At 38.1% G+C, this 103846-nt stretch overlaps 14 protein-coding genes and 1 long non-coding RNA gene across 27 annotated transcripts; 7 read left to right on the top strand and 8 right to left on the bottom strand.

Moving 5' to 3' along the window:
- Positions 1 to 8131: 8131 nt before the first annotated feature.
- On the bottom strand, positions 8132 to 12038 carry LOC135652585 (putative RNA methyltransferase At5g10620). Of its 5 annotated transcripts, none has more exons than XR_010502153.1 (8): positions 11879 to 12035; positions 11754 to 11785; positions 11473 to 11615; positions 11144 to 11210; positions 10741 to 10818; positions 9415 to 9560; positions 8695 to 8824; positions 8132 to 8519 (listed from the first exon to the last, which is right to left on the bottom strand). XR_010502153.1 is itself a non-coding variant. In XM_065173618.1 (8 exons), exons 1-7 carry the CDS (start codon positions 11952 to 11954, stop codon positions 8785 to 8787), a joined length of 582 nt encoding a protein of 193 aa, XP_065029690.1. In that variant the 5' UTR covers positions 11955 to 12035; the 3' UTR covers positions 8132 to 8519; positions 8745 to 8784. The 5 variants fall into 5 exon arrangements, 4 of the variants coding, with proteins under 4 accessions (XP_065029690.1, XP_065029691.1, XP_065029688.1 ...); XM_065173618.1 differs by having other exon boundaries at positions 8745 to 8824; XM_065173619.1 differs by lacking the exon at positions 8695 to 8824 and having other exon boundaries at positions 11527 to 11615; positions 11879 to 12038.
- Positions 12039 to 12883: 845 nt separating this feature from the next.
- LOC135652420 (glycosyltransferase BC10-like) lies at positions 12884 to 21931 on the bottom strand. 2 transcript variants are annotated; one of them, XM_065173336.1, is made up of 12 exons: positions 21546 to 21930; positions 20421 to 20762; positions 20154 to 20337; positions 17744 to 17842; positions 16014 to 16114; positions 15872 to 15943; positions 15558 to 15648; positions 14852 to 14932; positions 14009 to 14068; positions 13786 to 13908; positions 13659 to 13697; positions 12884 to 13543 (listed from the first exon to the last, which is right to left on the bottom strand). In XM_065173336.1, the coding sequence occupies exons 3-12, from the start codon at positions 20247 to 20249 to the stop codon at positions 13415 to 13417; spliced, it is 891 nt and encodes a 296-aa protein (XP_065029408.1). In that variant the 5' UTR covers positions 20250 to 20337; positions 20421 to 20762; positions 21546 to 21930; the 3' UTR covers positions 12884 to 13414. The 2 variants fall into 2 exon arrangements, with proteins under 2 accessions (XP_065029408.1, XP_065029406.1); XM_065173334.1 differs by having other exon boundaries at positions 20154 to 20762; positions 21546 to 21931.
- A 972-nt stretch (positions 21932 to 22903) lies between these two features.
- On the bottom strand, positions 22904 to 32018 carry LOC103970680 (V-type proton ATPase catalytic subunit A). The gene is made up of 20 exons (XM_009384558.3): positions 31785 to 32018; positions 29871 to 29997; positions 29693 to 29748; positions 29537 to 29593; positions 29027 to 29138; positions 28868 to 28905; positions 28654 to 28755; positions 28490 to 28546; positions 28328 to 28399; positions 28086 to 28187; positions 27947 to 28009; positions 27745 to 27877; positions 26077 to 26183; positions 25454 to 25648; positions 25276 to 25362; positions 24566 to 24670; positions 24084 to 24181; positions 23902 to 23980; positions 23388 to 23476; positions 22904 to 23269 (listed from the first exon to the last, which is right to left on the bottom strand). The coding sequence occupies exons 1-20, from the start codon at positions 31854 to 31856 to the stop codon at positions 23155 to 23157; spliced, it is 1866 nt and encodes a 621-aa protein (XP_009382833.1). The 5' UTR covers positions 31857 to 32018; the 3' UTR covers positions 22904 to 23154.
- Positions 32019 to 34513: 2495 nt separating this feature from the next.
- LOC135652953 (reticulon-like protein B23) lies at positions 34514 to 37900 on the top strand. 4 transcript variants are annotated; one of them, XR_010502269.1, is made up of 5 exons: positions 34515 to 34790; positions 35543 to 35684; positions 36905 to 36974; positions 37198 to 37387; positions 37556 to 37900. XR_010502269.1 is itself a non-coding variant. In XM_065174323.1 (4 exons), exons 1-4 carry the CDS (start codon positions 34564 to 34566, stop codon positions 37299 to 37301), a joined length of 522 nt encoding a protein of 173 aa, XP_065030395.1. In that variant the 5' UTR covers positions 34514 to 34563; the 3' UTR covers positions 37302 to 37900. The 4 variants fall into 4 exon arrangements, 3 of the variants coding, with proteins under 3 accessions (XP_065030395.1, XP_065030393.1, XP_065030394.1); XM_065174323.1 differs by having other exon boundaries at positions 34514 to 34790; positions 36905 to 36953; positions 37198 to 37900; XM_065174322.1 differs by having other exon boundaries at positions 37198 to 37900.
- An 81-nt stretch (positions 37901 to 37981) lies between these two features.
- Positions 37982 to 38845, top strand: LOC135652954 (uncharacterized). Its single transcript, XR_010502270.1, has 2 exons — positions 37982 to 38227; positions 38505 to 38845. It is a non-coding gene; the product is annotated as an uncharacterized LOC135652954 (long non-coding RNA).
- Positions 38589 to 50261, bottom strand: LOC135582373 (protein DAY-LENGTH-DEPENDENT DELAYED-GREENING 1, chloroplastic-like). Of its 2 annotated transcripts, XM_065174319.1 has the most exons (9): positions 49280 to 50261; positions 48481 to 48566; positions 47696 to 47869; positions 44798 to 44836; positions 44606 to 44720; positions 41257 to 41354; positions 40685 to 40820; positions 39821 to 39922; positions 38589 to 38889 (listed from the first exon to the last, which is right to left on the bottom strand). In XM_065174319.1, exons 1-8 carry the CDS (start codon positions 49907 to 49909, stop codon positions 39854 to 39856), a joined length of 1347 nt encoding a protein of 448 aa, XP_065030391.1. In that variant the 5' UTR covers positions 49910 to 50261; the 3' UTR covers positions 38589 to 38889; positions 39821 to 39853. The 2 variants fall into 2 exon arrangements, with proteins under 2 accessions (XP_065030391.1, XP_065030392.1); XM_065174320.1 differs by lacking the exon at positions 44798 to 44836 and having other exon boundaries at positions 49280 to 50259.
- Positions 50262 to 50983: 722 nt separating this feature from the next.
- Positions 50984 to 55260, bottom strand: LOC103970678 (chromo domain-containing protein LHP1). Of its 2 annotated transcripts, XM_009384554.3 has the most exons (5): positions 54892 to 55257; positions 54712 to 54798; positions 53869 to 54591; positions 51424 to 51484; positions 50984 to 51337 (listed from the first exon to the last, which is right to left on the bottom strand). In XM_009384554.3, the coding sequence occupies exons 1-5, from the start codon at positions 55125 to 55127 to the stop codon at positions 51290 to 51292; spliced, it is 1155 nt and encodes a 384-aa protein (XP_009382829.2). In that variant the 5' UTR covers positions 55128 to 55257; the 3' UTR covers positions 50984 to 51289. The 2 variants fall into 2 exon arrangements, with proteins under 2 accessions (XP_009382829.2, XP_018676499.2); XM_018820954.2 differs by having other exon boundaries at positions 53869 to 54798; positions 54892 to 55260.
- An 833-nt stretch (positions 55261 to 56093) lies between these two features.
- Positions 56094 to 61388, bottom strand: LOC135653358 (RNA polymerase sigma factor sigA-like). Its single transcript, XM_065175254.1, has 10 exons — positions 61255 to 61388; positions 60433 to 61080; positions 59282 to 59480; positions 59088 to 59180; positions 58640 to 58768; positions 58148 to 58201; positions 57970 to 58047; positions 57818 to 57880; positions 57572 to 57684; positions 56094 to 56445 (listed from the first exon to the last, which is right to left on the bottom strand). The coding sequence occupies exons 2-10, from the start codon at positions 61068 to 61070 to the stop codon at positions 56337 to 56339; spliced, it is 1476 nt and encodes a 491-aa protein (XP_065031326.1). The 5' UTR covers positions 61071 to 61080; positions 61255 to 61388; the 3' UTR covers positions 56094 to 56336.
- Positions 61389 to 63715: 2327 nt separating this feature from the next.
- LOC135652265 (uncharacterized) lies at positions 63716 to 66371 on the top strand. The gene is made up of 5 exons (XM_065173090.1): positions 63716 to 63914; positions 63996 to 65171; positions 65311 to 65484; positions 65675 to 65839; positions 66057 to 66371. The coding sequence occupies exons 1-2, from the start codon at positions 63716 to 63718 to the stop codon at positions 64220 to 64222; spliced, it is 426 nt and encodes a 141-aa protein (XP_065029162.1). The 3' UTR covers positions 64223 to 65171; positions 65311 to 65484; positions 65675 to 65839; positions 66057 to 66371.
- Positions 66372 to 68646: 2275 nt separating this feature from the next.
- On the bottom strand, positions 68647 to 70608 carry LOC103970675 (F-box/kelch-repeat protein SKIP25-like). Its single transcript, XM_009384551.3, has one exon. The coding sequence runs from the start codon at positions 70191 to 70193 to the stop codon at positions 68868 to 68870; it is 1326 nt and encodes a 441-aa protein (XP_009382826.3). The 5' UTR covers positions 70194 to 70608; the 3' UTR covers positions 68647 to 68867.
- A 4410-nt stretch (positions 70609 to 75018) lies between these two features.
- LOC135652607 (protein CDI-like) lies at positions 75019 to 76101 on the bottom strand. Its single transcript, XM_065173660.1, has one exon. It carries the CDS (start codon positions 76033 to 76035, stop codon positions 75262 to 75264), a length of 774 nt encoding a protein of 257 aa, XP_065029732.1. The 5' UTR covers positions 76036 to 76101; the 3' UTR covers positions 75019 to 75261.
- Positions 76102 to 79074: 2973 nt separating this feature from the next.
- On the top strand, positions 79075 to 84706 carry LOC135652655 (syntaxin-43-like). 2 transcript variants are annotated; one of them, XM_065173752.1, is made up of 8 exons: positions 79075 to 79989; positions 81590 to 81866; positions 82159 to 82248; positions 82343 to 82417; positions 82690 to 82767; positions 83011 to 83076; positions 83157 to 83237; positions 84250 to 84704. In XM_065173752.1, the coding sequence occupies exons 1-8, from the start codon at positions 79787 to 79789 to the stop codon at positions 84355 to 84357; spliced, it is 978 nt and encodes a 325-aa protein (XP_065029824.1). In that variant the 5' UTR covers positions 79075 to 79786; the 3' UTR covers positions 84358 to 84704. The 2 variants fall into 2 exon arrangements, with proteins under 2 accessions (XP_065029824.1, XP_065029825.1); XM_065173753.1 differs by having other exon boundaries at positions 79854 to 79989; positions 81595 to 81866; positions 84250 to 84706.
- Positions 84707 to 87037: 2331 nt separating this feature from the next.
- LOC135582362 (large ribosomal subunit protein eL13z-like) lies at positions 87038 to 89920 on the top strand. Its single transcript, XM_065173590.1, has 5 exons — positions 87038 to 87165; positions 87409 to 87529; positions 87687 to 87820; positions 89271 to 89429; positions 89524 to 89920. The coding sequence occupies exons 2-5, from the start codon at positions 87421 to 87423 to the stop codon at positions 89743 to 89745; spliced, it is 624 nt and encodes a 207-aa protein (XP_065029662.1). The 5' UTR covers positions 87038 to 87165; positions 87409 to 87420; the 3' UTR covers positions 89746 to 89920.
- Positions 89921 to 90515: 595 nt separating this feature from the next.
- Positions 90516 to 96151, top strand: LOC135652795 (protein VASCULATURE COMPLEXITY AND CONNECTIVITY-like). Its single transcript, XM_065174033.1, has 3 exons — positions 90516 to 90671; positions 92784 to 92986; positions 95172 to 96151. Exons 1-3 carry the CDS (start codon positions 90576 to 90578, stop codon positions 95491 to 95493), a joined length of 621 nt encoding a protein of 206 aa, XP_065030105.1. The 5' UTR covers positions 90516 to 90575; the 3' UTR covers positions 95494 to 96151.
- Positions 96152 to 96821: 670 nt separating this feature from the next.
- On the top strand, positions 96822 to 100237 carry LOC135652145 (E3 ubiquitin-protein ligase SINAT2-like). Of its 2 annotated transcripts, none has more exons than XM_065172890.1 (4): positions 96822 to 96980; positions 97587 to 97886; positions 98981 to 99367; positions 99761 to 100237. In XM_065172890.1, the coding sequence occupies exons 2-4, from the start codon at positions 97698 to 97700 to the stop codon at positions 100079 to 100081; spliced, it is 897 nt and encodes a 298-aa protein (XP_065028962.1). In that variant the 5' UTR covers positions 96822 to 96980; positions 97587 to 97697; the 3' UTR covers positions 100082 to 100237. The 2 variants fall into 2 exon arrangements, with proteins under 2 accessions (XP_065028962.1, XP_065028964.1); XM_065172892.1 differs by lacking the exon at positions 96822 to 96980 and adding an exon at positions 97011 to 97496.
- Positions 100238 to 103846: the final 3609 nt, after the last annotated feature.

Genomic DNA, 103846 nt, shown 5'->3' with positions numbered 1-103846 from the left:
CAGTAATTTCAGTAAACACTTGATAGACAATATAAATTATAAATATATATTTCGTAAGTTTTGAACGGTTATGCGATAAAATGTCCAAGGTAGTTCGTCGTGACCAAAAGTCCTATAAGTGTAATATTGTTGTGGAATAAGGTAAAGAACCAGCCTTAGACATTATCCCAAAGGCTCATCTAATCATGTGTCATCTAGGTAGCTCTTGTTGATTGATACTTCGCACCATTTTATGGAGCTAGATACCCCCAAAGCGACTTCCTAAATAGCTTGTATCTATGTATTTTTACCTCTACAAGACGATTGTACACAACTTGTGTTTACAAGCCTCAAAACGATCATAAAAGCCAAACCAAAATAGGATTGTCAAACCTACAATAAATCCTCTACATGTTGTGCAAGATATGAACAAAACTGAAAGATACAGACATATATGAGCATTACATTAAATACCATGTTTATAGCTTTGTCTATGATATTCTCCCCCTTTGATGTCCTTGTCAAAGCTTTTGCGGACGTTGTATTTTCTCGCCTTTATTGAATCTTCAATCTTCTGCTCTAGTCGCAATACGCCTCTTGGCTCCAAACTGCTCTTCAGTTAAGTAGTCAAACTTTGATTCATCATGCTACTTTAACTCGTCAATTATTCTAACTCTAGTATAGGGTCGGTTGGGTTATGTTGATCCTTGTTGGTTCTTACGGATCCTTCAGATGAAGGAATATATCTTCATTTTTATGCGTTAGTCACTTCAACTTTTGATTGATATTCTATTGGGAAATGAAGCAGGCAGTTTACTCTTGATAGCACTGATCACCATTTGTGAGGATTTGACACATATTGTCTTTCACATTTTTTTAAAGGTCTTTAAACATGTGTAGAGCTCATCTGTTAGATAAATAAGAGAACTTGCTAGTCATAGATACCCTGCAAGCCAATCATATGAGTGATAACACGTGTGACATGCTGCACAATCTTTATTATTATTATCATTATTATTGATATTTTCTCACTTTATATTGCATGTTGCATATATTATGATGTCCATGAATCTGTGCAATGAGAATCAGATTGTGATGAGATTATGATAATGAGACCAATTCACCTTTAAATATAGACCCTAAATAATCTCGGTCATATGTTACTCGAAAGGGACATCGAGATAATCAGATAGACTGATGTGCTATATACCCATCGGTATGATGGAGGCGACTGATCTTATAGCTGCTCGTGTGAAGACACTAAGGGTACAATGCAAGTGCTTATTCGAGAATGAGTTCACTTATTGACCTACTCACGGAATACTCGATGGTTAATGATACATCATTATCAGACAGCGATTCCGTGGTCCTAATTATATGTCTGGTCCTTAGACTTGAGACACTAAAATGCCCTGTATGAGTACTTCACTCTTTAATACCAGACTTATAGATTTGGAAGTTCAAGATCTAGCACAACCAATCATCGGGAGTGGTAGCCAGCCTTACGAGGGCAATTGAGTATTGACAAATGATCATTCACTCTTGATGTAATGAGAGGAATATCCTATGTGTTTTTGCTTAGGCAAATCCCTAACCAGAGTCATTCGGATTGAGAAAGAAGGAGTTCTTCGGAAGAATCCGATTAGAGCGAGACTCGAGTAGATTCCATATAGGCCTGATAGCATCATGCCTAATATACGGTCTTTGGAATATTAGATGGATGAGGGAATATAGATACATAGTAACTGAGGACAGACAAGTCCAATGGATTGGATTCGTTCGGATATGAGATTTTCGCTGGAGCCATATCTTATTGGATATCTAATAAGCCCCTAAATTATTGGATCTTTTGAGTGAGACCCAATAAGACTAAATAGAAATTATTGGATAGAGATCCACTAATCCAAGAGGCTCACGTAATTGGATAGAGATCTAATACCCAATAGAGCATGATCCATCAAGGTCAAGTGGCAAAAACCTCTATAAATAAGAGAGGCCAAAAGCTAACATAGGCTAGTCATCTCTTAGCTGCCCCTTCTATACTCTTCCCTCTCCTCTCCCCCTCAGCAGACAACCCCAATTTGGGGCATGTGGACAGCAAGAAGGGTCGTCCCCTTCTTGATCACGTGGTGTGTGGAGAGGAAGATCGTGCAGCGATTTTAGGAGCGTTTTCACTGCATCTATCATGTGGATCATCACAAGAGAGGACAATTGACCTCCTTCATCTACTCTAATAGATATGAGATTTTTTAGGGATATACGATCTCCCTGAGTAACAAATCTCTCTTGATATATATGGTTTTTGGTTTTGCAATTTTGTTTTATACACTAATCATCATATGACGATAAGACATTTTTTAGGAAATCCGGGCTTTTATGTTTTTTGTTCTTCCACTACGTATGTGATGCTCTGATCAGATTTCCCAATAGAATTGAGGTACTCAATTTTACCCTTTTTTTAAGAGTTGAAAAGATAAATATTACTTGACTTTGCTTGCCTCCTCGAGTGTTGTACTGAACATATTGAATTGGTTGCTAACTTTTGTCTACACTTTGTTCATACTTTCGAAGCACCCAAAGTGTTTACACTCCTTGTATTGAGTTAGCTACTGCAATTTATTTTTTTACCATTATCAAACTTTTGGAATGCAAAAAGTTTTGCTCGAAAAGAGCAAAAGTTTATCCCAACTTAGAGTAAGTTTAATAGTTTTGGTTGCCTATGAGATTATACTATCTTCTCCATCATTTTTGTCACATACTCCTTTAAGCAGAAAAGGTACAACACCATATATTGCCTACTTCGTTCCTTAGTTAAGCACTCCCGCATCAATTAAAGTCTCTTACTTTTAGATATTTTGATAAGAAACCTATTGACATCGGTCTTATAAAGTTCTCTAACTTTTACCCTTCAACTTTATCTAGGTACTTGGAGTTTGCCTCTATATTCTCCACCACCTCGGCCTATTTCACGATCAAGCATTCTCCTTCATAAAAGCAAGGGATGGATGACTCCACGGAAGACCCACCTTTGTGATATCATGATGCTGCTATGCCCATCGTCATACTATCTGTCACCTTGCATTTGTGTCTCTTTTTTCGTGATCGGTAGATCTACCTCTATGGCACCGTGACACTCCTATGAGTCTACCTACATTTTAATCTATGCTTAGTTTTAGATAGATAAGTCCTTATGGACCTGTCATCGCTTCCTTGCCTCTTTCAACCATCTGCTTTAATACTTTTGTGTTCTCTGAGCTATTCCTCTTGATCGATGGAAAGACAAACTATAATTTTCATACATGGCCTTCGCCATCATGTTGTAGAGCTCATGCTGATTCTATTATCCTTTGCTTCGTTAGTAGCAATATTTGTTTACTCGGTATTGTCCTCTGATTTGATGGGATCTTTTAAGGGAATATGAGTTCTATAATAGGCTAACTCTCCAACCGCTCCTATCATACCTCTGTATGATCAAGACCCCTCCCTCCCCCCATGGGACTCATTATTACTTGCACTTTGAATTCTCACTCGGTGGTACATAGTCTCAATATGCTAATAACCAAGGTTTTCATTTGATGCAAAATTCGATATACGCATGGAAGACCCACCTCTATAATACCATGATTTTCACTCTTTGAATCTATAGTCTTTCTTGTCATTATGTTGTTCACCAAAGTGGAGCTCCCAATAGCTCTTGATCATACCTCCGTATGATCAAGTCCCTCGTGGGACCTCTCCCGTGTGTGTCGCATTGCTTAGAACTATTCTATAATGATCCATTGCACCATGTTGTCTTACAGTGATATCTTTATTGCATTATTATCTTTGTGGGATGAATTCGGACTGTAATCTCTCTATATGTGGCATTTGGTAGCATAGGGCTTTTGTCACTTCCAATTATATTCGCTCATTTGATAATCAACCCGTTGGAAAATCTAGGGCGACATCACATGCATAGCAGAAGAATAAAAACAAAAATTTTAAATTTTCACAGAAAAAATAAACTCTTCTTGTCATGCAAAGATTACTGCGCAAAAACTCGTAAAATAAAAAATTACATATGCAAGAATATTGTGTTACCTAAGAAGATTGTATATCCCTGAATTTCTACAGATCTGTGAGAGAAAATAAAGGAGGTCAACTGTCCTCCTCTCTAGCGATGATCCACACAATAGAGGCTACGAAGATGCTTCTCAAATCTCCTCGCTGCATGCACCACGCAATCTAGAAGGGGGCGACCCTTCTTGCTGTCCACATGCCCTAAATAGGGGCTACAAGTTGAGAAGGAGAGAGAGAGAGAGAGAGAGAGAGAGAGAGAGATAGAGGAGAATAAGCGGTGATAGCCAAAAGGGGTCTAGCCTATAGCTCTTTGGTTCTCTCATATTTATAGAGGCCCAATGTCAACTTAACCCTAATGGATCCTACCATATTATGTATTGGATCTCCATCCAACTATCGAAGCCTCTTAGATTAGTAAGTTTCTACCAAATAATCTCTCATTGGCTCTTATTGGATCTCATCCATATGATTCAATATTCAATGACTTATTGAATATCCAATAAAATAGAGACTCCAATGGATATCTCATATCTGAACCTATATTCATCGTAATACCTACCATATGTGTGTGACCCTCTAGGCCCAATATCGAGCTGGCCGTGAATCATACTTGTCAAAACTCCTTCAGACTTAGTGAATTATTATCTCCATAATAATTCACTTGACTCATCGATTGCGGACGTATTAGGCCACTATGTCGTAATCCCTAAACGATATAGGGAAATCTAATCTATTTGACCTGTCTATCCTTAGTTACCATGTATTTATAGTCCCTTATCCATCTAATACCCAGAGACCGAATTTCGGGCATGTGTTATAAGGCCCATACAATTTTTATTCGAATCTTGCTCTAATCGGATTATCTCGGAGAACTCTTTTTCTCTCAATCCAAATGACCTTGGCTAGAGATTTTCTTGAGCAATTGTGCTAGATTTGAAGCTTTCGGGTCTATAAGTCCGGTATTAGAGATCATATAAGACATCCTTGGTGTCTCAAGTCTAAGGACTATATACATTATTGTGATGATGAAATCACTGTTTGACAATGAGATATCATCAACCATCCAGCATTTCATGAGTGGATCAATTAGTGAACTCATTCTTTAATGAGCACCTTGCGCGATATCTCTAGTGTCCCCATATGAGCAGCTATAAGAGCAGTCGCCTCCATCATATGGACGGGTATACAACATACCAATCTATCCGGTCATCTCGATATCCCTCTCGAGTGACCTATGACCATGATTATTTAGGGTCTATGTTTAAAGATGAATCAGTCTTATTATTATGATCTCATCACGATCTAATTCCTATTACACAGATCCATAAATATCATAATATATGCAGCATGCAAGATAAATTAATAAAATACTAAATAATATAATAAGTAAAAAGAGTGCATATCATGTCATACGTGTCATCACTCACGTGATTGGCTTGTAGGGCACCTATAACTAGCACGACCTGTATCCACCTATTCTTGGATCACACCTAGATGAAGAACATCTCTAAGATAGTCCATCACCTAGTAACTTTCAAAGTCCATTAACTTCGTTGAAATTGGTGTCATTGTTTGGATCCTAGGCTTCTACCCCCTAACATAATCCCCACTGCACATTGCTTCCTTCGCGACAACTCGAATGACAGTACTATGACATATTATTTAAGAGTACTCGCCTTTATGTCCTCTCGTCACGTGCTAAATCCTTTTGATCTCAACTTTGCCTCTGTAATTTGAGTCACCTTAGTTCTTCTATCAACTACTTTGTCGAGATAAGGTGCATATGCCTCAAAAACTCACTTCAACTTTGCCACCAGTAGGTTGAGTCTACCCCATCAGATTAAGGGACATATGGAATGACATGATCTCGCTCTTGCCTTTGCAAGAGTTTATGTCCTTGACTTTCATTCAAGGAAAGCTTCTTGCCTACACTATATGTTTCGTCTTCTATGTTGACTCTATTCATGTGGTTTGAGCACTTCACCAAATTTCACCCAAGTTGTTCCATTTCTTAGTTTGCATTAAGTTGATGGTGGCCTTCACGCATACCATTCCATAGGTCAGCTTTCTATTGAATCAGATCTCCACATCGTCACTAAGTGTATCTTCATTTGGTATTGCCTTGGATTACTCTCCCACTTGATCTCGTAACACATCCACTAATGCATTACATCACGTGAGATCATACAATGACTTCTTGTCACTTACTTAGTCTATTAAGCTTTGTGGAGTTATTGTCTTGAGATACCCCTCCTTAACATATGCAGTTTGTTACACATGATTCTCCCTTTAGAGAATCAAAATGTATCCCTCCTAGATATCTATCATGTTAAAGCAGCTTTTCTCTTTGTATCCTTCCCTCTGAAAGTTTCAAAGACCATCATCCTTTTGGACTATTCTGTCTTGCTAAATAAACTATGCACTGTTCCACCCACGTGAATGCACTTGCTAAATTGTGAATCTTCACCAATACAGCCTCTGTTGCATCCCTCAAGGCCTAGCAGCATGTTAAATTTGTTGTATATTGTAGCCTCATACAAATGTTACCTTCTCATGCTTAAGAGAAAGTTTCAATGCTCAATGACATCGAGTTTTGATCATCTTGGGATTGCTATAGATAATCCATTATCTGCATATAAGCTCTTGCATGAGTATTAAATTTTTTGAGTTAGCAATTATCCTTACCTTTGTGAGCTTTACACAACTCTTTCGGTCATTATGCAACCTATCTCATCTTACACGGTCTCATCCTTTGCTAAGCGCCTTGCTTGCCTTGAGCACTATTAAGTTTAGTTGTTAACATCGAGCCGTAGCTCGAACTCAGCTATTCCAACTTTTATGCACTATGTGTTCTTCTCAACTAGCTTGTTCTTATGGTACCTCTCGCATAAAAAGTTAACTATTCTTCTAAATGTCAATCTTAGATTCTCGCTCTTCTAAGCGACTCTTTTCCTTATGCCTATATGCTTATTTCTTTCAAACAATCATATGTGTTGGCTACCCTCAACGTGGCCTTGCTGGGTTTCTCATATTTGCATGCTTAAGTATTTGTAAGTGTGTTTGTTCCACTGTAATACCATTTATCACAGACTTAGTTGATTTTGCCTAAGTCATGTGACACCCTTACTTGTCCATTCGCAAAGGGTTAATCTCGCTGAAACCTTTTATAGTCCCTTAAGGACATACATAAGAGAATACGAGCTAGAGAAAGCATTTAACTTGAGATCCACATGTAGCCATTTTAGTAAATATTTGATAGACAATGCAAATTACAAACATAGACTTCGCAAACTCTGAGCGATTACACGGCAAAGAGTCCAAAGTAGTTCGTTATGATCAAAAGTCCCACAAATACTCACATGATACTACTACGGAACAAAATAGTGAACCAACTCTATACACTACCCCAAAGGCCCATCCAATCATGTGACACTCGAGTAGCTCCTATGTGTTGTATTGTTTGACCACACCACTTTGCAAAGCTAAGAAACCTCCAAAATGGCTGTCTAGATGATTTATTTCTAGGTAGTCTTGTCTCTACATGATGACTACACATAAACTGCCTTTATAAGCCTGAAATGACTATAAAATCCAATAAAAATAGAACTGTCAAATCTATTGTAAATCTTCTATATGTTGTGTAAAGCATAAACCAAACTAAAATATAAAAACATACTAATGGTATGATCTAATATCAATCTATTGACAAATCAACTAATGGTATGATCTATATCAATCTATACTAACACATGGTACAATTAATCGTATGGATAAATCGATATGTACCACTATAGTATAACAAACCTTGCTCCAGGTTTCGTGTAACAAAGTCAGCGTTGTGTATCAATGGTTCTATGATCTTGCAGTGATGCAATGAATCAGTCCGTTTCTTACCAGATGATTGGTTTGCAGAACAAGGTCGAGTACAACCTATTATAAGTTCTCTCTCATTATTTATAGAGAATGATCAGCGTTAAGTGGTCACAGAAGGATTATAAAGGATCAAATTGATATAAGAAAATACTCAAAGACTGCAGACTGAGCACTGCCATAAGCTCCGACTTGTTACTTTTTAACAGAACGATTAGTGACAGCCTCACAAGTAGTATAGATTAGAGTAACCTAATGAGCATTTTGTTCGCTTTACATCAAAACAAATACCTCCACATGTATATAACACAATCAGGAAGCAACGAGATGACCTACAAAAACCAATTCTTCAGATACAATTTAACAGGTCCATGCTACAAGGATGGCACGACCGTGATAGGAAAATAATCCCATGTCTGTGATTGTTGCAGAGCAACTCATCCTGTCCTGTGTGAACTCCATGATCAGTCTGGGATTTGCAGGTGGAAGTGGTGGCATCATCATCGAGTCCTCTGAATTACTACACATCTCATCTTGGGTCGATGCTTTATGGACAGCTTTTTTTCTGGATAATTAAAATGCCAGCTTCAACAGGTCGATTGATGCTCACTCTGCAAAGAAATAGATGAGCTCGAGGAGATTACACTCGTTTTTATATGCCTGATTGCAGGCTGCACCAAATGCAGAAGTTTGAATCAAATATGAAACATTAAAGGTTTGGAAACTTGAGGTTGTAGATACAACAGGGAAACATGGGCAAGAATAAAATGGACTAACATATCTCACCTATAAAGTCAACAAGCAAAACTTGTAATCTTAGCATACTGCAACATTACCAGGAAATTGCCACGAAATCGAGAAGACTGATAAGTCATCCTAATGATGGTACTTCTGGCCTTTGATGATTGTCCATGATCTGAAAATCCAGTGCAGTTTTACTCACCAATTTAATGGGGAACAATTAGATAGTTAGTCAATGGAAACTCTAGAATGCAGAATATAATTAGGCATCAGGTTAAAGGCTTCATATCTTCAAAGAAAGCAAAGCATGGGGTCAAAGGTACTACTTTTCCTACTATCCTCATTTTCACAAGTGATCATTTTTCCTCCTTTCTCTATCATTCTCTTAATATATTCATTCTCTTTACAAAATCCAAGACATTTATTGCTGTAGCACAATGTAAATGGGATTCCATGTCAGTTTTAGATGATCATGTGAACAGCCTTCCACAAAATTTTCAGATATTCTTCTCCTCACCTGGGGTCCCAGATTTCAACAACATTAGAGCAAATCAACAAAGATGGAAGACGATATATATGAAGTTGTATTTGTGCTACTACAGTTGTTAAGGTATTAGAGAATTCCATATTTATTATTTATTCCCATAAATACTTCAAATGATTTATGATGTAATGCAGAGCATACTTTTTATGACTACAATATCATCCAAGTTCAAATTCAAAGAAAGAGATGAAGCAAAAGGAACTCAAATGTGGCAGTCTTACCTATAAAGTTGCTCCAACAACACAATTAAAGCAATCTGGTGATTCAACACCATTGAAGATAATCGAATCGTTACATCAGCACGATTCCGCAACTGTGGTCCATGACCATATGGGCCGCCAATGCAAAAGGCAAGTCTTGTTGAACCCTACAAGAAAATACAAGAAGAAACTGTTTCTTCGGAAAAAAAAGGAAATGACTTGAATATGTAACTCCATATTGTCTCTTCTCTGCAGAAAGCATTACAAACTTGAATACGTAACTCCACAGGATTGGGAAAAGTTCAGATGTGCATTGTTGTACATTCAACCCTATACTGTTTCTTCATATAAATCTTCTACAAATAAAGGTTCAACTAAGTGTATCATATTTGAGGTTCATTCAGAGGGATCAACTTACTAAAAGTCTAAAGCCATTTGATATTGCACATATCAGAAAAAAACAACATATGACTTGAACATATGGACATTTCCATTAATTTAAAACTATATGGCTGAAATTCAAGCAACTAGTCCACTAAAGCCAATTACAACTGAGTCAACTAAGTCTTGAACTACAATAATGACAAAAGAGGGTCTAATATAGAGATTATTTTGATTAAATCTGGTTCTTACAAGCCGGTTCACCTCCCACTACATCCTTCATGCTTGACATGACCATGACTTTATAGGAGAAAGTTGCTGCATAGACAATTCCAACAGAGATCAACCAGTGGGAAGTAGAGATACTTTTTATGGCTTCAACCACGTAGGCCATGCATTATTAGTTATGGTTGGCAAGGGAAGGAATAGAGGTGAAGTTAAGCTTGACTGACAAGTCCCCTAGTACATTAAAATGTGAATCATCTTAAAGATCTGCAATGCTGCTATAAAACAATGTAGAAAATCTAGTTTTCATACTTTTTTATCATAATTACCGTAGAGAATTTAGAGGTAAGAAAAATATAGCAAAACTCTTCCACTGCCGTTGTTGCTGCCTGAAACTATTGGAGGCTTCAAAGAAGCTCATCATCCCTTCCATGGAAGATGTTTGCTAGGAATGGCTTTCCTTTGAAGGAAACGGAGTGACAAGAATCACTAAAAGTTACTAGCCTCTGCTTTACACTAATGTCTAACAAATGAGAGTGTCTCCCTGAAGTATGTCTAAGTATATTGGTAGTCAATGTTACCTCTGGACTGAAAAAGAACTGAAGATAATTGAAAAAGGATGCTAGACTACTGTCATGCCCACTCATTTTCATGAAACATAATCCTTTTGTAAAGTTGAAAAAATTTCAGATACTCTGCTGCATTTTCAAGGATCATCTAAGGTAAAGGTAAAGTACATACTGTTCTTCCTGCATCACCCAATAAATCAGCTAACTGCTCAGATCCGACATCTAGTCCATGCTCATCCAACACAACAACCTAATTCAACAGGAGCAAATAAAACAAGAACAAGTTAAAGAATTCTTTAACACAAGTACATGAAAACTATAGAAAATAAATGATGGAACTGACAAATGACGGGTAATCATAACTAGTTACATTTTTCTTCTTTAGATTTTCTCTACGTTCTTTGTTAGTTGGATATCAGAGATAAAATACTCTTTGTGATACAGTAGTTGGATAACCAGCAGCTGTTCACAAGAATGGGATCAAGCAGTTACCCTCTAACTCTTCCACTCGAGGTTTCCTCCAATAGAAGTTATGGCACAGTGAAGGACAATAGACAATGTAATTAAGACCATACCCAATCTTCATGTCTGATCTGTTGCATAATGACCATGTCTTCTGCATCAATCTGAGCTTTCACATTGCTGCTTAGAGTATCAGAAGCATAAACTTACAGTAGTAAGTTTAGAAGTTTGGTAATTATACATAAATAAGACTTCCAAAAGAAAAAGCACAAAAAAGTTGACACCTTTCCAATTTTCTAAAATTTAGGTATACATAAATTTTGAGGCATCGACACTCCTCCAAGACGTTAATTTGCACAAGCCTTGCATATTTACATTAATTTTTAAGAAAAGGCCTAATATCTTTAGTCTCCATGAAGAAGAAGATAATAGCATAGAATACCTGCTACTTTTTGGATTAGACTTTACATGGACATCCTCGACGCTGCAATAGTACCTGAGCTTCTCCATGTACTCCTCGACCAAAAGCTGCACCCCTGGAGACCTCCTCTTGCCCACCGTCAATATTCGAATCGGAATTGCTCTCTTGAAGCAAAAAATAATACGAATCAAATAAAAAGAAAAAAAAAAACTTGATGCTTAAGATTCGACAAAAAAGACTCAATCTTCCGCATCGAAATCATTAAAATTCCGAAGAAGAACCCGTAAATGGAGTGTGCTTACAATTGATTGGCCAGAGTATTTGGATTTCTTGGCTGCGGAAGGTAACAAATCCCTTAAAAGAACGACTTTCGAGCGGGAAAGGCAAGTAGAAATTGGAGAAAGAGGCAGCAAAAGGACACGCTAACCTAGCAAGGGAGCAGAGGTGTTCTTCTTCATCTGGGAGAAGACGGCGTAGCATTGGCTCCACCGAGAGACTTCCATTCGGCAACAGAGAAGAGGAGAGTAAGAGGGGGAACGGAGAAGTATGAGGAGGTTTGGATGGCCCAAAATAATAAGGATAAAAATACTTGTCCACAGTTTTGCTCTAAAAGCAAAAGTAACGACAATAGCAAGAAAGTTTGGCTTTTCCCTTTACCCTATATATATATATATATATATATATATATATATATATATATATATATATATATATATATATATATATATATATATATACACACACATATATATATTTATATATTTATTTATATATTTATATACACACATATATATATATATATATATACATATATATATATATATATATACATATATATAGTTCAAATAATTTGTACCGATAATATAAGATAAGTTTAAATATTTAATTTTTAGCAAATTTCTTAAATTGAATAATATTCACAAATAGACTTGAGTTTATTGGATGGATGTTAATACGAGTGTTCAAATATTTGAATGCATGTAAATGCAAAATCTAAAAATTTTCATGCATAACGACATACATGCATCATTAAAAAATTTCATGTTTTGACATGAAAAGAGCACAGAATCTAATTATTTTGGGGGCTCTAAATTTTTCTTGAACTTCATCAATCAAATATAAATACAACCATAGGCTCTACAATCAAACTCTGTTTACATGGCCATCTTGGCATACATGTGTGGCAGGAAAAGATCATTAATATGTACAGCTTGCAAATAGATGAGAGGATAAAATTATAATCTTTTTCATGGCTAAATCAATGAGGGAAGAACATGTTTTCAAGAAAACCTAAGCCTGTTGTAACTGATATAGACCGATTCTAACTTGCCCCAATCTGTAGAGTTGCATTCAGTCATGAATAAAGCTACATGCTTCACCATATGAAGAAAAAACAGGTGTAATTGTAATCTATAAAAAGAGAAAAAAAGAATAAGGCAAATAAATATATGATTAACAAATTTTGCTGTCCATAGTTACAATCACAAACAAAATGGAAAAGGGAAGGGTTAAGCAAAGCCAACTGCAGGGCATGGTTATAACATATAAATAACAGCCACCATAACCCTACTCGGAGAGACTCAGACTTGCAAAACATCCCAATTGGCTCCAGCAATCTTCCACACCATTTACAGGCCATAACATATAATAGCAACCGCCATAACCCTACTCGAGAGACTCGAGAAGACATTCCAATTGGCCCCAACAATCTTCCACACCATTTACAGGCCCAAACAAGTCGACTACAGGGCATCGTAACATATAATAGCAGCCACCATAACCCTACTCAAAAGACTCCTCCATTGGCCTCAACAATTATTCCACACCATTTACAGGCCCAGATTGGTACCGAAAGAAATGGAATTTCACAAATTTACGACCATTCTTACAGCATAAATGACTTTGCACAAGCATGGGAAGGTCTGGTGCAGACATCGCAAAAGAATGGAATAGGGAAGATAACTTAAATGACTCTGTAGATGGAGAACAGCTGCATCAAATTGTCAAGGGTTTCAGGCAAAAATTTCCTGGCAAACAAATAACACGGCCTCTTCATTCCGTTCCACAAACAAGGCGACACCGTCTTGACTTTCTGCAACAGTCATGAAACCATATACCATTTATTTTGTTTTGCAAGGGAAACATGGAAAGCATACTGCAAATACAAAATTCACACGGTCAACAAATAAGTGGGTTTTAAATTTTACCTTATCATCACTTGTGACATGATAATTCTCATCAATAGACTGCCAATATTAGTTATATCAGCAAAAGTACATTCAGAAGCTTCACAACAGATTAAACTTAATATCTCAAGAAGGGGCAAAAGTATACAGTTATGTTCTTCAGGAGTTCATATGTCACTTCCTTAGCCTGATATGCTTTTGGATGCCACTTTCCTTCGGACCAATCCACGTGCGTCACCGACCAGTTTGCAATGCCAGTGGGATCAATCATCTGCAGAATAAAGATATATAAGTCGTGGGAAGCCAGTAACTAATTGTCAGAGAATATAAAACTTCACAGGCTGACAATACAAATGGTCTTATGTCCTGACATTGAACAGAGTCGGCAGATAGTGTTCATCAGCATAACAATTACGTCCATCAAAACCTGGCTGCCAAGGTCAAATATATAAAACTGTAAGTATATTTTTCATGAGGGTAATCTCCATCATTTTATCTCTCAAATTTAAGTCATGCAGAAAAAAGTAGAAGTTATATGTGTAAAACAAAATTTTAAAGAGGCATATTCAGGGGCCCTCAAACAAGGTTGTCACAAATCTGAGGCTGCAATCATCCCGAAATAAACTGGTAGAAAAGTTTGTCAACATGATAAACCAGGTAAACAATATACTGCCTTAAACAAAAAAGGCAACAAGGCCTTTGATGATGAGAGTGCATGACTCCTGTCACTGTAATTTGAAAATACATGCATTAATGGAGACATCTTTACGACCAAAACTAATCTAAAGCCAAAGCTGGTGAAAAGTAAAAAATTGTCCATTATGCACAAGAGAGCAAAAAAATTCTCCCATATGAGTGGACCCTCCAACTCTTTTTTTTTTTTTTCAATTTTTGGGTTGAGTTGTGGTTGGAACATTCCTTCTATTATTGGAGTGTCACATATTAAATCATACTGAGTAAACAAAACATTCCTCCACCATCATTACTACCAAAACTGAAAAAAAAAAAAAAAACAACTAGGTGACTTGACCAAAGGCACTTATCAGAGAACACAGATCAAACTTCTATCCCTAGGCATCTAATTCAACAATTGATGCTTTATGCAACTCAATAAAATAGATTTTTGTGAAATAGCAATCATCTGCATTCTGTTGCACATTTGTAAAACTCTACTCTGTATATACAACAGAAAAAGAGATGTAGCCATGTATTACCTTGCAATAAAGCCTGAACTTTGTAAAATAAAGGTTGTCTGCCATAACTATTAAAGCATGCTTTCGCTTCATTGTGAACCACTGCAAAGTGCGTTAGACTCAACATGTCATAAGGCAACAGAAATGTCTTTGGACATAATAAAAATGTAACCTTTATTTCTTTAACATAAAGGCTTTGTATCATTTCGAACATCAAATTAACAGACGCAGGTATTTCTTCCAAGAAAGGATATCCTCATGACACTAATGCTATAATGTAAACAAAGTCCATGCTGTTCTATATCCTACAAAAAGGACAAAAACTAATGGTTATTTTAAAAATTGCATGAAGCAGCTTATAATTGCTCAGAACTCCAGTGACTCCTAAATGAAATTTGATTTGATATGCTCTTGCATGTATTAAATGGAAAAGCATCACGCTATCAGACTTACTTCAACTTAGTTTTGTCTCTTGCTCTAGACTCAATGCAGGTATCTTAAGCTCACTTGATTCTGATTTTCAAAATGTGATCAGTTCATTATTAGGATTAGGCCAGGTGTCTATTTCGTAATATTGGAAGCTAGTAGTTACTCTCTGCACTTCAAGGGTACGCCACTTTCTTTTTATCCTTCTTCCTCGGTCAATCTATCTATCTTTCTTGCAACTCATGGCTAGCTTGGTTTCTTAGGTAGTATTTTTAATAGAAAAAAAGAAAAAAAAGTTTACCTGTGCACCCTTCCTGAAGTCCTTCTCTTCAATCTCAGGCGACATATGCTCTGTATATCTGGCATTACCATGTGGACCAGGATCCCAAAAGCTACAGCAGTCTCAAACAATTATAAAAAGGAAGCCAGGAATCAGTTCTTTAATTATCAGAGGAAGATATGCATCAGGGAAAATAGTTTATATAACTACATATAGCCATTTTGCTCGAGATTTGCTGGAACTAGACATAATTTATTATACAACAAATAAGACCAAACCAATCCAACAGAAAAAGCTCAGTAAATTCCTTGGCAAGATGTATATAGAGGCCTTACCTGTCAATGAAGCTGACATTTGCTCCCAATAAATAGTTGTAAACATAATCAAAATTATGAAGAGGAACACAACTGCAATAAAAGACATGAGATTCAGTTCACTAGCAGGAAAACATGGCAAAAGATTCACATGGTTGATCACCTGTCAGAAAGCAAAATAAAATGTTGATTATCAGGGTTATGGAGTGCATTTGCCAGGAGCCTCTTTTCTGCCTCGACCATAGAAATTTTACCCCATATAACCTGAATGTGCAAATGTTTTAAGTTCAAACACTGATTCTGATCAAGTATTAGCTGAAGCTAAACAACATGACAACATAGAACACATGACTGTCTAAAAGTAAATGATGACTGAACTGATAGGTTTTCCTGTTTATAGATTTTAACAACTAAAAAACCAAGTTTATCTATTCATTTATAAAAATAGAATTGTCTGACAAGTTGCACGTTTGAGTTCAGTCACTCACTATTTGGTATATAGAAAAAGAAGATTTTGTAAGCCCAGAAGGCCAGACTAAGTGACCAGATCAAACCTACACCAGGACTTATGCAGTTCCAACTGCTAGAGATGCTCATTCTCAACATTTTGAGCTTTATAAGACACAATTTATTGTTACGTTGTGAAGTTCCTTCCTCCATGATACCCAAATGTTAGAGTTTGATGCCACTTCCTATGCTTAATCCACTTGCAAGGCAAGCTTTTAAAGGTGCTGGAAGAGCATGCTTCAAAGAGTGTACCTGACCTATAATATTTAGCAGCAGGTTCCTCAATCTTGCATCCTTGGATTTCCAATTTCAAGTTTCTCAACCTCTTTCATTTGTAGCTCTCCTACATCTGACCTTTTATAACTGCATCAAAACCATCTTTTCCGCCCTCCATTATAATGGTTCTTGTATAATTATTACAACTGAGTACTAAACCCATCTTTCCAATATTACAATCTGCTATTTCCCATAATTTTAGCAAGTATGAAGTGACATGGCCTTCACCAATTTCAGTGGTAAATTTCTAGTTCTGTAACTAGACACTAACAAACTTTTGCATCTTGGAAGTTCATTGCTCACTAAGCTACCACACTTTTATTGAGGTTGCAATGTCACTCCATGCAGATTAATTTCTAAAATTGACATCTGTTTGTAATGACTAAGCTAACACACAAAAGTTAACTGGAATCTGATTAAAAGGTTTATTCACAGATGATCAAAAGAGAATTTGACAAATGAAACAAATATAAAGAAGCTACAATAAAAGCTCCAATGTTTTACTACCTAGAGAAAAGGATACAAGCATTGTGAAAAATCACTAATTGAATCATGAAAAATCACTAATTGAATCATGAAAAATCACTAATATCCTTCTAGACACATTAAATCATGAATCTAGACGTACCAACTCATATAGAATGACAAATCATGAAGGTTGAATAACAATATCTTAGGTGTAGAAGTGCTAATTGAAGAATCTCAGTGTTCCCCTTGACATCATAGTCACTACATACCCATACCCATTTATTTGGAGTTGTAGCAACTGATGCGTACTCCTGGTACAACTTATTTGCCACAGCATGCATTATAGCATCAAGAAATAGTGTCAGACATTATGATATTTTTTTTCTCTCTCAGGAATGGACATGGTAACCAATAGCCTGTGGTTATATGAGAATACAATATATGCAAGTATAGCGTCAAGAATTTTTCGATATCCTTATTTATCTATAGATGGACATGGCGATCAATGGCCAGTGATCTATCTAGGAAACAAATACACAGGATACCCAATATTTTTATGTCTGTCTTGCAATTTCATTCATGCATGGATTGGGCTACAAAAAGCTTCTGAAAGTTAGTACAGAAGATAAGATTTTCAACTACCTTGGTGCTCCGAATGCCTCGGCCAACAAATAAAGGACTCGCATGCACTGGTTTCTCTTGTGATGCATGTACATAGATGGAATATCTCCCTTCATGGCCCTGTAGATGCAGATTTAACCACAACTTCAGATTATAAACTATACTGTGAATCTATTCTTTTCTTATAACTAAAATGGTTACAAATTTGCATTTATTCCATGTAAACTTGGTCTGACATACAAATACAAACTTGGTTTTTGACCAACTTATACATGCCGAAGTTCCCATGTTTGAAATGTAATCATTATATAGAGCAAAGACCTGGTCTAGAACAAAAGATAGTTTCAAGCAGTAATTCTGTTGTGATACTTGCAAAGTATAGCTTACTCATTGTTGTGTGAAGCTTCTACTAGACAAATTCCACTTGTATGCAAATCCATTGTTGGCAGAATTGCAAATATATGCCTGCCAACAGCAATCCTAGCTTCATATATACATCATTGAAGTTGCAAATATCATATGTACCTCTCAGACCCTTTAAACATTCATAAAAAGTTAATGTCAGACAAAAATTCTAAAATCTGACAGTTGACTGACTAAATTACTTCTACTCATTACCTCTCTCTTCCCCCCTCCCAGCTTCTCATGTGTCCATGCCCTGTCACCTCTTTTTCCTTTCCTCCAAGTCTATCTTCACCTCCACCCTTTGTCCCCTACCCCTCTTCCCCTCTGTTCCATCTATTATATCTACCTTGGCTGTTAAAAAGATAAACAATGGTGGAGGGAAAAGCAAGGTGAACAGGATGAATAGGAAAAAACTTGAAGTGATAGGGAAAGAAAGAGAATACAGATATGTAGGTATTTTCAGTATTCAATTAATTTAAAAGTACAGTGTCGGAGTGGCTTTATTTTTCCTATTTGAGGCAGTATTAAATTAACCATAACTGTCGAAAGCTGATTGGGGACATGACAAATATGATGATTCTTTAATTTATAGGGATATATATGATATTCCAGAGTGTAAAAATGATTTTTTTTTTTTAATGACGCAGGGTGATATAAGCAACTGCACCTCATTTTAACCCACAAACCTCCTGCAAGAATGGAGTGCTCATTTGGAAATTTAATGTGACAAATGAAAAAAGTACACAATGAACCACCAGATCATTTATCTACCCAAAAGAGCAGACTTGCTTTCAGGAAATTCTACTTTGTTAAAATCGGACAAGTTCCAAAAGTTCTTCCACTAGATCCAATATCACCAAAACAAGATATTTTTCATACTACATAATATACTTACATCACACCTTATATCAATCCCTTAAATGTAGAAGTGAGTCATATATATTTTTGGTAAGCTATGAAGCATGGAGACAGTCATGAAAGATGATACAACACAACAGAGACATACCGCTATAGCAATTTTGAAAGTAGGACAGATAGGTACACAAAAAACACTAAAAACTATCTTAGATACATTACTGATATATTAAAGTTCAATATATACAGATATAAAAACATGATAAATAAGAACAAGCAATTAATTAACATCCCTAGATACATCATGAAGGAGATTATTCTTAGTAACATAGCACTTCACAAATTTAAAGAATACGGAAAGAACTTACGAAAAATGGGGAAAGATTGTTATTATGATTTTCTTAAGTTTGACATTTACCAGAAACAACAAAAACAATATTCCACAAGTTTTTCCCAAGAAGTATTTATGAGGTCTCCCTTAAGTTATCAAAAGGTATTTGTTCATTTTTATATTTATTTAGAAATAAAATTCTTCGAGGAAGTTTGTACATGTAACTATCCTTGTGTCTGACATATACCTGAAATGGACACAGTAAAAATATTAAATTATTCATGTCCAATAGGATTTTCTCTCAAGCAGATGGTCCATAAGTGTATCATAAGTAGTCAATTTTGAATTAACAATATGCCATGGAATAAGCACATGTATGATTCAATAAATCTAGCAAATAAAAATGATTCTTGTTTATTTCCTAGTCTGTTTAAAAAACCTGTTAAATGCTACTTTGTTCTTTTTTTTTTTTTGAACAATGACAAGGGAAACGAAAAGCTTGGTCACAAGTGTCCATGGTACCATTTAATGATCTTTTAAGTTTTAACTGTAGTGGTCCCGAGACTGCTTAAATATACTTAAATATCTCATTCCCATTATATCTAAGATGAAACACAGAAAGAAGTATTTCATATATATGAATAATCTTACCATATTGCAACAAGATCTGGAGCTTTAGGAATGCCATTATGAATCTCGACTATCGAGTCAAACACTCAAGTAGAACAGGTAAATAAGGGAGATAAATTATTTGTATTTTATTGCAAAAAAAAAAAACACAAGAACTTCAAAACAGCAGAGGAAAAAGGCCAAAGTCATATACTAAAATTAAAGCTTTACCAGAAAGAATGTCTCCCAGAGTTTTTCGAATGGCAGTGAACCTCGAGTCAAGAACATGAAAGCAATTTTGGGATTCTCTGGTTGAATTAATGGCATGGAAAGAATGTCTTTAATGACAACACGAGAAGCAATCTCATCATCAGTAAGTTCCCGTGCTATAGGAGGCAGCCAATCCTTTTGTGGGCTGCAAACACTTGAAGAAAAGAAGTAGCAAGCTGAAAACCGCCGAGGTGGATATGCATACACCCCAATCAAGGAGACACATACCAAGCATATCAAAATGATTATCCATCTAGGCGACCTTGCGGTTGGTCTGCTGCTTGGTCCTGGTATAATGCGTGTGTTCCCATTGCCTAGCTGCCATGCCTGTGGTACCTTCATCGTGTTCTTCTTCTTCTTCTCATTAGAGCAGTCTAACCTATAAAGATTCCTTCTTCATCATCAGACACGGCCATTGGATTTGCATGTGAAAGCGTCACCCACAGGGCACAGTATGCAGAGTGTATAGGAATCGTCAGCCAGACATGATCCAACTGCAAAACATGTGCCAAAGCTGTCTATGCGTCACATAACTAATTTTCTTGGAGGAGAGCAAACGAATACAATTTCCTGAAAAATGTTATTAACATTGCTTTAGAACTTAAAGTAAAAGAAAAGTTGAGCATCGACAATTGGATCTGTGGTACTTACTTAAAAATATTGCCAACCTTTAGAGATATATTGGAACTTATGGCGAAGGATGCAATTATCTCAAGCTATAGGTGATAAGATACAAGAAAAAATAAGATACAAAAGGGAAAAAAAAAAAAGAATACAAGGACAATTATCTCAAGCTATATTGTAACTTCATTCTACTTGGTTAAACATGAAAGGGAAAATAAGATACAAAATACATACAAAAGCATATTTTGTCCTTGTATTCTTAACATGATTCTTCCACATTGCTGAGATATCCTAATCTATCTTCTCCTTTTATACCATGCGGTCTTAAAAACCCAGAAAAAGGTCAATCACTAGCCAAACCAAGGGGCGATACTATGAGCTTCGACGGAGTCAGAACTTTAGGTGAGTTTCCCAGCTGAAATTTAAAAAAGTAAGACCTAGGAGAGCAAACAACATAGCTTTCGGAACGGATCAACCAACGCCAAGCGTGCCACAGAAGAAACGGGACTCCCCCACTTACCCAAATCCCAATCGCCAAATTCCAATTCTCAAAAGACCAGAAAATCGCAACCCCAATCAAGACTCGACGAACGGCAAGAAACCAGAGCAAGAATGCTCCACGGATCAAAAAGGAAGAAAGAATTCCCAAGCAAAAAACGAATCGAAGACAAAAAAAAAGGCATCCAGAGACGAAAGATCGAAGCTCACATCAAACAGTTGAACAATTACCTCGGACTCCAACGCCGCGGAGCCCGCGGAGGGATCGCCCGATGACAATATCCGCAATGGAACCGGAGGGAGGAGAGATCTACCGAGGAGAAGGGAGGAGACAGGACGATGGAAAAGGAAGTCCAAATAGGGGAGATTTGAAGAGCCGAATAAAATAACTACCGATCAAGAACTCTTCCCCATTCATTTTGTTAGGTTATGCGTGCATATATGGCTTTCCCTCTCGCTCGCTCCCTGGCACTCTCGCGCGGACAGAGGGGAAGCACCTGCCGGTCTCTCCCTCGCTTCAACGAGAAAATTTCTTCGCTTGTTATTTGGAAAATAAGGTAAAAAAGGATATTTATATCTTCGGTTGTAGTTTCGGCGTAAGCCTCATATGCTTCGTCTTCTTTTCCTTGTTTGGCCTGGCGTCATGTGGCTTTAGCACAAATGCGCGAGTTGGGAACACGATGGGGTGGGATGGAACCCCACATCGAGTGAGCTCAATGATAGAACGTCGGTGGATCCGATAACCTGCTTCTTCGATCCGAATCACGTCATTGAATTTATTAGCTTATGCTATCGGGTACGGGTGTTTCAACCATGATGGATGATATATCTATCGAATTTGGAAAGTTTAGATCCAAGAAGATCCAGAAGTCAACTAGTATCAATGTCTAGATGTATATTTATATATATCTACATGAACGAGTGAATCTTGCTAGTTTTAAACGAAGATGAAACACGCAAGTGGATCATGTCATTATCATTGACCTCGCGCTCGATCATGGCCCATCCGATTTCAAATTGGATGCTGCTGTCTTTTAAAAGGAAACATTTTATAGGCACAGCAGCGGCTCGCCTGTCTTGTCCAGGGCAGGAAACACAAACCCAGGCCTCAGAGAGGAAATAGGCATGACGTCAGAATCACCAGCTGCATACATCAGCAGCAGCAGCAGCAGCAGCAGCCACTAGCGGGATCTTCTTCTGTTCGGCCATCTTTGTTGTGACTGATAGGAAGCCATGGTTGTCTGTGCAGGACTACACCATAAACCCTAAACAACATAACTTAATAATCTCGTTTAAAAAGAGTGAAAAAAATATTCAATGAAATGCAAGAAGAAAACACTGACACACGTAATGCACCTGATAAAGCCAGAAAATGCATAATCAGCATGCAACATTCAGGCATGACTCACTGATTCTAAAACGAGATTGCCAATGTAGAGAAACATACTATCTTCAAACTGTGCAGTGATAACAGGATCCCAAATATATGGGATGAAACACAAAACACAAACCTCAAGGATGATAACCAAAAGTCCGCCTAGGCCTCCGAAAGTACTTGATTGTTGTTAGCATGAAACAAAGTTCTCTGATAAAAAGAAGCATCAAAGACTTGCAAGATAGTATAAGATTAATCGATACAGTGATTATTATGGATACACCCACCTTTATTACAGTAGTTCACATAAATAATAATAACACCGAAATATGTTAAAAGACTCACGAAACTGAAGGTGAACACCTGCAGCATGGTGTCTCGATAATGCTACTAATCACCCAAAATTTACATATCATATATTGGTGAGAGGGATCCTAACTGGCTTCCCTTGTGGTTTTGCAGGTCTTAACGTACTTCATCTTCAAGGTTCCTGAACCCAGCAGTGAGGTCATCGTATAGTTTCTGGAATTTTGCGACAAGAGCTTCCTCGCCTTCTGCAGGATCTTCAAATTTTTGGGACCTGAGGAATCCAAATATAAACTCAAATCTTCAACTAAGTAGACATCTGGACGAGCCCCAGGATAAAAGATAAAGGCACGCTCCAATACATCAAGCACAAGTTTCAGCCTATTACTTACACTAGACGGTAGAAAAGGTCACCCAGTCGATGCTTAATGACACTGTAAGTAATCTTCTGGCCATCTGAACCTGCCCCTCGCTCCACAGCCTGATAATTAACATGAGAGCAAGAGTGAATACAAGAATTCTAAAAACTACAAGCCCTATCATAACTATTCTAATACAAGTTTATAGATACTACAAGATTTCTTTAATGCAAAATACAACAAGACTCCTTTAGATTATCATCAACAGACATCACCAAAAAGACAAATGAAACATTAACCAGAAATTTGTCATCATCACCAAAAAGACAACTGAAAAATTAGCCAACAACTTGAATAGCATATAAATGGCTGATAATGCATCAGTCCTTAGACCTACTCAAAATAAAGCCTGGTTCCGGTCAATTACCAGCCTCTAAGTGAGTCCAAGGTTGGAATTAAACCGGAAACAAGAAACACAAGCTTCTACAAATCAATTTTTTATGTCAGAGATTTATAAAATAGATATTTCCAGTAGATAGAAGAATACCTGATTTGCCAAAGTATTGAAGTGTATAATGTTACGCATCATCCAAACAGACTTGTAGAATGGGCAGAACTTATCATATCTGTTACAATCATAAGAGTTGACAATTGGATCAGCTTAGGAGGACAAGAAAACTACATGAGGAAGTCAGAAATAAAAGTCATTATGACAAAGATGGAACATACGGAGTAAATGCATTCTGTGCAAGATAATCTTCCCGCAGAAGCTTTGCAGTCTCTAGAGTAATCTTGTCTGTTTCTGCTAATGCATCTTTACCAACAAGCTGCAAAATCAGAAGTAGTCATTAAGACCAACAAATAATAACTAAAAACATAATATGTGAAAGAAACTTTGTACTATTAAATTTTCAATAATTACATAAATCATATGTAAAACTAGCTCTAAATCCAGTGATAACAAGGGAAGAAGGAGAATCCTTAAATTTATAACATGTTGTAAAAGATATTATGACTTAGTAAAATAAAAACTAAAAGGTTTTGCAAATCATTTGACGATCTCAAAATCAATAAAATATTAAGAAAGGCTAAGCTCCTGGACATTTTAAAATTGTTACAATTAGATTTCAACAACAATAAGAAAAAAGTTAAAATTTAACAAATTAAAACAAAATTATCATATGATGATAAGATAAGCTGGAAAAAATTACCTGCACAATTTCATTCAGATCATCTTCTCTTTGTAGTACCTCACGTGCCTTTGTTCTAATGTCAATAAAATCTGGATCAAATTTCTCATAGAAAGATTCCAAGGCCTGCAAGAAACAGAAGAGTAAAGCAATGGAAATTAGATGCAAAACTGTACTGTCATAAAGGTGCTGGAGCATATTAGGAGCAGTTCGCTATCTATCACTACAGCAACTGTTGTACTCAGTATAACAAAAATGAAATAAAAATATAAGAATTGTACGACTGATGGTTTCAAATGCCCTGTCATACCCCTGCATGCCCACAAGTTCACGTTCACATTTTGTTTTAAAACATCACTAATTTTAATTACACAGTCTCTAACCAACAAAGTGCATGATACTTGAGATCAAGGTTCGCAATACCGTACCGTACCGGAGTTTCGACCTGGGCTCGGTACCGGTATGGTACGGTATACCGCTTGGTACACCCAGGTGTACCGAGCGGTATATTCAGGCGTGCCGAGCACTGTAGCAGTCCTATAGTGATACAGTACTGCTACAGTATGCTACAGTGTCGGAACGATAACATATGGTCCGCATACCGAAAGTCTGGCGGACCGGTACGTACCGCCCATACCGGGCGGTATGGATCGGTACTGCAAACCATGCTTGAGATAACTACAAGTTTTTTTCATGTAACTTAAGGATAACATAATGGTACAATAACAAACCTTTGAGTACTTGGAATATGAAATAAGCCAATTCACTGATGGAAAATGCTTCCTTTGAGCAAGCTTCTTATCCAGTCCCCAAAAGACCTGCATAGCATTTACAAGGCAAAGAATTGATGACACATCAATCAAGGTTCTATATCAGAGAAGAATTGATGGCACATCAATATTCAATTACCTGAACAATACCCAGGGTTGCAGAAGTAACAGGATCGGAAAAATCACCACCTGGAGGGGAAACAGCACCAACAATTGTGACACTGCCAGTTCGGTCTGGCCCACCCAGACATTTCACCTTACCAGCACGTTCATAGAAGGAAGCTAAACGTGCTGCAAGATAAGCAGGATAACCACTATCTGCTGGCATTTCAGCCTGACGAAGAAGAAATATACAAACAAGTACAAACCAGATTGAGATTAAATAAACTTAAGAAGTAGAAGGGGAGGAAAATTAACAGAAATAATAGTGATGAGTGCTGAAGAGAAAATACACTGCATATTAACTTAACTTTCAGTGTGTTTGAAAGCATTTATCGCTAATTGTTAACTTGTCTTAACCCTTCTTCTGTGATTGTTAATACAACACAGAACAAACTTGCAAGAAGAACAGTTATTTTCTGCAACCTTGTATAGCTACTACATGCACACTGCACTATCTATTTCATAGTTGTATTACAAAAGTTCTCTTTTTAGAATGAAAAGCAGGAAAAAAATTGAATAAGGTTTGAATTAATGAGGCGTAAGTTACAACCATGTTACTAAATGCTAAATAATTGTGATAAGATAAAAAAGAACAATCACCAGTCGGCCTGAAATCTCACGCAAGGCTTCTGCCCAGCGGGAGGTCGAGTCAGCCATCATACTAACATTGTAGCCCATGTCTCGGAAATATTCAGCTATTGTGATGCCTGCGTATTTTAAATGTACACAAACATAATCAATTCTAATTTATAGAAAACAAGAAGTACCTATAGTATAGCAGATTACAACTAATGCTTTTCTCAACATATATATATGTATGTATATATGTATATAGGCTGTTTCCTGAAAATGGTTCATTTTTGCTCTATTGGCCTTTAGCCTACTTAAGACATGTTCAAATGCCTTTTTCTTGTTTTACACAGTACACACCTTGCATACTTTATCTGCATGGTATGAATCATAGGACTAACTGGTGTCTAAGGAGAGTCTAAGTGGGAAAAAGAAAAAGAAAAGCATATCAGGTCTTAAGTGGGAACAATTGAAAATAGGGTCCTTCTAGGAAATTGCTGTATATGCTATATACACATATTATATATACATATGCACATATAATAATACCCTGACCATTTCATAGAAAGAAATGTCGAATGAAGTTAACACAAGAAAAAAAAAGGGGTAATTCTTGAAAACTTAAAAGCATCTGAAGATATCTCGGCATCTTAAACAGCACACTAAAGAAAATTACTGCCTAGATCTCCAAATAACACCCTACGAAAGTGTTGTGTTGCTTTATATCCATAATTAGATGCTTGTAAGAAAGAAAATAAAGGCCGCATTTTCAATTCATCATCTACAATTAAGATATGGTCATCTGAATCAAGCCCAAATTGCTCTGCTCTTAATTTATTTGCTGTCTCAAATATCCAAGAAGAAAAAGAAGATAAATACTAATAGATTTGGAACCTAAAAAATAACATGCTTTATCCCAAACTAGCACATCAGGACAACCAAAACATCTTTTTTATAAATTGTTCTAGATGCAAAGTGTCCTTGATTTCAACACTGTCTAGTGAGATGTGCTGTAGGACTAAGCAGGGTTCGCAGTCTATCTATGATAACCTACAACCAAGGCAGTGACCAGTACATATGGCTTTTGCAAATAGACTCCAGTATATGCCTCATCTTCTGATTCAGGTCACTTAATAATTATGATATGTAGAATGGTTATTATAATTCAAGGCAATATCCAACTTCAAGGTGCATAGATGATAGAACCAATCTACTTGATTCATCACATTTTGTCCAGTAACATCCCGGCTGAACTTGAGGTTATAAATCAACTTAGCATATTTAAATATAGAATATTCAGCCAAGTGATGAGACACCTTAAACTTTCATCACTATATGAAGCAACTTCTGAGAAGTTAATTGACATGTCAGAACTCCCACAACTTTTGGTTGGTAGCCACAAATAATAATATCATATAAGAAACTTCTAAATAATTGCAACAAATATAACAGTATATAGGAGTCCTCCTACTATAGACTTACCTTTTCACCTTTAATAGCAAATTTTATAAACCTAAGATATATTATTGTCTGCACTACTTGCTCACTTAGGTTCGCTTAGGGTTGTGTAGATGAATTGCTTAGCTGAGGAAAAGCATGATAGCATTTGACATGTTATAATTTAGATTTGAGTCTTACTCTAGACACCATAACCGCATATATTGTACCCTCACTTGATATTGACTATTTAGCTCATACCTGTATAGATGGAGGCCTCACGGGCAGCCACAGGCATGTTGGAAGTGTTTGCCACAAGTGTTGTTCTTTTCATGACAGATTCTTCACGACCATCAGGTAAGGTCATTGTCAATTGTGGAAAATCCATAAGCACCTGGAGATTGGTTTATGTGATATCTTATTGACATAAGGATGACCGAGTACAAGGCAAGTGGACACAAACCTCCGCCATTTCGTTCCCTCTCTCCCCACAGCCAACATAAACCACTGTGTCAGAATTAGAGTACTGGAGAAGTTGATAAGCGTAAGTAAACAATCAAAAACAAAAACAAGGAAATGAACTATAGCAAGAAACATATTACCTTTGAAAGCGCCTGACTGATGACTGTTTTTCCACAACCAAAGGCTCCAGGAATAGCACAAGTGCCTCCAAGAACAGAAGGAAAGAGAGCATCAAGTACACGCTGAATAACAGAACCCGATTCAGTATGTTGAATACAAGAAAGAAAGGCCACAAGAAAGCAATTTTATGAACACCGAGAAGTACAACTCTCAAACTATCTAAAAGCATAACATGATCCCTGGTGTTCCTCATCCATTTTACCTGTCCTGTCAATAGAGGTGTATCAGCAGCAAGCTTTGCTGCAACTGGTCTTGGAGTACGTACTGGCCATGTCTGCAGAAATAAGTCAGGAGACATTGCAGTGATTATGTTTATTGGAAAATGGAGATCAGACTCTAAATAACAAAGAACAGTGTTACTAACCTGAAGCATGCTGAACTGCTTTTTTACATTTTGAAACTCCAGCTCCAATACAGTGTCCTAGAAATATAATAGTAAGTGAGACAAAAAGAAGCCTTGAGCAAAAGCAACATAATGAAAATGCTTGATGCAAACGAACTTTTATACATATATATAAGTTCACTAACATTCAGGTTGTATTGACCAGCAGGGGCAATGTAACTGATTTTTCCCATGGAACCAGGAGGAAGAGCAACATGGTGCTTCATTAGTGTGTTCTCAAAGACAATCTGCATGGTAAATAATGAGCATTAGAATCTTAAGACAACTGAAACATGTATACTGAGAATTAAATCTCATATCAATTAATATTCCATATCTGTCCAATTTCATACAACTTACTGCATATAAATCTCCACCAGTCAGAAGATCTCCAACAGCTAAAGAAAGTGGAAGAACAGATCAAACTTTTAGGCACGTCACACGCTAGCAACAATAAAAAAACCAAAATATGGAGGACAAACAAGCAATATATGAATTCCAAGTAATTGGTCTAATTACCTAATTTTCCAGGCTCAAATTCCCATAATATATCTTTGTCCAAGGCAGGAACAGAAACACCACGAGGGATGTAGACATCACCAGATTTTAGAGCAATAGTCTTCAAAGGCCGCTGTAATTAGGAAGAAGGACGAACATGCAATTAAGAATTAAATAGATTAATAACAAGAAAATACAAATTCAATGAGGTGATTAATAACATGAATGTCAAATAGCATACCTTTGCAACTAACAACAAATGAGAATATGAATTGAAAACACATGGAGAAATTTCAAGATTCGAAGCAAACTAAGGCTATAATAAAGTGCAACAAACTTTAATTGTACCAATTGAAAAAGCTACTGAATTTAATCAGATAATTAGGTGAGAACATATTGAGGCACTAGTTATAGTTAGGCAAGTCACAAATATCTAGATACGTGAATTCTAACCAATAAGAATCACATAATGATGGAAAAAGCACATGGAACCAACAACACTAGATTTTCCTTTAATATTTCAACATAAACCTGAATTCCATCAAAAATGTTGCCTAAAATTCCAGGTCCCAACTCGACTGAGAGAGGCTGTAAACAAAAAAAAAAAAAAATCAATCCATAGATAAGGCCAGACCATAATCACATACATCAATTATAAGAGATATAACCACTGAAAATGTTAATAACCTTTCGAGTTCTTAAAACAGGGTCATTGACCATTAAACCAGCAGTTTCTTCATAAACTGAAATTTAAAAACAAAAGTAGGCAACATATCATTTATTCCTTAGAATAAACAACCTAAAATAACTGAAGATAGACAACAAAGGGAATTAAACAGTGAAAAAAGATTTTGATGCCATTTACCCTGGATGGTAGCTGAATCACCCTCCAAACGAATAATCTCACCAATCAGCTTATCATAGCCAACACGAACAAGTTCATACATGGCAGCACCTCCCATACCATCAGCCACAACAACTGGCCCAGAAACCTGAAAATTTGCAGTAATAATTAATGTGATGTAACAATCAAGCAAAGATTCTACATAAGTTACTCGTTGCAGCAGAAAAGAAGCCCTGCTTTGAAAAATATTGGCAATGTATATTCAACAGCAGACAAGATGATGAGCCTGCTAAGAGGGATAGGCCAGAACATCTAGTTAAAATTAAATCTCAGACTTAATTTAGGCTTTGGTCTGTCTTCAATGAAAACCTGAAGTCCAAACAGATTGGACTCACGAAATTATGCAATGAACAAGTAAGCCCTCCTGACCCCACCGATCATGAGTCAGGAGTCTTATCCACTAGGCCTAGCCTAGCCCACCGATCACAATGACCAATTTTCAAGTCAGGCTGAAATGGGGCTGATGGTTCTGCCATGCTACAGGCAAGGACAGAGAGAAAAACTGGTAATTGTTTTTAGCTTTCCTTGAAAGATTTAAATGTCAATTAAAAAAATATATCAAATTCATCTTATGCTAGCTTAATATGTATTTATACGATCAACAACAATCTGGAAAATTCTCTGTATTACATTTCATATCCATTTAACCATTCAAGTTCTGTCGCTTCTATATACTACCAAAACTAAATAAATGTAAATTTTGAAGTGGACTGCAGTCAGCAAAAACTAATACTTGATTCTCAAGTAGAGCATCCTACAATGGGACTCCATCTGCTGACTGTAATAGAAAAATCAAAGAGAATTTAAAAGCACATGTAACTCTCATTCTTGGCTATTTGGCATCCATTTTGGTGCAGAACAGTTAATATGGACCACAAAGTCATAAGAGGTTAATATTTCTCTTATTTTACCACCACAAAAGTGTGTGAAAACAGCACATAGAAAACAATACAAATGGGCTAAATAGAACATTGCGACTCCTCAACTAGACTTAAAAGTGATGCACATCCATCAGACACATTTTTCTCTTACAAAAGACTATTTATGTCTTCATTAAATATTTTTTACACCTAAAAAATAAACTTTCATCTCGACATGATTCGTCTTATCGGTTCGTATCGTATACCGACCAACCATTGATACGGTATATATCAAACTATATCAATGTACCAACACAGTACGGTGGGATATACCGGCAAACCAATATGTACCGCTCATACCGGTCCCTGTCAGACCAACACATACCGCCTGTACTTGGCAGTATCCCGTGGTATGGTGAACCTTGCATCTCTATCTTTGACACTAAAATTTGTGTATTGTCCGCTTAAGAAATTGTGTCCACTATAGTTGACTGTAGAAGCCTAGATATATTTTCAAATCTCATGATTAAAATTTTGCAGTTAAACGAAGAGAAGCTTAAGAGATTTAAAAAGGTAGTGCGATTTCACAGAACCAAAATGAGACAAAGGAATCAACGTAATAAGTTTGCCCGGGGCTGCTACATGACCACAGAAACAAGAAGTACGTGCATGCAGGACCTTGTTGTCCATCAATCTACGAACATCGAAAATACACAGCTTCATGATCATCACATAATTCGGTTAGTCTAACACGCCAAATCCTAACCTCGCAATTAGGTTTCAGCTTCATAACCAACGCATTTTCATACGACTATCGCGCCGTTCATTCCAGATCACGACTCAATGATCCATTGCCAGATGAGTCGGCTCAAGGACTTCAATAAATCAGGTCAATTACACGCATTCAAGCACCGTAAGAAGAAATCAAAGAAAACCCTAAAACTCCCAGAATCCATAGTCAAAAGGACCATGTAGGACTCCATGAGACTGCAGAGGGAAACAAAGAACGATTTACCTTGCGGACGTATCCGTACTCGCTCTCCTTCTCCGAATCCTCGAACGTGGTCATGCGATCGCCGTATGCCATCGCGGAAGATCAAGATTCGGAACCCGATCGTGTTGGGAAGACAACAGATCCAGAGATCGGCCTTGGCCGGCGATGGATACTGGCAAAGGGATCCGAGAGACGGGTGCGAGCGAGAGCGACGAGATCTTGAGGGGTCGAGATGATAGCAGAAGTGGAGCAATCGACGTGCCACGACAAGATGACGCAGCTTTTCGAGACGCGTAGGGGTACAATAGGGTGACACCGCGGAGAGGACGGTGGGGCCGATGCAAACCGCCATGACCCACAGGAAACCGTGGAGATTTTCTCGTGGTGCGACTTGGGGAGATGCGAAACGGGAGATGAAACATTCCAGATTTCCTGTCAAACCAAAAACTTATATATATATATATATATATATATACATACGAATTCAAAAAAAATCATAATTTTAAGAATTTCTCATTTATTTCTTTTAAAAAATTTTACATAAAAATAACTATATTCTTATTGACGTAGAAATTTCTTATTCATACTCATTCACTTAGCTCATAGTCCTTTTGAAATAAGGTGAGGGTGCGAGGGTCGTCAAACCTCTGTACTCCTTCCTTCATTATATAAGAGAGTTATAGACAGTAAATCCAATAAGATAAACGGACAAGTGATACTTACTAAGGTTTGAGGAGAGTGAGACATCTATTGTTAGTTGTCTTAGTACGTGGTCGCACCTTCGTCATAGGTGACGAGCAACTATTAAGGATGAGAGGGGAGCGATTAATGGTGCGAAGGCACAATCAAGATTGCACGACGGGTGATAGACGATAAGAGTATAATGATCATTTTAAAAAAAATATTACTCTACGAAAATTTATCAAAGTTGAGGTGTTATATGAGAAATTATCAAAGTTTAAATTTTTTTAGAAATCCACCCAATGTATATAATTATAATTTATTTGAGAGTCTCCAAAGCCTTTTTAGAATTTCTTTTTTTCTTTTTTTGTTGACACATACAATTGTACATAGGTAACAACTGCAAGGATGTCTTTTTTTTAGATTAATATATATTATATTAAGATGTACAAAATGTTGATGTCAGGAGAGAGAATTTTCAAGAGGGCATAATAACCGTTGGGATCACCATTCCAAACACAGTTTGCTTTATTAATTCTAATAAAGGGAGTGACACAGTGGACAAAAATCACAGTTTGAGTTTGATTATCAATTCAAATCAAAATTTCTCCACTTGAATAGAAATGATAGAATGATGAGTCCAAGTTAAACTTATTATAGTTAATATGTACTATATTTCTCATAATTTTAATTTACAACTTAAATTTTTAAAAGATGATTTTCACAACAACAAAAAAAAACTCTCTTTTTTTATTTTTTTTTTCTAAAGGTATCTTTGTTTTCATTTTCCCCAAGCTTATTATCTATAGTTCTCATTTTATTATTGACAACCACGTTGCTATTGATAACCCTTTTTAAGAATATAATAACATATATTTTTAAAATAATATTGTTATTATATTATCAATTTTATTCTTTTTTTTGTCATTCACTAGAGGAGGAGGAAGAAGAAGAGGAAAAGGAAAATGATATTTATGTTCATTTATAAAAAATAGTTTATAAATATTAAAAATAATAAAATAGGATCGTAAATAGTAATAAGAGAGTCGCGAATAATAATCTCTTTTTTTCCTAATATGATGTCTTCTATTTATGTAATCTTATAAATATCCTTCATTAATCTCCGTTGTTCATTGTCTTTATCTTACTTATGAGATCTTAAGACTCTTATCATCATCCTCGGTGCTTTCATTTCACCCTTGTCTTTTTTTTTTCTAAAGATCCTAGCAAAAAATCGACTTCCACCCCTGTCTTCTTTTTTTCTCGTCTTAAAGGGGAAGAAGGGGAAGAAGAGGAGGAAAAAGAAAATGATATTTATGTTCATTTATAAAGAAATAATTTATAAATATTAAAAATAAATAAAATAGGATCGTAAATAGTAATAAGAGAGTTATGAATAATAATATTTTTTTTCTAATATAATATTATAAATATCCTTCATCAATTTCCGTTGTTCATTGTCTTTATCTTACTTAGGAGATCTTATTGTCACCACTATAAGACTCTCGTTATCATCCTCAATGCTTTCACTCTACCTTTGTCTTTTTCTTTTTTCTCGTTTAAGGGTCATAGTAAAAAATCGATTTTGGAAGTAGAAGGTAGAGACAAGGTGAGAATGTTTAAGATAGTATTCTATGATCATATCATGAAATCGAAAATGACAATATAGAGGTTGATAGTCGATGCAAAAGGAACATTGAGATAACAAGCGATGACCAACACAATCTTGAGATATTTATAATATTATAAAAAAAATATAAAACACATTCTTGAGAAAAATAAAAATACGAATACCTTCCAGAAGAAGGCGCCAAAAAACAGAAGGTCAAACCTTTTATCCATTTCATTTACGAATATTTTCGACAATCGACCGCTCTCACTACATCGAAACTGACTTAGAAAACGAGTGGACGCGAGAGTCGGTCCCGCATGTGGGCCTCCAGAAGCTGGCGAGGCGGGTAGGCAAATGGGTCCATGTCGTCTCCTTGGAGGGTTGTCCACGCCGAGGTCTGCCCAACGCCGGTCCCGGATTTATACAGGAAAATAAAACGGGAAAACCCAAACAATTAATCGACGATTCGTCTAGAGAGAGAAAGGGTTAGGGTTGGTTTGCTGTTGGATGGCGGAGGGAGAACGGAGGGCGGCGACGGAGGAGACGTTGGCATCGGCGGAGGAGGGGAGGGTGGAGGTGGGGCGGCCGGCGGTGTTGCTGGTTTGCGGGACCCTGGTGTACTACCACTGCGCGTACCGGGGGTCGAGCCTTCTCTCCCTCGTCTCCGACGTCCTCATCGTCCTCCTCTGCTCCCTTGCCATCCTCGGCATGCTCTTCCGCCAGATGAACATCTCGTACTCTCTCTCACCTGCTAAATCGTTGTTGCCTTGTTGTTCACTCCGATTCCGCCGGTCACGTTTAACTTCGTTTGAATCGTTTTGTTTGTAGTTAGGTGATTGCAAACTAGTTCTTGCCAGTTCCACTTTTAAGTTTAGATTTTGTCGATGGAAACATCCAATCGGGTGTTAGGTGTTCTTGTGGTGGGGGAATATTTGTGTTGATTAATAGTGATTGTAAGTGGCCGTAGCAGCTTTAGTTCGTCCGACTAAGAACGATTTGGTATAAACTCGAAGAGCCACAATGAGATAAGGGTTTTGATTATGGTTACGCAAAATTAAGCTTTTTAGTCAGTGTGCCGTTGTTCACCATCCATCAAAGGCTAGAGAAAGAATATTTGGTTTGGCATTGAAAGAACTCATGGCTGGACAACCAAAACGAGCATCATCGAATGCATGATTGGCATTAAAATAATTTATAGTTGGTGTAGCTTTGATTCAAAAAGAAATTGCTTAATATGCTTAAATATCTTTATTAGTTAAGAATGGTGGCTCGAATTATTATGCCAATGTTATTTTTCCTTAACTTTTGTTTTCTCATGTATAACTTAATACTGAATGTATATATTTTTTCTCATCTATATAGCAAGAGTTGCATTTCTTATTGACCTAAAATAGTTAGGACTTACGGTTTTGTTGTTGTTGTTGTTGTATATGGTAAGAGTTGTTCTTTATGATAATGCATTCATATGTTGTATGAATCTTCTTAGGGTGCCTGTGGATCCTCTTGAATGGCAGATATCTCAAGATACAGCTAACACCATTGTTGCTTGCTTGGCTAATACAGTCGGAGCAGCGGAGTCTGTGTTAAGGGTTGCTGCAACAGGGCATGATAAGCGACTGTTTGTTAAGGTACTTGTCTTAAAACCACATGACTTTGTATTTCAGTAGCTACTTATAATGTCTCTATCGTGTCACTCTGCTTAAAATTTTGGATGTTTTACTATTCTATCATTGAAAGGCTTTTACCATTTGTCTCTAAAATATTACCATATCACCTCTCACCTTTTGTTGCATTCACTTAAGACGACTAGTTTTCCTTTTAGTAGATTTATAATCTCTCCGGTCAGGATAAAAGATATGCTGCCTCTCTTTTCTCTTAGGTCAAGACCGGTTAGGTTGTTGTTTGAAGATGTTTGACATGTTTTCCAAGCTTGTATTGAACATATACCTTTGAGAGAAGACCTCTCTAAGATTCTCTAAGAACAGGTTCTGTACCGTACTTTATTTCAGTTAAATTACTTTTAACTGAGACTGGAACGGTTTAAACAGTAAATCAGTTCTTCTCTATCAATCAACGATTTGATGTTGATGAGAAGTCTAAACAAAGAAGTGTTTTATTGTCTTTTTGCTATTTGATGTAACACAAGATTGTGGAAAATTAGTTTAACTCTGTTGGATATATTTTGTTAAATTGCGATTTTCCTGTTAACAGATCCTTTATTTATTTTTTTCAGATTTTTGTATAGTATCCACCACAGACCAATGAGGAAATGAAATGTGCACATAAAAAAGGGTGGATGACTTCACGAGAAAGTAGACTTTTAGGGGTTTAAGATCGAAACTAATGCTTGCTGGAATTTTCTAGTAGTTCATGATGATTTTCTCGGAAAGGAAACGAGAAGAGAAACAATCTGATACGGGCTGCTGAGGGACTCTGAAATAGCTGAATGCAACCGATGTCCGCATGAGAATTTTATCTTGGAAATATAGTCAAACGATTTTAGGGAGTTTCTGGATAGCAGCACAAATTGTTTGTTATGGGACCTGCTTGTTGGGATCTTATAAGGGCTGCTTAGGCTTTCTAAGATAACTAGTTAGGAATGATTGTTTCTGGAGTAATCGACGGGATCTAGAGGTCAAAATTGTTTTGTTTTAAAAGATAGGATAAAGAAACAATAATTTCTGTAGTGTAACCTTTTGTTGAGCTCTTACGCAAAGAAATTTAGGCAGAACAATAAAGCAACCGACTTTTTGAGAACTTGCATGGATTTTTTTTTTTTTTTTTCCATTCATCGTTTCTTTATCGTTCCCTGCAATCTTAAGTACGTTGCAAATCATTAATTTTGCAGGTGGTTTTTACACTGTACCTCTTGTCAGCTTTGGGACGTGTAGCTTCAGGTGCGACGATTGCATATGCTGGTAAAGAACACTGGGGCTTCTCATCCCACTTCTTCTATTGCTTACTTTTCCATCTTATTGTATTTATCGAAATCCTAAACTTAAAACTTAACCCATCTACTTCACCATTAGTTTCTTTCTCCTGCTCTGCCCCGAACAACTACACCATGAATCATCTGAGTTGTAACTTTGCTACCAGTCGAATATCTGATATTTGAACTAGTAATTTGTCTTTGTGCAACAGGACTGTGCATCTTATGTCTCTACTTTTTTGCCCAAAGTTCTGAGCTCGTATCTAGGTGCGCTTCTCGGTTCTCCAAGAGAAGAGACTCTTCTGGTGAAGTGTAGGATGCTATTTGGCATATACATTTACTTTGAGAGCTCTTTCGTCAACTGTTGATTCTTAATTCTGTGGATTCATTGCCAAAGTTAAGGTTAGATGGGAAGTTCTGTCTCATTAGTTTTTTTTTCATCTCATTTGATTTCTTGAGCATTATTCCAGTAGAATGAACATTCTCCTCAAGATTGATTAGTAAGCACAACCGTTGATCGAGTCAATAGTCATTAGCCATTCTTTTGTGGGAACTGTTTGGTTTTCTCAGCTTAAATTTGGATTTGGATACACCAAGCAAAAGGCACATCCAGGAAGCAACAAGGTGACCAAAGTTCTGCAGACAATGTGAAGTTGCCTATATTGAAATATTTCTCTATCAACTCAAGGAAGATACCTGGAGAGAGCTTTTCCTATGATTGTCTCCATGTGGATTTCACATATCAACAATTCCGTAAAAGATGATCTTCATACATATGGTGCACATGTACAATTTTTTCTGTAGCTCCATCTATCCTTTCTTAACATAGGCTTCCATCCCTGACAAAGGGAGTAAGTTTGGATGTTTGATTTCAAGACTTGCAAACCATACTTTAGTCTCTTCAATTGAGGCATCCTTTTAAGGATCATTGGTTTGAAGCAGCCCCCTGGCATTTAGTGCCAGATTCATGTCTTTTGTTGCTAACAAACAAAAAGGATCATTAGTTTCTTTGACTCAAATTTTGTTGGGAGCAACCTTCCAGAAACAACTAAACAGTATCTTTCCACAATATTCACAAGAAGCATCTATTCAACTGGCCAGCATAAAAGAGGTGACAGGATGAAAGATCCTTTTCCATGGAGCTTTTATTTTAGCAGTGCATGTGTGCTGTCTTCCATCAATGCATCAGTATAGGACAGGAGATTGGATCTTCGCATTGGAATGGTAGATGACAAAAAGAAGGTGCGTACTCACAGCACTTTATTCTTGTATTTGGATGAAAAGCCACTGAAGTACAGCAGGGCACAAAAAAGATGCAACTAAGCTGGAACTTGGAACAGCTAAAAACTCTGAATGAATAATGTGGTGGAATATGTGATTATGACCTTATGATACTCGACATCATGCAATAGATGTGATGTGTTAGCTACCATGTTCCTTTCTTTAGATGTTAAATGCTTCACTATGATACATACAACTCGAAAGAAGAAAGTATGTGTTGATGCAATACTTCATGCAGGGAGATAGTAAAACAAGTGCCTCGTTGATACCTGAGCACAAACCTTTCACGGATGGGCATCAGTGGAGGACATCAGGCATCATATACGTCAGATCAAGAGAATACTTCTACTTCAGGCCAAAAGTAGTGGGGAATCTTGTACATTTTAGTTCACATATACTATAGGAAAACAATCCACTTCTGACCCAACTGTTAATTGTGGGGCAAAAAATTGTGATCTATTTGTCGAAAAAAAGGTTGTCGATGCAGTGAATGTTATTACCAAGAGGAAATGCCTAGAAGGGCTTTGATGAACTTGTAAAAGTATCCAGTAAGCAGAAATGAAATCCCTCTTTTGAGTCCCCAACTTTAAATTTCAATCCAGCCCATCCTGTGCCGAAGCAACCTGCACACACGATCCAACATGCAAAAGCATTTTCTTCAGTGTTTTCGAGATCAATGCAATCCGAGAACCTAGTAGTGACACAATCGAGACAAGCCCGACGAACTAAGACATCACTCTTTACAGTCACCATGAAGAGCAAGTCCTTGTCCCAACTTTAAGTACTAGGGTGTTAAAGGTCTTAGTTTGATGATTAGTCGGCTAATGATTGAAAAATGCTCTTGAATGGTAGTGTTGTACCCTCACATCCATCCCCACAAAATTATTAAGCATCCTGGGTATCTTTTGTCTCATGCAAATTTCTAAATTTCATTCTTCCCCTAATAATTCTGTACATTTATCTTTTGTCTCTTTGCCAAATCAGATATTTAATAAGCATTCAATCACAATTTGAGTCTGTATCTAATGCAATGCTCTAGGTCACAACTGACATATGCCAAAGGACAAAGAAATATGAAACTCTTGACTACAAATTGATTTAAGGAACCAGCAAAATTGTGGTTCACAAATTTAAGGGTGATGTATATACTTGTTGGTCGAAAAGTTTAGCCACAGTATGAAATTATTTCTGCTTTTGGTACCTTGAAAAAGCTAGTAGAATCCCTTCAGAAAGTAGAAATAATGTCACAGATTTTACAATTGGAAAATCAAAAGGAGGGAAAAACTGGTGGAAGTGGTTCTTGTGATGAGACTACTAAAACCAGGTGTTTAGCAGGGGCCATAGACAGCCATGGAATGTGAAAAGCAGAAAAAATTTTTTAGAAAGCAATGCAAGTAAGAGGAAGCTACCAAACATGTTTTCTATATATGGATTTGGGAGCTATCTAGCATTAAAAAAATAGAAGTAATGTCAAACATACAGTCTTTCCATATTTTTTCATTCTTCAGAAATTTAAGCAGCAGTATTTTCTAAACAAATAATGTGTTATTTTACCTTCACGATAAGTGAGAATTAGGTTGCACACCACTAATGACGCTGCATTTCACGGAAGATATTATACACATTTGGAGACAACCTCGGAAGGAACTTGAATAGCTGCAGAGTGGGCAAGACAGTAAGAATGTCAATCCTGAAAGTCCAAACTGGGACCAAATAGATAAAAACTACTCTATTTAAGAGTATAAAAACAAATTGTCACCAAGCCTTCAGATGGTGAGCTACCAAATGAATCATTTTAAATTTATGATGGGAAATAGATTCTTCAAAAAACTCTATACTATGTGATCCTCTTTCTCCGTCACCCTCAGACTTCTCCTCTTCCTCTTAGTCCTCTGATCCTCTTTCTCCCTCACCCTCCTTTTCTCCTTCTCCTCCTCCTCTTCCTCTTCCCCCATCTCAGTGCCAAAAATGGTGTGCTGTCATGTCCCAAATCGTGTGTTGGTATGCCAATACATACTAGATCCATACTGGTCCAACCAGAGATTGGTATGGTTACCGATACCGAAATTTTAAACTATGGTTTAAATAATCATAAAGCAAACTTAAACAAACATTTTTATCAAATTGCAATAAATCGCTGAAGAAAACAATTTGGTGATCATTTTCTACTGCATATGATGACATCAACAGCTCAAAGTATCAGCATTCCAATAGTATGAATTATTAATATAAGGGTATTTAATTCTTGTCAATATCCACACAGCAAAAGAACTCCATAAACTATCCAGTTAGAAAATTGAATATTTCCAAGAAGTAGACATTTCAATAAGTATCTGACTTGGTACATATATTTGCATGTACCAAGAGAGATATATTCTTTGGAAGAGAAAGTTTGCAAAACCTACTCATAAGACCTACCCATAGCTTCACACAGGCATCGATCATGACTGGAAATGAGCAAATAAAGATGGTTATTGCAGCTTCGTCAACATCAAGTCCATAATGATCAAGAATAATCTCAACCAAAACCTGCCAACCAGACTCAGAATGGTACCTGCATTTGAGTATCAAAAATTTGAGACACTGGATATATATATCATTCTTATCATAACAATAATGGTTTGCACATGGAATTTTGTGCGTATAAATCATTATCAAACTGTTCATCTATGCAATTCAAGAATTGTAATATCCTAAATAAAGTGATGTTGGTCTCTAGGAACTAGTGATCGTAACATAGATAAGACCCTTGGTCATATTAACAATCTTGGTATATATCAAAACAAGTCGAGATGTATGGCTTTATACAAACCAACCAAATATGGTGTTATGTCAAGTTGTCAAATAAGGAGCTCAACAGACGGGATTCATCACAAATCTCACTTACTTTGACACCATTATGTTTGGTTAGATCAGTTGAAATAAGCACCCTGTATCTTTCCATTGTTAAGGAAATGGAGAAAATAAGTACGTAAATTCAAATATCTTACCCCAAAAAAATATCTGTGATTAAAATAATAAGGAATGCCTTCCCAGTGTCTGAAATATTATTTAGTAACTTGTATCCTGTAACCTTCAGCAAAGCAACCTGGATACAGAGACAAACAGCTATAACATAAGAAACCTGTTGATAATTTCCACAGAAACATACACAAGTGAAGTGCGCAACCAAAAAGGAGAATGAAGCCTACTGAGATATGACATGAAAACATTTATCCATGATAATTAATTGACAATAGAAGTACAAACATAAAGTGATAGTAATGCAGCAAAACACCAAGAATATAGAAATAAATAACTTGAGCCCATTTGAGCATTATGTAAATTTACCTAAAAAAACTGTGGTAATGTGGTATTGTACAACTCAAGATATTTATATATTCAGACCAAGATGATATATCTGGAAGGCAATCATCTTAATAAATATCAATTTCATTTATTTTCAGGATAAATGAGACGCATATTATGCTGCTCTGCTTTTCTATGTGGGTATAATGATTATGGAGCATTATCTTATCAATATAAGAATTATTTCCATATCATATGAGGCTTTTGACTAGTATGTGATGTCAACATTTTTGCTGTTCACTGTGAAACCATATTGATGAACTCCAAATAATTCAGTCATCCAGATGAGTTCTCCAACTGGTGAATCTTACGAAAATCAAAGCTGCACTAAGATTAAAAAATTAATTAATGGACTTGCCTTCTTCCTTCACCACAACCTCCCCAATAGTTTGGTATTAGTTCCTCTTCATTACATGGAAAATAAAGTCCTATGTAATTTAGTTAGACACAGAGATGGCTTCAATGATGAAGGTCACCATTATTGAGCACCTATGCAGGATACATATAAAATCACAAACGCACAATTGGAGTGATGTTTGCAGATCAATGGTATTGAATTGAGCCAAAATTATTAAGCTTACCAAAAAAAGATTGAGATTGATGTTCTAAAGGATGTTTACTATCAAGTATCAACCATCGTCAGATTCAGTCAAAGATCCACTTATCTTCTAAAAAAGGTCCGATACATTGAGAAAACTTCCTCTTAGCAAGACCACAAAAAACATCTTACAAGCAGATAAATCCTCTATCTAGATACAACAAATAGGCTCGTGTTGAACAAACTCTCTAGTATTAAAAGATCAGCCCAGTTTACAAGGCTCTTGCTAATGTAAGGTCTAGGGAGGGTCAATGTATATAGCTTTACCCTGGAGGGCAGAGACATCATTTCAGCAACTTCGGTCACCTAGACTGCAAAAGAGCAACGTCACCGCAGTAGCAAGATCCACCTTCTAGAATAACATATCAATTCACTGTCATATACGAACATAAACCCGATGACTTTCTTTCAAATAAATAGCTGCATTCATTATAAATTATAACACCCCAATTAGTCCCACATTGAAAGTGGGCAAGACTAAGATTAACTTATAAGGGTATGATAAGTGTACTATTATCAACTTTAGCTTAAACATTTTGACCAGTGGTTTAGGCCAAATGAAGTTGATGAGCCAATTAGCCTATCAAGTCTAAGTCATGATATTTGGTATCAGAGCTGACCTAGTAATTGGGCATGGTGAGAGGGCTCGAGTATAAAAAGGCTACCCGTGGATGGAGTGACTTGTCACGATATAGAGCCACCACTGGGTTATGTCTCACATACACATGCTAGGATTTGATCTGGGATATGCTGAACCTTGACGATGACATTAAGCCGTTAAGTGAGAAAAATTGTAACACCCGATTATAGTTCAACATCGAAAGTGGGCAAGACTAAGATTGACTTATAAGGGTCTGATGAGTGTAATACTACCAACTTTAACTTAAGTATTTTGACCAGTGATTTAGATCAAACAAAATTGATAAGTCGTTAGCTTATCAAGCTCGGGTCATGACATAAGTTGTAGTAATACAAGGTCGTGAAACAATCCCTGGGTAAGTGTTATTTTAAACACTTCAAGATCAAAGTTAGCATTCTATATATGAATATTGTATCATAAACATTACAACATGCATGACTCTATTCCTTGTCAATAATATTCTAAAATGTATCATAGCTTTTAATGTTAAAGTAATATACAATAATTTTCAGTTAGTTCTTCATTACTCCAACAATAAAGAGCCATCCAACTGCAAGACATATTTTACATCTTCATCTTCTTAATCATCTCAACTATCAATTCTGACTTTCCAATGACTTGGAAATAAAGGAAAATTACATCATCAAAATATTTCATTATTATTTTCCATATTTATCAAATATCTCAATTTATAATAGTTAACAATGGAATACATCAACATGAGACAAGATTTGTTCAATTAGATCTAGGTCTAATCCATTGGAGTATCTGAGATAATCTAGTTATGTGATAAGCTAGTTATGTATAATTTGTTGAAATCTACTTTAGCATAGCTATAGTCCTCATTCTAGACGTCAATCAATAGCTCATACTGATATTATGTAGGGATATTTATATGAAAAAGCAATATTAGCTGTATATTTCTTTGTTCTGGAACTTCTAGACTGAGATTAATTTGCAAATTTAAAATTCCCATGTCAGATTGTTTTACTTGATTGTATTTGATACTGATTTCTTCAGGTAAGACTGTAGGCATGCATAAAAATTATGTCAGATTGTCACAATGTTCTTTCCATAAGTTAACTAGATTAATATGCAACGAAAACCATATATGATTCACATTATTACCACTTTGAACTCTTCTGTGGATCCTAGATTGATTCAAGCATTTCTGTATATATAAAAATATATGCTTAGACGGCTGAGAATAAAAGAGTAGTAATTTCGAATGATGAATTTGGGTAAATGGAAGGTGTTTGTTCTCTGTTGTTTTTTCTTTTTTTCGTTGTGAAGTGGCCTGACATCCCTATTCGTCTCTACCAGTTATTTCTGTCAATATGTTTTCTTTTCTTCTTCACTTTGCTCTTTCATTAAACCTCTGTTGGATACAAACCAGTAGCATACACTAGTCACTTTAATTTCTTCCCTAAGCCTAATCCTTGATATTACGACTGTATTAGCACTTGATATAGCCAAATAGTGGTTGTTCCTAGTCATCAAATAGCTATTAACTATATCATAGATCAAGGTATATAATTATACTAGATCAACTCCTTTATGGTAGTTAAAGGCACTTCAATCACTTCAGAGGATTCACAAATACAATGACATGATTTTATCATAAACTTACAAGAAAATAAACCCTTCAACCAAAAGTTATATAATAGTGTATTCATACACTATCAAGAAAATCATTGTGAAGTCTCTATGGTAAATAACACTTAATTAGTGACTAAATAGGTAGCATACTCACTTTGCTCTTATTAAAGTAGATAAGAACAAACAGTGTAATGCCATACACTAAGTCTGACCAAATGTTTGCAAATGCTCTTCGGTTCTCTAATCTCCGCTCATCTCTTAATTCTATCCTGATAAAACAACAAAAAAGCATCATCAGTATCATTACATATTCAAGAAGGATCAGTGTTATAAATAAGGTTCCTACCTATCAATATAAAAGAAGTATTTCCCAGCTAGTGGAAAACTGCATACAAGTATGACAACATACAAAATGGAAAACAAAAAGAAGATCAACCATTAATGTGACGTACAAAGGGAAAGCCAGAAGAAAATATCCATCTACGAAAATGATGCTTTACTAGGCCATACAGGACAGCTAGCTTAATATAAATAAAAAATATCAGTAAATTAGCATGATATATGTGACCTCAACATAGCCTCCCCATTGAATTAATACATCTCATACTGAGAGAAGGTGTCTTGATTGCTAGTGCAATGAGAAGATGACTAAAAATTCACTTGTCTTCCCACTGTAGTCAGCTTTTGCTCTATATCTATTCTTACTGAATACTTCTAAATGGAACATTATAATAACAAAAATAACATGTAATGTCTCAACTTTCAACTATTTAGGATTTGGTTTTATGGATCTTTTTATGTCATAAAGCTTTGTATAGGGCAATATTATTAATCAAACTACAAAGCTATCTTATCTCCTTTTATTGTTTTCTTAGGTCTCCCACGACATCTCCTTACACCACTAAGGCACTAACTTTAATCAACTGACCTTGCTAATTCAGACATCTCTTTTGGACATGCCCATACCATCCTAGTTGGTTTTTCCTCATCCTATCATTTATTAAAATAATATCTAATTGTTTCTATCACACAACTCAATATCGTCATCTCAGAGATGCTTTTTGTATGTGTTGTTTCCCATCTGCCAAACACTATAGTCCATAAAGCATGAAAACTTCACGATTGTGTTATATGCAACAATCATAAGGAACTCTTGATGTCCCTATCTATTTTAATCAGTTTTGATTAAATTCCCCTAATCACCGAATAATAGATCCATAGTATTTATCACTTCTATTTCTAGGAGCTTGTCTGTATTACATCCTAGGCATTGATTAAGTTATATTTCATAAATTCAATTTCAGTTCTATTTAATCTATATGATGGAAAGAACTAAGCAGAACAAACATGTGTAAGACATAATTCTTCTCTCCAAACATTTCAAAAAGAGAAAAAAAAACTACTTCTGTGGTCATTTTTTATGGTTCAAAATTCAAGGAAAAAACAGCAGCTCAGTGCGTAATGGGTCTGAGCAAAGTCAATATACACAGTATTACACTGGAAGCAAAGATGTCCTGTAACTCAAACTTTGACCACTTAAGTTGTAAAGGAGCCACCGTAACGTAGGATCCAATTTCACCCTAATCCAGATAAACTTTGCCCTATCGATTTATTTCAGAGCTTCGTATGACTGGTCATCCTTGAGACTCCTTGTAGATAAGATATATGACATATCAATATATCAAACTTCTCTTTCAATCAGATATGTCTTGGACCTAATTTAGTTTGTAAGCTAGTAAAATTTAAAACATAACCATTAACATAGACTGATGTTGTAATCCTTAGTGATTACAAAATTTCACTTTTCTTACTTTTGCTTATATGCTACAATTTATTTGCAACAATAGAGACAACCATGATTATTGATGATGTTTTAATCAGCTTATAAGCAAAACAATCACCAACAAAAGAGTCTCATTATTGATCACCATCAACAATGTCCAAGGAGTGACTCCATTTCCAGAAAAAATGTCTAACTGAATATCAATGATTCCTTCAACTCCATAGTGCATAATTATTAATCTTCCTATTTACATGTTTCACACATTAGTTTACTGCTCAATCGTTCATATTGCTGATTGCATTAGGACATTTTTATTACTACTTATATTCCTTTTGACTTTAAAATGCATCATGCCATTTCTACACTATTCCTATGGCAATTTTTTTCTTTTTTTTTTTAATTTTTGTCCAAGGCAAAAGCAGAAAAGCTGCCGGCTGCATCATTAGGAAAGTTGAAAAAAAGATAAAAGAGGAAAGCAAGAGAGGAATAGAAGTGTCTGCTTCTTGGCAGAGCTCTTAGGAATATTGGTTTTTAAGACTCCATAGATCCTATCTACATGTTTCACACATTAGTTAACTGCTCAATTGTTCATATTGTTGATCTCATTAGTAAGATTCCTTATATTCCTTTTCAGCTTATATTCCTTTTCACTTTAAAACTCATCATGTCATTTCTACTATTCCTATAGCAAGATTTTTTTTGTTGATTTTATTAGAAAGCAGCCAATTGTATCATTAAGAAAGTTGAGAAAAAGATAAAAGACAAAAGGAGAGAGAAGTGTACCTCTTTTCAGAATTCTTAGGAATAATATATTTCAATAATTTTCCAGATGCCAGTTGATCAACTTACAGTAAGCTTCTTTTACATTATTAAATTCAGCATAAATATCTATGTTTTTCTTGTTGATTTTTTCAAATTAAATTGCATCTGGAATCTTTTTATTATATGTAAAGTATATATATTAATTGTCAAAATTCTGTTAAACCAACCTCTTACAAAGTTATATGTAATTCTCACATGATAAATATACACCAGCCAGTTAACATTTATAGACACTTTAAGAGAAGAGATGATCCATATGGTTCAGAAATTAACGATCATTAAATGTTCTATTGCCTTCATAGGACTTTTTTTCTGATTGCTAAAGTCTTGATTTTGTTTCAACATAAGAAAACTATCAGAAACCCACCAGAAACACACATTAAAAAAACCTAACTGAAACCAACAGAAGAAGAACAGAATGAAACAGAGAACCTGGATATACACTATATTTTTCCAAAAACACGGAGACTTAAAGAAGTAGATGGAACATAGATGCAAACAGGCACAAACATGATATATGCATACTAAGAGGGCTATACATGATCCTCGTCAACATAATAAAGAGACACTACCAAAAGAATGTTTCAAACTTGTTCTACAAGAAGTTAGATAAAAGGCAGTAGACCATATCCAGCTTACGCTTTGTACCGCATCTCCAACCAGACCTCTTCATCTGAAAGGGAAGGGGATTTACCAATCTCTACCTCTAAGCGCAATCTTGCTCTCTCAAGCTTTAAAGTATTTATCATCTCAAGTTTCTGTTGTCTCCTAACGTCAAGCATCTGGGCAGCAAGTGGTACAGTCTTGACATACCTATTATACACAGAATTTATATCAAGGGATTCAAAAGTGTAACATTGTTAATTGACCAAATTTGCAAAATCTAATTAATACCAAAATTAAGGGACACATGGCAAGGAGATTTTCCTTTCTGGAACACATGGTGAGGAGATTTTCCTTTCTGGTTTATATATAAGACCCATAAACAAGCATGAAGAGTCCTTGACAGTCATGCTGGACTAAATGTGGTATACACACAAGGGAAAGAAGCAATTTTTTATTTTAGTTGTATCTTATGTTCAATTTGTGTAACTTCCGTGTTTGCAAGAGTGTTGAACAGGTAACTCTGAAGTCATAGAACTGAGGTATAATCGTGCAAGAAGAATTGTATAGCCAAAAACACATTCAAAAGATTTCTTAAACATGAATAGAGTGGAAACCACAGACAGCTTATCATATTGCTCCTCTTAGCTGATGGGTACATATATGCTGGATAAGATCATGACAATGGACAGAGTCACACATATTTTTCTTGTTTGGTCTCCATAAAATTTCCGCTGATTCCAATATTAAGGTTCTGATATTAACAGAAGTATAAAAGCAACAATGTAGAAGTTGGGATACAAGCAATGTACAGAAATTACCTGTCTAAGAATGGCATCAGGACATAGTCATGAACCACAAAGTCTAGAATCCATGGAATGAGAATCAACAAAGCAACAAATTTTGCCTGTAAGCAGTCTATTTGAATCAGTGAATAATTGTCAACAGCCATGAGACAGAGAAATAATGATCTGACACATCATATTTGTGGAATGACTTCCAACCAAAGGTTTGCTAACAATTTTACCATATGCTAAAAGCTAAGAAGATCACAGATGCTATTATTAGTTAACTGCAAATACACAAGAAGCTATGTAAATCAGGCTGTACAGTAGTTATGTTGTAAAGAACATGCAATCTACATGTTTATGCTTCTATCCCTTTCCTTGAAGTGTGCAGGCCCAATCCAACGGAAGTACCAAAACTGTAATGTTCTTTCATTGTATGAATTACTTACTAACAGGTAACACTATATGCATAGTAATATCGGATGCATATTGTAACACTATATGCAAGGTAATTAATAAATGGAGATGCTACATGGACCAATCATCTAACAGAGAAAATATTCCTACTCAATAATGTGTTAGGCAGACCGGCTGAATAATAAATGTAGGTAACATGAGCAGTAGAATATAAAATAGCAATGATTCCAAGTCTTTTGCTTGAGAGAACAAAAAACCACTTAATATGATCATGCATTCCAAATATTAATTCTGGAGAGGGTCATTATACTTTGGCATGGGTTCCTAAAAACTCAACCTATCACTAAGTGCAATATCTACAGAATACAAAATAGAACAACATGCCAGTCCACGACTAGTTGGTTTCTCTACATACCGAGCTGATCGAAGCATACCGGAAAACTCTATCCTCAAATAACAACCCTTCATCGTTCTCAGCAATCACATCTTTAATGGCTCTAACAAGACCCTTCTCCCGCATTATCTCCTCCGGATCATCATTCACCTCCCCTGGTGGTTCTGCTGCTTCGCCACCCCAATCATGATCCCATGACGAAGAGCCCTCGCCAGATAATCCATCACCTCGGAGCCAATCTTCCCACGCTCGGCCCTCCTCATTTCTCGCATCCTCCTGTGCTTCACGGAGCTCAACAATCGCTTCAGCCCTGCTCTTCCAAGCCTCGAACCTTTCATCCTCCTTCCCTTCCTCTTCCCCGTGCTCATCACCTACCCCGTCGACGCCGAGCACGTCCTCAGCACTCCAACTAAACCAGCTCTCATCGTCGTTGTCCGAAAAGAACTTCTGCCACCAAGATCTCTTACTGGGATGCTCCTTGTCCTTACAATTTCTAACCAGCCGGAAACCGCTCCGTCGTCGTCGACTCCACCGAGGAATAAAAACGAACACGTGATGGGCAGGCACGCTACCGCGGGCGGAACTCTTCCGGAATCGCGCACCGCCGAAAGAGATGAGGTTCCAGCGGTAGACGCTCTTGGCAATGTTCATCAAGCATGGGAACGAGGCGCCACTGCATCATTCGCGCACATACTAGTCATCGCCGACAGTACCATCACAACCATTCCGGTAAAATCGAGGACCTACGAGACGAAAAAGAAGAGGAGGAGGCTGAATCCAAAGCCATTGGGGAAGGAATCGAGCGACCAAAATGGAGGAATCACGAGATGGAATCGATGATGCTCAGTGGATAACAAAAGATGGGACGGCTTCTAAACAACACAGCGAGTCGCCACCGCAGGGGCGAATTGTGGTGGGCGATGGAGCGCGTCGTGGATGGAGACCGAGCAGTCGCTTGCTCTCCGTCTTAACCTTCCAATTACTTGATGATGGGGGGACAACAGAACAAGAGGGAGGAGGAGGGGAGATAAGGAAAGCGGATCCTGTGCAGATTTCCCTACAAAGAAAATTTTAAAAGAGCTTCCAAAACCGCCCATCGTATCCCCCTCCTTTCATCTCAATCGTCCACATAATTTCAAATCAAACATACCGGTGGCTGTGATGGATGAACGAAGTTTCGTTATCCAGGCGCATAATTTTCTCTATGCAAGTGCGCTGGACAGGAAAGCCATAACGAGTTCATCCAAAACCGTCCATTCTACATCCTCTTTTAATCTCCACCGTCCATCTTTTTTTTATTTAAATTAATTTGATATATAATGAATGGCATTACAATAGAGTATATATATATATATATATATATATATATATATATATATATATATATATATATGCCATTACAGTCGAGTATGGAATTAATATATATATGCCATGAAATGGTTTAGCAATTTACCTGTATCCTCGTCTCTACTGTGCTGAGGAAATTGGCTGGCACGGCTCCCTGTGAGGAATCTACAACAAGAATAATTTTTTCCTGATCCATCCACTGACAAATAAACTAATGAACAGAGATTAGAATCCAACCTTGATTAAGCTAAGATTTCTTTCTTGGATTAATGAATCAACGTATTGACAATTAAACTCTGGTATTTAACAAAGTAATTCTTTCACTGCAGATCTAATAATATGAAATCATACATCATCCTAATGGCAAATTCTGTCGAGTGTGCAGAACCTTTGGATCTATCAGTGTCTCAAAATTGGATCATAGAGTTATGTACACAACCATATAGCATGTAAGGGATACAGACAATATCTGATTCTGAAACACAACAGCTGGTTGGTTGCCGATGTTGCAAAAGAACACAAGCTTAGAGCATGGGAGAAGGCAAGAAAACTAGTTCAAGTCGGAGTAATGTTCTACATACAAAACTGTGCCGAGAACAAGGTTGAGGCATCAGGAACCTATGCATCATGTTCTTCAGCTCCAGCAAGCTTGATGAATGAATATTCAACCCTTTTATGAAGGGATCATTGATTTGGACTATAGCGAAGATGTTGCTCATAGAAACTGATTAGCTGTCACATTAAAAAGCTTGATTGAAACATTCAACCAAATGTCTGGAAAAATACACCAAGGAATGAACAGACTATATGCATCATACCAATAATGGGTTGGTAGCTTTTAGTTCTTTGTCATCCACGAATACTTCTTTTCCATCAGATCTATACAAGAACACGAAACAAGTGTTAGATAATTGACAATGGGAGTGCAGAGTGTTGCCTGCTATTTTTAGCAATTACACCTGTAAACATTATTAGCAGATACATCAGGTTCAGTTCAATGAACCCAAAATTTCTGATTCCTTTAAGAAAGAGATCAAATAGAAACACCAAAATTTGTGTATTTAGTATGGATAAATGAAAAGTAATGATCCTGTAAATGACAATTAAAACATAAAGGAACTACAGAATTTCAATTTAGCATATAAAAGCTACCAACAGTCTGAAGCAATTTGATAATCTATTCTAGGATTAGTTCTTCTAACCTTTTCGCGTTTGAATGTACAGGAAATACAAGCTATGACAAACAAACATGGAAAAGTTTAATGCATGCCACTACAACCAAGAATCAAACAGATCAGTCTATAAGAATAACTTATCTGCATAGTTAATGTTGGCTTAACCAGAAAAAGCAAGTTTCTGGATAGATCCAAACTGCCACAACTTGTTGGACCAAATTGACAATCTATCTCACAATTATTTCTTTCACATTGTCCACATTGGCAACTATAAAGTCCAGAATGATAATTGACATGGAAGCCAAAACACAAAGAAATTTTTTATGCATGCCATTATTATCAACAATCAACTAGGCTTCTCCCTATGGATCAAGGGGATGTTCGAATGAACAATAAAAACAAGTGAATAAGTAAACTAATCCCAAAATAAAATACAAAAATAATATTTAATGTTTTGCAGTGGAGGTTCCATGAATTACCCTGTGAATCTGTGATAAAAGAATCTTTCTAATGATCTTGTTTGTAAACTAATCAAGCAATCTCCTCATTTCACTAAAGCATTCACGATTCACTATTTCTCAAGCATCATACTGCAGCATCAATTTTGGTGCTAGTCCAAGCTAATTGACATGCATCAAGCTAATACATTATCAGGTTGACTAAGAGCTTATGCAGATACATCAGTATCAACATGCATCATGCCAACACATTCTGAGATGCCTCCAGTGCCATAAACCATTGACTAGCAAAAAAAATCCTCCTATTAGTATAGTGTATCTTAACAAACTAAGACATCTTTTGTGATCTTATGCATCGAACTCATATCACTTCAAGGTAAAACCAAAAGTCATTCTGAAATTATTGAATTGCAGACACTAAAATTTAAAAAGTAAAGGGCGCATCTCATGTTAAAAAAAAAATAGCAGCGCAAGAAAACAAAGGCTCAGATATGATAAGATTGATGGTTGATCAGACCTAAACCATGGAGACAAGGGAATCTTAGACAGCTGCAGTACGATGTCAGCTTGAAGAAAACACCAATACCAAAGAATATATAAACAGAATCAGATCTTAGAAGAGGAAAGAATTTATTATTGTCCAAGATAGGTAAATATAGGGATAATTGAACGAATAAAACAGTACAGAAGAGAAAATAGATGCTAGTTAACGGGGTTTGTCACGCTTCTAGGCACGGATAAAGATGTATTGTGAGAAGAACAGTAGCGGCATATACGGCTACGATTTGGCCTTTGCCAAACAACACAGTGATGACGCATGACAGAAAGGTATTGGCTTGCCCATGCCTAAATTATTTAATTCTTGCTAATTGAGTTTTATATTTAATTAAGGAGAGAAATAAAGAGTAACAGATAAACAAAAGGGATGTGAGAGATACCAAGCCACCTAGCTACAAAAAGTTTACAAATTATCATGATAAAAGTTGCACAAACAAACTTCTGATCATACATAATCATTGTTCAGGTAAAAGAGGACAACTGTTTTTAAATATATCAGGGAATTTCAACATAGATTAAAGGAAAGACAACCATTTATTTGCAAACCCTAACAATTCAAACACAGCCACTTTTATTCATAAGTTTGAGGTCTTTTAGACTCTTTATAAAGAATAAGAAATGTTGTCTGAGGATGTTATATCTTGAAAGCAGTTATTATAATCAGTCCTATAATGACTACAAAATCAAGATAAATATCATAAAAATAGAAAGTACAAATCAAACTCAATTTCTAAACTTAAATGTGGCATCAAGACTCACCAAAGTCCTAAAAGGAACTGATCCCAAGACATGAGAAATTTAATCCTCCTTCTATAAACGATTAGACACCAATGCTATTGATGCTGATATAATTATCACATTGCAAACTGCAAAATTACAAAAGGTTCACTGCAAGATGTGTTTCAGTTAAACCTTCAAGAAAACGCCAAGACAGAAGCTTGTTATGTTCAAATTTCTTGGTAAAACTTTAGTAAATATCCAAAGTAATGGATCTAGATTCTAGATGAATAACTAATGCAACCACAGTGATGACTTCAAAAGAGGTAAAGTAGCCACTTCTACAGAATCTCACCTTAGAGCCTTGAACGTTATAGACACTTGCTGCACATTGTTTGTCACGGAAGCAAAGAAGCGAACTGGCACTAGGAGCTTTGTGATTGAAGGTGGCTTTCCAGTATCATCCAACTTATTCTTGTTGTCTAATTCAGAAACAACGTTTTTATTCCCTGATTTCTCACCTTTGCCACCAGATCCAGTTTCCCTCCTCACAGATGCGTTCTGTTGCTCGTCCCAATGACCTGTTGCAGAACCTTGCTGGAACCTCTTCACACACCCAGATTTCCTCCTCTTTGCACCGGTTGCTACATTGCCCTGAGAAGCCTGAGTACTTTCAACCTTTGAGAACCCATCCATGGAACCGTCCTCCTGCCCCCCAGAAGGTTTCACAGAGTCGTGCCCATTGGTCTCTATCTGATCTGCTGAATTAAGAAGCTCCGGGTTCTGTCCATCACCCCGTCTACTTCTAGAAGTGATCGCCTTGACCTTCTCTGTCCTTGTCTTCTTTTTCAAGTCTCCTACCTCCTCGTCCACAACCACTCTCTTTCCAACTTGCTCATGGGTTTTATCAGCATCTGCACACGCCACCGCCGTGCCACTGGCACCATTCTGAGTCGGTAAGTTCTGATTCGGTGCCGTTTTTGATTCCTCGGTCTCGATGGAGCGCTTCTTGTGGGCCGCCATGCCATACGGACCGCCGGGCCTCCGCTTGCGTTTCCGCGACCTCGGCGACCTCGACCTGCCCGCCCATCGGAAGATCTCATGTTCGCCAAAAAAAGAAAGTAAAAGATGTACAACAAGAAGGAGAAGTCCTCCACAAAGAGCTATTTTTTTAAAGCGGCGACGGGGAAAGGCTGACCTCTCTTCGAATGCTTCGATGACATCGGCACAGGATTGAATGTTCTCGAAGGGCTCCCAGGTGTTGGCAGTCTCCGGCCATCCTCGCCTTCGGTCCAACAAGAAGAGGGCTGAGCAATCCACGCAAAAATCCCTAAAGGGTTACAAACGAGGGGGATTGGAGAGAGAGAGAGGTTCTTACCATTTGATAAGGTATTGGATTTGACCCTTGCGCACTCGCTTCTTCCTGATGCCTTCGATCTCGTAGAAACCTTCCTCCAGTCTCGGAACCTCGCCTCGTTCCTCCTCCTTCCCCAACCTCTCCCCTTCTTCTTCTCCTCCTCCTTTCTCCTCTTCTCCTCCGGCGTCGCCGCTGCGCTCCTCAACTCCGTCGCCTTCCTCCACCGTAGTTTCGGGCTTCTTCTTCCCGCTCTTCATAGGGTTGCGGATGATTTCCTTTCTTGACCTCCTCACTCTCTCTCTCTCTCTCTCTCTCTCTCTCCTTCTGCGCGTTTGCGGAGGCGTCGTTTCGCTGTCGGGTGTCGTGAGTGCCGTTTGATGTCGGATGGAGATTAAATGCAGTATCATTGATATTTCAAACTCGGCTTAGTAATTTAGGCTGCTATATAAAAGCATACATATATACGGACTGACGCTACACAGTGAGATAACACGCGTGTGTCTTACGTGGTAGATCAAACGATCAAAGGCTCTTGTGTGGGCGTATCTCCTCATCCAACGGTCACCCTAACGCCGCCACGGCGCGTAAGACATTAGCATGAAGCCTGTGGAGTTTTCGCTCACCTCTGCAGTCTCTCTCTCTCTCTCTCTCTCTCTCTCTTACAAGGGTTTCGGCCAGCCATGGCGGCGACTCCGACGTACGCTGGCGGAGACGACGACGAGGTCGACGTCGTCGCCTTCTTCTTGGAATACGAGATCCTCTCTGGCGTCTCGGGCCAGGCCTTCTTCTCTTCTTCTTCTTCCGATTTCTAGGGCTTTGAGGTCTGGAGGTCGTCGAAGAGGCCCCGGTTTCATTGGGCCCAATAGGTTGTTTCTTTTCCTTCTTCTCGGACGTCTTCCCGTTTCTCGCAGTTTTTAGGGTTATCTCTTTTCTGCTCCTTTCTTTACCTTTCGATATCAGATTTGGGTCATTTCCGAACAACATCTTGTTTGCAACATGAAAAGTTTGGATCTTTTCCTGACAAGTTTCGATGCTTCTATCGATTGATGTATTCTCTTAATCTACATTTTACAGAATCAATAGCATACATTCTGTGAGTGAAACAAACCTCAGAGTCAGATCTAATTACAAGAATATTAGGCCAACCTTTTCTATATTTTTCTTACATCTTAAGGTAGGCATGCATAAGAATAGGCCATGTCAGAGAACAAAGACACAACAAATGAAGGAAAAATTCTTGTGACAGTGTGTATATCTAATTTGCCTTCACATTAGAACTCTCCAGTCAAGCATGTACATGTATAAATACTCCTCGGTGTAAAATAAATTTAGAGATGCAGTTCTCATACAATACGAATCGTTTCAATGTTCTAACAAGATTGCCTCCAATTTTCTTCTTCTTGCCGCATGTGTCCTGTTGTTTTCATATGCACAGGTAAGTGTGTGCCAAGCCAGTATAATGTCGTTCATTGTTTTACCAACATTGCCTCTAATTTTCTTCTTCTTGCCGCATGCTTCAGCTTCTCCATGGCAACAAGCCCCACTTGCCTGACACGCTCTCTTGACAAACCAAACCTAGTGAAGAGATCTCGGCTGTTAGCAAGTAAGCATCGAGAACACATCTCATTACACATGCATGTTTGTGAATTGCCAAGCCAAATTCATGTATTGTGTCATCACCACTATCACACTTGTCTGATGAACAAATGATTTATGATGTTAAAATATGAAGAATAAACCACATCAACACCTTCCCCATCATTACAGGAACTTATTGTCAAGGGATATATACCAACTCATGATCAAATGTAGAAGACCATAGGTGACAGTTGAAATAGAGATAATACGCATGCAGACAAGCATCAAGAGAGTTAAACTAACACTATCATCCTAGAACCTTTTTTCATCCCCCCAGCAAGGGAACCAAAGAATCTTCCAATTTAGAGTTTAGAGACCTTTTCTTTTTTTCCCCCTTAAGAACTTATATATATCTCCCTAAACAGTTGACTTCTATACTTATCCCTCTGAATTCAAGTTTAATATATATTTGTATCCTTGCAAAACCTATAAACTTGCCTTAGTTGAAAGTCCGTTTGATTTTTATAACGTCACTTAAAATTCATTATGATGATAAAAATATTAGTGTTATCTTAGCCATTTTTTAGGTTTGTATATCTTTTGCATCACACTGGCTTATGGCATCCACAGTCAGAAGTAGGGAAAAATACTTTATTTCCAAACTTTGCAAGGACACTCCATTTCTTAGTCTTGCATGACTAGTTTGGAGCATGAAAACACTTCCCTTACTTCTTAGGGGAGAACTTACAAAACACGTCTATGTGGTCTACTGACATGATAGTGCAAGAAAAAGGAGTGGACAGAAGTAGGAGTTTGGTTAGAGCTTTAAGTCCAAAATTTTTAAGATGTTACTAACTAGTATCGATTATTTGAAAACTTAACCGAAGCATGAGGTTTGAGCTCTTATGCACTGTTGCAATGACTAGCAAGGGACCTATAATTCTGAGACTGCAATTCCAGTAAAAATAAATACAATTTCTCCTATCAGTGGCAGAGGCCAAAGAAAGCATGCTCAACATGCATTCTCTTCATTTAGAGAACATGCTCGTATCAGTGTCCAAATTGTAAGTTCAGAACAAGCAACAAAAACTAGATATTTATTTGACAGGAATATACTACTTACTTTTTGCCGATATCTTCCCATGTATGACACTCATTGTCGATACCATGATAGAGGCTTATGATATCTCTCTCTCGGTTGCTGAGTGTCATGTATAAGAGCTTGTCGACCTCATCCTGACAAAAAGGATTAACATGTGAATACCATGATTGCATGAGGGAGATATATCATGAAATCTTGTTTAGTAATGAATTGCTTATTATAATGGAAGATGGGCAATGAATGGTAAAAGCAGATTCTTTCAAGTACCTTGAGAGACCATTCCTCAAAACCATGCCAGGGATTGTTTTCGAGGTTCCTATCTGCAATATACTGGAGGGAAAGAAATGGTGTTATGAAACAATGTGAATGGATAAAGATAATAGATATTGCATGTAGAGAAATCGAGAAGCAGTACTTACACTGTGGAGAGTCTTGCCAGGAAGGCCATTCAGGGAGGGGAAGGCTTCTCTATCGATAGAAAGTACTATACTCGCAGCCTGCATCTCTAACCATTTAATGTGAGGAACAAACTAGCTACTCACAGGATCTGGATCAAACAGAAGAAGTGCATAAAATGGATGAAAACTAAACTTATACCTGTGTGGCATTCCTTACTTTCTTCTGTGACATGTTCAGGGACTCGGCAAGTTTCTGAAAAGGAGAGAAGTTAGTCCCTTGTAAAAGAATTCTACACAAAGGTAAACTCCACTTCTACACTGATGCCTTAATACTGTAGCAAGGTTTATGTAAATTGATTTCCCTACCAATAAGATTCCTGATCTGAATATAAAAATTGTTATGGATTTTAGTCTTGGGGATTGAAGAGAGAGAGAGAGAGAGAGAGAGAGAGAGATCACTGTCATGCTCAAGACCATGAAGAAGAAAAGCTAGTTACGACCAGTGTTATTAAAGCTTGATAAATCAGAACAGCCAAAATGATGATGAAATGACAAAAGAACTGGAATAGCATGAAAGGTTATCTTGATTAATTTTGACCTAAAAAATGCCCAGAAACAAGATGTTGCAATAAAACAGGGCATCAAAGTAAAAAGGGAAAACCATTGAGCAGTATGATAAAGTTTAACTCACGTCAATTGATGGTGCAATTCCCTTCTCTTCCAGTCTGATCTTTGCATGCCTAATTGAACCGAGTCTTTCATGTAAATGAGCAGGCAGTCTTAAAGTCCTGGAGTTCTTGAACAATGTTCTTGTGACACCCTGGTAAGAAGAAAGATTTCTTCACTGAAGTCTGGAATCAAATTGATGTTCAACAATAGACTAAACAATTGGACCAAATAAGCATGTATAATAATGCTGAAATAGGATCTTCCATGATATAAGGCTCAGAGTTTGAAGGATACTGAAGAGTACATGTCTAAAATCTTATAAGGAGGAAGCACCATGGCATGAAGCAAAGCTTGAGCTATGAATTTATCGTTTGCCTTGTTATCATTTCTGCTCGTGTGTATACAAATTCAGCTGACCTCCATGATCATTCATGTGTTGAACTGTAAAATATTACAGCTAAACAACTCACCTGCCGTATCCACCAATACACATAAGTAGAAATTTTAAAGCCCTTGGAAGCATCAAACTTTTCTATCCCACGAAGAAGCCCAATCAAACCACCCTGCGACACAGGCAATTAGTTTGGCAGTAGAAAGACTTGTATGCCTGTGTGAAGACATGTAAATCCAGGACTACTGTAAAACCAGTAGAATGGAGGTTTACCTGGATAAGATCGGCCATTGCAGTCCCCATGTTATCATACTTTTGGGCAATAGACATCACCAGACGGACATTGCTCATCGCAAGCTTCTCCCTTGCCAGAGAACACTCGATCATTTTTGTGTGCAGTTCAGCACGCGACATCCTCAGTGAAGAAGCCAGTTGCTTGTCGGTTGGCTCATATCCCATTTTTTCCTTCAGCCTGAAACCAAAGTAGTTCAGTCATACAATAATCATATCCCATTTTTTCCTTCAGCCTGAAACCAAAGTAGTTCAGTCATACAATAATCGGAAGAGGAGGAAGCAACAGCAAGAAAATGACAATAACATGTGGTCTCATCTACATGATTTAGAAAGCCAAATTGAAGTTGATTGTCTTAGAAATGGTAAGCTGTGACCTTGTTGTAAAAGAGAGAACTTCAATTATATAGAACAGGTTTCTTAGAGAGAAAAGTTGTATTAGTTAGCAAGAGGAGGAACGAAGAAACAAAACTCGTTCCATAGATAGACTAAGGCTATGCAGCTGTTCGCTTGTTCAACCTCATCAAATGAATATGTTCTGTACTTATAAAAGAACAACCTCTCCTAAGCTCCAAATACAGGCTAAAGGCACACGAGTGGTTTAACTAGTGCTATTGAACATGAGCACAATGGTAATTGCACTAGATGAACAGATCATTGCTTCATTTCTTGTTTGATTAACTAAAATAAAGCTATAAACAATGATGTAATTTGCAAAGTTCTTAGTCTTTCTCGATGCTCAAACAAACATAAAATATGAGATGTTAATCAACAATTTTTCATGAGAAAAAACTACCTACTTTGACCCGACCTGTACTCCTCTATATATAAATGAATGGCTTCTACAGTTATAAAAGAACAATCTCTTTTAGGACATTATGTGCTAATAATGCTTCAAAAATAGGCAAAAAAGCACTCGGTGGAGCTGACAAGTTTAACAAGAACAACTATTGGACGAGCACAATGGCAATTGCACAAGATAGACAGGTCATTGGTAGATTTCTTGTTTGGTCAAGTAGAATAGAGCTAAAATGAGGATGTAATTTGCTGAGTTCTTCCTCAGTCCCTAATGTTCGAACAAACATAAAACATAAGATGGTAAATAACAACTTGAATGAGAAAGAATTACTTACCTTGACCTGTGTTCCTCTACACGCATACCAGCTCTTATTTTCTTCGACAGATTCACGACCTCTGCATGTGTAAGCAAGCTCTCACTGACGGTTCCTCTGACATAACCACTAGCATCGGAGTTAAGCAGCTCAGGGCTAACACTAGATCGAAGCTGTGTCACTCTGCTTGCAGGTGCCATGGCATCCCTATGACCAATACATTTCCTTCTCGAAATCATTCTCCTCTCGCGAGCAGATATCCCGGAGCGAGCGATTTCGGGCACCCGGCAGCCGTTTCCAGGAGCAGCAACAGTTGTCATCTGCGTGAACGGGAGTTCCCATTGCTTCTCCAACATAGATTTCTGTAGCAAGATGAGGGCCTCCAGAGAGGATTCGAGATCACTAGGTGAAGGGGCCAAGGTATGGACGTGCTCTTTCAGTGCCTTGATGATCGGTACGTGTCTGGTCGGTGGGGCATTCGGCCTGAATGGGGAGGGCTTTTGTGCAACTACGACGGACTTCGTGGAGGCCGCTGGAAATGGCAGCGTAGTTTGATCCAGAATGGGGAATAACTTCTCGGCGAGGTCGGTGGGACAGAATGAAGAGGTCAGAAGCCTCTTTCCCGTGCTTAATCCAACGACTGCTGATGTTGCCATCATCCAGCTTGAACTGCAGATTGATCACAGAAACATCAAGAACGAGCCGTTTTCCACGCAATTACCAACACGTACGACCTAAAAGGGCGGAAGAGAGCAGACGGATGGAACGATCCGCACGAAATACCAAATCCAATCGGCATCCGATCTCTATAGGAGAGGGGGATTGAGAAGGAAGAGGACGCACCAGAGCGTGGCGATCGCGGAGACGAGCGGTGAGAACTGAGCGAGAGGGGAGAAGCTGCTGCCGACGTGGTGGTTACTCCGTCTCTCTTCCTCCGGTATAATGTGTGTGCGTGAGCAAGGCAGGAGATATGGGAGGGAGTGGCGCCATTGGTTGCAGGAGATATTTGGCGCGCGGCTCGTGGTTCTTGTGGCTCCATGTGGGCGCCAACCCGACGACCCCAAGCCAAAGCTAATGCTTACGCCGTCGCTCTTGATTGAGCTCGAATCCGGTTTGGTTCGATCAAGATAGATCTGATTCGAGTCCAATCTGCACTCCAGCAGAGTCCTGATCTAATTGGGTCCATCTGAAACCCAAACAGCATGTTATGTTGTATTCGTAGTATAGTCATTTATGTGCTACAACTTTGATACTTCTGCTTCCGACAAAGTACTACTACATGCAAAACCTACACGCGTAATACGGAGCTTACTCTTTTACTATTCACAATCACTTTATTATTTTATATATTTTTTAAAAATTAATAAAATAATATTTATTATTCATAATCCTTTTAAAGTTCGATAATTTATGTTTAAGCCTCCATAATCTATTTTTATTCAGAAGCATTCTGTGGAGGATATATCAAGAAGAATTTACTCAAATATCTAGAAAGAATCATGAAGAATATACCAAAAGGAATATACTAAAATTTGAAAAAGAATCATGATCATAAATAAACTAAACCAATTTATTCTACCAAATTGAACTTTAAAAATCTCTAAAATTATCATGAATTGAGTAACTAATAGAATAACTATTTTTATCATGTTTTAATTACTCGTGAGAGTTTGAGATGAGTTGATAAATTTTCTAGTGTTATACTTATAAATGAGATGTATTACACTCAATTGTAGAATTAAGATGAAAAAAAAACCGAAGTTGGAATATAAAAGCCTCTAAATCAACAAAAACTAGAAAAACTAATAAAATCACTACCTTATATTATATTTTTATCTATCGTAAACGGTTTAAGAAGAGTGAACAAGCATTATCGTATTTTTTAGATGATTTTATAAAAAAAATTAAATCAAACTTGAGTATATTCACTTTCAAAACTTATATAAACTATATATTAGTGAACAAAAGTATTGCAGTGGTTAGTCAGCACGGTTTAGTCTGCGAGTTGACATCGGGAATCTCTGGTTGAATGAGTAGGATGATGAGGTGGCTATGCTTCTTCAGCGTCTCGGGCAAGGGTTGGACCGGCAGGGTCAGCTAAGTCCCCGCGAGTGGCTAGGGGTTGGCGCTCCGAGGGCTGTCGACTTGAATGTCATTTGTGGTGGGATATGTCCTTTCATCCTTGGAGTGGTTGGCAACCTTTCTTTGCGATGTGGGTGCGCTCTTGAGATGGGAGGCGCAAGCTGGTGTTGGTTGGGATCCGAGCCGATGGACCACCCTCTTCTACGCATTAGATGACGACTTTGAGGTGAAGACGCCCGCAGCTCGGGAGTGACCACCTCCCTGCAAAACGGTCTGGGTGCTTCTCGACTTTGGCCCTTCCGACGAGCAAGTTAGTCCAGTTCACCCTCTTGTCCCTTTTTTTAAGTTGATTATGTAATCGAATATAACATGGTTCATTTAAGCATAAAGTTTATCAAACTTATCTTAATCTATTAATATAGCAAACAAATATTATATTAATAACATTAATAATGACTCTGTTGTATTTTTTAGATGATTTTATAAAATAAAATTTAAATCAAACTTGAGCATGTATATTCACTTTCAAAACTTATATAAACTATCAAAATATATTTATAGGACAAGGGAATATTTATTCGTTTACCATCTTAGGGCTACCCTAGCATAAATTATGAAAAGCATCCTATGGAGTGTTTTTTTCTATTATATTATCCATAATATTTAATATTTTTTACTTATTTATTTTAATTATTAATTAACCCTAAATAATAGAGATTTAATTATTCTTAATTAACTCTCCACATGATTTGAAGAGAAATTGAACCACATACAATCATCATCATCAAATCTGGAATTGGTGCAGGAAAAGAATAAGATAGAGGATGCTTGTAAGGCTTCATCTCTTACTAGAAGTGTCACTTTCTTAACCCAAGTTAGATCACTTTGGTGCAAGGTGTGTCCTTTGGTCAGTGATGAGGTGACTGTTTTGCACCTGACTAACGAGGATGGGGAACACGGAATGCAGCTTTTCAATAGCTTATATGTACGATAGCCTTGTTGGCCCCTTTAACTTGGTCTAACCCGACCGGTCCGAGCCGATCGAAGGTGGGAGTTGGGCACGTTAGAAGTCGGATCAAGATTGGACGATTGAGTTCGCCCAGCCGGACATGCTTCACGCCAGCAGTTCTGGCGGCACATCGGAACGCTCTCCGACGATTCAAAATTCAAAAAGACATGATCATGACTCGCGGCACGAATCACCATGTCCACCTACCATTAAATGGAGGTGAATGTGGAAGCCATCTTCCATCCCCGTCGTCTAGAGAGAGCGGGAGAGATGGCGTCGGTCGGCATGGGAGGCTTCTATCGCCAGAAGAAGAGAGGAGGAATCGCCAAGCCCACCCTAAAGCGGAGTAGCACCGGCAAGTCCGCCGCCATCGCCTTGTCCTTCACCGATCCGGACCAAAGCCCCGTCCTCGGTACCCTATCTTCCACCCCCAATTTCTTGTACTATGCATTACATTCATCGCCGATCTCGTCCACTTACGACCCGATGGTAGGGGCTATTGCGGAGCACGGGAAGACAGCGTCGGCGGCGGCATTCGAGGAGGAGAGGCTGCGTCAGTTCGATCTGGACATGAGGTATGGCCCCTGCCTGGGACTCAGCCGGATGGAGCGGTGGGACCGGGCGGCCGCCATGGGGCTGAACCCGCCGGGTGATGTGGAAGCCATCCTTCTGAAGTCGTCCGACGCCGCTGCCGATTGCCACTGGGAGGGACGAATCTAATAATTAACGAGCAAGTAAAAGAGAAAAACCCTCTTTCAAGAAGAGAAGCATGTTGTGAAGAACAAGTTTGGTACCCTTGTGGTGATACAGCCACTGGCTGTACTTCCTGTAGCTATCTTTCAAATGCAATGAAGACTATGAATGGAAGTGAAGACTATATTTACGCAGATTTCTTTGTTAGATGAATGCAATTGGTTTGATCTAAGTAAATGCTTTACTACTTACTCTGATCAGCACCTGCTTGTAACGAAACTTAATGGTGGATTTGAATTGCATGCAGATATCACAAAAACTGAAAGAAGAAGAAGAGAAAACTCATGAGATACAGTAAGCTGCAATCTCTAAGCAAAATACCAATTACCAACAGAGATCTTCCACCCTCAAAGAACCTGACGTAGCACAAGCAAAACTTTCTCGTCAATGGGCCGAGCTCTGGTCGAGAATTGACGCCCCCGTGTTTGACCCGCCCAAATCACCACGTCGTGTCCGATACTTTCTCATCTCTCTTCGGCACACCCGTGTATCGTACCGTATTTTTATGGGATAACTACGATGGGCCCCGCAATGTTGTGAATCGTCAACCAATCGCGATAAAACACGTTGTTGGAGAAGGGTAAACGAAGTTTTTTCTTTGTGATGTTCTAGATTTCTTCGACCTTTAACGGCACAGAAACGCTCCACGCCGCCCGCCAACGACCCGAGTGATTTCTTCGACTTCTTTTTCTTCGTTTTTCCTGCCGTTGGTGCGTTTATGACCCTACTTTTACTCCCCGATCTCATTCGAGGTGGATTGCCTGCTGTTTGGAGATCGAAGTTTGGCGGAGGATGGAGAGGGAGCGGAAGGTGAATCCGGGCTGCATCAACGCCTCCAATCCCTTCCATGTGTGTGGGGAGTACTGCGTTCGACGATCTCACGGATCGAATCCCCGAAGTCCCTTACTCGACTTAGGTTTTTTTCTTGAGTGTCATCATCGCTTCTTCTTTTTTTCCTTCAGATTAATCAGCAACGACAACAAAATCGCAAGTCACAACTATTTGGGGTCGGCTGTCTGCAGATTATTCATGCTCTTAAATTTTCTTCTTCGTAGCTGGCGCAGCAGCTCAAGTTGGGTATAGACGTAAGGAGGATCGAGGGAATATAGCGGCGGAAAGAAACGTGGCTCTTTCTTGCCCGAACGCGGCCAATCCATACCATCAGTGTGGGGGGTACTGCTCTTCAAGAAACCCCACCGTGAACGGACAAAAGAAGGAGAAGAGATCAGGTCTGCTTCTTTTTCAGATTTCTTATTTCCACTGAAATAAGAAAACTAGGTGCTCTGTTGCTGTTCGATTTCTGATTTCTGTGAAAAATGGAGGATGGAGTACAACCAAAAAAAAGAAAGAAATACAACTGTTCCTTACTTTTGACTTATTTATTGTGTTATGACATTCTTGTCTTTGGGCCTATTGCAGCTCAAAATGGGGGGATTCATAAAGAGAATCAAGGGTTTGCAATTGTTGAAAAAAATGTCAATCCTTCATGCCTGAATTCAAGCAATCCATACCATCGGTGTGCTGAGTATTGCTCTCCAAGAAAATCTTAGGAGGTGAAAAGTCAAAACAAGGAGAAGAGATCAGGTCTACTTCTTTAGACATTACCAAATTTTGTGATTCCAAAATTTTGGAAGAAATTTAGGTGCTTCATTGACTCTCATGCTTCCCTATCAACTAGGATTGATGTGTTGGGAATTTAGGATTTTGCTCAATTTGTCGATTTATTTCAGTTATTTTGTCTGATTTCATGTACGAGAAGCTTGACTTCATCTAACTATCACTGTTTGTTTTCTTATTTCAGTGGAAAATGGTGTGAAGATGCAGGATAACAGGATGGTCCAGAGAGAACAAATCCACCATAATTGTGTAAATGCATCCAATCCGTACCATAAATGTGTTGAATACTGCTTTCAGAAAATAAGTCAATTGTCATAGCTAGTGAAGGAAGAGAAATTATGTTCACTTCCTTTTGTTTCCTATTCTTAGATTCTATCTTCTGAAAAATTTGTTAGTTTTATGAACCTTTTATTTTGTTGTCAATGTTTGCCTTATGTCCTTGTATTAACTTGCTTGCCTAATATATGTACAAGATAAGCAACTTCTCCTTAAATTTCAACTGCAGATGACTGAAAATATCCATGTGGACTATCAAGAAAATTGATATTAAGTTGAGGTTCATTTTCCCAGAAAATATATCTTTCTGGAGAAACTGACTTGTAACATGAAAACATGGAAAAGCACATATAAGGTCTTCCTTCTTGTTTCTCACATTGGTGCCCTTGACAAAGGGAGGAGTAAAGGATATGAAAAATATTTGATAGATATGACGAAGCTGTTGTCAAACTTTTGTGCCTTATGTTACTGTTATTCTTGAAAAATATTTGTTAGATGTGAACATAATCTAGGATATGAGATTCTTGCATGAATTTTTGACATAGTTCAAATGGAAAGATGCAAACTCGAAAATAATATTGCATTGGGTTCCGATAAACACCAACAGTTTCCATCACTAGGTATAAGCTTTTTAGGCATACTCATTTGATCTGCCATTTAAACCCGACTTGACTGTATGGAGAGGAAATTTGATATGGACATGGAAAAGATTGTCAAGTGTGATCAAGTAGTTGACTTGGAAATAACTTCTCTGTGCCAAAGGCAAAAAGGTTCAGAAATATCTCCATGAAGACAAGATCTAAATGCCCACAAATGCATGATGATTGGGCTTGAGCAGCAAGTGATGCATATGGCATGATAAAGTGCTATATATAAGCAACAACAATGATACAATCATTGATGAGAATATTTGCTGATTGGTGTTCTTGCATCCTGCATCATCGGTTGGATAAACAAAGTGTATTTTAACATTGGTCATGTATTCTAACTTCTGTAAGTTTGTTGTTGCTGACACTGAAAGTGCAGTTTAGGTGAAAATAATATATGGTTAATCTTATAAATGAAAAGTAGTTTTGCCAGTGTATGCAGGTTGAAGTGGCACCAAGTTTGTTCCTTTCATCTAACTTCTTGAAGTTAAGAATTTTCTTTCCTTTGTATTTGTTAGATGCATATTTTGTGTCTTTCATGTCTATGCATGGATGTGTACATGTATGTGCTTGTGTTTGAACCTTTAGGACTATCTTGTTTGTATTTAGATACTTGGGTTCACAAAGGACCGACAAGTGGTGCATAATTACTTAGTTGCACCCTTCATATAAAGAGGCTGTCTACTCTATTCTTCCAATAGACTCACCACTAGAGGTGCTTTGTACATGGTGTGTATAATGTCTGATTGAATACTGCAATTTCCATGTCACTTAATTCTGTGTATAGAAATTTATTAGGCAAGTCATACTTTTGCAACCTGCATTTTGTCCCCAAAATGATAATCTAGAGAAACCTGTGTTGGAAAACCTTACTTTTTTTTTTTATTTTAAATGAATTTATGACGATCATTGTTTATAGTGCATATTGCTATCATCAAATTGTTGTCTTGTAGATCTCGTCTATAATATAACTCCAGGTGGTATATCAAGTATTCTGATTATACACTTGATCATTTAGAAGGCTCAATTTTTCATAATGTTCCACCAAGTTTGTACTGGGTATGTTATATATGCATGTATGGTATCATTATTTCCCTCGCTGCTGCTCTCTCTTCTGTGGCTGTTTGACTGGAAGTCTGTGATGTGCAATTACTACCCATCAACAAATAAGGGGGGAATTCATGTTAGTTTTGGAGACTTTGCTAATGAGCTACCTTTGTGATTGACCCATCTCTTCTTGCATGTAGAGAAGTGCTATGTATGCATACTTCAGCTTACAGTTTAGTGACAAACTTATCCTTGGTTCAGAATAAAACATTACTGTTCCCAAATCTTCTTTGGGTGCTCTCACGAATAACCACAAACATTTCCTGCACAGTTCATTATATACTGCATGAATGTGTTTTGCCAGTCAATGAAATTACAATGCTTCAGATAGATGTATTCCTTTACTCAATGGCGTGCTTGGAATGTCGAATTGCATGGGATGCGTTACTTTTAAATCTTTTATGAGATTTGAACTGACATATTTTTCGTTTTGCTATGGGCAGAATAAGTTTCAAAAATAGGATTTTCCACCTTGTTTTTATATATATTTTTTAATATAAATATCGATCTGTTGATTTGTACTTCAACGCCATCAGCGTTTCATACAAAGCTTCGGAGGATATGTGACGAGAAAAATGCCAGCAGGTCATATTCAGTGGAGATGTTATATTGTATCAGAATTATATATCTATGTGTATTCTGGTCCATTCAAAGTCGTGTGGGGCACATGTGAAGAACAAAGCAGCGGGGTTTTAACGTCAAGTTGTTCGGTAGAAGAAGCAGCAGATGCTAATGGGACATGTGTTGCAGTGGAAGATTAATGCCGTTTGCCATTACTTTATTGTCAGTGACGCTAAAAGCACTCCTTTGTCTTCATGCTCCCGACCCCGCCGATGCTCATTCGCATTGCACGTGCTTGACTGGTCAACCCTTTTTTTTCCGAAAATTTGGGAAAAAAATTAAAATGAAGAAGGGAGAATAATAACCAGAGCCGATGGATGCGGTACGGCTCATGGATCGAACGGTCAGGAGGACCCGCTCGAGCTTAGCCTGGGCAGCACGTGCACCGCGAGCGCCCGCTTCCCCTCCGGCGGTTCCACCACCCATATCCGCGCCGGCGCCATGGCCACGTCGACTACCACCATCGCGCTCCCATCGCCGCACACCACGCACGCCCGCCCACCTCCCACCGCCATCTGCGCCGCCCCCTTCAGCAGCTCCGACTCCGCCACCGTCGTCCAGCTGTCGGCGTACCAGTCGTAGGCCTTGAGGGCGCCGCTCCGCTCGTCCACCACGTAGATGCAGCCGCCGCCCTCATCGTCATCATCTGCTGCCGAGGCCGCGGGACCGGTCCACCCGGCCAGCATCCCGGGGGGCATCTCCTCCCATCGGTCCGCCCGGATGTCGTACACCGTCCCCTGCTTCGCCGCCCGCCCCCTCACGTTCACCATGCACAGCTTCCCCCGCGACGCCACCGCCTCCACCGCCTCCCGGCTGAACCGCCCGTCCGGGAGCTGCGCCACCCGCTCCCACCCTGCGATTTCGCCGGCCGCCGGGTCCCACCGTTCGGCGGAGCGGGCGACGTCGGTGTTGTAGTCCGTGCCGACTCCGGAGACGAGGTACACCGCCCCGTCCGCGGCCCCGGCGGCGCACCATCGGCGCGGGGCGTGGAGGGGCGGGCCGAGGCGCCAGCGGCGAGAGGCCGGGTGGAAGACGAGGGGCCGGGGGAGGGCGGGGACGAGGCGGTGGGTCGTGGCCGCGAGGACGACGAGGTGGCCGGCGACGGCCACGGACTGGACCGAGAGGCTGCGGGCAATGAAGGAAGGGTGCTGGAGGAGGAGCAGGCGCAGCGGCGGGTGCGGCGGCGGCGCAGGAAGCGGTGCCCATCGCGCGGCGATGGGATCGAAGCTGTGGAACGAGACCGGGTCGCCGCCGGCGTCATCGGAGGGAGACAGGAGGGCGAAGATGGAGAGGAAGGGAGGGAAGGAAGGGGAGTATAGCAGGCGGCGCCAGGAGCGGCAGACGGAGAAGAGGAGCGGAGCAGGGAGATGGGCGATGCAGTGCTGAGCGAGGTGGTCAGGCAGTCCCGGCAACAGCGGCTGCGAATCCTCCTCCTCCTCTGTCTCTTCTCCTTCCCCCTGCCGTCGCCCAGCCGAAACGGAGGAGAGGCAAAGCCTCGAACGCTTGGTGGCTACGTCGTCGGTCATATAGGAGAAGAAGGTGTTTGCAGTGGAAATGGGGAAAGGAAGAGGTGGGGGTGGGGGGTTGCTTCGCGCCCCTCTGACTCTGTCACCGTTATGCAGGCATGCGATATAATGGCTGCTGGCTGCCACAAGGTGATGGTCCTCCATGCTATGTCAAAGGCTATCATGCATTCACTCATCGAGTTAATTACATATTTTTTTATAATTAATTATTTTAATATTTCTAATTTTATATTATATATATATATGTTGTGGAACTAAAAGTGAATAATTTAATATGATACGAATATTTGTGGGTGTGACTATTAATATTAAGGATGTGTGGAGAATTAGAAATTATCAATAAAAACTTAATTGCTCTTTAATCAAATAATATTATTTCTTGTGTATGTTAATGGCCACAAAAAGAAAGAAAAAAAAACCTCTCTAAAGAGCTGCAGGCGGGAAGAGAGTCTTCCTGCTGGACACGGACTTGCTCTTGCGGAGAAGCAAGCAGCATCGGCGGCGGCGACGCCGAGTTCAGACATTTCCCATGGCTGGGAATCAGTCACAGGTTAAGCCGCCTCCCACGCACGAAACGTTGCTAGCACCCACAGAACAAGAAAAAGGGCATACACAAAGGCGTAAGGAGTCAGAAGGCAGCTTCTTGGTGGTGGTGTTATCGTTCGTGGCCTTTCACCATCCATCCACCGGCCCTTTCACGTCCGGCCTCGTCTCCTCCACCTTAAAAGAGCCACCTTTGGCATTTATTGTGTGATGGGTTGTGGCGTCACAGCATCATTCCACAAAAGCTACTTTTGGCATTTATTGGGGAGGGGGCAGAGGAGGTGAGTCCCCCTTGGACATAGTCCCCCAAGTCTCATCACATGGGGGACTATTAAAGAGGAAAGAGATAATTTTAATATTAAAATAAAATATTCAATGATCGATCATAAAAATATATATAAAATAATCAACGTAAAATTAATATGATATAATAGTTTCTTCTAACATCTTAAAAATTTAAAATTTTCATGAGATCAATTATAATATCTCAAATTATCCTCAGTTAAATATGACTTTCTCTTATCATATAAATTTTAAAAAATTTATATATATTTCTTTTATCCTCTCTAAAAATATAAAGCAACATCTCTACACATCCTAAAGTGAAATCAAAAAATACCAAAGAGTATAGTATTATTCACATCTTATTTTTCTCTCGTTAAAACTTAATATAAAGAAATCGAATCTTACTTTCCAAGATATATCTTACTTTTCTCTCGTTAAAATGAGATATTTATAAATAATTAAATCTTAATAATTAATTTTTTTTCTTTAATAAGAACTTCTTCTTATATTAATATTATTTATTTCATTAAAACATTGGCTTCAAAAATCCTAAATTACTTGTTACAGTTCGAACCGTATGCTAATAATAAGTTATATGAATATTTTTAGAATTTTTTTTAAAAAATATTTACTTTTCAAATTGTATTAGCTCTTACTTTGAAAGTTATGAAACAATACTCCTAGTCATGTGAAAAAAAATATTTTACTCTATTCACTAGACTCATCGTCGTCCATAGCCCTCGAGGATCACCTCGGCTATTAACCCCCGTCAACCCAATCATTATACACCTGGCCTGTGACTCTCACACGATATGATATGATGAAAGCATGTACCCCCTCCTCTCTCTTCCCCTACAATCAACAGTAAGAGCACACGGGTTGTGCCCTCTCCTTTCTCCTCTACGATCAATGACACTAGAGGATCCGAGAACAATGATTAAACTAAAGTACTTTTTTAATAAATACAAAAGCCAAACATACAAAAAAATATTGAAAATAACAACAAATTTTGTATACTAATGCTTTATTTTCATGATGTAAAAGATCATATCATTAATATAGTTTTTTATTAACTTTTTAAAAATATACAAGCAAGAACTAGCAAGAAATTTTAAGAGTATGGACATGACTAAATATAAGACTCAAGATTGAAATTAAAATGGGATCCTATTTTCTTAGTTGTATTAGTCAACATATGATTAGTAGTTCATATATATATATATATATATATATATATATATCATGGCGATGTAAGCAAAAGGTACGACAGCAGAGCTAAGTTATTGGAGTCTGGAGACGAGCACACCGCCCCATGAAATGCGCCGGCCATGTAGTTGATATTTTAATGAGCGAAGGAGTGGTAGATCCAATGGCGGACAATGACGCTTCCTTTTGGCATTTAAAGAGCAAAAGCCGGTGACCTCTCCCTATCCTCCTCTATTTTAATCTCTTTTGGTCCCATTCTCTTTCTCCTCAGTCTCATGTTTCTTCCTCCTTCATCATATACTTTCTTTATCGATGCAAATGTGTACATGATATGAGACATGATTTATGTTTGTGAGTGAGAGATGGATCAAACCCCAATAATATATGTCTCGTAAATATGTGGTATGCATAAATCCTAATATTTTTTATTAAATCTAAAAGTTCAAATTCGATTTGTCTTACGAATGTGATATAATTTTTCGATCGAAAGAACATGAAGTATTCCATTGGTTGTTGTATTTTGAATGATTAGCATCTTCATCCATGCTTAATTATTGTTTTCTAAAGTAAAAAGAATAAGAATAAGAAGAAGAAAAGTTTGGGAAATGTTTCTCATATTTCCTCAAAAGGCATGGTTTAAGGTTGATATGAGTTTGCATGACAATCTCATTGATATGCAAACTCATACCAACCACTTCTACATATCAATGAGTTTTCGAAAGGTATTAATGTAAATTAGTGTTTTATTTTTAGGTCCGAAACCGTTTTTGGAATCCTTAATTGAAAGCAAATCATTAGAAGAACCAGGTTATTTGAATAACAAATAATTCGAGTACGCAAATGAATTCTATAAAATTAAGATTTATTGCTACTTGAATGTTTTCTGTTTTTGTAATATAAATTTCAAGGTTTAAGTGAGGGTAATATAAAAGAAAACAATACTTTGAATTCCTAGAAAATTTATGTTTTTGTAATAAGCATAAAGAGGTTGTGGGAAAATTCCTTAGAACTTATGTGGAAGGGTACAAGAAGGTTTTTTTTTGTTTAATTTAGGTTTGAATTAACTTAAAATAGTTATCTTTATTTCTTATAATTTATTGTTTATGTGTAGGTAGGAAGTGTGGAATGTTACAAATATTGCCCTCACTATTTGGATTTGCATTTTGTTGTTGATTCTATTATTCTTATGTTCTTATTAGAGACAAATGGAAAACATAATAATAATAATAATAATAATAATAATAATAATAATAATAATAATAATATACTTGAGTTAAATGAGATATGTGCTTGGGGAAGAGGCTATGGAGCCCAATTGGAAGCACATCCATTGGGCCATAGGATTCAAATGATCCAGCACACCCAATTGTCAGCATATTGATATTGAAATTTTTTATTAGTTTTGGTGATTCCTATAAGAAATAAAATTATTATTCAAAAATTTAATATTAGAATTGAAATCAAATATCATATATTTGAGATAAAATGTGTATATCTTTTGAACATGATGATAAAAATGATAACTCAGATATTCCAAAGCAATGTATGAATCGTGAATCTGTACATGAAAGATAATAAGAGATGAGAGAAGATCTATAATCTTTTAATAACCGACTCAAGTGATTAAGAAAAAATAATAAAAATTTTATAATATCTCAATAATATCACATATTCATATATCTATTATGAGTTCTTATCCTTAAAGACGAGAACAAAGTTTCTAAAATAACTAATTAAGAAAATATCCCCCAATAAATAATTTGTTAACGAATCCTAACACAATTAAACTTTCTTTGTTTTGATGAATAATCATAATAAGAATATAATTAGGTATATAATATTTAACCTAATTAACTAGGATAATATAATCTAACAATTCTCTTATTGCTTAACTTAATTTCTATTGCTCTTGCATAAAAATCATTATTGAGTCTTCCAATAAACAATGAGAAATAATGCTCTCATACTTCCACCTTCCATCACTCTCTCTCTCTCTCTCTCTCTCTCTCTTCAGTAGAGCCAGCTGAAGAACCTGCATCCAATCTTTTTATAACTTTATACTACTCCATATTTGTTGGTGTTTCGAGTGACTGCAATTCATCACACATCACATCTTCTTCAAGTTTGGTGAATTCTTTTAAATGTTCTGATGAACAAATCAAGCATGTTTTCACATTCATCTGCCATGAATGCATGTTGATGATGGAGATGAAATCTTCATTTGGCTATTGAGATAAATGGCATCAACTGACTACTTTAGTGTCATACTTACCACCAACCACGAACTTCATTACAAATATATTTCTCGTGTTCCATATGATGAGATAGACAGACACCTATTTCCATATGCACATACATATAGATCTTTAGTCACCATCTTGTCGTTTATGGGTACAGCACATGAGACTACACCGTTTCACCTACCGGCGTGGATCTTAAAGATGCTGATCGATGACACGCACTAATCTCAAAGTGCAATTAATTCCATAGGTTCTCCGTAATCTCATTGCCATTCATGAATTAAAATTTAAAGAAATAAAACATAATTCTAAACTTGTATAAGTATAAAATAAAACATACATCAAAATAATAATAAAATACATAAAAAGATGATAAATTATGTCATATAAATAACATAATTGCTACAATAAATTTTAATTGTAACTTATATAAGTCCCTATATAAATAAATATTAGGATCCTCCACATATATGTCATGCATGCACTGAGTATTTAGGGTCCATGAGAGAGAGTACACATATTTTTCCCTATTATAAGGTTGTTTACCCAAAGATGGCACTCATGTCTAACAATAGTACAACTCAAATGCTTTTGTGGTCACCTCACCTCCTCCCCTCCCACAATTCCTCGCTCTCCATGTCACAATTGATGCACACTTAAATGCTTCGTTTCTTCTCCCAAATCAATAATACCGATAAGAGGAACAATTATGTAGTTCGAGAAGGAGAGCTACACATGACAAAGCCAACGCCACCGGTGAAAACACTACACGGTGGTCGCTTCTTCGGACAGCAACGTGAACGCCAGGTTATTCCCAACACATACAGATAGATCTGCACGGCAGATGGCGTCCGGCGACGTAAAGGCCGCAGGCAAAAGGACAAACACCAGCAAACGACAGCGGTTTCTACGTGGTAATGCAGCAGCCGGTAGCCAAACTACAGCTCGACTGGCTGCTGCTGCTTCTCGTCGTTGAGCTCCTCCAGCTCCTTCAGCCACAGGTCGCCGAACTCGCAGTCCCTGTAGGCCTCGAACCATGGTCCGCCCGACGTGTAGTGTATCGCCTTGGGCTGCGTCTTGGGGTCCGTCGGATCGACCCGGTTGTGCCCCACCAAGAAGTTCCAGGCCACCGGCAGCTCCCCGACGTCGTCGTCATCTAGCCACATGAAGCGGTGGAGGAACGCCCCCGACTCGGAGCTGACCAGCTCCGGCGTGAGCGCCCGGTTCTTGGGGTGGGCGCAGTTGTAGAGGACCATGGAGGACCAGTTCTTGCGGGGGTACACCGTCTGCGGCACGCCGTCCATCTTCACGCCCTCCTTGGGGGCGTAGTCGTGGTGGACGCACATGACGGCGTAGCGGTCGTCGGCCATGGCGGACAGCTCCGCGACGTCGGCGGTGAAGAGGAAGTCGCAGTCGACGAACATGGCCCAGCCCTGGTACCCCGCCAGGAAGGGCGTGAGGAAGCGGGTGAAGGAGAACTCGGTGCTCTCGGTGGCGCCGCGCCCGCGGGTGTAGAGGCCGGCGGCCCTCAGCTCGGCCTGCTTGAGGGGGACGATCTCGAGCGGGACGGAGGAGCGCCGGAGGAGGGAGTGACGGCACACCTGGAAGGCGGCGTCCTCACGGGAGTCGTACCCGACGAAGATTCTGAAAGCGGCCAACCCCGGCGGCTTGCCGTTCGTCTCGGCGGCTCCATTTGCGTGCCCAATGGCCATGGAGATGCGATCGAGGAAGGTGGGGGTGGAGGAGGGATGAAGGTAAGGTGTTTGATGAAAGGCGAGGAGTGGAGTTGGGTGAGTATATAAAAGGGCAGGATAACAGTGCCTCATGCGTGCAGTGTGTCGGTGCCGCACAGTGACAGTGACACGATAAAAGCATTGATGGGTGCAGGCGTCTCCACGAATTTGGATCTCAATAAATATAATGAATGTGTAACTCCTCCACCAACACAGTCTAATAATACGCATCCGAGATTTCAAACCGTAGCGATGATGATGGCAACGAAGCTTCTTTTAATCTCTCTATGATTGGTGGTGAATTCAATTCTTCGACGGTGATCTGTAGAAATATTAACATAACAAAGTATGTCTGTCTTCAAGCATCTTAACTCTGGTTAGGTTAAGTTGAATTACATTCTAACGAGTAAGTGGTTTGAACTAATGAATAGATCCTTTCAATCTTTAGATGAAGAAAGAGGTTGGAAAAAAATTACTCGGACCAAATCCTTGCATATTTGATGTCGATGTTGCGTGGATTGCCTCCGAGACCATCGTGTCACGTCACCGTACCACGTGGAAACCAAGGAGTCATCGATGAAGGAGATGGAAAGCATACCACAGGAAATAAGTGGTCGATCGGACCACAACCAATCGGAGGGCCGAGCAATAAAGCCAGTTCCTTTCATCCATCCGCATCGCCGGCCTCTTCGACGTGCAATAACGAGCGGACAAGAAGAGTGTTGTCTGGCCAAGACAACGAGAAACTCGTGTGCCATGCGAAGCATCTACTTGTTGTCGAGTAGAAGCATGGTGTCACGACGATGAAGTCATGACGAGATAATATTTCTGATGAAAATAATAGAAGATAAGAATAATTATTTAATAAATTTTATTGAAGAAGAATAGAGAGATTTTTTAATATAGTGGGGAAATGTTATCTTCTATCATGCTCCTATCAAGGATATCAATCTTGGATCGATGCAAAGAATGATTTACGAGTGAGAGGCTTCGTGAGTAGAGCAAGAATAAATCACTGCTGTTGTTGCGATTGCTATTGCTGTGAGGGCACAGACGTTCCTTTCGTTCCCCTTGCTGTGGAGCCTCTTAGGAATTTAGTTGTAGCGGCATTGGTCGCTGACCAAAGGCAAGGGCGAAGCTTTGCTTTTCTCAACGGCATTAGTTGCTGGCCGAAGGCAAGAGCGAAGCTTCACTTTTCTCAACGACGTTTGGTCGCTGGTCGAAAGCAAGAGCGAAGCTTCACTTTTCTCAGCGACGTTTGGTCGCTGGTCGAAAGCAAGAGCGAAGCTTCGCTTTTCTCACTACTCCGATACCATGATGAAAATAATAGAAAATAAGAACAATTATTTAAGAAGCTTTATTGAATATGTGAAAAATGCTTAAATACATTAACATGTCCCTCTCCTATTTATACAGATCAGGAGAAAGCATTTTTCTTAACAGAATAGAGAGATTTCCTCGTATAGTTGGAAAAATCTTATCTTATATCAATTTCTTCTATCAACAAAATATAATGTATATGCATAAAGAAAAATTCAAATGATTAAGAATAATATATGAGTAACACGACCTTCTAAGATCATGTTTCTTTAACATTATCATCGAAGATGATTTGTATTTGCAAAGTAATTAACATGAATTCTTACCGCTCAATTTTATTTATCTTCTAAATAATTTGATTCTATATAAATAACGTACCAATTTTCTTTCAAACAAACTAAAACGGTTAAAATATAAATCATAAAATCATATGACAAAGTCTTGAGATGAAATACTCTTTTATATTTTGTGTGTGTATATTCTTTAAAATATTTAATTCATTCGTATAGGCTGCTTCTATTAGCATCCATCTAACAAACTCAACTCAATCACTGTTAATCGTGATAAAAATATTATACATCAAATACCTTTTGATACTCTTACTGGAAAAGGTTAAACATGTAATGTTTGTTGAAAGGCATTTATTTCAGTTAAAGTTAGACATATATTTTTACTTCAAATATATATATATATAATGTTTGTTTGGTCTTAAGAAGCTGTTCCAACTTTTGGGGGGGCAACTGTTACATCAGACAACTTGCAGTGTCTCCCATACAGAAATGGGAATAGCGTAGGCTACCGAAGAAGCCCTTCAATAAGTGAATCCACTCAACAGAAATTACCAATATAATTTTTTTTTCTTCAGTCCATTTGATATAAGTTTTTGATTTTTCTGTCTAATTTTAATTGTAGATAGAAGATATATGCATTTCATATCTCCTTTTTTTTTTATAAAAGATCAAAGTTATCATCAAAATAAATCAAAATTTATTCAACAACATCACTTTATATAGTATAATTCTTGTGATCATCGATTTAAAAAATATTATATACATAATTTATCATTTATATAATAATATAATAATAAATTCGAATGTCACAGTAGAGAGAATATATGAAAGCCATTGATTGTCTTTGCCTAACTTGTTGTTTTTATGTTTGTAAGTATAATTATTATAATTTGATTGATATTTTACGAACGGTTATATATTTTATCCTCTATCTTGGATCATTTCACCATGACAACAATTAATTTTATATTTTAAAAATTGTATATTATTCTCTATAATTAATTTCCTTTAGTATCTCAAATATTATATTTTTTAAAAATTATATTATGATCTTTATACTTATAAAAATAAAAATTTAAAATTTTAAAGTTAATTTTATAAGATTAAAAATTTTAAAAAATTATTAGAATGTTAAACATTTTACTTTAATAAATATAAAAATCTCAATATAACTTTTAAAAATATAAAAAAAATTAAAAGTGACGTAGATAATACGTAATTAACCCACTAAGCTTAACAGTCTGTCCTTATTCGCTCAAGTTGATGACGATCCATCTCCGGATGTACTACTTCTGCACCGTGTTTCCGTCCGTTCTTCTGCAGGACGAACCGTACAAGTCCACATCCACCAATTGCAGACGAATATTCTTCCTCTTCTTCTTGAAATGATTGTCTTAAAGAAGACATCGGATTCGCCTACGATCAATCAGTACAAAACTACGTATTTTTCTCGAAGAATGATCGTCTTCCGTATCATTCGACAAAACGATTCGATCTGCTCGAAAAGCAGAAGGGGATTCTTGAAATCAGCGGAGGAAAGACCAAGTGGACGAGGATTCAATCAGCCAAAGAAGCGCACACCAAATCGCTCAAGGTAGAACCGAGATGATGATTCTTGCGCTGCGAGCCGAACCACTAAGCGAGAATTCAACGTCTTAGGTCAATAAAATCCATCCGAGAAGGATCGATAGCGATAAAGGACCACGAAGCACAACGATTTGATCTGATCTGATCGAGGCAGAAGAGGATTCGTGAAACCAGTAAAGGAAGATGAGGAGGATGAGACGACGACACCTTTCGAGGCCGGGGATGAACGTCGCCGACTGGATCTTGTTGGCCGCTTCGCTTCCCGCTGGTGGAGTCTGCGACACGGAGGAGTCGAAGTGGGAAATGAGGGGAGAGTCGGCACACACATCTTATGTGGGCTAATATCTGCTGTCCATGATGGAGATGGGCCCATTTGGGCCTTCGCTTGGTGGGCCAAAGCGAACCCGTTGCTTCTGCATCAAAACCCACGCAGCTGTTCCCTCCCCATCTCATTCTCGGTCTCATTCTAAACCACCGCGTACCGTCTTTCCGTTTCTCGCCTTCCTCCTCCTCGTCTCGGAGATCTCCTCGCCATGGCGACGAGGAACCGTACGCCCATATACAGGAAGTACCGCGACGCCCTCCGCAACGTACGGGTCCCTTCCCCTTCCTCCCACTCCGGCCCGTCGACCTCCTACTCCGGGGGCGGACCGGTGATCGAGCTCGTGAGCGCCTCGCTTCTCCGCCCCGATCGGTCCTACGCTCCTCTCAGCACGGAAGATCCCGGTGGTTCGAGGTCCGATCTCCTTCTCCCTTCTTCATTAGGTTCATCTGTTTCCATTATCTCTGATTAAGACTTAGGAATCACCTCTCTTCGTGTCGAAACCCTATTGCGTATATGCTGAATTTCTTAGTGTTGATTGGATTCATATGTCATTCAGAATTCCTATGGGAAGTACGTTCTTTTAACATCTATTGTCTTGTCGGGGCGATGTCGTCCTTGTTCTGGAGAGTGATTATCGTCGAGGAGGAGCAATAATGTGTAGGGATCGGTGGTGGATCATTTAGTTTATTGCAATTGGCATCCTTATCATACTCAAAATGCGGACATGACGTTAATTTGTAGCTCAACTGATTGGAGCCTAGACCTAGGAACTATGACCGGAATTCTTGCAAGAAATGCATCCAAAAGAGATGAGAGTTTCTGTTCTGAAGATAAAAGACGTTTGGATGCCTAAGGTTTCCTGAGGAATGTGGTAGCATTCTTGTCTCAAAATTGCATCTCAGGATGATCCTGACTGGTATACAAGGCCCTAAAACCATCCTGCAATATATCATGTATATACATAGTTTATTGTGGTCACTATAATTTAGTTAATGTAGCATTGGTGATATGTGTTCTGACAAGGGATATGAGCAGTAGTATATTTTAATCAAACCAATATTTGTTGGTCATTGGTGAGGATGGATTTCCTAAGTTTGTTATTATGGATTTTAAACATAAACAAGTGCATAAACCATCTATAAACCTTTTCAGGTGTTGTTGAGGACTAGTGTTTCTTGTAGGAAGGAAATTATACATTTCATTAATACATAGGCATCCCGTATGAGCTTCTGAAATATAATTAATTTAATTTTATCCCTTCATGTACAAGCCCATCCATGAATGCGTGGATGACTCTTAACTTACTAGTGCCTTCTTAGAATGTTCTTGTGTTTATCAGCATTTATGTTGAGTTTAGCATCTGGTGCATTAAATTTATGTAAATGGAGGAGAAATCATGCATCTTATAATTTCATAATTACAGTGCAGAGTAGAAATCATAAATTTATGAAATTCATAATCTCTTCTATAAGCACTCATTCATGTCAAAAATGTTATATAACAAAATTAGATTATATAGTCAACTATGTATCTGCTATTGTGTTAGAGTATTCTGTAACCCTTTATTTTCTTCTGCCGCATGCATTGTGCTTAAAGCTTGAAGTTAACATTATGACAAATTTGAATAAATGGGTGGCCTAACATGTTTGCACTCAGAAATTCTCATCTAGTCCATGCTGATGTAATGCTTTTGTCTAAACTTTTGTTTGTGGGAATGATCACGTTTATAGTTTATTCTTTGCTTTCTAATATTAGATAATCCCTTTCAAGATTTAGGCTACTGTCTATATGAAATGAACTATTTGGAGTTTCTTGAGAGTCAAGCAAAATCATGTATATGCCATTCCTTTCCATTACTTTGCCAGTCTTCTACTTTTTACCTTGACAAACTTGTAGAATTGTTGCTGTAAAGCTGAAATTGATGCAATTATATTTGGCAATGTTCAGTCAACAATTCTGGTGATATTCAAAATGCCTTGAACCAATTAAACTTTGTGTTAGCTCATTGCAGTACAGGTGCAACTATGGTTGGTTTACCTCCAGCTTGGGTGGATGTTTCTGAAGAAATAGCTGCAAACATGCAATGTGCTCGGACAAAAATGTCAGAGTTAGTTAAGGCCCATGCAAAATCCTTAATGCCTTCCTTTGGAGATGGTAAGGAGGATCAACATGTCATTGAGCTTCTTACTCATGAAATAACTGATCTATTGAAGAGATCAGAAAAGAGACTGCAGAAACTTTCTTCTGGTGACCCTACTGAAGATTCAAATGTCCGGAAAAATGTTCAGGTGTGATGTTGTTCTCTGTTATATTTCTTTTTGTGATTATTGACAACCTCTGCCAATCGTCCTTTGCAAGCTCATATGCACACTATTGTAGAATCAAAATTCTGATTCCATAGTGCTACTTTGTTTACATGGTCACATTTAATTGACTGTAAACCATTTAGATTGAGAGATGAGAATCTCAACATCAAACTAATACAGAGGCACTTTGTTAACTGCGTTGCTGTTATAACAATGTCCCCTTGCTCCCTTTTTATTGGATACTTATATAGGACATTGGGTGTTGCTCGTGCAGCGGTCTCTTGCAACTGACCTCCAAAACCTTTCAATGGAGTTCCGAAAGAAACAGTCTTTTTATTTAAAGCGTCTTCGGCAGCAGCAGGAGGTACTATGATCTCAGATCATGTTTATGCATGTCAATTGGTTTTTGTGGGGTTCTTAAGTGTAAGGAAGTGCTGATGCAATCTTTGATTTCTTAGGGGCAAGATGGTGTTGATTTGGAAATGAATCGCAATGGGATCAGACATGAGATGGAAGATGACTTTCATAATGTGGTACTTATTTCTCTTTTAATGATTTCATTTGGCAGTTTTATCAGGACCCCAAAATGGATTTGCCTATAGTGGAATGTGAACACTTATTTAGGTCAATTTCTTGATGTCTTTTAGAAAAATTTCTCATAGCAACATGAAAAGAGGGGCTCTTTCTTTCTGTGCCTGATCATGAGATTGTTTCAGCTGATCTATCAACGCTTTTTGGTTTCTGTGCACTATTTATAGTTTTGGACCCCTTTTCCTGGTCTTTATTCCTTTTATACTTTCTATAGGGTTTTGATGAGGTTCAATTGTCTACGCTAAAGAGAAGTGAGGCATTCACAAGAGAGAGGGAGAGGGAGATTGTACAGGTAATAATAACTTGGAATATTTAGTTTGTTAGTGGCCTTGATGCTCATGTGCTCTATTCATGGCTTGGAATTGTGAAGTTTGAAGACATATATATATATATATATATATATATATATATATATATATATATATATATATATATATATATATATATATATATATATATATATATATATATATATATATATATCATGTTATGTACCCTTCTCATTAGCTGCATCATTGAAATTTCTTGTTCATAGGTTGTAGAATCAGTGAATGAGCTTGCTCAGATCATGAAGGATCTCTCAGTCCTTGTGATAGATCAGGTACACTTTTAACCATCAGAGAATTCTGGGTTTCTTACCGATGCCATGTGGATACTTTCTGATGCATGTGATGCAAGCAGGGAACCATTGTTGACCGGATCGATTACAATGTACAGAATGTTGCAAGTTCAGTAGAAGAGGGCCGTAAACAGTTAGAGAAGGTTCTGTCTTCCCTTCCTCTTTATTCCATTCATATTTCTGCATTTTTTATTATCTACACTCCTAAGTTATCTAGAATGTGCGAGTTAATCATGCTACAACTACCCGTCTTTTCCTGCTTGTAACTTTGTAAAACTAATCAAGCAATTTTTTGGATGGATGGCTGATAGCCAGATGAACAATATTCTTTTCATTCATGTGGGTCGCTGAGACCATATAAATAACACCCTGGATGCACCATTTACATGTTCAAATTTGATATAGCTGGAACATTTCTGTGTTTGTGCTATTGTCCTTGGCTGATTGGTATTTTGGCCGACAGTAGTATGTTAGCTGGCAACATGGTCAAAACTTTCACTGACAGTATGAGCATGTGTTTTTGGCTGGCCCCAACTAGTTGGGGTTTTAATGCTGTACCTTTGTTGTACGCTTGGTTGGGTTGCCATTTTTATTGGCTTCATTCATCTGCACTTTTCAAGTTTTGATCTTATTCATGTCTTTACACCACCTTTTATAAATTGGCTAGCACTTGTAGAATACAGCCTTTTGGTTCCTAATAGAAAAAAAGATTTATGTTTTTCCCAAAGAAATAGTATATAGAACCATTAATCATGCACTTTATTATAATCATTTTAATACTTTAAACCTTCGCATAGGGGTACCATGTTTAAGAATTTGCAAGACAGGGATCTTTATTTGGTTGTAACATGCGGCTTTTCTTGATTAATTCATTGGATAGGTTCTTCATGCGAGCCCTTTAGATCGCTGTTTTGCTACCCTAAAGAATGACAATGATGTTAGAACTAGTTTATGCATGCTTAGTAAATCAATGATCTTGAAGTTCCACTTATATATATATCTGCATTGCTTTAAACTTGGAGAGATCTGACTCAGTGAATACAGGTTTGAACAATTTGAAGGCGAATGGTCATGCTCTACCGTACTGGATATCACTGGAACTCCATATGTAACCAACCTTTCGTCTAACTTTCTATTTGGTTTGTATATCTGCAGGCGGAGCGAACACAGAGGAAAGGTGGAATGGTCATGTGTGCTACCGTGCTCGTTATATTGTGTTTCATCATGCTTGTCCTCCTCGTCCTAAAAACCATACTATTCTAAATCAGTTTTCAGTCAACACACGGATTCAGATGGCATCTCTTGAGCACCAGCCTCCCCCTCGGAACACTTTTGGTCGTTTATGTCCAGAGGATCCTATAGGAGATTCTCATTCGACCGGTTTGTATCATGTCCATGAAGTGAATTAATTGCGCTGGTTTTTGCTACATGATAGACGTAGGATTGGTTATAGTCTGAGAGAACAATTTTCTGAATAGTAGTACCTCTTGGGATATTCTATAGAGAGAAGGCTCAGGCTGGTGCTTCCTGTTCTGAGACCTCGAAGAAGAAAATTCTGTAAAGATTCATTCGAGTAATATTTGCATTGCATGATTCTTTTCTCTCAGAAACTCCTTGTTTTCTCCAGAAGTTCTTAGTATGTTAATTATCCTTTTTTTGTTTTTTAAAATTTTCAGTAGAACCTGTTGCATATGTTAATTATTACCATGACAAAACAACAGAATAGTTTTAATTTAAGAGATATTAGTCCGATTTTAGTCGGTTCAAATCGATTAATCAAATCAGTCTAAAGATCAAATTTTAAAAACAACATGAGTTCAATTTTATAAATCTTTTGAACCCAATTAGACCAAGATTCTAATTCCATTGATTTGAATTGAATTAATTCATTTGAAAAAAAATATTTTAAAGTTATTTAAAATTATAACTCAATTAACTGATTTATTGGCGTTATTCGAAGTATTTTATTTTAATCGAAAAAATGATTCGATTCATTTGGTTGGATTCCGAGATTGATAAGGACTAATTTGGTCGGTCTGCCGCATGATTTTATCAGATATCATCATCAAAATTTAGCTCAATGAAAGGTAAACTATTAACTTGGCTACTTTTAGTTGGGTGGAAATCTTGATTGTTGACAGTTGGGATTCTACTTACCTTTGCACAAGCAAACAGAAACAAATATCTTAAGGAGATCAAGTGCAGCAAGATGTGGACTTTGGAACTATTCACGTTTGCGTCGAGTGGTTGCAAAAGACAAGTTTAAGCTAGTGTACTGTGTATGATGTCATTATTTCAAGCAATTAGATTGGGTATGCATGGGAGAAGCAACATTATCAGTAGAAGAGGATACATCCAATCAAACATGTTCTCTGCCTCCTCTTCCAGGTTGCCTAATGGTGAGTATGTTTTCCGAGTTGTGATTACTTCTTCCTAAATCTTATTGTCTACGCTTTGTTATAAATTTTCAGTTCTTGTTATAACATGGCACCTCTAATCCTCATCTCTTATGATGATCGAAACAGAAGCACTTCAATCTGTGGAAGCTGCCTCTGAATGGCTGTTGGATGTTCTTGCTTCTTGAGTGCCTGTCAAGTCTCAGTTCGTCATCGCCATGGTGGAGTATAACTTCCCAGCTATCATCTGCTGTTGTTATTTTCTTCCACTGAACCATACTTGGAAGCTGCATGCAAGAACTTTTTGTTGATCCAAATGTCTGAAACAAATGAAGTAGTTCTTTCGGTAATACTGTTCTCTCTTAATTGTCCTGAAAGCAGTACACTTGAGGTGGCGTTAGATCATGTTGAAAGCATGCCATTTCATTCCCAAGGATTTCTCGAAGAGAAGAAAAAGAAGTGTGGAGATGAGTATAGGAGATCATTAACTTGAAGATTTAAGTGGAGCCCTAAATCCTGACATGTGATGAACAAGTAGAGTTGGGATTAAAGAACTTGACTTTAGCTTATTAAGCACGCCTTTCTCAATCTAATCTACCTTCCAATAAAAACAAAATTCAACAATAATTTATTTAAATTATTTGCATTGAATCCTTTTTTGCAAGAATTTGTCCACTTTCATTAGCGTTTTGTACAAACAATCAAGAGGTCAAGAATTAGGAAAGAAAATAGTAGGGATTTTTTGTTCATCATGATAATTTATTTAAATTATTATTTTGTCATGAAAAATAGACTAATTATAAATTATCAAATGTAATTAACTAAATCTCGATCCCTATATTTTTAAAAGTTTAAATTATTATTTTATCATGAAAAATAGATTAATTATAAATTATCAAATGTAATTAACTAAATCTCGACCCCTATATTTTTAAAAGTTATATTGAGATCTCAATACATATGAAAGTGAAACATTTAATCTCATTTTTGTTGACGTTGTTATCGACTCTATTAACGAAAATACTGTAAGATTTATCATTGAGTATGTGCTGGCTCTATCTCATTTTGGTTTTCCATCGAGCACTCGTATAATATTTTACTTTCATAAATATATAAATTTTAATATAATTTTTAAAAATATAGGGATCAAAATACTAAGGGTAACTAATTAGAAGGAATAATTTATAATTAGTCCTCAAAAATTTTATCTCATCCTTTTCTTTTCTTGGTTTGGGGAAGATTGAATTATTTTTATACATTAACCGTCCTCTTTCTCCCCGGTCTAAGCTGGTCAAACCCAACCTGATCGAGATGGACCGGATTGGTTCATCGTGGGTTCGGTTTGAAATCGTTATCTCCACCATCGATCGACGTTGGCCAGTCTGAAGTAGTCATCAGGTTGGGATATTTTCCAGGCCGAACCAAATCCCAAAATTACAGGTCCGGCAGGTGAGATTCGATCGAACCCAACCCAAATTGCAGAGCTAATCGACGCCAATATGAGCCCCAATACGAACATAGCTCAACACGCGTCTCCATCACTAATCCGACAATCCCGGCCGTCCAATTTAGGGTTCTCCGGATCTTCTCCCATTTCACCATAAAACCCTCGCGCGAGAGCGTCTCCAGTTATCGCGTAGTTCCGACTCCTTGCGGCGGAGCCGAAGGCGAAAGGGTAAGCCTCTCTCTAACGATCGCCGCTGACATCGAAATCTATCTGTGCTTTTCTTTTGGGTTGGGACGAATCATACTAAGAATTCAGACACTAGAAGTTAGATATGAGGCTGTTTTTTGGCCCTATTTGTCTTGATCGAGAGATTTGTTTACATATGCTTTGAAATTTCATTTGATATAAGCGTTTAGATGCTGTTGAGTTAGGGTTAATTAGATCCGTCGTTCTTGTTTCTGTGTTGAATAGAGGTGTTGAGCCATGGTTAAGCATAACAATGTCGTGCCAAATGGGCATTTTAAGAAGCACTGGCAGAATTATGTGAAGACTTGGTTCAACCAGCCTGCGCGCAAGACAAGGAGACGTATTGGTGAGCATCTTTCCTTACTGTTAGTATCTTTCTTCTATTGCTGAAGGTAGATTTCGGTCCTTGAGATTGGAGGCATTCTCTTGAACTTCTTGTTCCTCGTTCTATCTTTATTACCCTCTATGTTGCTGGTAATGATGTCATCACTATTGCGAGTCAGCTCGGCAGAAGAAGGCTGTGAAGATTTTCCCACGTCCAACTGCTGGGCCACTCCGTCCCATTGTCCAATGTCAGACGCTCAAGTACAACATGAAATCTAGATCTGGCAGGGGTTTTACTCTCGAGGAACTGAAGGTAACAATTTTGGTTCTTTCTTTTCATGCGTTACTCCTATTTTTGGTTTTCTATGTTATGTGCCTATGTTTCTTGGTTGCTATTCATTTTACATATGTTTGTGTGGATAGTGGAGAGATGATACATCGGCTGTTATGGAACAGACTAGTTTGAGGCTTATAGAAGAGAATGTATGGAATAAGGATTAATTATAGATAAAGGCCTTAATTTTCAATTTTAGGAGGTCATCAAAATTAATAAGTTTATATAAAAGCCTTAATTTTCAAGATTATAAAGGGTTGATTAGTTTGAGGTTTTGGTCTGCAATTATCACTGCTATTTGCAAGAAATCTAGTAGTTACTATATGGTCATTAGTTCCTTTACATTTTTTTATAATCTTTACATGAAGATTGATCTGAAAATGGTTAGTAGTGCTTTTGGCTACTTAGGATGTGTTTTGTGATTATTAGCAGGTCCATAGGGGCCAAAAACATATTTGGTTGATTGGATGAGAATAAAAGTATTGAAAATCTTATCAGGAGTGACATCAGAATATTATCATCGAACATGTTATGGTATCGAGAAATTGGTCTGTCACCTTGTTAATATTCCTGTTAGCCATTGATCACAAGATTGCTGGTAGGATCTTATTGATACTCATGATCTTTCCTATGAACAATAATGAATACACTGTTTGAAGGTCAATGTTCTTGAAAAAGCATGTGACTTAAGTCAAGGATCCTGTCTCTCTAGTTTGCGGTTATGATATACAGCAAGATGTTGATAGGTGCAAAACATTTTTGTGCGGAAGTTTTCTTTTCATTCTCTGTTCTCCAATAAAGACATTTTTTTAAAAACTTTTAGATGCTTTATGGAGCAAGTACGTTATGAGAGGTAATGGCTACTACCATTCTCTTAAATTTTCTTGTCAAATTTAAGATTCTTCATCTTCCTGTTAAGATAGTCTTCTTTTATTTATTTGTTGAGCGAGAATCTTGGGATAATTGGAAGGACCTTTTGATGCTATACCTTCGGCAGTATTACATTTGATCAAACAGCATAAAACTTGCATAGATTCTTTGTATGTGAAATTTACTCCAACTGGTACAGTTGTAAAGATTGTTTTTAAAAGAATTTTGTTTCTTAGTTATGCTTCTTCTAGAAGTAGTGAAAATAAATGAAAATTTTCTTGATTTGATGGAGTCCTGTGGCTTGGGACTATGGATACAAGATGAGCTTTACATTCATGTAAAATCTGGTGCATCTTTTGAAACCTTCCGTCTCATATTCATGCCAGCTTTGGCATGATCTGGGGCACTGAGTTGGCACGGAATTTATTTTCAATGTTTAAACTCATAATCTTCATGACAATCAGAATGTATTATTCCAGAAATTTTGCACCATGTAGTATTCTTTCTGGATTTATATGTACATCTTGTCAAATAACTGTTGTTTGTTTTGCAAATGCAGGCAGCTGGAATTCCAAAGAAACTTGCTCCAACAATTGGCATTGCTGTTGATCATAGGCGAAAGAATCGATCTCTCGAGGGTCTGCAAGCCAATGTCCAAAGGTTGAAGACATACAAAGCCAAGCTCGTCATCTTCCCAAGGCGAACCCGCAAATTCAAGGCAAGTGCTGCAAACTCTGCCGAGACTGCTGGCTATGCTTAAGCTTTCTCTAGTTTAACATTCCCTCTTATTCCATTATTGTTCATGTTCTCAGGCTGGAGATTCTTCTCCGGAGGAACTTGCAACAGCTACTCAGGTCCAAGGCCCATACCTCCCCATCGTGCGCGAGCAGCCTTCGGTTGAGCTCGTCAAGGTTACGGATGAGATGAAATCATTCAAGGCGTATGCCAAGCTTCGTGTTGAGAGGATGAACGAACGGCAGGTCGGTGTGAGGATGAAGAAAGCAGCGGAGGCAGAAAAGGAAGAAAAGAAATAACTGATTGATATCATCATGTGTTTCGACTGCCTTCAACGTAGATTTTGAATCTTATTATTAGTTGCTGAGTTATTGTGATTTGGATGGAAAATTGAACTCCTTCTGGAACGGGTGCGACAGTAACCATAAGATTTATGATTTAATTTGCAGCAAATGGGATGATTTATTATTGCCATTCTCGTTGGACCAAAAAATTGTCAATAGTATGTTGTAGTGCCATCAATTTTGAGGCGTGTTTTGGGTTAAAACACAAAAAAAAAAAAGAAGGAAAGGTAAACAAAAAATGTTCGATCGAAATTTTATTTCCGAGTTTGAAAGATTAGTTATATACTTTACCCACTTAGTCCATGATTTTATTAGAGGCAAACCTCCTTCCATATATATCCCTACCATTCAGTAAATTTTCACATGCATAAATCTTTTAATTTACATTTTGCATAATTTAAAACAAATCTATCCCACCCTACTAATTAGTTAACTGTTATTTAACTATTAATTGAAATTTTAGTTGATATTAGTTATTTTTTAAAATAATAATAATAATAATAATTATTATTATTATATCAAGAATATAATACATTTATTATTGTTATAGCTTATGTTTTCAATCTTAGTCAGAACTAATCACGCATTTTATGTGCAAAATCTTACTTGGATAGATAGTTGCACTCAATTATAATATATAAGGGTAAATACGTTATTTTGGACTTGCAAGGATATATGTGTAAAATTACTTCGTTAAATCATTGCCCGAGGCAAACAGTGGCCTCAAAAGTCAGTCCGAGAGTGGGAGGAGAGAGTGAGAGAGAGAGAGAGAGCGAGTTCGCCGGATGGAGAAGAGGGTGATGATTTTCTGCGCAGCCGCGGGCTTTCTTGGCCTTCTCTCTGCTGCTCTCGCCTTCGCCGCAGAGGCCACAAGGATCAAGGTTTGCCATCCCCGTTGATACTCTCTTCTGTACCAGTCTTTTTCTCGTTTCTGAGCTCGGCGAGATCTTGATCACGGCATTGTTCCGCTCCTCGATGTTCTTGCTTACTGGCCTCTGTCTTTCTTGGCCCTGTTGCTCTTCCTGCCTTCCGGGCCTGCAATTGGACGGTAGGGCTTTGATGATTTTTCTTCCCTCGGGTCCTCTCCGTCTGGGAAGGCGTGGCATTTGGTCCCGTGAGAAGGCTGTTTGCTGTCTTGGATCCAGCTCCAGCTATTTCCTCCACTCTCCTCTCTGTCGCAGTAGGGTTCAAAGACTGGATCTTGTTTATCATTGGGCCTCTTCTTGGTACCGTTACTGTTTTCTTTAGTAAAGGTCTCATTTTTAGATTCGTGGTTGCCTACCCTTTCTTCAGGTGCCGAGGTGTGAGGTCATTAGTATTTGTCCTCAGTAATTTGGTTTTATCTCTACCATTCGTAAGGCTATTTGCAGGTATAGCTTTCGTGTCAGGTGCAGATATCCCACAGATTGGTGATTGATTACACATGCGCACACAGATGTGTTATTTATGTCGCTTTTGCTATGTTCGAATGAGTGAGATCATTAAACATGTTTGCTTCAAAGTTTCCATGCCTCAGAAGTGTAAGTTCTGAGTGTTCCTAAAATGTAGAATAACATCATTACCCTCTGATTTTATCTCACTGATTCTCTTTTCATGTATCCTAACATCCTCTCCTTTGCCAAGAAAAGGGCTAACTAGAGCTAAGCACAGGCTAACTTCATCTGGTTAACGTGTAATTACAGGATCAGCTCCGTAATCTACAGTTTGTTAATTTTTGAGAAAAAGTTTAACCAAATCATTCCCCTTGTGAAACCAAATCAACCATACTGAACTATATACTGTTTGGAACTGGATCATGATAGAGCTTATGATCTTCATTCATGTGTTCAACTTCCAAAGCAATATAGCTTTGCTTATAGCATCTGTTGTCTTTGTGGAAACACGAACAATAACAATGGAGATTTGGCTGTAACCAGTGTTTATAAAACTATATAAAGTTGTAGGCATGTATATATATATATATATACACACACACACACACACACATTTAAAGTTCTGGGCATGTCGACCATTTTCAGACCCCGTATTGGTGGTAAAAGATCCATATAATCAACCCCGAATGATTGGGACTTTACGAACTTGTTGTTATCTATTGATAGGAGTCTTATGCACTGGGTTCCCCCTTTCAGAGTTACAACTTTTGTGTCATAAACACAAAACATGAACAACTATTTTCCATATTTTCGAAACTGATCCTTTTCGTTTAGTCCAAATTTAATAAAACAACCTTTTTCCTGGTTTTGTTTGATGATATGAATTTGATAGTGGATACTACTCTTACTAACTCTCAAGCTTTCTTAACTAATCTTGATTTTCTAATGAATTTAAATAATCATGTATCAAGCTATGTTCTCGTCAATACTCACCATATATTGTTTTCTAAATCAGTGATGAAAACGATCAGCAGGAGCCTATTGTTTGCTTTTGAAAAATTTGCAGTTGCTGAAATGGATAATATTTTGCTGTCATTGTCAGGCTTATCAAACTTTTAAGGCCTTGTATCTCAGGCTTCCATCTATGTCAAAAACTGATCATGATTTGTAGCATCATCTTTTTCATGTTTCAACAAAAAATAATCTAGTATTTCATGCTAATATTTCATTAATTGTAGAATTCCAATTTACTACATTTTTGGAGTACCGCATCTTTGTGCTCTGTATCCCTACTTCAGGTAAGATATGTGCCTTCACTGATGATACATGTTGAGATTCCAATTCTTTTTACTTTCTATGGTTTAGACTAATTGTTGACATTGGTTGAGTATCTATTTCGTAGCAATTTTAAAGCATGATGTGCCTTATCCGGATTAACTTAGCTCTCTTGAATTTATTCGGCTTAGTTTTGTAATATGACTAGGTATAATGGCATCTAAATAATTGGTTATTTTTTGATGTTAATCATCAATATTATGTGTTGGATTCCAAAGCTGGTGTGTTAATGGCACTGTTGCCATTTTAATAAAATAGTTTTTTCCTATGGCCTCTGGTTTTCAGGTTTCTGATGTGGAAACAACAACGCTAGGTGAATGCAGATACCCAAGGAGCCCAGCATTAGCTCTTGGTCTTATAGCAGCAGTGGCTCTTATCATAGCTCAGGCCATCATAAACACTGTAGCTGGGTGTATATGTTGCAAGAAGTATCCAAATCCATCAGACACAAACTGGACAATAGGGTTGATCTCTTTTATTGCTTCTTGGTGAGTTTCTGACCTTTAAGTTGATTTAAAAGTTGATTTTGCCTTGGTGCATTTATCCATATCACATAGAATTGTCAAGCCTTTGGTAAATTAGTTTCTTACTCATAATAAATATTGACATTGCTTTTTCATGATACTGTAGAATGAGACAAACTATCTTCTTCAAGCTATATGTTATTCATGTTAATAGTGTACCATAAGTTAATGTGGCTATGAATGTTAGTATTTCTGATACAAAGAGACAGATTAAATAGAAGTTCACCACTGCGAAGAGAATTGCAATACATGCCAGTTAATTTCTTCAATTACCAATGATAACTTGCATTTGTCAGAAAAAGAGAAAAAAAAGAAAAAAAAATGCATTTGTAAGCATTCTGAGATGCTGAGTTTTCTTATAGAAGGGCTGAATGTTATAACAATTGATACAAAAATAGGTGAAGTATTTTAGGCTGTATGTTAAATGAAGTAAATCTAACTACATAATTTCCATTAAGTATGGAAATCTTAAAGATGCCATCAACACTGTCAGATAAATCATATCTAAGGGGAAAGATTTGACCCAATATTCTCATTGCAGAGAGACTGGATAGCAATAAACCACAGGAAGATATATTCTTAGTTTGAAGTGTGGTTCTGTAAAATTAGATCCTGATGCCCCAATATCTATCATCTTAAGAGCGAGGGCAATCACAAGTGATGGAAGATAAACAGTCTGATGCTCCACAAACATGATTTTGTGTGGTTATGGTCTAAAGAGCTTAAATATCAAATAGCTAGTAGAGATAAAATAGAAACCACACATCAAGTTAGTGATGCTTACATGGGCTAAACAGTGATTGCAAAGAATTTCTATCTAGACTTTCAGAATACTTCTAAACTATCACCCTTGTTCCTAGTTTCTCTTGCAGAGCTTCCTTTTCTTGTCCTTTTGTCCTGTGAACAGCTTCATGCTTACTTAAGGCAAATTTCAAACTTACGTAGCCTTTGGCACCCACCGAAGCAGCCCTGGAACATTCTTCACTTTGGATGTCAATATCATGAGTCTGGACCACTTGTTATATGGAAAAACAATAAACCATATCAAATATGAAACTTCCTTTTCAGTAATTGACTTTTGTTTGTGATACACTTTCTAGCCTTCATTATAGGGTGCATTATTTTGTTGAGTTAGAGTTGACTTGACTTCTCCATGTTTTTCTCTCTCTATAGAAGGATGAAGAAAAGGCGACAAGTCATACTTCATCACATCACTTTTAAGGTTAGTTTCTCATAGCGGCCAGACATGATGCCAAGGGCTAGAATTAGGAGCTCTGGAGTTTGTGGCAGAAAATTATTAATCGTTGGATTTGAACTGTTGTTCTTGAAGGGAGAAAGGAAAAAAATAACTGTTGGTTGCATCAAGGTTATGGAAATTACATGTAGCATATAGAGTACTACAATTGGCTTGTGCTTGTGCTTAGAACCAAATATGGTTGGTTTCTCAATGAAGTTTTTGAAAAAATCAAGAATGCTGTGTCGAGGATTTCATGATAACCCTCACTAGACAATGGTGGCATCCTGCAGCATCACCTTTCCATACTTTTGCTGGTTGGCTTAGATAAATGTGGATGATTCACAGATGTGGAACTTGAAATGCAGCAAATATCTTTCTAGTTAGTGTATCCAACGAAGCAAAGTAGGTACAGGGATGATACCCTAAAAAATGTGCCTGGTGGGTTTGTAGCATCATGAGCAGAAGATTATTATGGCAAAGGAACCATTAATATGGAATAGATATTTGAGGCTAGGAGCACAGAAAGCTGCTATTAGGAATTGTAGCAAATTATGGAGAGGATTTCATTGAACCTATCGAATACTCATTTGTTACACTAGGAAATTGAGTTGTTTTAGCAAATGGACCCAAATGGTGATTCTATCAATGGCAGAAATAATGCACCAAATTCAGGGTTAAACAGAGAACAATAGATCCACAAAAACAAGGGTCACGTCACGATTGCAGTGCTCCGTGTGCAAATTGCATGTTATAGAAGAGCTCAACCATCTTAATTTATTCTCAAGTTCATAAATTAGCCTTCTTCCTGGGAGTAAAAATATCAGTTTCTTCATGCTTTTAACCACTGATCTTTTACTACTAAGTTTTCTGTATTAGTTGATGTCTTTGTTCTTCTTTTCTTAATTCATGCAGGGTTACTTTTATAATAGCCTTTGTTCTGTTGTTGAGTGGTGCTGCCCTAAACGACCGATGGGGACAGGAAAGGATGTATTTTGGCGAATTCTGCTATGTTGTCAAGTCTGGAGTATTTTCAGGAGGGGCAGTACTATCTCTTGCAAGTGTTGCTCTTGGGATTGTTTATTACATCTCATCGGTGTCATTAAAGAATGTGCAGCCCTGCAATTCGTCACAAAATCAAGACATTGCACTGGGTCATCCTCATACTACACCTCAAAGTCGGACGACCCCAGTATTTGTGCATGAGGATACTTATAATCGACAACAATTCCCCTGACGATGATACTTGCTCTGCCCAACAATTTTCCATTTCCTTTCTGTTCTTGAGCTCTTGCCTTCCGACATGGGGATTGCCACTCAAATCCCCATTACATGCAATTAGCTGGACCTTGGATCATTGTCACGAGAGGCTTCCACATGAGGTGCTTCCATCACTCGTTGGTCGTGCATTCGAGGACAGCACTCAACTGCAGAATTTAGGATCGAATGGTAGCTTGTCGGTGGTAGATGAACAGCATTCAATTGGCAGTTAGCTGAGTGTCGTTACGATATTTTGCAGGCATTGGTGAAGTGTCATTCTGACTGTTGTTGTGTTACAATGTGAGCATCAACATGTACTGATGGACTCGTCACAATTTATGTAATATGCTGTTTGATCATGCCAGGCTTGTGAAATGAAAACAAGGTGGGATGTGGGGTACAGTTTGTGTAAGAAGAGTCTTCCAAGGGGGTGTAGGTTTTGCACTGAGGGCATTGAATCGCCATGTGTGGTTGTTGTGCCATTGCTTGAGGGTTGCATGTGGTTGGTTGGTTCATTTACTGAACCCAATTGATTGCTTGAGGAATCTCCTCAGTTTGTACTCTCTTGCAGTAATAATTATTCCTGCAAACTTGAGTTCTATCCAAGAAATTGGACATAAAAATTGAATCTTTAGCATTTGGATTTGTATTAAAGGAAGTCGATAATTCGAAAATAAAATATTTTTCCCTCATTATTATGCACTTATCTAAGTAAGAAATCATGATTGAATGAATTTACTATTCCCCATATTTTAGCTTGATTAGAAATCCAACCCATATCTGTCTCTCTCTCACATTTTGTGCATATTAGATGCACTAGAAGACCAATGTGATGAGGGATACCAGAAAACCTAAAAGAATATTACTAAAAATAATAATATTTTAATTTAATTCTTCTTGATTAACTAACAATTATTATATTATAAATTCATTTTTTTTGTAACTATATATTTATCATATACAGTATTTATTTTTACATAGGGTATATATTTTTATATTTTGTAACTATATATATTTTTGTAACTAATATAAATTATTATATTATTATATGGGGTTTTGGATAAAGATCCAATTACATCCAACAACATATACATGGAAAGGCATACCCAACCCAACAATTTAATTGCCACATAGTAAGAATAGCAATAAGAAAAAATAAATTATATATATATTATTTTTATCTTTGCATGAAAAAGGAATTTGCCTTATTAATATGTGGAAGAGCTCCATTTTGGAGCTCCAAGAACGGACAAGCGGAGACCGCAGGAAATAAATAACTATAATACCAGCAATGCCAATTAAAGTAAGATTGGAAGCTATAGATGTACGCAGTCCTGCCCTCGCCGCGTGGGTCCTGTTTGCCCCTTTCCCCTCGCCTTCCTCCCCTTCGATTTCCCACGGCGTCGCCCGGAATCTGTCGCAGTTTGCTAAGTCGAGCTCTCCGGATTTGATTCCGACCCAAAGGTTTGATCTTTCGCTCCCTCCAATCTTCCTCCCTGGTTTTCCCCTTTGTTTTGAGGGCGATTCGGTTTATGTCTTGGGGTCAGTTGGGCGAAAACTTCACGCCGATGTCATTTGTTTTGGTATGCGAAGTCGATTTGTTGCTTGTCTTGTTCTTGGAGACTTTGAGTAGGCGAAAATTTGATGTGTCGGTTCGATTCGGGTTGTTGTCGTAGATTTAGGGAGACATGCCTTATTGCTTCTTGTAGCACTAACCTTCCTGTGCGTGGATGTATTATGGCCTATTCTTTCTGCTCTATTATCGGAAGGATTAATTAGATGTCTAATTGTATAGATTGTCTGGCCTCTGATTCTTTCCTTTTCGGACTTCACTTTTTGAGTTTGCGATAACTTCTTCATATATTGCTATGACTTCTAAAAAGTTTCTATCCCTTGAGACTATTTAGTTACTATTTTTCATGATGGATTGGTCACTGTGAGCAATACATGGCAAGTTTGACATTCTCTCGTAATCTTGAGGTACTTTTTAGTGTGCTTGTTGTGTGTGTGACAGAACAAATTCTCAGATAAATGGTCCAAATTAGTTAAGATTTTATTGTCTCATCGCAGGCATATAGTCCAAGTAGAGAACTTGCTCTTTGGGCCACATTGCTAATTACGGGTTGCAGTGAGAAGTTGGACTAGAAACAGGTTTCTGTGGCTTCTAAAAGCAGTGTGTCTATGGACATCCCTGAATCCCAATGGACAGAAGATGAATTCTGCGCTGTGGGTACCGAAACAGATCGCATCCCGTCATGCAAGTCTTCTGCCTCTTCTGGTGTTAAGGCGGGCATATCCTCCGGCAGTAGCGTGCATGAACTTCTTGAGTGCCCAGTTTGCACAAATTCTATGTTCCCTCCCATACACCAGGTGCTTTCTCTTTGGCTTCTTTTCTCTGTGCTGTCTTATGAATGATTGCCTTATGACCAAAAAACCAGGACATACGGTGTTATATTTGTGTGAGCTCACCGCGCTGTCCTTGCATTTGCATGAATTTTCAATTTGTTTAATAGGAACTAAACCATCTGTCTGTTGTAAGAATAAATCTTTTCTGTTCTGATACTGCAATTGGACTTTATCTTTCTTTTCATTGACTAGCACTTGCAGAATACGATTGATGGCGATAGGTAGAGGCGAGAAAAGAGGAGTAATTTTCCGAATCATAAATGCTGATGTATAGCATTGTTGCATCACCAAAGCATGTAATTATGTTGTTCCTATGACAACTGTTAGCTGTTATGTTGTTCTTACTAGTTGATGAATTTTCTTGCTTGGTGCATGAGCTGTCAGCAGAAAGTTATATAATCGGTCCATAACTGTAATAAACTTAATTGAGATTGTAGGACGCACATCAAAATATATGTTATCTAGATTTCTACATCCTGTAATTCCTGAAATTTTTTCCTTTTGTGGTTTTGGGTGTGTTTTGGGCGGGTGAGGGTGGGGGTGGGGGTGGGGGTGGATGAGAGATGGAGTGACAGAAACATGAGCAGCTATGCAGAATAACTAGAGCTGCCATGCAAATATCAAAATCTGGGTTAATCAAAGATATATCCATATTATCCGAAATTGAAATTTGAGCAGTTATGCAGGTTCAGGCCCTAGAATTGTTCAGCAAGTTGAGAATGCCTGGTTCCTGATGACATTCTGATGCCTGTTTACCATCCGAAAAATGACACATAAACTTGAATAGCAGGCTCGATGGTCATCGTGACTTGTTGATAGACAGATCCTTTCTCATTCTTAATATAGACTGTGCATCACCATCATAAATGCAATGAGATCATACACAACCTTGGTAGGTGATTGGCGTTATAGTTCTCTACTTCGTAGCATAGTATATCCGATCTCAGTCTTATCCTGTATGTAAGGTCATGCATTTCTCTGTTTCTCTTATTGCTACTTCAAGCCGTGTGGTCATTTGCTGGTGTGGGCTTTAAATCTTCTGTTGTTCACCCTTGCAGTGTCCAAATGGTCACACTCTTTGTTCAAGCTGCAAACAGAGAGTACACAATCATTGCCCTACTTGTCGCCAAGAATTGGGAAATATCAGATGCTTGGCTCTTGAGAAGGTTGCAGAATCGCTGGAGCTACCGTGCAAATATCAACACCTGGGTTGCTCAGAAATACATCCATATTATAGCAAATTGAAACACGAGCAGCTATGCAGGTTCAGGCCCTACAATTGTCCCTATGCCGGTTCAGAATGCCTGGTCACTGGTGACATTCCGATGCTTGTTACCCATCTGAAAAATGATCACAAAGTGGACATGCATGATGGGTGCACATTTAACCATAGATATGTCAAACCAAATCCTCACGAGGTCGAAAATGCAACATGGATGCTGACCGTAAGCCTTCCCTTTTTTCAGAACATATGTTCTTGATGTCTCCATCTCCTAATATTGTTGCTTAAATAGCTTCAGATCGATGACATGAAATCCTAACGAGCACCAACATCTTGGAATGAGTCGTATCGATGCTAGTATTTATATGTTTACTCTTTCATAATTTTGTGGATTCAAAAACCAAAACATATTACTAGTTATGTAATGCGGCAGGTTTCTTGTCATATACACTAAAACATATAGTTTATTTAAAAAAAAAATTAGCTGATGTCTAGCAAGTGCTTTAATTAAATATTGTGCATATGTTATTTTACAAAGCTAAGCTCAAGTCTTCCTTCTAATGGGCCAGATCCATTTTAGTCGCCTATTTCTTACACTTGCATATATAAATTGCAGGTTTTCAGTTGTTATGGGCATTATTTTTGTCTTCATTTTGAGGCCTTTCTCTTGGGAATGGCTCCAGTTTACATGGCATTCCTAAGATTTCTCGGCGAAGACAGCGAGGCAAGGAACTTCAGCTACAGCCTTGAGGTGGGTGGCAATGGCCGAAAACTTATATGGCAAGGAGTGCCGAGGAGCATAAGAGACAATCACAGGAAGGTCCGAGATAGCTACGATGGGTTGATCATCCACCGGAACATGGCCCTCTTCTTCTCCGGCGGCGACAGGCAAGAGCTGAAGTTGCGAGTGACCGGTCGTATCTGGAAAGAACAGTAACATGTCTTCTGGCCGCTGTGGCTCCTAAACATCGGTGGAGTAAAGAGTAGGATCCTGGTTAGCTGGTAAACTGGTTCGGCTCTAGTGATTTAGCATGCATCTTTGGATATGTCAAAACTCTTTCTTGTATGATAATCTAAAAGCTCTGTTGATTCATTGTCATGGAGACACATGTGAGATCCACAACTATGGCCCTTTTTTGCCATTCCTTTTTCCAAGTTGAGGTTCACTAGAAGCATTGCAATAGTTTGTATGTTTGCTGAGTGCAATGGAGCCTTTAGTTCTTGTAAGTAATTATGAGGGTCTCCAACTCCATTTTGTTGTCATTTCATCTTTGTGGGTGTGTAGAGGTTGGGATGACCTGTTGCAATATTTGGGAGTTCAATTGGCTATAGCCTCACCAATTTTTGTTTATATCTCATTGCTTCAACCAGACAGCCACATTTTTTAGTTGATCAACCAAAGATGGCTTTTTGCCATCTTCTCACCTTTGCTTTAACATCACAAACTTTACCACCCATATGATGCAGATCATATCGGTGCACACAACTGATCTACTTTGAATTTTTCATTCCTATATCTGATTAATAGAGTGATGAACTTGTCATGTTTAACAGCTGTTATTTCTCTTTGTTTCTTAAGGGAAAATTGGGTGATACCTCCATTATTACTATAAATTAAAAGAAAAAGAATGCTCCTTGATGATCAAACACCAAAGATAATAGATTCCATTAACGTAAATCCATCACCCAAACCTGACATGAACCACCTGCAATAATATTATATGTCAAATGATGCTTGTAACATAAGGAAAGTTTCAACACATCATCATACCTTGTTTTATTCCTGGAATGTTCTTTGCTTTGCTCCCAGTTTATATGAGAATGAGTTCAGACAATTGACTTGCAAACCAGTTTCCTGGCATGTATGGTGAAGTACAAAGTACAAAGCCATGAAAGGTCCCTCTCCCAGTTTTTTGCTCTCTCTGCATGCCTGCACTAACCTACAAAAGACCTCTTCTTGATGCCCGAAAGTATCCCTTTGAGATGCCTCCTTCGACCAAAACTAAGCTGCTCACAGCCTCGAGAACTCCACACCGTCGGCAGCTCTGCGTCCTCCGCTTCTCCTTTAAAGCCACGCCCGTTCTCCTCTCAAACAATCCTTACCTTCCTCCTCGTCGGAGCACTGATACGTGCCCATGGCTGAGACCTCGGACATCCACGAGGAGATCGCCAAGTGTGAGGCCATGGCCGAGGATGGCAGCTGCGAGGATGCGGAGACGACTGAGAAGAAGAAGAAGAAGAAGAAGAAGAAGATTGTAGCAGATGATCACAAGGAGCAGATGCCGGTCGAGGCGCCGCCGGAGAAGATGGAGCTGGTGGGGTGGTACGTTTTCGGTTTCTGCTCTTACTTTGTGCACGAGTTCCTCGTTCCGGTGCTCTTCCCTCTCATGATCACCCAAAGAGCCTGGCCTGCCTTCGACCTGCCTCCTGCTCCGGCCCACACTCCGAGTGGTGTTGCGTGCTCGCAGAAGGAGATGACTCTGTGAGCTTTCTTTCTCCTAACGCGAATCATGTTAAGTACTGCTCATGACGAGACTGACATGGTTTCAAGGTATTGCACAGATATCAAAGACTGGTCGACCGTTCGATCGCAGTGGACGGGTCCAAGTTCTCCCCTCTAAGTTGGACGACGGTCTCATGGGCGGTCGGCGTCGTCGTGGCCATCCCCATCCTCATGCTCATAGCGCATCACCTCGACCATGGCAATCACCAGCCGCCGATCCTTCTCGGTGCCATCGTAGCCGGCGGCTTCTCCTGCCTCCTCACTGGCTTCTTCAATACAAACTGGCTCTTCCCCCTCTACATCGCCGCCATAGCCGTCGCCAGCATCATTGGCACCGCCGCGCAGGCCCGTCACCTGGGCCTCATGGTGCGTGACCTCACCGGTGGCACCACGGGAAAGCGCCACTTCCGTCGCCGTCAGGCCGTCGGTAGCTGGCTTTCCTTGCATGGCACCGCTGCAGGCTCACTCGGCGCCGCCATCATGGCCGCCTTCACCTACCACATGCTTCGGCGCTCAGACCAGCTCACGAGCTTGTGGGTGGTCTCCATCTTCAGCGGCCTCCAATGGCTCACCGGCATTGTCTACGCCGCCTTCTCAACCAGGTCCGGGAGTTCGACACCAACCACACCGACGTCTCTAGCAAGATGTGCGCATTTGCTCACAATCTTCAAGAATCCACACGCCATCGGAGGCCTCGCCGGAGTGTTCTTATCGTCGTTCGCATGCATGTGCGTCTTCGCGAGCTGCATGCTATTCGTCATCGGCGACCTTTGCATCGGACCGCCCCTCCTCCTGTCTCTGTGGGCGATCTACTTCACATTCCCGGTCGTGTCCCTCCCCGTGCTGCACCCTGTGCAGCTTGTCGCTCGCGCCGACGCCGTCAGCATGCAACTGCTGGGGTTCTTCATGTCGGCGTTCACATCGGGGCTGGGCTTCTCCTTCAGGGAGGACAGATGGAAGCGGACCCACATAATTCTCGTGTGTCTCCTGCAGAGCACGGCCAACGCGGTCCTGTACGCGTTCGGCAGGGCGTTGCTGATGGACTGCTCCCCGGCGGGCAAAGAAGGGGCCATCGCCGTGTGGTTCGCGTGGGCGAGGGCGGCCGGCGCGTGCGCGGGGTTCGCGGTCGGAACGACGTCTCCCGGAAGCATCACGGCGGCGTTCGCGGCAGCGTTGTTGGCCAGCTTGGTGGGAGTCTTCGTGCTCATCTTTGGAAACGTCAGCCATGTGGGGGCGATAGTGGCCGCCGGCCACGTCAAGGAGGCGGAGAACGGAGATATGGAGGGGAATAGAGATTGAGAAGTCGGATTCGGATAACGATGGCTGCTCCTCCTCGTTGCTGTTGCTTACAGGAATTTGTCGGTATTCGCTACTAATTCTTTCGTTGCGGTCTCTCCGAAGTGAGAATAAATATGCTCTACATTGTCATCCCTTAGTGCTTCCATAAGACAATTCAATTCTTTGTGCTTTATTATTTGTCTTTGTTGTCGGATGATTGATTCCAAAATAAAACAAAAGTTCTTAATTTTCATACCTCAAACAGTATAAATCAAGGAATATAATAGTTAAATAATTTATATTGAGATTTATATTTATATTTCAATATATGACATTAGTATTATGGTCTCTGTAGTTAAATAATTTATATTAAGATCCATATAATTCTAAAAATAAAAATAAATAATTTTATTTTTTTAATATTATCAATTACGTTGATGAAAAACATAACACGTGACATTAAAGTGCAAATAGATAATTTTAAATTTTATTTTTATTTCTAATAATTTTATTGATAAAAAGATAATTTCAACGCTTCATATACTACTGTTGAAAATAGAAGGGATATTAAAATTATCTTTTTACATATCATTTTCGTATCGATCTAACATACGATACCACATATTATGTTTCCCACTAATACAACTGATGATATATGGATAAATGAGATTATTTATTTCACTTTCAGAACTTTAAGGATCATAATGTAAATTTTTTAAGTATAAAAATTACGATGCTAATAGGGTCAAAACATAAAAAGTAATATGTAATTAGCCCGCTTACAAACTACTATTTCCATAATATTACTTCTTTTCTCATTAAAAAAAAGTAAAAATAATTATGTACTTATTTGTAAGCCCATAATTTGATCAAAATAACTCGTTAATACTTATTTATCAATTTAAATTAATCAGGCATTTA

The sequence above is a fragment of the Musa acuminata genome, chromosome BXJ3-11 (assembly GCF_036884655.1).
Source record: "Musa acuminata AAA Group cultivar baxijiao chromosome BXJ3-11, Cavendish_Baxijiao_AAA, whole genome shotgun sequence".
Lineage (NCBI taxonomy): Eukaryota > Viridiplantae > Streptophyta > Magnoliopsida > Zingiberales > Musaceae > Musa > Musa acuminata.
The sequence above is the reverse complement of the archived record's forward strand: the minus strand, read 5'-3'. Positions and strand labels throughout refer to the sequence as shown.

Coding starts and splice junctions, on each gene's coding strand:
- LOC135652585 (XM_065173616.1), bottom strand. CDS start 11,954: ATGGAAGTCTCTCGGTGGAGCCAATGCTACGCCGTCTTCTCCCAGATG. Junction 11,616..11,753: donor AATACTCTGGCCAATCAATT/GTAAGCACACTC, acceptor TTTTGCTTCAAG/AGAGCAATTCCGATTCGAAT. Junction 8,520..9,414: donor TTGTTGGAGCAACTTTATAG/GTAAGACTGCCA, acceptor ATTTCTTTGCAG/AGTGAGCATCAATCGACCTG.
- LOC135652420 (XM_065173334.1), bottom strand. CDS start 20,534: ATGAAGGTACCACAGGCATGGCAGCTAGGCAATGGGAACACACGCATT. Junction 16,115..17,743: donor GAGGCATTCGGAGCACCAAG/GTAGTTGAAAAT, acceptor TTGCACATTCAG/GTTATATGGGGTAAAATTTC. Junction 13,544..13,658: donor ATGTCACAAGTGATGATAAG/GTAAAATTTAAA, acceptor TGACTGTTGCAG/AAAGTCAAGACGGTGTCGCC.
- LOC103970680 (XM_009384558.3), bottom strand. CDS start 31,856: ATGGCATACGGCGATCGCATGACCACGTTCGAGGATTCGGAGAAGGAG. Junction 28,188..28,327: donor CACCTCTATTGACAGGACAG/GTAAAATGGATG, acceptor TCTGTTATTCAG/CGTGTACTTGATGCTCTCTT. Junction 23,981..24,083: donor GCACAGAATGCATTTACTCC/GTATGTTCCATC, acceptor TGATTGTAACAG/ATATGATAAGTTCTGCCCAT.
- LOC135652953 (XM_065174321.1), top strand. CDS start 34,564: ATGGCGGAGGGAGAACGGAGGGCGGCGACGGAGGAGACGTTGGCATCG. Junction 34,791..35,542: donor TTCCGCCAGATGAACATCTC/GTACTCTCTCTC, acceptor GAATCTTCTTAG/GGTGCCTGTGGATCCTCTTG. Junction 35,685..36,904: donor ATAAGCGACTGTTTGTTAAG/GTACTTGTCTTA, acceptor TTAATTTTGCAG/GTGGTTTTTACACTGTACCT.
- LOC135582373 (XM_065174319.1), bottom strand. CDS start 49,909: ATGAACATTGCCAAGAGCGTCTACCGCTGGAACCTCATCTCTTTCGGC. Junction 47,870..48,480: donor CTGATGCCATTCTTAGACAG/GTAATTTCTGTA, acceptor TGTGTATAATAG/GTATGTCAAGACTGTACCAC. Junction 41,355..44,605: donor TCTACTTTAATAAGAGCAAA/GTGAGTATGCTA, acceptor CTCTGTATCCAG/GTTGCTTTGCTGAAGGTTAC.
- LOC103970678 (XM_018820954.2), bottom strand. CDS start 55,127: ATGAAGAGCGGGAAGAAGAAGCCCGAAACTACGGTGGAGGAAGGCGAC. Junction 54,799..54,891: donor ATCCAATACCTTATCAAATG/GTAAGAACCTCT, acceptor GTTGGACCGAAG/GCGAGGATGGCCGGAGACTG. Junction 51,338..51,423: donor AAGCTACCAACCCATTATTG/GTATGATGCATA, acceptor TTAATGTGACAG/CTAATCAGTTTCTATGAGCA.
- LOC135653358 (XM_065175254.1), bottom strand. CDS start 61,070: ATGATGGCAACATCAGCAGTCGTTGGATTAAGCACGGGAAAGAGGCTT. Junction 58,048..58,147: donor AAGTAAGGAATGCCACACAG/GTATAAGTTTAG, acceptor TTAGAGATGCAG/GCTGCGAGTATAGTACTTTC. Junction 56,446..57,571: donor TGGGAAGATATCGGCAAAAA/GTAAGTAGTATA, acceptor TCTCTTCACTAG/GTTTGGTTTGTCAAGAGAGC.
- LOC135652265 (XM_065173090.1), top strand. CDS start 63,716: ATGGAGGTGAATGTGGAAGCCATCTTCCATCCCCGTCGTCTAGAGAGA. Junction 63,915..63,995: donor GGACCAAAGCCCCGTCCTCG/GTACCCTATCTT, acceptor ACCCGATGGTAG/GGGCTATTGCGGAGCACGGG.
- LOC103970675 (XM_009384551.3), bottom strand. CDS start 70,193: ATGGAGGACCATCACCTTGTGGCAGCCAGCAGCCATTATATCGCATGC.
- LOC135652607 (XM_065173660.1), bottom strand. CDS start 76,035: ATGGCCATTGGGCACGCAAATGGAGCCGCCGAGACGAACGGCAAGCCG.
- LOC135652655 (XM_065173752.1), top strand. CDS start 79,787: ATGGCGACGAGGAACCGTACGCCCATATACAGGAAGTACCGCGACGCC. Junction 83,077..83,156: donor CAGTCCTTGTGATAGATCAG/GTACACTTTTAA, acceptor TGATGCAAGCAG/GGAACCATTGTTGACCGGAT. Junction 83,238..84,249: donor GCCGTAAACAGTTAGAGAAG/GTTCTGTCTTCC, acceptor GTATATCTGCAG/GCGGAGCGAACACAGAGGAA.
- LOC135582362 (XM_065173590.1), top strand. CDS start 87,421: ATGGTTAAGCATAACAATGTCGTGCCAAATGGGCATTTTAAGAAGCAC. Junction 87,530..87,686: donor CAAGACAAGGAGACGTATTG/GTGAGCATCTTT, acceptor ATTGCGAGTCAG/CTCGGCAGAAGAAGGCTGTG. Junction 87,821..89,270: donor TTACTCTCGAGGAACTGAAG/GTAACAATTTTG, acceptor TTGCAAATGCAG/GCAGCTGGAATTCCAAAGAA.
- LOC135652795 (XM_065174033.1), top strand. CDS start 90,576: ATGGAGAAGAGGGTGATGATTTTCTGCGCAGCCGCGGGCTTTCTTGGC. Junction 90,672..92,783: donor CAGAGGCCACAAGGATCAAG/GTTTGCCATCCC, acceptor TCTGGTTTTCAG/GTTTCTGATGTGGAAACAAC. Junction 92,987..95,171: donor ATCTCTTTTATTGCTTCTTG/GTGAGTTTCTGA, acceptor TAATTCATGCAG/GGTTACTTTTATAATAGCCT.
- LOC135652145 (XM_065172890.1), top strand. CDS start 97,698: ATGGACATCCCTGAATCCCAATGGACAGAAGATGAATTCTGCGCTGTG. Junction 97,887..98,980: donor TGTTCCCTCCCATACACCAG/GTGCTTTCTCTT, acceptor TCACCCTTGCAG/TGTCCAAATGGTCACACTCT. Junction 99,368..99,760: donor ATGCAACATGGATGCTGACC/GTAAGCCTTCCC, acceptor TATAAATTGCAG/GTTTTCAGTTGTTATGGGCA.